Genomic DNA, 130,302 nt, shown 5'->3' with positions numbered 1-130,302 from the left:
TAACAGGCCCAATTACTGTTCTGATTTTGAAGCACATTTTAAGCAGCGAAAAAAAAAAAAAAAACCAATTTTCTCAATTTGTACATATGGATCAGCAGGCCTTTTTCTTCTAGACTGTGTAAAAAATACATCCACGTTAGGGGATGAGTAAATTGTTCATAACTCGCTCATCATCAACTCACTTAAACTCGCTCATTTTATATGTTTGTTGACAGTAGGATGTGAATGATATAATTTAGTGGTTAACTTGTTGTATTTGAATAGTAGCAGTTAATTTGTATTTTTCAACTCTTCTAAGTTTTTGTTGTGTGATTGCCAATCAATTTCTCACTAGGTTGGGTTTAATATGATGTGTATAATGTGGGTACGCACAGAAAGTTGATTATATTCAACAAGGGGGAACCATATTTACATGGGTATACCGACCAAAATAGTAGTATCTCTCTGGATCTTATCACCGTTAATCAGATAAAACCCGTTTATGTAAAAATAAAACCCCAGCGCTCGTTCATACCTATCAAGCAGTCTCTCTAAGCGGAATGGCACCCCAACGCTCATTCATACCTATCAAGCGGTCTTGATTAGTAAGTATCAGGATCGGTTCTAAGCTAGGAACCGATCTTGATAGTATCAGCATCGGTTCTTATCTTAGAAACCGATCTTGATAGTTCATTTAAAGGCATTGCTAAGTCCGATTCATCACAAAATCGCCTTTCTTTCATCCTCAGACCTCGCCTCCATTACTTAGCGCAGCAGCTATTTTTGACAGCATTAATCAGCTATCTCCCTTCTTTTGTCAGGTTCATTAATTGATCGATAATCTTTTTTCTCAAGTTTGATGTTAGATGGAGCACCATTAATTCGGCTCATTTTATAAATCCTAAATCTCTCTTTTAGGTTTTTATACATTTTCTATTTCAAGCTTGGGTATATATGTGGAGATTAGCAAACTAATTGTGGGATATATGAGCTTTTGATATAATTATATTTGCATGTGCATGCTATATATATGAGCTTTTCATATATACCCATCTAAACCCTAAACCCTAAACCCTAGTATGTACCCTAGCTAGCATATATGCATCATATATATGTTATATATATATATATATATATATATATATATATATATATATATATATATACACACACACACATCCCTTAATTAGGTTTCGATGGTTTAATTTTGTAGTTGGTCTATTATTGAGAGATTTGGTGCAGCGATTTTCATCTCACTCGATACGGCATCTAAAAAAGTTGTAAGTAAAACATAAAACTCAGGTTTAATTAGTTTTGTGCATGAATGTGTATTTTGATAGCTAGACTAAATAGATTTGTATTACGTATTGTTGGGTTTCGAGGAACGGTTCAAACCCATTTAATTAGCTTAAGCTGCGGAAAGAGTAAAACAAAAATTTTTACATCTAACTTAAGCTACGGATTAAATGAATCAAGAAGATTCGTTTAATCCTATTTACAGATCTACTCCATAATTGATTTCCTAAAGCATTAAATCTATTTACAAATTAAATAGATTAATATAACAATTTATACCTTGATTCCAAATCTCAGTTGGAATGCAGACCGAGCGAGTAGAGCCTCACCAGGGATGGAATCGACTCGCAGTATCACACGTGTGATACCTCTATTGGTTATCCACCAGGACTAACCGGAGAGCGATTTACTTCTTCTGCCAGAAATACCGTAAACCGCGGAATTCTGCAGAAACACTATTCACCGAAAAAGAGACAGATTAAATATATTTAAGAATGCAAGTTATTCCGTTTTACTAATAAAGCAAAACATGAAATACCGCAGAATCTAAAAATATATTTTTCTGAATCTCGTAATAACCGAAATCAAGGAAGAGAGGGAAAACCGATCAACGAAGTAATCAGATTAACACGTGAATTAGTGAGTCTTTCTCTCTATCCCTACCCCTCTATTTATAGACTTTTGAGGAGGTTGGCAAAAGACCAAAATACCCCTCAAAACAAATCTATTTACCAAAAGCCCTTGACACCTCATCCTTTTATCATGTGAAATGACCAAAATACCCTTGCCACCTCACATGACACATGTCAATACATGGGAAGTCGGCACCAAGGTAAAAAAGACCATTTTGCCCTTGGCCCATTAAGGATGAATAGTAAAAGGCTTTGATTTTGGGCTTTTGCCTTTGGGCTTTTAATTTTAATTAAGGCTTTGATTATTTTGGGCTTTTAAATCCATAATTCAAATCCATAATTAACAATTAAAATTCCAAATCAAATATATATAATTGTCATATACAATTATATTTCTTTTCGGTTATTGTTCGGTAGCTTTTATACAACGTAACGTGTACGTTTATAAATTAACCGTTGTTTCTGCTTGTCATTCTAAATGACATTTATAATTTAATTATATCATGTATAATTAATTATAACCATCTTAATATTAATTATAATCAATTTATAATTAATCAGTAAGATTCTCCGAGTAGCTCCTATATGGTGTGACCCAATAGGATCTGTGTTATGTTGGTAAACAGAGTTAAAACTGTTTTAACTTCTGTTAGTCATGGGTGGCATCTGGCAACACATCATGACCATCCAATTACACAGATGATGCTGTTCTGTACAATATCACGATCCAGTAAACAATTTACTTGTGTCAGTTCTTCTGTCTCATAGCTATCAGATCAGTTTCAAGGTAGATGTGTGTCATCCTTGGTAACTGTATCTTTTCTTGATCTTGAATAGATTATCAAATATAATTACTCTTGTAATTATACCGCATGCAGATAATCTAACTCTATCAAGGGGCCCAGTGATGCTATAGCTCGTATAGAGATACGAGGGACAAATAGTATTCTTGGCAGACTATCACTTCCTCAGCTAAGTTATATATATGGAAATGCTACCGTTATGGCTGCTTTTTACGGACAGCGTTAGATAACACTTACTCATATATATTTCTTAGTGGGAACGATAAATACCTCATACTGTAGAACTTTGACACTGAATGAAAACATAAATGACACGAACACAATTCTATTTAATGTTTCATTCGGGGTCTGTCAAATATCATGTTCCTAGAACATGTATCCATGTGATTAAAATGACATCTCGTGTCAGGTGGTTTGTAAAACTTAACCATCTTTTAATCCACATGCTAACCTTATCGCGGTAATTAGTGTTCCTGCTAATTACCTTGGTCAGTGACTTTTAAGAGTATATATTATCTATATTATGGAGTTTCACAATTTCAGTCATGAACTCGAAATGATCCATAATTTCAATAATACTCAAGGCAACAAAATGATATATAAATAAACATTCAATTCATGAACAAAGCTTTATGATTAACTTATCGTATTATTGACTTCTAGATTATTACAAACTAACAATCTCCCACTTAAGCTAGGAGCCAATCATTGTAGGCCCTAGTTACACAAATCTCTAGTATTCTAAAAATCTCGCAGATCTAAAGAAAAAACTCATAGCCAGTCTCCTATGTGTCTCAGACCCATAGAGGCAATATGCATCTGGTGCTTGGCTTGAGGAAGAGGTTTCGTGAGTGGATCAGCTGTGTTGCTGACTGTGTCAACTCTACATATCTTTACATCACCTCTATTTACGATCTCTCGTATCAGGTGAAAACGCCGTAGAACATGCTTGGATTTCGAGTGCGATCTCGGTTCTTTGGCCTGAGCAATAGCTCCATTGTTGTCACAGTAGAGGTCCACAGGGCCTTGAACACTGGGAACCACTCCAAGTTCGCTAAGGAACTTCTTGATCCAGAAACCCTCTTTAGCTGCCTCGGATGCAGCTATGTACTCTGCTTCGGTGGTTGAATCTGCTGTAGTCTCTTGCTTTGAACTCTTCCAGCTCACAGCACCACCGTTGAGTATGAACACATACCCAGACTGTGATCTTGAGTCATCACGATCAGTTTGGAAACTGGCGTCAGTGTAACCATTAATCACAAGCTCGGAATCACCACCGTAGACGAGAAACATATCCTTAGTTCTTCTCAAGTACTTAAGGATATTCTTTGCAGCAATCCAGTGCTCTTTGCCTGGATTAGCTTGATATCTACTGGTCACACTCAAAGCGTACGAGACATCAGGGCGAGTGCACAACATGGCGTACATGATAGAGCCAATAGCCGAAGCGTATGGTACTCTACTCATGATGCTTCGCTCATCAGTTGTCGAAGGACACTGAGTCTTGCTTAGCTGAACACTATGAGACATTGGCAGGAATCCTCTCTTAGAATCCTGCATGCTGAACCGATTCAGCACTTTGTCAATGTACGTGCTTTGACTTAAACCTATAAGTCTATTTGATCTATCTCGATAGATCTTTATGCCTAGTATATAGACAGCTTCGCCCAAGTCTTTCATTGAGAAGACTTTCTTCAACGAAGACTTGGCTTGTTGCAAAAGAGGAATATCATTTCCCATTAGTAGTATGTCATCTACATATAGGATAAGAAAAGCGATGGCACTCCCACTAGTCTTTCTGTATACACATGGTTCTTCTTCGCATCTGACGAAGTCAAGCTTTTTGACTTCTTCGTCAAATCGAAGATTCCAACTCCGTGATGCTTGCTTCAGTCCATAAATGGATTTAAGAAGCTTGCACACCTTCCCAGCATTCTTTGAATCCTCAAAACCCTCAGGCTGTGTCATGTACACATCCTCTTCTAAATTTCCATTTAAGAAGGCGGTTTTGACATCCATTTGCCATATTTCATAATCATGAAATGCGGCAATTGCTAGGAGTATCCGAATTGACTTAAACATAGCCATGGGCGAAAAAGTTTCATCATAATCTACACCGAGAATCTGTTTGAAACCTTTCGCTACTAGCCGTGCTTTGTATACAGTCATCTTACCATCCATGTCTGTTTTCATTTTGAAAACCCACTTGTTAGCTATGGGTTTTATCCCATCAGGTGGTACAACTAGGTTCCAGACTGTGTTGTCATACATGGACTGTATTTCGGATCTCATGGCCTCCAGCCATTTATCAGAGTCGGGCCTATCCAATGCTTCCGCATAGGTCAAAGGATCTTCAGTGTCATAGGCTGAGATCTCGTGCAGTCCCAAGTACCTTTCAGGTGCATAGACTACTCTTGTTGACCTACGTAGTACTCGTTCTTCAGGCTGTTGAACTTGATCCACAACTGTCTGCGGATCCAGTTCTACTTCAACTTGCGTTGAAGTACTTGAGCTCGGGACTAGAACCTCATCCACAGCTACTTGTGGATTTGGAACTTCCAGATGCTCATTAGCCGAAGTATCAAGAGGTGGGTTAATCTGATCTGGTTCAGATATTGTATTATGTGATGTATCTTGAATTTCTTCAAGTATTACATTACTCCCACTACTTCCTTTTGCGAGAAACTCGTTCTCCAAAAATATACCATGACGAGCAACAACTATTTTGTTCTCGGATTGGTAATAGAAGTAATATCCTTTCGTTTCCTTAGGATATCCTACGAAGAAGCATTTGTCAGCTTTGGGATCAAGTTTGCCAGACGTCGGACGTTTGACAAATACTTCGCAACCCCAAATTTTAAGATAAGACATAGTTGGGATTTTCCCAAACCATAACTCGTATGGAGTCTTTTCTACTGACTTGGATGGAACCATGTTTATTGTTCGTGCAGCAGTTTCTAGTGCGTGCCCCCAGAAGGATTTCGGCAGAGTGGCTTCACTCATCATGGATCGAACCATATCCAGTAGAGTTCGATTCCGTCTCTCAGAAACACCATTCCATTGTGGTGTCCCCGGAGGTGTGAGCTGTGAGACTATCCCACATTCCTTTTAAGTATTCTTTAAACTCAAAACTCAAGTATTCGCCTCCACGGTCAGAACGTAGAGCCTTAATACTTTTGTTCAATTGATTTTCTACTTCAGTCTTGAATTCTTTGAACTTGTCAAAGGATTCAGACTTATGTCTCATCAAGTAGACATAACCGTATCTACTGTAATCATCAGTAAACGTGATAAAGTAAGAAAAACCATTTCTTGTGCAAGTACTCATAGGTCCACATACATCCGTGTGTATAAGACTTAACAAGTCACTTGCCCTTTCGCCCTTTTTGGAGAAAGGCGCTTTGGTCATTTTACCTCGTATACAAGATTCGCATGTGTCAATTGATTCCAGATCAAATTTACCAAGAAGTCCATTTTTATGTAACTTCTTGATGCGTTTCTCATTTATATGACCAAGGCGACAATGCCACATGTAAGTCGTGCTTTCATGTGATGCTTTGAGTCGTTTGTTATTTATGTTAAACACGGGTTTATTCATTTCCAGTATATAAAGACCATTCATCATATAAGAAGATCCATAATATAATTCATCTTTGTATATAGAACATCTATTGTCCTTTATCACAAAAGAGAAACCATTCATCTCTAAACATGAGATTGAAATGATGTTTCTGGAAATGCTAGGAACAAAATATACATTTTCTAATTCCATTACAAGCCCGCTGGGCAAATACAACTCTATACTACCAGCTGTTACGGCTGCAACTCGTGCTCCGTTTCCAACTTGGAGTTGTATCTCCTTGTTACGTAGCTTCCTTCTATTCTTTAGTACCTGCATATTTGAACAAATATGAGCACATGATCCAGTATCCAATACCCAATCATTTATAGAGGTAGCAACGTTAACTTCAATAACAAAAATACCTGAGGTTGAAGCCTTGGAAACCTTTCCAGACTTCAGATCCGCTAGGTACTTCAGGCAGTTCCTCTTCCAATGACCCTTGCTATTGCAGTAATAGCATTCAGAGGAAGCAGCAACCTTTATCTTGGGAGGATTCGGTTTAAGAATCTTTTTCCCTTTGCCTTGATACTTGGGAGCCACCTTCTTTGGGGCTTTCTTTATCTTTTTCCCACCAGCTTGGATCATGAGAACAGAAGACTTTTTCTTCATGTCCCCATCAGCAATCCGAAGCATCCCTTGGAGCTCTTGCAAATTTTTATCCATGCCAAGCATATGGAAATTCATGATGAATCCCGAAAAGCTTGGAGGAAGTGAGTGCAGGATAATGTCCGTAGCAAATTCCTTGCTTATCGGAGCATTCAGCTTCTCGAGCTGCTCAACATCGCTCGTCATACGGAGCATGTGAGTTCCCATAGAGCCTCCCTCGGTCAACCTGTGACCAAGTAGAGATTTTGTCACTTTAAATCTCTCGATACGCGCTTGCTCTTGAAACATGTTCTTGAGCTGATCGCATATGATATAAGTTTTGGTATCCATGAATCGGCGTTGCAATTCAGGACCCATAATACTTACTACGAGACCTTGTACATCAAGCTCATCCTCTTTGTGCTTGTTGTACTTAGTGACATCCTCTGGTTTGCCATTTGTTCCTGGCTCAGCAGGGACAGGTGAGTTCAAGACATATTCTTTCTTTTCACGTCTTAGTACAATGGTGAGAGTACGGAACCAATCAGTGAAATTGGATCTGTCCTCTTTCAGTGTTTGTTTCTCGAGCAGGGAGCGTAGAGAGAATGATGTTTCTTTAGCCATATTACTACAATGTTTAAAATGTAAAGATTTTAGCTTTGTTCATGTAATGTTTTATTCTAATGATAAAACTCCCACTGCAAATTTGTTCTATTCCCGTTTTGCAGTAGGACCAAGATCCCTATTTTCACCAATAACCAAGGCAGTGTATGCATATCATGGCTATCAGTTATCTTAGGTAAGCAAACTTGCTAATCACACCTCTTTGTGATTCTTGGTTTCGTTAATTTTGATCAAATGTTACGTGATATAGAAGAGGATTTTGATATAGTGGTAGATAAATGTGATAATTTTGATCAAATGTTACGTGATATAGAAGAGGATTTTGATAATGATAAGCAGTATTGATTGTTTGAGAATTTGTACGAAGATTCTAATAAGGAATTGTATCCTGGTTGTTCTAAATTTTCAAAATTGAAAGGTGTATTAAAATTGTATAACCTTAAAGCATCTAACGGTTGGAGTGATAGAAGTTTTACTGAGCTATTACAAACTTTAAAAGAAATGCTTCCGGAAGGAAACGAGATACCACCCAATGTTTACGAAGCGAAGAAAATATTGTGCCCAGTGGATTTGGAAGTTCAAAGAATACACGCGTGCTGAAATGATTGTATATTATATCGAAATGAGTATGAAGACCTTCACGAGTGTCCAAAATGTGGTGCATCACGTTACAAACCAAAGCAGATTGCCAGTGATAAAAGTGATGATTGTAAACCGAATAAATGACCTCCTGCAAAAGCATTGTGGTACCTCCCCGTAAAACCGAGATTTAAACTTTTGTTCTCAAATGCTAAAGATGCGAAATTAGTGCGTTGGCATGCCGAAAACCGGAAGAAAGACGGGAAATTACAGCACCCCGCTGATTCTCCTCAGTGGAGGAATATTGACAGAGAGTTTTCTGAATTCGGACGTGACCCTAGAAATCTAAAGCTTGGGCTGAGTGCAGATAGAATAAATCCGCATAGTAGCATGAGCAGCAAGCATAGCAGTTGGCCGGTTCTATTGTGCATTTATAATCTTCCGTCTTGGTTATGTATGAAGTGCAAATACATCATGTTGACCTTGCTCATATCAGGACCCAAACAGCCCGGGAACGACATAGATGTGTATCTAGCGCCATTGATTGAGGATTTAAAGGAATTATGGCATCCCGGAGTGCAAATATTTGATGCATACAGCAAGGAGAAATTCACTTTACGGGTCATGCTTTTCTGCACCATTAATGATTTTCCGGCTTATGGAAATTTGTCGGGTTATAGTGTCAAAGGAGAGAAAGCTTGCCCTGTTTGCCTGGATGATACAGTCGATGTGTGGCTACCCAACTCCTCTAAAAATGTGTACATGGGTCATCGTAGATTTCTTCCTGCCAACCACGCACACCGAAAGAGAAAAAAATAATTCAATGGAAAGACCGAGAATACCAAAGCAAATTATCCGTTGACCGGTAAGCAAGTTTATTTGCGAGTGAAAGATTTGAAAGTTCAATTGGGTAAATTTAAAAGGAAAGTTCAATTCGGGGCATATTGCCAAAGTGTGTTAGGCAGACCATTACGAAGCTTTGTTTTTTCTTTAACGCCATCTGTTGCAAAGTAAATGATCCTGATACGCTAGATGCTCTGCAGAAGGAGGTTGTTGTCACTCTTTGTCATCTTGAAATGTATTTTTCGCCGTCTTTTTTTGACATCATGGTTCATTTAATCGTTCACCTAATTAGAGAAATTAAGATGTGTGGACCTGTTTTCTTGCGGTACATGTATCCGTTCGAGAGATACATGGGATTGTTAAAGGGATATGTTAGGAACCGATATCGTCCTGAGAGCAGCATCGTAAGAGCTTACACTGCCGAAGAGGTTATTGAGTTTTGTACTAATTATATGGATGATGTCAAAGCCATCGGCATCCCTAAATCTCGGCACGAGGGTAGACTTCACGGGGTAGGCACAATGTCACTAGCACATTTTCATGTTTTGCAACACCTCACTGACGTTCATCTTTTTTGGGACGAGCATATGACTCTCTTGTGGCAACAGAATCCTAAGAAATCCGACAAGTGGTTAATCGGCGAACACAATAAAAAGTTTGAAACATGGTTAACACGTAGAGTTCTGCAAGCTCCGGAGGGAGAAAACATTAAAGAAATTGTCAAATTGTTGGCTCTTGGTCCAGTCCATGTCGTGAGGACCTTCCAAGGATATGACATCAACGGGTACACATTTTACACAAGAAAATCAAGATTTAAAGAGTACCGTGCAAAACAGTGGAGTGACGTTAATAGCTGTTTCGAGTGATTTGTCAGATCCAAAAGGTGCCGGACCATCGCATGCATCGATGTCATATTACGGGTTTATTGAAGAAATTTGGGAGCTCGATTACAGAAGATTTAATATCCCGTTATTTATGTGTAAATGGGTCGATAACCGTAGGGGGGTTAAAGTCGACGATGATGGTTTTATTTTGGTGAATTTCAACAAGGCTGGATACAAGGATGATCTATTTATACTTGCAAGACAAGCCACGCAAGTGTTCTACGTAACTGATCCGGCCGATCATTCAAGACATATTGTCCTCTTTGGAAAAAGACGTATCATTGGGATTGATAATGTCGAAGACGAAGAAGCGTACGATCATTTTGATGAGATACCACCTTTTTCCACTGGCATGGCATCTCTACCAGGCACTGAGGATAATGAAACAGGTCACATGCGCATCGATCATAATGAAGGAGAATGGGTTGAAGAAGTTTCTATTGGCAAGTCATAATATTGGTATGTCATACATTTAATATTGGTGTGTAAAAAAATATAAAAATGTGAGTTAATAATCTTTAATATTGCTGACAAAAAGGAATATTTTTTTTCTTCAGAATGCATTGAAACATCGGACAATGGGAAGCATGCAAGTTATTCTTCAACACTTCTTGTAGCTTATTTTTTTCATGTTATATGTAATTTATTAGCTTATTTTTAAATTTGTAATGTTAATTTTTTAGCAGCTTATTTTATTCCATGTTATAAGTAATTTTCATGGTATTAAAGGTTTTTAAAATAGCTTATGTGCTAAAGTAATTTTCAAATTAGTTATTATACTAAAGTAATTTTTTGAAAATAAAACACACAAATATAATGAAACATACACATAAAACATGTATTAAACACACAAATATTAAAATATACTATCAAGAACGGTTCCTAGCTTAAGAACCGTTCCGGATAGTATATTTTAATTATTTTATAACTATCTGGAATGGTTCTTAAGCTAGGAACCGTTCCTGATAGTATATTTTAATTATTTTAAATATTTTAAATAAATAAAACATCCAGGTACCTATCAGGAACGGTTTTTAAGCTAGGAACCATTCCTGTTGTTTTATTTAATTAAAATATTTAAAATAATTAAAATATACTAGCAGGAACGGTTCCTAGCTTAAGAACCGTTCCAGATAGTTATCAGGAACGGTTCTTAAGCTAGGAACCGTTCCTGATAGTCTTAGGTTACAAATTCGGGACCCGAAATTCAAATCTCATTTGCCTCACTCTCCTCCTAAAACCCTTCTCCTCCTCCTTCCTTGGCCGTCTCCTCCTCCTCGTCCTCCTTCGCCTTCTCCTTCCTTAGCCGTGACCTCCTTCTCTAGCTCCTTCCTTGGCCGTGACCCCTCTCTCTCCTTCTCCTCCGTTGGCTCTTCTCCTCCATCGGCTTCATTGGCTCTTCTCCTCCGTCGGCTCCATTGGCCGTGACCCCTCTCTCTCCTCCGTCGGCTCCATTGGCTCTTCTCAGGTAATTGTTAGATCAATTGAATAAATAATTATTTTAGTTAATTATTTAGTTACCAAACCGAAATGATTGTGAATGTATGTATGCTTAAATAATTGTTAGATTAATTCGGGTATATTCTTGTGATACTTGCATAATTGTGAATGTATATGCTGGTTTAGGGTTTAGGGTTTGCAAATTTAATTCTTGTGAAACTTGTATATGCTTATAGATTCGGGTATATGCTTAAATAATTGTGAATGTGTGTATGCTTAAATAATTGTGAATGTAGTAAGTCCCCTCTCCCTCTCCCTCGGTTTATTATGAATTGATTACAAAATTATTTAGAAATGTTTAGAAATTGTTTAGACCATTTCGGATTAGAAATTCTTGAAATTGTTTAGAAATGTTTAGATAATTGTTTAAGAATTGTTTATAGATTCATACAAATGTTGATTTGTGAACATATATGGAAGGTGATAACTATGAACATATTATTGTGATACTTGGGTAAATTATATTCTTGTGATACTTGGATAAATTATATTCTTGTGATACTTGGGTAAATTATATGAAGGTGATACTTGTTTGAAATTGTTAGAAATTGAGTTTAGAAACTCGGATTATTAGAAATTGTTAGAAATTGCAAATTTTGATACTTGTTATATTGTTAACCTATTTGCAAATTCAGATATGGAAAGCAATAGTGGGTTAGACTTGGTTAAGAAACAAGGAAGAGGGCCTAACCAAATCAAGGAGAAGTTTAACGAGAAAGGGCAAAAGCTGGAACTTGACAAGTTTAACAGGCCGGTTGTTACTAAGGATACAACGTCTTTTCCAACTGAATTCGGTATTTTGGTGAGAAGGAGTATTCCTATAAGTTTTCAATTCTGGAAAGATGTTCCAGAAGAGAACAAGCTGAAAGTATGGGAAACACTGAAGGTAAATAACGTAGTACTAAGTTCACAGGCTTTCATTTGATATTAACTAACTCTAAATTTTGATTTCTATTTGTTTGGCAGCTGAAGTGGGGTATAAAAGATGATGTAAAAGTGAGGGACTATTATTATCAAAAAATGGCTACTTGTCACCGGAAGTGGCGAAATGACATGACTAAAGTGTGGCACGCGGGTGAGACGCCCGATTTTTCCAAGCAAAATATGGAAGAAAAAGACTGGGAGCTATTTGTCAAGTATCGAGAGACGGAGGAGTTTGAGGTATGTTTATTTCTGCGGATCACCTACCTTATCTCTAAGTAAGAATTCAAATTTTCTTATAATTAAGGCCTACAATGACTTTCTTGACATTGTAGACTGCCAGCAAGATTGGAAAGGAGAATCAGGCCAAAAACGAGTATCGGCATTTCTTAGGATCTAGAGGTTACAGTGGTGAGGGTTTCCGGAGTAGGCTTACAGATGCTATGCAGGCGATTGCAGATGAGAAAGCATCTAGTGATCCGTCTTCCCAAGGGTCAAAAACAAGTCCATTGAAACCAGAAGAGGTCCTTGATATGTCGATTGAGCATAGGCACGTCACCTGGAAACTAGCAAGACAAAAGCTCGATAAGGAGACCAAGGAACGCTTTTATCCAGAAACATACGTACCGGTTATCAAGAAAATTGTGAGGATTTTAGATATTGTCATTCATTGAAATCTCAACTTTAATTTATTACGTTATAACATGTTGTCATTTCAGGAAGAACAAGAGACGGCTCTGAAACAGGGCTTGTTGGCCGTCGACCGATACGACGATGTTCTCGGAAAATCTCTGCCAAATCCGGAACATCCTGGGAGGGTGAGAGGAGTGAGAGGTTTGGTTCCAATCAGAAAAACATACGAGAAGAGCTCAATAAGGAGGAGACACGCTCCCTCGAGTTCCGAAGCAGAAATTGATGCGAGAGTGGAAGCAAAAGTGGACGAGAAAGTAAGAGGAATAGAGGATAGACTACGAGCAGAAATAAGACAAGAAATGAAGTCTGAACTTGCACTTTTGCTTCAGCAGACAATGGGCCAACAAGAGAAGACGTTTACCCCAACAGTCCTTCAGAGCAGCTGCCAATCAGTTAAACCAATTGCAGATCTTTCCGGGTTTACTGAGGTAATGCAAATTCAAATTCAATAACATTCAGATTTCACAATTTATTTTCCATTATATGTTCTAGTGTTCATACGTTTTAGTTTATTCGAGTAAATACATATATTTGAACAGGAGGCAGAACTAAGCTGCAAACTCCTGGCAGTTGTCAATGGGAACACTATTCGAGTGGCCATGGGGACAATTCATGTTCCAGCTGTATCCGGTGGAACAATTCACAGCAGGCCGATGCCGCCTGACCATGCAAGAGTAATGGTGGATGGTATTTCCGATGTGGACTTCATAGAACTCCCATTACCTGTACCAAATGGCGAGCAGGAAACCCTAAAGGATGTCCTCGGCAGTTTCACTGCATGACCGATGTCCATGATAGTGATAGGTTCAGATGAGGTATATTATTATTACAAGTTCTTATACTTTCGAATTAGTATATATATATGTGATAGAGTTATAGTTGGTTCTGGATTTTATTTTAATTTATTATGAAATTTTGCAGGAACCAGGCAAAGAATTAGTTGTTCCTGGAGGTCCGAAAGCAACGAGTCACTGCAAGGCATTTGATGGTATCAATTTTGACAAGCTGGGACGGACATTCAAGCATATTCGTGATCTGTTTTTGGAGCTAGATGGCAGTCCAATCGAAATCGATTCGCCAGTTGATCTTTTATGTTCAGATGACTCCATACGTGTCTATGCAGATGATTATGCGGCCTTGCTTAAACCACGGGAGTGGCTCACTGTACCAGTTGTTCAGATCTGGATGCTGTGAGTTAATATTCGTAATAATTGCAGAATTTTAGTACTTGTAATTCAAATTTCACAAAATTGAGATTATCTTTGCGTCTTTATTTCATAGGTATTGGCACAAATACCTCAAGGAGGAATATCCCGATGAGCAGGTTGGTTTCATGGACCTCAATCGAACAAATGCCACCTTGTTGAATGATGACCGAGGACGTGTTCTTCAATACATAGGGAAAGCACTCCGAGAAAATCGGGACAAGAGATTGATCTTCATACCTTACCATCAGATGTCAGTGTTATATATATATATATATATATAGAGTACGGCTAACGCGCTTCCTCTAGCATATGGACCGAAATGCTTCCGGTGGAAATTTGAAATTTCAAAATCCAAAAAGTCGATCTGAACCGTTCATCTTCTTCTCCATATTAATATCTGCTTGGAGACCAAATTTTACATTTTTCTGAAATTTTTTACTATTTATTAAGCCACTTTGAAAATTGCTGATCCAACGGTGGCTTGCCAAACAGTAAAAATCAGAAGCTACCGTTGGATCAGCGATTTTCAAAGTGGCTTAATAAATAGTAAAAAAATTCAGAAAAATGTAAAATTTGGTCTCCAAGCAGATATTAATATGGAGAAGGAGATGAACGGTTCAGATCGACTTTTTGGATTTTGAAATTTCAAATTTCCACCGGAAGCATTTCGGCCCATATGCTAGAGGAAGCGCGTTAGCCGTACTATATATATATATATATATATTCTAATTTTATTATATTTCAATTAATATCAATTATAGAATATGACATGCTACAAACCTAACATGCATAAATCATTGGATATTGGCTGTGCTTATGCCAAGAGAACGTGCATTGTACGTGTACGACTCCGATAAGAAGAGCAAAAAAATGCTAATGATCAGTGCTGCTGTCGAGGAGTAAGTGCCTTCCTGAATCCTTTTACGTTTGTTTAGAATACTAATGATTTTATTATTATATTATCATTTTAAATATGTCTCGTAAGTACTGATTGTTCAATGTCTTCATATTTGAACAGCGTCTTCATGAGGGAAATGAGTAATTCTTTAACGGTTTGTAACGATTGCAAGGTAATAGTTTCTATTGCGATATGATTATAATGACCTAGATGCACAGATTTGTGAATATACATATAAACTATTTGTATGCTCGTAATACAAACATTTTATTTTATTGAAACTTGTTATATAGTGCCCACAACAACCAGCTGGCTGGGAATGTGCATATTATACCATGTTGCTCATGCAAGACATAATAAAGCACTGTCTTGATGTTTTTCCGCAATTAAAGGTATATATGCATTTATAAATTTTTCAAAAATAAGCATTGTTGCTTCAAATATAATAAAATACACAATTTAATTGTATATATATGCTCTTCTAAATTCTAAAAATGCAGGATATTCTCGCTAAATATACGGTACAACGCTTGTCCAACTTTCGCCAAATGTGGGTCCAAATTTTGCTGAAAGAAATAAAGCCGAGAAGAAGTACAACAATTTAGGGTGTTTTATCCGAATTTGCATGCATATATGAACATGATTTTTTTGTAATAAGTTAGGATGTGTTTGATATATAATTAATTTAGGATATGTTTTATTGATAATTAAATTAGGATGTGTTTTATTGATAATTAAATTAGGATGTGTTTTATTGATAATTTAGGATTTGTGATAAATTAGCATTTTGGCCAGCTAAATAAATATGGAAGCTGGTCATTTAATAAAAATTATTTTTTTAAAATTCAATAAAGCATCAGGATCGGCTCTTATATTAGAAACCGATCCAGATATCATTTTAAAAAAAAATGCAAAATATAACTATCAGGATCGGTTCTTACGTAAGAACCGTTCCAGATAGTTACTATCTGGAATGGTTCCAACGTAAGAACTGTTTCAGATAGTAACTATCTGGAACGGTTCCAACGTAAGAACCGTTCCAGATAGTAACTATCTGGAACGGTTCTAACGTAAGAACTGATCCTGATAGTTATATTCTGAATTTAAAAAAAAATCTAATTTAAAATATACATCTGGATCGGTTGTACTGTAGAACCGATCCATATAGTAACTATTAGGATCGGTTGTAAAACCGATACAGATTTGTTTGGTATCTGTGTCGCCCTGATCAGGATCGGTTGTGAACCGATACTAATAGTCGTATATAACCGATCCTGATTCTATTTTGTCCACTGGTGCCCAAATCTAATAACCAAAATTGATTGATCTGTAACCGAATTAGATGACCTAAAAGCTAGATGATCTCAAGTATCCAACCTAATATAAATTCAGGCGTGACCTCTATTTTTCTCTCAAAAAAAAAAAACCTAATATAAATTCGAACAACGTATCACGTGAGAATCTGATGCTGGACGCAAACGATCCTTACCCAAATTAATTTGTAAAGCCTATTATTTGTAACCAAATTGTTTACAACAATCCATTATAATTAATTTTTTTTAAATCTAAGTCACTTTGTATTTAATTTTTGAAAGATAGTAATTTTACGATGCTAGTTGAATGTTACATATGTGAAATTATAAGTAGATTAAATAAAGTAGGCGATAACAAAATAACATATTTATTTGGAGAAATATAAATGCAAAATTAAATGCTTCAAATGTGTCCCTTATAGCACTTGCAAGAAAAAACATACTGGTACATAAATTTCTTTGGTTAAATGTATATATTCGATCGGATTAATTAATCTTTTAATTGATTTTTTTTTTGCCTAAATAAACTACAGAAGTCCCTAATTTTATCGATTATATTAATCGTCAAATACTCACATTGTTAAGCGTTAACTATAATTTCTTCTCACAAAAATACCATAACCAATGTGGGAAAAAAAATTCAAAAGAGGCGAGCCGTGCACGGTGGGGAAAATCGAATGGCCGCCTTTAATTCATTCTTTTTCTTGATAAAAATCATAAAAGATTGGACCCACCTGATGTCGGATCGGTTGGACCCACCTGATGTGTTGGTATAATTATAGTTTTTCTTTTTTATCCGTGTCAGTTATTCCCACCGATTTCCATTCAAAATAAAAGATTTGTTTACGAAATAATAATACAATATATTTATCCAATATATCCGATCCGACAACATTCCTATCTAATGTTATACCGCATGGCAAGAAATAGTAAAAGGAAATTTTGACTATGCTTGTGTTTTATTTGGAACTTTATGCTGTTGTTGACTGTGTGTTGAATTTGTTTGGCACCTTATGCTGTTAGGGTCAAGTACTTGCTTATTAGTTGAATATTATGCTACTGTGATGTAAGTTAACTTTCTTTTCCTAATGGAAAGGGCATCTAGCCTCTCTATCAAAAAAAAAAAAAGAAAAAAAAAAAAAGAAAAAAGGAAATTATCTTGAACCTTCCGATCACAAACTGACAAAATGTGGGTATGTAGAAGTGTAGAACCACGGTATATTTAAATTCATTGGGCTTTTTCGTGAGTTCAACTCTAAAATTTATCAAATTAATTTTATATAATGAATCTAAACTATTAAAACTAATTTATTACACGAATAATACATTTACATGTCAAATTTATATATTTTTGAACTAATTTAGTATAAAATCATGTGGTAAAAACACAATAAAAAAATATATACATATTAAAATTAACTTATAATCTTTTTTTACCACTTAATTTTATACTTAATTAATTTAAAATTTTATATATTTAACATATAAATACATTACTCGTGAAATAGATCGATTTCAACAATTTTAATTTATCATTTGAAATTATTCTGATAGGATTGGCGAGGAACACATCGTAGTTATCTTCAGTATCAGCGCCATCACCAGCAGCAACAACAGCCCAGTTTTGAGTTCTTGTTGAATGCTATATTTTCAGCATCATCGCCATCAACGCTGGTTGAAAAACCGCTGCCGATATCAATTTTAACCACTGCTTAAGTATAGTACTTATTTAGTAGTGAGTGTGATACTCAACAACCGAACAAAAATATGTACATCTTGAGAGAAGCAGAGAGCCACTAAAACTCAAGAAACGTGTCTTTTGGATTTGGACAGTTTCAAATAGAACTCTAGTGACAAAAAAATAAGTTCAATGAATTAAAGTCGATCTACCGAGAAAGCCATGCCTTGGAAGAATTGTGTGGTTGGTGACGGGGTTGCACCCCTCACCACTAAATTTTGAGAAGGACAGATATACATTGAGTCATTGTTTGACTAATGCTTGGTTAATTTACATCTGACCATCAATCAAATCAATTGGAGGGGATAATGTGAACTCTTCTCATGACTCGAGGGTAGGGTTGTAAATGAACTGAGCTGATCAGCTAGGCAAATATTTAATTAGCTGAGCCAGCTCATTAAAAACCCATTTGTGTTGTATAGACTAAAGATTTTCGTTGATTTAGTGCCATAATCTGTACATAGAGCATGAGTAAAAAAATAATTTTATCTTCTTTTTACAACGAGGTCAGCTTTTTAGTATGTCTGATCCTAAAAGTATCAGTATCACATTTTTGCAAAACCCGATCTTGATGGAGCAATATTATTTGTACATTATCCATTAGTGGGTAGGCACAATGCGGGATTGATGATATATAAATGTTTTGGAAAATAACTTCATTTTCTTCTTGGAACGAGCCGAGAAATGAGTTGAGTCAGCACAAACAAGCCGACCTCGAGTGAGTCAAAGCTACAAGCTTTTTTACAAGTCACTACTTGAGGGTGGTTGCACATTTAAAACGTTTGACTTCTGTCATTATTGAACAAGTCAAAATTTATGGAAGCATGCAATTGGCATCTTCTAACTTTTCTTTCCAAGAAAACGTACAAACTTGAATATATGTTATGACGGGATTTAATTCCTTAACAATGACATTATTCATTAATCTCGACACTATTTATAAAATTAAGTATTGTGTTTATATATAGGTGTGATGTTGACTTAATAATAATTTTCCAATTTAATCAATTCTATCAAATTTTGTCAATTGCCTCAATCTTCTTCTACTTGAGCTTCTTGTTATTTTCTTCTCAACTTTCCTTAAATAATTTCATATTACTTTATCAAATTTTTAACTCTTTGTCAATTGCCCGAAGATCAAGAAACTAAAATACTTTTCTATAAACAATGCAATGGACAAAGAAATTAAAAACGGCCATTTTTTTAATACCCTTAAAAAATTGAAAATTTTAAAAATGCCCCGATCGCCTGGCTCACGGGCGGCCCAAAACACAAGCAGACTGCCTGGCCCACGAGCGGGTCACAGCACTAGCGGACCGCCCGTGGGACGGGCAGTCCTCTTTTTTTTTTTTTTTTTTTTTTTTTAGAGTTCTTAGTATTTTGATTTAAATAATTTTGTGAAGAAAAAGTTTTCTTGTTTAGAGTGTATGCCAAAAAATAAGACATTTGATATATTTATGAAGTGATGTCGTAACTCTTTATAACTTTGATTTTTTTTTTTTTGAACTTTGATTTTATTTGTCAGTTGGATATCACAAGTCTAAATATAATACTAATTAAGGACTTGATCTTTATTCAAAAAATTTCAAGCTCTGACAGCTTGTTGATCTTCTTCTCTTTTTCCGATTTTTATAATATATGTATAATATATACATATATACATATACAGATATACATATATAGAGATATACATATATACATATATACATGAGGAGGGATCAAGTTACATAAAATTTTGAGTTACAACAACTATTTTTATATTTTCAAAGTCCAAATTGTCGATCCAAACCGTTAGATGTGATCTCTACAATAAAATGTGCTTGGAGACCAAATTTTATATTTTTTGGAATTTTTTTACTATTTATTAAGATGGGTACAAAATTCAATGGTATGAATTTGACTAGATTTTGTACCCATCTTAATAAATAATAAAAAAATTCCGAAAAATGTAAAATTTGGTCTCCAAGCACATTTTATTGTAGATATCACATCTAACGGTTTGGATCGATGATTTGGACTTTGAAAATGCTTGTTTAACTTGTTGTAACTCAAAAAATGTTGTAACTTGATCCCTCCTCTATATACATATACATATATACATATATTCATGAGGAGGGTTCAAATGCCTCCATTTTTTGTGCCTTCATCATGCCTCAATTTTTAAAAACTTAAATAACTCAAAGTTTAAAACTTAAATGTCAAAATAAAACCGTTAGATGTGATCTATGTTATTTTTTCTATGTGCCTATAAAAAATTATCACATTTTAATTTTATTTTTATTTGAATCAATAAGTTAAAAAATCAACGTCTAGAAATTATCTACATTAGTATATATTTTTACAAGTTCAAGATGACAACCAAAACAAAGTTGAAATGCCATAATTTTTTACACATGCATAGATAAAATGATGTAGTTCATATCCAACGGTTTTATTTTGAATTTTAAGATTTAAATTTTGAGTTATTAAAGTTTTTAAAAATAGAGGCATGATGGAGGCACAAAAAATGGAGGCATTTGAACCCTCCTCTATATCCATATACATATACATATATATAATTTTTTTTATAAACTCATTTTTTATAATATATGTATATATGTATATATTATATATATATATACATATACATATACATATGTTATATATTTTATATATAATATACATATATATACATGTAGAGTAAGGCTACGCTACTTCGTGAATTAAACGGGGCATTTTAATTCGTGCTCATATCTCTAGTTTCGAAGTCCAAATAGCTAATCCAAACCATTAGATGTTTAATCTATATTAAAATATGCTTGGAGACCAAATTTTACATTTTTTTTTGAATTTTTTACTATTTATTAAGATGGTTTGAAAATCACTGTTTTTTAATGCCTACCGTCGAACGAAAACTTAAACTGGATTTTTGAGGCCATAAACGATGTTTTTTTGAAATTCTGATGCTTCAGATATGATGATGCCCGGGGTTGCCCCCAGAAAAAATCGGATCTGTCTCGTTCTCCCCTTTCCGAAAAGTGCTCATAAACCTAAATCTGACTTTTCTAGCCAAAGTTATGGCTGTTTAAAGTTTTCTCGAAAATTAAACTTTGGAAATTCATAACTAACTATAGAAAAATCCAAATAAGTTCAAATTTATATCAATTCTGTGTATTTTTAAATGCTCTACATGCTGGTGCAATCACTTTTGCAATTTAGTCCTTGTATCAATCCATACTTGCTGATTTACCAGCAAAGATCAAATTTGATATTTTTAGTGCATTGCACTATACCAGTGGTCTTTGCCTAGTGCTTGGCTGCTAAGTTTGGACTTGGTACCATACTAGAGGTCAGTCTAGGATACTTTGTGCATGGACAGAGATCTAATTTGATGTTTGAACATATTTTAGTAGCCCTAAACTACTATTTTAGTGCCATAAATAAAGAGAAGAAGATCAACAAGCTATTAGAGCTTGAAATTTTTTGAATAAATGTCAAGTCCTTAATTAGTGTTATATTTAGACTTGTGATATCCAACTGACAAATAAAATCAAAGTTCACCAAAAAATAAAAATCAAATCAAAGTTATAAATAGTTACGACATCACTTCATAAATATAACTTCATAAATATAACAAATGTGTTATTTTTTGACATATACTCTAAACAAGAAAATTTTTTCTTCACAAAATTATTTAAATCAAAATACTAAAATCTCTATAAAAAAAAAAAAAGAGGGCCGCCCGTGGGCCAGGCGGCCGGGGCATTTATAAAAAAAAAAAATTGGAGGGCATTTTTAAAATTTTCTTTTTTTTAAGGGTATTAAAAAAAATGGCGTCAAGTAGATTCAATCAGTGTTGATATAAGCGTTCAATCTCGGTCCACACTATGTAAGTATAGATTCAGTCAGCTAGTTACATTCACACAAGGGGCTCCGCCTATTTTGTTTTTATTAATTTTTAATGACAGAAGCCTATTTTGTTATTATGTTTCTTTGAAAGAAAATGATGTAGTACTACCAACCACCTATTTTCATGTCATTATAAGAAGTAACATATATTCAAGACCAACATTAATTACATGTTCCCAAATTCTTATATCTCCGCATTTAAGTGTGCCCACCCATTAGGTGGGATATATGACATGAAACACCATTTTCTTCAAGTATACATGACCTCCATAAAATCAATTCCCCTTTTTCATTGTTGACCCTATATTAGTCTAACCATGCTGCTTGACGCAATACAACTTGAGTACAACTAATGTGGAAATTCTCCACTTATTATACACCACAGTAAATTATAAAAGCTAGTCAAAGAAAAACAGCAACTAGCATGACTAATACATCTCCCACTTTATTTCAATTTAAGTGATAGTAACAAGAAGCAACCCCACGGTAGTAACCACAAGAGTAGAAGGGACCCCAAAACGAAGGTGGCTGTAAAATGAGAGGTTATATCCTGAAACCTGTGCCCTTCGAGCTTGTTCGCATACTATCAAATTGGCAGCTGAGCCTAAAAGAGACAGGTTGCCGGCGACCGTACTAACGAATGCGAGAATAAGCCATGCTTTTGTAACTTCAGATGGGGAAATCTTAGCTGCTGAAGTAGCCACTCTTGTTCCAAGCAAAAGAACTGAAAGGCGGATCAATCCTCATACAAGTTATATATATTTCATAGCTAATTAATTGAAAACAAGGATTACTATTGAAGATGAAGAATCTAGAGAGAACCGGCAAAATTATGCAAATCTGAAATTTATGAATTTTACCTTTCTTTCTTAGAATATTTGATTTGTTGTATTAATTGTCATTAGCTGAATTAGATAATTAGTAAATAGCTTGAAATGTAATATTAGAAAACACTCCAACTGCTCTTTATAAGGCCTTGTAGTCTATATGAACCAATTAGGCCTTTGAAATAACAATTATTTTTTCTCTCAAATTCTATGAATTACTGTGCATATATTGCTACAATTTTATGAGACTCCAAGCCCTACTAAAGGCCCAGGGAATGGACCATTTCCCCAGTAAACCCTACGTATTAGGGGGAGATCAGAAAGTCGTAGATGGGTCCAAATTAAAAACAGGGAGCTGCATGCTGCCAAATGTATAGTTACAATTTTGTACAAGACAAGAAGGTTTTTTTTTTTTTTTTTTTTTTTTAATTTTTAAAAGCCATTGTAGTAGCTACTACGTACAAACAAGAAGTTATGGTGCATAAATTCATCAAAAATTAAGTTATCACATCCCTATCAAAACTTCAATATTTGCTTAATTCCCCATCCAAACTGAGCAATATATATAATTATATGCTTATATATCCTTTAATGAAGCAAACATTAGTTAAAATAATTCAATCTATCATTATCCTCAAATTCAAAACAAAAATCAAAATTTGATCCTAAATTCTCTATAAATTAAATGAAAGAGAAAAGAAAAAGGACCCGTTAACAAACCGTCCGTCCTTATTAAGGGATATATATATATATATAGATGGGCTATGGTGCATTGCAATGCATAGGCATCTTGATTCATTGGACCATAAATCGCCAATTCAAAATCTAAATAACCGATCCAAACCGTTCATATTGTTCTCCATATTAATATATACTTGAAGACCAAATTTTACATTTTTTGAAATTTTTTTACTATTTATTAAGCCACTTTGAAAATCGCCGATCCAGTGGTCCAGAAATTTTTACTTTTTTACTGTTCACCCGGATTTTCAGATTTTCAAAGTGTCTTAATAAATAGTAAAAAAATGTAAAGTTTGGTCTCCAAGTACATATTAATATGGAGATCAAGATGAACGGTTTGGATCGGTCATTTGGACTTTGAATCGGTAATTTATGGTCCAATGCACAAAGGTGTCTATGCATTGCAATGCACCATAACCCATCTATATATATATATATATAGGGATTGACTTGGGTGAGCCATGGAGTAAAACACGTTTGTAGTTCACGTCATATTTTCATTTTGAAAATCCAAACAACCGATTCCAACCTTCCAACATGTTCTCTATATTGAAATGTGCTTGGAAACTAAATTTTATATTTTTTGGAATTTTTTTACTATTTATTAAGTACTTTTGAAAATCGCTGTTTTGTTGTGAACAGTAAAATTTTCTGGACCATCAGATCAGCGATTTTCAAAGTGGCTTAATAAATAGTAAAAAAAATTCCAAAAAAATGTAAAATTTGGTCTCCAAGCACATTTCAATATGGAGGTCGTGTTGAGCGGTTCAGATTGGTTGTTTGGATTTTTAAAATGAAAATATAGTGCCATGGAGCACCAAGTTTATTTACTCCATGGCTCATTTTAGCCATCTCCTATATATATATATATATATATATATATATATATATATATATATATATATATATATATATATATATATATAGAGAGAGAGAGAGAGAGAGAGAGAGTATGGCTAATTTGCTCCTGGCAGCACTTCGACGAAGTGTTTACGAGGCCATATTTTAGTATTTGATGTTCAAACAAATCCAAACCGTTAGATGTTCAATCTATATTAAATATGCTTGGAGACCAAATTTTACATTTTTTGAAATTTTTTTACTATTTATTAAGTTGGTTTGAAAACCACTGTTTTTATTAAACGGTTCCAGCATTGAAAACAGTGGTTTTCAAACCAGCTTAATAAATAGGAAAAAAATTCCAAAAAATGTAAAATTTGGTCTCCAAGCAGATTTTAATATATATTGAACATCTAACGGTTTGGATTTATTGTTTGAACATCAAATACTAAAATATGGCCCCGTAAGCACTTCGGTTGAAGTGCTGCCAGCAACAAATTAGCCATACTATATATATATATATATATGACGTGTGTGAACTAGTTAATTAAAAATTAATTTAGATAAATATGAACACTGTATAAAGAATTATATATATATATATATATATATATATATATATATATATATATATATATATATATATATATATATATATATATATATATATATATATATATATATATATAGAGTTAGGCTGGGGTGCTATGGATAGCATAGTGGCCTCTATGCTACGGCTCAATATTTGAGTTTTCAAAATCCAAACGGTCGATCCGAACCGTTCATCTTATTCTCCATATTAATATCTGCTTGGAGACCAAATTTTACATTTTTCTGAATTTTTTTACTATTTATTAAGTATTTTACGAAATTGTTGATCCAACGGTGGCTGCACAAAACAGTAAAACCGTTGGATTAGCGATTTTCAAAGTGGCTTAATAAATAGTAAAAAAATTCAGAAAATTATAAAATTTGGTCTCCAAGCAGATATTAATATGGAGAATAAGATGAACGGTTCGGATCGACCGTTTGGATTTTGAAAACTCGAATATTGAGCCGTAGCATAGAGGCCACTATGCTATCCATAGCACCCCAGCCTAACTCTATATATATATATATATATTTCTCATTTAGTTTAAATATTTTGTATATATAGAAGGTGCACACACGTGATAAAATTCGGTTAATCAAGTTGAAAAATAACATTTTAAAAAATTATTAGTAGCCCCCTAAATTTAATGAATATATACATATTGTGAGTTAAAGCTTAAAGAAAGGAGACATCTTCTCTTTTATTTCAACTAATTAGTATAATCTGACCAAACAAAAATAGTAAAAAAAAATGAAATAATAGTATACTAATATTAGCGTACTGTATGAAAGATATATATATATATACGTCAACTACGTACCCAATAAAAAATAGACAAAAAAAATAATGGATGGTCAGGCTTAAAAATCTAAATAACAAATTGACAGATAGAAAAAGCCAAAGCAAATCAATCAATAGTTGTACGGACCTGTTGGAACATTTGAGGCGATATTTGAAAGGACAAGTACCATGAGGGAAAGAATGGCAACACCCCCAGCCGTGTTTATTTGCGAATACGGCTCCACTAGGTCCCACATAGCACTTGGTATACCGGTCCTGTTGAATCCATCGACAGTTATAAACATGCCACAAAAGAATATCAGCAAAGAGTATGAAACCTGCATATTAAGAACCCTGTTATGTTAGTATATATATGTTGAATATATAATATTTGAACTAAGATGTAAACAAAATATATATGGACCTAAAATAAGTCAAAATATTACCTTCTCTAAACATTGTTGTGCATCTTTAAAATCAATCACTACCAAGACCATAGCTGCGGTGATGGCCGTCCAAGACAAATTTAGACCCATTAGTAATGCTACTAGCATTCCTAATGTCACAAGATAAACTGAAACCTTCCAAGCAATTCTCTTCCACCTGCCACCCGAAACTTCTTTCACCTCTGGTACTGACTCCTCTACGTCAATCACCCTCTGCATACTCCCGTTCGGCCTCAGGGAAGGTCTTGAGGTCATTCCATCAACCAAAACAATAGGTTCACCTGTACTAGAAATTGCACCGGCTGCTGAAGGTTCTAATTCGGTCTCATTAGTGCCATGTCTACTTCTTAAGCTAACGTCACCAATGCTAGTGACACCCGTAGTAGACAATGCCACGTCTAGGTCTTGGGAGGTGAATGATGTTTGATGCGACATAGTAGCCGGTGAAAACCGATGAGAAATCACCCCATTCTCTATTTCCAACTCTTCTGGTATAACTGAGGCTGCCTCAATATCTTTCGTTTCGACAGACAAGACCTTCCAAAAGTATCCCAATAAAATTGCCGCATTTATCAACACGCCCACGAGCATTGCACCTACTATTCCCTTCAAGAACGCACCAAACGAGATCCCACTGCGTACGGCTATGACAAGGTTTTGCGGGTTGCCAATTGGTGTGGCAGATGACCCGATATTGGCACTAGAGGCTAGGGCTAAAAGAAATGGTTGAGCAGGTAAGTTGTTCCGTCTTGCTATTTTTAAAACAAACTCAGTTAGGACAACACAAACTGTATCATTGGTGAAAAGCGCACTAGAAAAAGCCGATATGAGACAAACACGAAACAACAAGTCTTTACCGCCCCGACTCTTCCATGCGAGGAGTTGTCCCAAATACTGGAACATGTCAGCTTGTTCAAGAAAGGCACTCACAACCATCGTGCCAAACAAGAGGCCCAGAATTGGGAGATCAATAGCGGCATATGCCTGGTCAGGTGATAGTACCCCAAAGACTACCATGAGCATGGCACCTAACAGAGAACCAGCAGTTCGACCGATTGGCAAAAAAGGAACAGCGGGGAAGACAGCCAAAACCCAAAATATGCAAAAGGAAAACGACCCAAGAATTACTTTAGCTGTTGACGCCAAAGCCATTTTGCACAGTTTGTATAAATTGAGAAATTCTGAAACTTCAATAGTTAAGGAGAAAAGAACGACAATATTGGATTGAAATCTTACAATTCAAACAAAGAAATGGAAAATGGATAGATGATATGGAAGGTGGCAAAGAAAGTAGATACAGAGAGGCAAAGATGTGAAATTTGAATTTGATCAGATTAAAGCATTCCCTCTACAATTTTCAAATTATGATCAATCAAGCCCTCGTTGTGTCCTTGAAGCTTCTGCTTCCAAATTCCCTGTTAATAAAGGATAGTTTAGTTTGGAGGTCTTAATCTTTGAATTGTCCCAATCCTACATCTAGACTGAAATAGAAAGCATATGCGACTTTATGTAATATCACACGGTATATGTTAACCACATTTTAAAGATTTGTCATTGTAAACAGAGGAAAATGCAATTAAAATGTTAACCACAATAAAGGAAATCTATGAAAATTTTCCACAGAAAAATACAAAGTTGTCCATTCGTGAGGTAAATTGAAAATAGCCTGACGAGTTGGTTGATCCAAGAGAGAAGAAAGCAAAAGCATAGAGTACAAAAGGATTAGGGTTGGCAGCATGCAACAACAAAAACCTAATTCTTTGTACTTCAATTCGATGTGAACAGCTAGGAGACTTAAATATCAAAAGCACAATATGAAACAATCATCATTTCAGCTTGCATTTACAAAAACATCTCTGTTCTTCACTGTTCATAAGGAAAGTTCAACCAAAAAATTAAGTCACAAATTTGCAAACCATCTCCAAATCCTGAAAATATCACATATGTTGTGGATTGATAAAGAATGCAAACCTCATCACAGCCGAAGACTGTTGACGATTAAATGCAAAAAATATAATTAAAAGAAAAGGCATGCCAACTTTAAATCGGTAAAATTGGCAGTACAGTGAGGTCTCATTTCTGAACAACAAAAACAATAAAATGTTACTGATGAACACAGAACGCAAGAAAGAAGCGCATTGGCATGACCATTTTTTTGAAATTTGAAGCATGGTCATTTTTGTGCACTATATCATGTACGTATCATATTCTTAATTCCTTTTGCTTTTTTAAGAAGGTACATATCGTTTAATTTGTTGGTTTAACCACATTTGAAACAACAGAACAGTTGGATCTCGAGCTGTACAATATGAAGATACCTGTCATATATACTATATGTCTCAGGAGCAGAACTAGAAAATTTTGATAAAGGGGACTAAAACTTAAAATGCACAAATTGTGATTGGTAGGAATTAAACGTCCCAAGTTCTCCACCAACACAAACTAAGCTCTAACCACTAAACTATAAGTAGATATGTGATATGTATGAGGGGGGCTAACTCTATATAAAATTTTCTAAAAAAATAGAATTCAATTAAATCTTAGCACACAACTAAAATTTTAAAATCATAGGTTTGAATGGCTTTAGATCCACCCCCTGCTATGACTTCTTGTAAGAGAAGAAGACACAGTGGCTTTAGTAGCAGTGCATACAAATAATTCCTCTTTCCAGTTAACTCACAATTTTGTTTATGAATGAACCAATAGAAAAATTATTTTTGTCCTATGAAAATATTACATTTTTATCTCATCCACTAATCAACTAGATGCATCATACCGTCTACATATATATGTACCAACTCTACTTGTATTAGTATACAAATTATACTTGTATCTATATATACCACGTTTATTGACGAAGTGGAAAGGAATATTTTTCTGATGAAATTAAAGTTGGCACTCTATTTGTACGTAGAATAATACGCGCGTAGTGTACTGTATACGAGTTAACTAATTGTGGGCCGTAATATAATGTTTGTTTCCTTTTTCATAAATGTGGAGCCTACGGAGTATATAAATTATGTGTAATAGAATTACCGTACTATAATAAGTCTAACTGTCTAAGTTAACTTTAACATATATATAGCAAGCTAATAACTTACTGATTGGTGCTCTTGATTTTCCTCTCTCTCTCTCTAGATCTCTTTCTTCTACAGTTTTGGAAAGGGAGGTATATATAATAATATATCTCACTTGATTGGACAATAATAATTAATCCCAATATTAATTTGTTTTGTACTTCCCCTCCACAAATTAGGTAGGGTCGTCTTGTCTGTTACGCTTTATATGGATTTTCATATATAGAAATTTCTGTGAAACAGACCCGTTAATATTCGTCAAAAGGAAAAAAAAATCGTCTAGTCGCTCTCGTTCATATATGCCATTTCAACATGTGGTGAGACAAAGTTGTTGAAATTAATAAACCTGACCTATCTGTAACAGTGAGTATATAAAAAACAACAACCAAAGACAAATTTTGTTATTTCACTTGATGGAATAAACACATTGACGAGTATACAAAAAATTTCAGTTATACATCAAGTACCACACCAGGGTGTGGCTTTCGTGTTGTCGTAGGAACTATGAATTGCCATTCATTAATGCGTTCACAATATTTTTTTGAATAGGCTAAAAAATATATAGAATATTGTTGATATCATACATTATAGTTGTGGATCGATGTAGCAAATGTTATGTATTAATCATCAAATAATATTAAATATATATAGATCTTCGCGTGCAAATTTCTAGTCATTTCTTGAACAAAAGAACTTGCATAAAAAATGTCATCATCTTTTTCGTTTGTATGATGTAAACATAGTATAAATCGAAATTTTAAAGACTGGATTGAATTTAAAATTATATATTACGTACAATTGTCAAAATATCAAGTTGATTCACAGTCAATGAATCCAAACCCTTCTTTTATATATTATATATGAGGAGGGATCAAGTTACAATATTTTTTGAGTTACAACAAGTTACAACAAGTTACAACAAGCATTTTCTACATTTTGAAAGTCCAAATCATCGATCCAAACCGTTAGATGTGATCTCTACAATAAAATGTGCTTGGAGACCAAATTTTACATTTTTTGGAATTGTTTTACTATTTATTAAGATGGGTACAAAATTCAATGGTCTGAATTTGACTAGTTTTTGTACCTATCTTAATAAATAGCAAAAAAATTTCAAAAAATGTAAAATTTGGTCTCCAAACACATTTTATTGTAGAGGTCACATCTAACGGTTTGGATCGACAATTTGGACTTTCAAAATGTAGAAAATGCTTGTTGTAACTTGTTGTAACTCAAAAATTGTTGTAACTTGATCCCTCCTCATTATATATATATATTTTACTACTGTATATTATATGAAAAGTTGTTGCTAATTAATTATGTGATAATATGGAACAATGTTAGTAGTTAAAAGATAGTAACAAAATATATAGTGATACATTATATTACAACCTAGTATTAATTTTGTTGCGATTCATCTATATATTGAAAAGAGATGACAAATTAGCTATTAAGTGGCAACTTCTAATTCATCATATTGTTAAAGCACTTTTTAAGCAACTTCTCAATTATGAACTATATACAATATGCTTGCTATTGTTTGACAACTAATTAATTTGGTATTTATTTTGGTGTTACACGATAGGTATTACATGTTTATTCTATAACTGTTTGCAAACTCATATTTCCAACTCACGTTATGCAAAAAAAACAAAAAAAAACTCTGGCCCTAAATGGCATGATTGATATTTTTCTTTCATTCATTATCTCTAAAAGCGATTCAAAGTATACTTGAATAAATAATGTACATTTATAGTTTTTCACTGTACTACTTGGTAGATTTTTTGTTACAATAAGAAGATTTTTCAGGTAATATAATGGTACTGCACGTTTATTTAGACAGAGATAAAGGAAAAAATTCTCAAATGAAAATAGCTTATTTTGAAAAAGAATACCAGATTTCATATAGATTTGATTAGTATTTTTTTTAGTAAATAATACCAGATTTCATATAGATTTGATTAATATTTTTTTTAGTAAGGAATACCAGATTTCATATAGATTTTAAGTTCGAAATCTTTTATTGAAGATTTTTATTTTATTAAGAAAATAAAATACTAATCTATTCGTTTTTTTCCTCTCAAATCATTAAGAAAATACTAATCAATCCGTTTTTTTCTCTCATTAATTGCCAGCAAATTGATTAGTAATTTATCATAATTTTTTTATATTATATCTTGATTTTTTATATCTATAATAATTTGATATAAATTTTCAATTCAAAATCTTTTATCGAAGATTTTTTTAGTAAGGAATACCATATTTCATATAAATTTCCAGTTCAAAATCTTTTATTGAAGATTTTTTATTATCTTTATTATAATTCTGATTTTAAGGTAATTATATTGTTGTACCACTACAAACAGGGGGGCGATAGTGAGAGGAAAAAAAACCAGTAAATTCCTCTATAGTACGTGAGAGAAAAAAAGGCAGCAAGCCTTTTGTATTTTTTTATATTCATTAAATTTTGTAAATTTTTATTTACACTAAATCATCAGAATTGAGGACAGAAGGCAGTTTTTATTAATTTTTTTTTTTCAAAATAATAAGCGAAAATTCAAGAGAAAGAAGGGTTATTCAAGGGATAATAGGTATTAATTGTGACAACCTTCCTTTCTTTGTTTTTTCTTTATTAACTTATGTATTAATTGTAATAGATATGATAGAGTATAAAGGGTATAATAGGTATTAAGATATAAAATTTTCTCTTAGCTCTCAAAATTACAATTGATGCGCTTAATATAGCGCTCCCCATATATATAATATATGGTACTGCACGTCTATTTGGAGAGAGATAAAGGAAAAGATTCTCAAATGAAAATAGATTATTTTGAAAAAAAAGGAAAGCTTGGAATTTGAAATTTATACAAGGAAATAGCCAATTATAAATAAATTGAACGAGTTAACATCACAAATCCGACAATTGAAATTCTTTCAAAATGACTGTGACATAAAAAATATTGAGGTCTAGGACATTGTTAAATACAAAAAATGAGTTTTATAAGATAATATCGGGCAATAATTAGGTCTGATCTAGCATAAGTTTGTGGTACAGAAAATACAACATTGCATTGTTTATAATTTGACGAAAAAGGTGTGGAGTTTTCTACAGTTGTTGCCGAAATACAGAAGGAATACGTCAACTGGTTCACACAGTAAATCACAGTACCGGATTGAATTAGTTGTTTAGTCATATTAATTAGTTGTTTTACATTCTTTTCCTTTTTCTTTTCTTTTAGTTTCTTATAGCTTACTTTTCTTTTTTTAGTTTCTGGTACATCTTTTCATTCTTTCTTTTTACTTTTACATTTTCATTTTTTGTACATTTCCAAAAAAACACAAAAATAGGCCACATGCAATTTGTGCCCCCTTTGAATGGAACTTGAGGGCTTGATCGATCGTCTTTTTTCTCTAGCTAAAAAAAAATCTGAAAAAATGGACTTCTATTTGGCTTCATGAGGCAGATGCTAACTACATTAATAAAAAATAATAGTTTAGATTAATGTGGTTATTTCAAAGCTAGTTATTTAATCTATAGCATTTTTAAATTCACAAAAAACTAAACATTAACTCTTCTATTTGTTTTTTTTTTTTTAATTAAACTTTTGAATTTCATATAGAAATTGATTTCCTAAAGAAGACGTTTTTACTGAAGTTAATACATCTTCTTTTTTTTTTCTCCAAATATTTTACCTCCTTATCTCTTGTTGGAATTTACATCTCTTTATTTCGACAGCTGAAGGGTTGAATAACATGTTATTTGCAAAGAACGGTAAAGAAGAAAATATTACGAGAATTGGGACCAGTTTTCCCTAATAAATATAAAATAGGTAAAAACATACTTTGCAAAAGAAGATAATATCATTTTTTTTTTCTCCAGGACAATGGCATATATGAAGAATAAAAACATACTTTGCGAAAGAAAAAAAAACACAAAACTGATATCTATTTATAGATCACAAAGAATATCCGAGCATAGAGTAAGCTTGGCCAATTACTAATAATTATAATTAATATCTTCGAATATGGTAGCAGCCAGACAACATAGTTTGGTTAAAGTGACAAAAAAAAATTCAATCCAAATTATCAGGCTGGAAATGAAAATTTTCAATAAGGGGAAATAGTTTTACTGAATTTTATTAGTTATCGATCTCTGTGTTAATTTCAAAACGCGTAATACACAAGATTTATCAGATATACAGAACATTTATATGGATATATTATACAAAAAAATACGGCCTCATTGAATATAATGCAATTTGCTTGAAGAAAACACTTAATTGGTGGCCGGATTAGTAAAACAATTCCAAAAAATGTAAAACAATTCTCAAATTCAGACCATTGAATTTTGTACTCATCTTAATAAATAGTAAGACAATTTCAAAAAATATAAAATTTGGTCTCCAAGCACATTTTATTGTAGAGATCACATCTAACGGTTTGGATCGACGATTTGAACTTTGAAAATGTAGAAAATGATTGTTGTAATTTGTTGTAACTCAAAAATTGTTGTAACTTGATCCCTCCTCATATATATATATATATATATATATATATATATATATATATATATATATATATATATATATATATAATATGAAGAGGGTTCAAATGCCTCCATTTTTTGTGCCTCCACCATGCCTCCATTTTTTAAAACGTTAATAACTCCAAATTTAAATCATAAATTTCAAAATAAAACCGTTAGATGTGATCTATACTATTATATCTATGTGCTCAAATTTTTTTTATTACATTTTGGTATTCTTTTTATGTGAATCAATTAGCTAAAAAATCAACGTCTAGAAATTATCCACATTAGTGCGTTCTTAAAAGCTCTTGATGACAACCAAAACAAAGTTGAAATGTCATAATATTTTATAAGTGCATAAATAAAATGATGTAGATCATATCCAACGGTTTTATTTTGACTTTTAAGTTTTAAATTTTGAGTTATTAGCATTTTAAAAAATGGAGGCATGATGGAGGCACCAAAAATGGAGGCATTTGAACCCTCCTCTCTCTCTATATATATATATATAATGGATAAGCTCAAATCGTTTGTTCCTGGACTCAGGAACAAACGACTCGGTTCTCCGATTTCCAAAGTTCAAACAGCTGATCCAAACCATGAGATATTTAATCTATATTAAAATGTGCTTGGAGACAAAATTTTATATTTTTTGAAATTTTTTTTACTATTTATTAAGATGGTTTGAAAGTCATTGTTTTTTTATGGTGCATAAATTTAATAAAAACAGCGATTTTCAAATCATCTTATTAAATAGTAAAAAATTCCAAAAAATTTAAAATTTTGTCTCTAAGCACATTTTAATATAGATTAAATATCTGATGGTTTGGATCGGCCGTTTGAACTTCAGAATCATAGAACCGAGTCGTTTGTTCCTGAGTCCAGGAACAAACGATTTGAGCTTAGCTATTCTCTCTCTTTCTCTCTCTCTCTCTCTCTCTCTCTCTATATATATATATATATATAGAGAGAGAGAGAGAGAGAGGTTGGCTAAGATCGAAGTGGTTGTTCCTGAGCTTTGATGCTACCAATTCGTTTTTCAATTTTCAAAGTTCAAAATGTCGATCCGAACCGTTCAAGTTGATCTCTATATTAAAATATGCTTGGAGACCAAATTTTATATTTTTTGGAATTTTTTTACTATTCTTTTAAATAGGTAGAAAATCAAATATCTGAATGGTGCAAAAAAAATTAGATCAAGTGATTTTCTACCTATCTAAAAAAATAGTAAACAATTTTCAAAAAATGTAAAATTTTGTCTCCAAACACATATTAATATGGAGAACAAAATGAACAATTCGGATCGACCGTTAGAATTTTGAAAACTCGAATATTAAGCCGTAGCACCGTAGCCTTACTCGTGTGTGTGTGTGTGTGTGTGTGTGTGTGTGTGTGTGTGATGCGTAGTAACTTAGAAAACCTACATGGATTATGTTATCCAACTTAATGACCTCCAATCAAGCTAGCCCTCAAACTGAGGACGAAGATGTGCAGAATTTTTAAAAACATGGGGGACTAAATTGCATATTTCTTTTCCAACATGTTCTAGACTTGTTGTGCTGCCTAACTACATATATAGGCTAATCTTTTAGAAACAGCATTTGGGACAAAGGGATTAATAGTTGGACTTCTTTAGGTTGCTGTGGGAAGTATAGTTTTAATTTGGTATTAGTCTTGGCCTTCTTTTGGTTTGTGTTTTATTTTGTTGTCTAGTGTAAATAATAATTGAGCTTTCAAAAAAAAATGATTTTACAATTAGGTCAATATATAGGTTTTATACTTTTAATTTAAACAAAAAGAAACTATATAATAGCTATTTTATAGAGTAAATTTTGTTAGAGGTTATTAAACTTTGTCATTTGTCATGAATTGGTCACTCAAGTTTGATTTATTTATTTTTAGTCACTCAATTTTGTCATTTGTCCTAATTAAATTCCAATCAAGTCACTCTATACTTTTCCGTCCAAAATATTAACGAAATATACTCATTCTGTCCACAATATTAACGGAATAAGCATATTCCATCTAAAATACTAACAGAATGAGCATATTCTGTTAGCATTTTGAATGAAAAAAAATATAAAGTAACTTGATTAGAACAAATGACAAAGTTGAGTGACTAAAAAATGACAAATCAAACTTGAGTGACTAATTTGTAATAAATGACAAAGTTTAGTGACCTCCAATAAAATTTACCATATTTTATAAATTGTTAGATAATACAATCACCTAAGAGCTTTCAACCAAAAATACAACGGAACCTATCATTCTAATTTTAATTATTTATGAAAAAAATTAAGTTCTGAATTTGTAACATACAGAAAATACTTTTTGACCACTGGAGTAAAAGTTAATTCATATGTAATATTTAAATAAATGAATACCGAATTTAAATCTACATCCGTTTTGACAATTTATATTTTCTTATTGGTCTCTTCAATTAACTTTTGGATAATTGTATTTTAAATATGGACTACAGGCATGACTTTCGAATTAAATGATCAAGATCAGGTCCAAATCAAGATTACATTTTCATGGCACTAGATAAACCTGACACGTGGAATGGTTAGGTGGAGACTTGTTATCTGTGATAGAGAGCATTTTCATATTAAATATTCAATTTTAGAAAATACAAAGTATTCAACTAAAGAAGCTATCAACAAAAAATTGTTTAAATTAATCAAGTAATTAAATAACTGGTAAAATCTAACTTGATATATCCAATGAGAAAACAACATTCTCCAATCAATTTTTGATTATAATGTGGCAGCTGATAGATTCTGCCCTATGCCGGAGCTGGTCCCTGTACCCTCTTGAGCATATGACAAAAATCCAAAACCAGCAAGGGCATTTATGTAAATTCCTTCTATGCCTTTCGTTTGTCCGTGCACCAAATAAAAAAAATATCTAAAATAGGTCCAAGAGGCAAGAGCTATATTATTTCGTCACGCTTACATCAGGCTCAACACTAATCTTAACGCTTTATAATCTCAAACGAATGATTCCCAAACTGGGGAAGTCTTCCAAAGAAAATGGGCCGGCCCAATTATTGTTCAGCCATGTTAAGCATTTTAATTTCTGTAACGATGACAGAGCCCAGATATTTCGATTTCTATCCTTGGATTAATTACCCATTTATCTAGAGTTCCAGACACATAAATTATCCCAGTTTGTTTTAACAGAGAGCAATAAAATCCTTTAATTATTGGGTGCAGCTGTTAAGTGAATGGCCCATAAATTAGTTTTTTTTAGAGTTCGTCAGGTCAATAATATTTCTATGGTCGTCGTCGTCGTCGTCGTCGTCGTCGTCATCATTCTCATCATCATCATCATCTTCATTGTCGTTATCATCATCAAACGACCTCAATCGACATCGGGTTTGAGGTGACCTGACTTGACATGTTTTAGAGCTAAAATTGTTTTAAATATTTTCTTTGTTTTTTTGGGGAGTATTATTATAATTATTGCTAGAAAATATAATGGTGATTTAAAAATATCTTTAATTTAGTAGCTAAAGATAATATCATAATATTCTTTTGCGTGAGAGATGACAAGCACAAAATTCTAATGGAGATCCTTCATAGATATTTAAAGATAGACGGCGTACTTCTCATTTTTGTCTTAATTATAAATTAGTTAGATAGTAAAGTATGAATATCTATTTTATAGATGAAGGTTTAACCTCTAACTTTAAATATATATATATACAAAGTTGATTCTGTCGAGGTGATTTAATTTTCTTTTTTTTTTCTTTTGAAGGTTGGTGAAGTTCGATTGGGCTGTTTAGTTATTCGCTATCCACGGGTATTTAATAATGTTAATTTTCCGATTAATTGGTTAGATTAGATTGATGAAATTGATAGATGCGTAGCATTGAATGATGCCATCCTATCATTTGATTAGATTAGAATATTAGATAAATGAATTTGATAGATGCAAAGTGTTGAGTCAGATTGATTAGATTATATAACAGAATGGCCGGTCATGAATTCACATTTTATTGCAAAATACTCGCATATATATTATATATCTGTGTATAAACTGTATGTATGTATGTGTGTGTATGTATGTGTGTATGTATGTATATACTTCCAAATATATTAACCAACAAAGAAGTTGTTGGGTTCGTTACAATATCCGACATCATTTTCTAACCTGAAAGTACATGACATGCTAACTTGTGATGATGCTAATTTCTGTATGCTTTTTGGGTCCATATATTATATTTGAGTTTAGCTTGTCGATTTATTCAAAAACCTTTGGCAACCGGTAGCAAGCTAGGATTGTCAAAGTAGCTCTCCCATCAAATCTCATAATTAGCCGTACGTACTAATTAGGTTAACTTGGATGATCTGCCAATTAGGTTTTTTTTTAACTTAAATTAAAATCGCCTTCCTTTTATTAATTAGTTACATCACAACCTCACGAGGTAATTAAGCTAGATTAATGAAAACCTAGCTAGCTACTAGATGAACTGACCAACAAACAAAAAATTACTTAAGAAAAGCAGTCGACAAAGAGCTGTTCATAACTAATTAACAATTAATCAACATAATACTTAGGGCGGAATATATATATATATATAACGATAAAAAGATCCTTCTAAAAATTAACAAAATGATACAATACTAAATAACTTTAAATAGAAATTGCCTGGAAATTGTATAACGCAGTAGGCACTAGGCACTGAGAACGCTGTGCATGCTAGCCATCATCCCTCCATGCATGACACTTCTTGGAGCATCCACTTGTAGAAATAGTTTACCAATTGCTCACAGCTGGATACATATTTAATTAGGTTCAATTCATTCTTTTACTAATATATATTGGAGAATAACTGAGAGAGTTACATTCCATCTAATCCTGGAAGGATGATTTATAGTGAGCACAAAAAGTCATCAGTTGTTAGAAACTTCAAGATAACAATAACTTAATTAATCACCATTAGTTACCCCAAAAGGCTTCAATTATACGACTTGGTAAAAATCAGATACCTACCCAATTAATGCAAAGATGTAATCCCTTCTACACCAGCTAATTAAGCATAGGGAAACGTGTACAAACTTCTATTCTATTCCCAGTCAAAAGAAAGGCCAATTAATTATTATCTGTAATCTTCAGGAATCAGGGCAATTGATTTGTATACCTTTCATATGATATTTCTTTATTTTTTAAAGTAAACAAATTAAGTCAATCCCAATAACTGGTTGGAATTGGCTGGAACTAGATTCTGTATTTCAATTTTTTCATGTAGCACGTGCTATATATTATTTTCCATTTTAATTTTTTAGTCTGCGCATTACATGAAGCTAAAAAAGTGATGTTAATATCTTTATTCAGACAAAATATAACAAAATGAATGAAGCTAGGATTGTTGAAACTTTAATTTATAAACTCAAAATTTTATTACATAATTTTATTTAAGTCATCCGATAACTTTTAATTTATTTTAAAATTTCTTCTAATGACTCCTTAAATATATTTTCATATTTATTTCCGTTAGAAACATACAAATTAACATTTTTAATAAATTGTTAGTGAACTTAAAACAGTTCGATTTTTTTCATCCTTTCGCCAATGACAGCTGGAGATTAATTGACATCTGATCCTTATAAAATAACCTTCTTGTTTTTAGCCATTATACATTTGGTTATATATATTCTCTTGTTTCTGAAGAACCATAATTTGACGCATTATTTGACATACAATTGAGTTCAAAATTTATCCTAATTATCATGATTTATTGTATTTTATTTATCATTTCGTTCACTTTTAATTAATGTTAGTCGAGACACAAGATACTGCGCAAGTTTTTAATTATTGCAGAATTAGAGCACGAAACTGCGCGATCTGCATGTGCACAGAAGATCAAAAATATCAAGCCGAATGAAGATGGGTCTATGATTTCGCTACCAACTAATGCATTTCATATTTGGCTGCCGCATCAATTCTTACCAAGGTTCTAAATAGCTAGCTATAGCGGCGCTATAGCTACGCTATAGCTTTTCCGGACCATAAACGCTAAGCTATGAGATAAAATTGCGCTAACTCAGCTACGACCGCTATAGTTATAATAGCTGACCGCTATTACTGCTATATGAGACCCGCTATAGCTACCGCTATGCTACATGATTTTTTTTTTGCAATTTATATGAACTTCTGTACTTCTATTCTTATTTCTAATGCTACATGGTCTTCTACGATAAGTATACTAAACCAAACTATATACTTCTATTTTTATTTGTGATTTATTCTATCATTCTATATCGAGAAATATTCAAATACTAATTCTTCATTTTGATTACTCTTTTTATAGTATTCATTTGTAAAATTATTATCGTTCGTTTCAATTGAAAGCTAATTTTGATTATTATTATAATTATAAAATGTTTAAATATGTATATTGACTTTATTTACCTTATAAAATTAATTGCTCTTTGTCTATTATAATATGTAATACCATGAAGTATAAACTATTAAATAATGTTACTTTTTAGATTTTTTTTCCTTCTTATTTGCGTAATTGATAAAAGTATAAACTTAGATTAGTTGTCATTTAGTTGTTACATCAATTCTCTAATATTTATTATGTTGATAATTAGTAGAAATATAGAATATAAAGTTTGAAAAGGAAAAATCGCTATGTGTGATAGCTTCCGCTATAGCTACGCTATTCGCAATAGCTTTTTTTTTTGGTCTCCCCGCTATGCCGCTATAATCGCTATTTAGAACCTTGATTCTTACCAATTAATTCAATTGGATTGCTGGGCATATGGCGCAATTGATTTTCTTACCAAAGTTTTCATTGGATGAGAGTAGAATACATATTCGGCTCTGCCAAATTAGAGGGACTATATTTGTTTTTATCTTTTATTTTATTTTGGACACTTGGAATTTTGGAGGGAATTTCGGCCAGAGAGGAAATTGAAGAAAGTGAGTTCGGCCAGTGACAACTTGAAGGAAGCTAGAGCCGTGTTTGATTTAAGGGACCCTTTATTTTTCTTCTTCTTTTATTTATCTGATTTTAATGAAATTAAATATGACTTGTGCTTGTGTACAAAGTATGCTTGGCTAAACATTTTAGCTAGGGATATGGGAGTAACTTGATACTTTTGTTATGTTAATTTAGTTGTTTGAATTTTATTTGTGGTTGTGATGTTGATTTGTTTATGAATGCTTGAATGGTTTGTTTAGTTATTTCTTATTTTATTAAGGGATCCGCTAATAATAAATTGAGACCGAAAGGAGAAATTTATATTAGAAGTACTTTTTAAAATAGCAATAGTTATGCAAACAAATTAGATAAATTTGATAATGGATCGAAAGGAGAAATTAAATTACTAGAGCAACATAAACGAACTTAAGTACTCGGAGCTACAAAAGTAGTCCAAAAGGCTTTTGGGGTAAAACACGGGTTATCAAATGACTTAATGGGTTTAGATTAAAACTGGTAAGAGACGAACGTAAGAGACCTATTTAATCTAGATACGGTGCGAAGCCGCGAAAGTGGATAAATATTTACCTTAGGATAACACCCTCTCAACAATTGTAACCCAAATATTAGAAAAACAATTAGAAATACATAATTAAAAGTATCATAGTGAAACCATAATCCTAGATATTCATTCCCTCTGATTTTTTTTCATCATTTTCTGTTTCTGGAATTCAATCTGCATTCTGTTAATTTAAGTTGCACTCAGATAATTCATCATGCATTCTGTCTGGAATTTATTCTGCATTAGTTTATAATTCGTCCTGCATTTAGTTAATTCATCCAGCATTTTTATAATTCAGTTTATAAAAAATCACTCAATACTTGCTTGTCTAGATTATTGAAATTAAATCGGTAAACCAGTACTTACAATACCTCTCTGTGGTTCGATACCCAAATTACTAAGCGATAAGGTCGTACGCTTGCGACCGAATTGTATTGGGATTAGAGATTAAATTGTTAAGCTACCAAAAATACATCATTTTCTTACTAATGTACGTTTCATTTCTAATATCCCCTTTCTCTGTTTAGTATTTGTGAACAATCCAATTAAATCACAACTTTACTGTTAGAAATTGCGAGTTATCGTGAATCGCTTTTGGTGGTGATTCTAAATCTTACACGATAAATACGGAATATGCTTAGGGATAATTTTTACACGATATGGATAATATATTATTTCAACTTGATTTATTTTAATTAATTTTGATTAACTTTTTAACTATCCGCAATTTTCTTAATTTTTACCTGACATGAACAAAAGTTAAAGTTGTCAATTCACCTTAACTTATTTATATTAGGTTTTTTATATATCTTTGTAGGAAGAGCAATTAATGTATAAGATCAATTAGGTTAGACGTAATTCTCGCTGTAACAACAAAATTGACAATTTGATTATGAACTTACCAATTTCAAGATCTAATTTTCTTCAACTCTACTTAATTCTTTCTAGGATGATTATCAAAAAATTACAAAACTTAATTAATAGCTAGTTGGCTTAATCATGGACACTGAAACATCCAACTCATCAGATGAAATCTTGATTTGAACAATGCAAAGGCTGTACGTATATATATTGACAAAACGGACTATATTTTATATTAGAAAGATATGCTTGTCAATTGAATAATCCTAGCTTATCTCGCTTTCGAGTAGACTATCCATGGTAGCAAGGTTAACATATATCATTTCTGCATGATTGCATAGTATTTGAAAAAATTTCAATAGTTTACTTTGAATAGACGAACGAACAAACGAAAACATATAAACAAAAGTTTGGCATTTTTTTCACTATTGTTTAGATAGGTACAAAATCAATATTTTTGGTTCATAAACAGTCATTTTGTACCTGTATAAAAAAATAGTATTTTTTTTCAAAATATATAAAAATTGGTCTTCAAGCAAAATTTAATATGGACATCATATTGATTGGTTTGGATCAACTATATGAACTTTGAAAATGAAAATAAAAATTATGAAGTACGATGAGACTTAAAGATATGAGAAATTTGAACCCTCCTCTGCAAATAATACCCTAATTATTTGTGAATATGGTGAATTTAAGGATAATTTCTGTACTTCTCCACTAATACGTCTGATTCTAAAAAAATAATAATTGCTAAGTCCGGTGAATTCCCGCTTAATTATTTATTTGGTTCTCATTTAAAAGTTAAAACTAACTATTAGTACTATTCTAAGAAGTAATATCACAATGCACTGGCTTTACTGAGGTCATCATCCAGAGAAAGTTTTTTAAATTTCGGCGCAATGAAAATTGTGTTAAAATGGGCCATGGGCCTTTCTACTTTTATAAGAATATCTTGTTGGGCCTCGCACTTGGTAAGGCCATTGGATTAACTGTAATTACAAGGGTTCTATTCGGTCCGGATAGAATGGTAAAATAATAGAGGACAAGTGATATTTAGAAAATGTTTTTATTTTGCATTATTCAAGTTGTATTTAGTTGAAAAAGAAAAAAATAAAATAGTTAAAGAGAAAAGTATTGATAAATGAATCAATTTCATCTCTTAAAAAAAATATGAATTTCTCTATTTCACAGTCTCCATAAAATAAATTATGCTTTGCACATAAAGGGGCACTTTTGGGCAATTATCTAGAGATGCCTAAGCTATTCAACCTATTTTGACAAAAACATGCATTATCGATGAGATTTAACAAAAGAAGTCATTGCATGAGAGGTGTTATATCCAGTTTTCCCCATTTCCTTTTATGACAATCGAAGAAAATATTTTTTTATGAAGGGTCATGCAGCTAGGGGTGCAAATGGATCTGATATTATCCGTCTTAATCTGAATATGTATTCGAATTTTTGCGAATTCACATATTTGAATATAAATAGTTGTGGACACGGTTTCGGTTTTGTAATCTGATACGTATACGGATACCGTGTATTTAATTTTTTGGATATCCGAATATAATCCCAGCTCTCCGATTTATTTTTCTCCCAATTTCTCATCCCTTCCACTTCTTTCAATTTCTTGCTTCCACTTCTTCGACATCTCTTCTAATTTCATGTATTACACCTTTCGAATTTATTGCGGCTGTTCAAAGTTATTCATCGTGAATTCAACATATATCTAACAGGAGTTGTCTCCACTAGATTCTAAAAAAAGATTGTTACAGCCTTACAGGAAACGCCTATACATCTGTTATGATTTATTTTTTAAATTCTATTGTTTAGACAATTAGCAGCTCAGATTCTCTGTTTGAATTTCAGAAGTCATTTTGAAGCAATTTTTACACTGTTGCTATCTTAAAAAATAAAGTTTGTTATTGAGTGAAATTCTCAATTTCTATAGTAATAGCCAACTGGGTCAACTGTCTTGTGACAATGAAAAATGAAAGAAAAAAGCTAAACATGTTTGGCAATAAGTGTTTGTTATTTATTTATCTGTTCAATAATATATTATTCTTTTGAAAAATAAACTATTTTACTGTTTTAGGGTGACCACTTTAAATAGCATCATTGAACAGATCTATCGAAAACGATACTAATTTTGTTACTTAGATATATATTTGTAATGATGTAACAAATTTAATGTGAGAAACATTATTTTGTTCACCATAACAATTAAATATCAAATTATATCCGTATTTTTATGTTGTTTTAATTTTCTAATGATAAAAATAATTTGTTAAATAATATGTTGATTTTGTCATAATATCTGAATCAGGTATTTGTTAATGTCCGATCGGTATCTGTACTCTTATCTGAAAAATAAAAATAAATACGGATATAATTTTACCACTATACGATCCAAATCCGATCCATTTGCAACTCTACATGCAGCACATTTGACATGGGATCCACACGACACCACGTAAGAGATGCAAAGCCTAACAGACGGATGGGTATGCTTCGAGATTTGTGCTACCTTTTGTATTTGTCCATCAGAACGCCTTCATCAGTTACCAAAATGGAGAATACAGCATCCGAATCGTTGATTAAAAATGACAAAGCAGACAGAAACAAAGGGACCAAAATGGATAATACAGCATCCTATAAATTGAAGTTTTTTATTTTTGTCTTTTAAAAATTTTAAATTTTCAAAAATAAATACTTTTAATCTCCCTCATAAAAAACGAAATTACATAACATATTCATTCATCTCTCCAATATTTTTCTTGTTATCTTTTTCTTATAGGTCCATCAGAACACCTTCAGATATCATCAGGTACCAAAATGGAGATTACAACATCCGGATCGTTGATCAAGAATGACAAAGCAGACATAAACAGAAGAGTTTGTAAGCCAATGGGTACCAAGCATCCCTATAAATTATTGATTTTTTTTTCTTCCGAAATTCTAAATTTAATAAAATTAATACTTTTAATATAATTCATAAAAATTAAAATTATATAACACATTCATACCGAACTTAATCACAAAATAGTCCGAATGCAAGAAATACGATACTCAAGGAATGCATTCTCCCCTCGAAAGCCGAAATTTTTTGTGAAACCATAAATAAACAAATAAATTTTATCAAACTAACTTGATTGCTTTGTTTTTCATAAAAACCATAAGAAATGAGATGCTATTTTGGTCCTCTTTTTTTGGGGGGACCGAATTGTCATTTCGATCCCAGTCATTTTCACAAATTTCAAGAAAAAAATACGTTGAAAAATTATAAAAATATCTGAGACCGAATTGCCATTTCGGTCCTCAAAAAATAAAAAATAAAAAAATTCGGGACCGAAATGGCATTGCGGTACTTATGGTTTTTATTAAAAAAAATAATTATGTTGGTTTTATAATTTTTTTTTTCTAATTATGATTTATAAAAAAAATTCTCGAAAGCCTCCCATTAGATACTCCAGGTGTTATTTCCAAGTATAATTTGACAAATGCAGATTTGACATTTGACGAGTAAGATTTAGAAGAAAATGATAGAATGATGGGTCATGCATTAATTAGTTATTTTTTCTTTGTAGTATTAATGCACGTGTCAAAAGCATTCAACCGCTCAAGTGCATTACTTTGAGTAGTATGTTATGTAATTAGATTTTTAACAGGAAGAGGATCTAATTACTATTTATTAAGTATTTTATAAAATTATCGTTTTTAGACAATTTTGCATTACCAAAAAATAATAGTTTTATAAAATACTTAAAAAATAGTAAAAAAATTCAAAAAATTATAAAATTTTATCTCCAAACACATTTTAATATAGATATTATGTTGTAAGTAGATCCCTCCTCTTTTAACAGAAATAATATACAAATAATTTAACTTATTATTTTTTTATTTAAAAATATATATTTTAAAAAAATTGTGAATGATACGTGTTAACTGTATTTTATATTTATATAATGCACAAGTATAATGATTAAGGAGATTTTTCTAATGTTATTTGATAACAGACGCTGACTAAAACTTTATATACATTGATCGAGCAACTGAAATATTTTGACTAATATTACATTAATTATGATACTTCTTATTTTTTCACTTAATAATGCTTCTATTTATTATTTTGCTGTCGATTGATTATATTAAAAAACATCTTATTTTGACATTTATCTAATACGTGGTATTTTATTATAATGAGAAACTAAATATGATATTATCATGTTAGATATGTTAATTGTTTTGAGCTTTTATGCCCGTGCAATGCATCAAAATATTGTGGAACATTAAGAGACACCAAGTAATAATTATTCTAAATTTTATCCTAAGTTTGTAAGTTAGTTTTTTTTGTTTCAGATAGGCATTGATTGTGGTTAAAATGCCTCATTGTTGTCATCTCACAATTATGTCAATTCAAATTGTTCAATATGATTCAGAATTTTTTGAAAAATAATAATTTTGTATCTATCTAAAAAAACTAGTAAATTTTTTTTTGAAAAGAATGTAAAAATTAGCGTCTAAGCATATTATGATATAGAAATCATGTTGAGCCGATTGGATTGACTATTTGAACTTTAAAAATGACAATAAAAATGTAAGGCATGACTAGTGCAATTATATAACATTTTAATCCTACGTACTCTTAAATTTTACATTTCGAAAATAAACAGGCTCAATATATTGGAAATTCCCTTCCGAATTTATACCAAATTCCGACAACGATACAAAGCCAAATATTATCAAGTTGCAAAAAAGAACATTACTGTTCATGAGGTAGCCCGTTACCCGTAGCCTTGCAAGGCCGCTGTGTTTGAGATGAAGGGTATTTCACTTCTCAATGAATTGTGCAACACAAAAACAGTTGAGGTTTCTTTTTCGTGAATTCCTTCAAGTTTTTGGTACTGACATCATTGGATTTACTCGGCGCTTAAAATATGGTGACAAACCTCGGGATAATCATTGAGCGAGTTTGCGTTTTGCACCATCAGAATTTTTTTATTTTTAGAAATTATATAAAAGTAACGTAAGGTATTATATGGATTGGGTCTATATTTTGATTTTATAGAAGGAATCGAAATAGGCCATACCGACTACTGTGCAGATGCTACAAAGAATTTCTTAATAAACCGAATTTCGGGTACCTTTATAATTTCTTAAAGGAACCGAAAAAATTTCAGTTCCTTTTATGAGATCGAGGAAAATAAATCTGCTGTAATTCTTGGGGAATTAAAAGATTCTGTAATTCCAATCTGAACTGTTGGTCTTTCTCAAGATTTGTATATGAAAACTTATTTTTTTTCGAGATCTGTACAGAAAATATTTGAACGGTTGATATTAGAATTTCAGGGCCCTGTAATTCCTTCCGAGATTACAACAGATTCGGACTCGAGGTCGAGATATGAATACAATTTATATAATACCTTATATTATTTTTATGTAATTTCTATAGACATGATTGATTGAATAGTATTAATCAGAGGAATTAAGAGAAGTCATGAATGAATGGTCTTGTCATAGACCTCGAAATGACTCATGCATGACGACCCCATGAGGTTCGCAAGTTCATTTGTCAAATTATTCTCTTTTTTCGTTTTTTTTTAACTCGACGCAGCGTTCTGCAAAAAAAGGAAATAAACATAGAAGTATAAAAAAAAAATATGAATTTAGCATTTTCAGAACAAACTAAAATTGTAAGTACTAAATTATAAGCACTTAATTGACAATTTTATAAAGAGACTCAACTATATAAAAATTAAAAAAAAATCAATTAAATTTCAAAATACATAATTTTTTTTTCTAAATCACATATGTTAAACACCTCTTAGCTTGACTTTAGATTCGCTCCTGCGCACATTCACTTTTTATAACGTCTTTTTCAAGCTTTACTAAAGGTCACTAAAAAGAATAACAAATAAGATCATCTAAGCCTTAATTAAAAAATGCGATGAGGCTGCAAACAAGAATTTCAAATTTAGTACCCAGATCCTAGACAGGCTTTACTAAAATTAAACTTGTATCCGAGGGCATCTTATATGAAGATAAGGCCATTTGGGCTTTTCTCGACAAATGGATTATTTGGATCAAGCAATTAACTTTTTTAAGGGTCTTCTAACATTGCAATAAATTGGATACTGGAAAAGCACATTCTGATTGCATTGTAATAATTTGATAACATTTGGTGTATGTAAGCAATCAAACAACAAAATACACTCTTTTTGAGTTTTGGACAGCTGGCAAATGTGCGAAAAGGGAACTTATTAAATGTTGTTGAATCGGACGTTTTAATTGTAGAGAATCCAGTTGGATTTATTCCCACTAGTTATAGTTTTTTTTTCATATCCATTATCATACATGAATCCGGTTGGATTTATTGTAAGTATGAATTGTCAAATTTTGTATAGGATTGTTGGCATCATCTCCTTTCAAGGAGATGTACATTGTCTTGATTTCCATGTCCCAATCTTTTAGAAGATTAAGTTGTATACAGTTGCGTACTTGCGTTGATCTTTTTAGATGAAATAATTTGTAAGATATAAATTTGAAAATCAAATTATTTATCAACACATTTAAATTAACATTATTAACAGCTGACTCATGAGGAAGAAAATAAATTACATTACTATTTTTTCCTTGAAACTGCATATAGCATTACATTCACATGATATAATTCCCAATTGCATGGAGATCGAGACTATTGTTACGATACCCCAACTGCAAATTAATAATAATTTTACTGGTATATCTTAACACTAGGTATATGCCCATACAAATTTACAACAGGGCACACCTGTCTAATCTTCCGCGTATATATTTAATTAATTAGATAGCTCATCGAAACTAGCCTTTAACTTAACAGCAAAAGGCAATATTCTCGGTCGTCACTTCTCTAATGAAAAAATTAGTTAGGTCATCAGCCCTGCAGTACTGGGAATTCCAGTTGAATCCAACCATTTATTGTCATTAATGAAGGATCCTACACTGTACTGCGTTGCGTCACTCTTGCTGAGGACATGGAATCCAGGCCACTTCACCCTCTTTTCTATGGCTGCGCCTGATCCCTTGTTGCCGTATTCCCCGTAGATCAAGGTATTTTGCCCGAAATTGGTGTTCCTCCAGGACATCCATCCGTCTTGATGGATTAGGTCACCAATGGTCGACTCTATGATCATAGTTCGGGCGTATTCTTTCCATGGTCGGCCAAGATAGTTTGCAGTATTTAAGCGGTTTGCCTCGAAGTCCTTATCTGCCATAATCTCGCAGTTGTGAAGCACAAATCCCGTTTTCATATTCGGGTCAGTACGCCCTGTTTATAACAATACAATTATCAGTAAATAAAGTACTAATATTTCAATTAAGTCAGAATAAAGATGAACTATACTGGATAGTTAGCAATTTGTTTATTCTTAACCAATTATTTTCTAATAAATCAATAATAATGTAGCAGTGCCGTTTGTCCTGCCACTTCATTATTCCAACCTCCAATTCAAAACAGATCCCACGCAATAGCGAGCCCAAATCGCATAGGTTGCAGATGCACATGTTGAATCTTTGTGGGAGGACCAAATGTTTTCACATTAATAAAATTATAAAATTTCTACATCGATTTCAAAAAGAAAAAAATGTTTAAGCTGTGAAGATTCTGACCATTAGCGGTGATGACATTCTGTGCGCCGTGCTGAGGAGTGTTTACAACGATTTTACAGTTTTGGAAAATTGCGGCCGAGTTTCCAAAGATGAAGTCAATGGTACCAGATATTGTGCAATCGCGAAAGAACTGACGCCCGGTATGGGAATAGAGGGTATCTTGGTATCCATCAATTTTGCAATTATAGAAAGAAATGTATTCTGCACTCGCGCGAACTGTCACCGCCGGATATCCAATTGCCCCTGCAGTGTTTCTAAATCCCATATCCTTGGCAATGAAATTTTGTCCATCGATCGCTGCAGAATGAGACATACATATGTGTGTGTTACATGTTGTTTAAAGAATTTTATGAATTTGCATTATTTTAAATTGCTCTGTTATTGGGATGAAAAAATCTGCGAGATATATGTACATACATGATACATTATTGTAGAATTAAAAAACAAAGTCATATACATATATGTGATTGTTACAATTGATTTGGGAACTAAATAAGGCCAAGAGTCAGAGGAAGAATAAATTAAAGATAGCGAGGGAAATCGAGGCTTACCGAATACGGATTGGAGCTTGGTAGCTGAACCACGGTCACTTATGCTCCCGGTAACAATAGTTTTGTCCATTCCATCACCATATATGGTCAAGTTTGGTTTATCCCTCGGTATCATAACCATCTCCTCATACACACCAGCCTTGACATAAATCACATATTTTGTGTAACTGGCCGGAATGTTCTTAATTGCATCGTTTATGGTCTTGTATTTACCGCTTCCATCCTGTGCCACGACTATATCCGGCTGCGAACTATATTTGCAATAATATGTAATCAGTTACCTACTTGCTTTCCTTTGAAAAAAAAAAGTTCATATAATTTGAAGACTGATACATTATCTTTTTTATTGGTTATTCAACCTAGCAAAAAAAGGCAAATAAGCAGCTTAATTTGTTAGGAAAATACCTAGCAGCTTGCAACAACTTCCTTTCCCCAGTAGATTGCCACATGGGGTAACCATGTCGATCCAAGTCATAACCAAATAGCTGTCTACTTGTTCCGTGGTGAGATTTGCTCTTGACAGAAGATGACGAAATGCTATTGATCACCGCCAAAGCATTGCTGCTCATCATGGTGGCATTTTTCATAATGCGGTTCATCTCTGAATTCAGATTCGAGTTCTCAAAGCCGTCGACGCATGTGTACATATATGTCATCGAGGCCGTAAGCATGTGCACGATATTATCAGCCTCAGCAGTCAAACTTTCAAGATTTTTATCCCCCACAAGATCAACTGCATCCTCTGCGTATTTCAGAGCATCGGTGAGGAGCTTCTGGCAATCATTGAGGGCTGCACCTGTCCTACCTTTGTCGCTACCAATATCAGCTGCACGGTTGGCAGCAATTTCCAACTCACTCAGTGTGACTACGATGAAACTTCTAAAAATTTTAGTTTGCGTTGACGGGCTTTGAGCCAATGAGGCCTCAAACATACTGTTCTGTGATGATTTCGGTTTAGGTGATACATTAGACAACATGAGCTCGCAAGATTCTTTGTGAAGGGCTGTCGAGCACAAGTTTCCTGACCTCGTGAATTTCGAGGTGGTATGTATGGAGGTGGGGATGTCAGATCTAGCTTTCTTTGTCGAGTGCACAAGCGCAATGATTGCACCAGCACATACGATGATCACCAACAGTGATGCAAGAATGCCGGCAACTGCTTTTTTGGGCATTTTGCTTGTACTTTCTCGATCATGCGAGATGTATAGCTAGATCAATAGAAACAGGGTAATCCAAGAGCTTGAATCGGTCCAAGCTCCAACTATTCGATAGAGGGAGGATTGGGGTTGTACATGGCATATTAATTCTTGTTAATTAACTAAAGATAGAACTATCATTTGAAACCTCTCGTGTATGGGGTGACAGATTGACATCTATTAGAAATCAGTAAAGATTAATGAATTATTGTTATATTGATTATTAATTTCTCGTGAATTACAATTTATCAATACACTAAATTTGTACAACCTAAGGCTTAAGAACCGTTATACTTTGACTAACCGAGTGTGTCATCTCCAATAACACTAGGGGTGTCAATGACACCCGTTTACCCGTTTACCCTACCCATATCGTATTCGATAAGACGGGTATGGGTAAGGTTTTTTTTTCGTTAGTCTATTGGGTATGGGTATGGATAAAGATTTTTTTTCGTTAGATAAACGGGTATGGATACGGGTAAAGGTTATTTCGTACCCGTTGGGTAATGGGTAATTATATGAAATATATTATATATAAATATATCAATATTATATCCAATTTATTTTTTTTTCTTCTTTTCATATTGTTGTATGCCTGTATCAACACTAGAGACATATATATCAACGAATTCATTTTCTTGTTTTCTTCCTTATTCATCGTTATTGCCTTTTTCTCAATTCTACAAATAAAAATATTCCATGTTTCAAAGAAAATATTTCCTCACCTTATTTTCTGGCAATAATGTATTGTTTGGTATAAATAAGTAATCCATTAATGTCAGCTCAGGTGTTAGCGTCTGAATTTTGCATTACATGTCAGCTTTCTCAAGGTTATACTATGAATATATATATTTAATAATTGAATGAGATGGAATGAAATGTTAGAAGAAATAATGTAACAAATGACAAAATTGACCATATGCTGTCCAAACCATTATATTGGTATTTTCGTTATTCGCCCACTACCGTTTCGTTATCCGTTAATCATAACGGGTATGGGTAGGGTAGGGTAAGACAAATTCTTAACGGGTATGGGTAGGGTATGGGTAAGGTCAATTCTTAGTGGGTATGGGTATGAAAATGGTTCCACCCTCCCCGTATCGTACCCATTGACACCCCTAAATAACACCCTTATTTGCATGTGTTTTTAATTTTCCATTTTTAGCGGCAAAACGTTGGACGTAGGTAGACATATACAATTGACTTAGTCAACTTAAAAAAAATTTGACTAAGTTAAGGGGCTTATAAGCGCCGGACCACTGTTGGGCCGGGAAGCAGATAAAAGAGGATGTATAACAGTATAAACCTAACGGGAGGGGCCGACCTTGTCAAAATCAACAGGTTGACTGGTTTAGACTTGAGAGAGATTAAAGGAAAGGAAGGAATCGAAGAAGCTCACATATGGGGCCCGTATGCAGAATGAAGAACTCCTCTTAACCACCTTAACACTGGCACGAGAAGCTCTCCAGTACCGGAGAGAAAGAGAACAGAGAATATTTATTTTTAGAACTTAGCTGATGATTCAAGAAACATAATTCGTGATTTATTCTGTAAAACTCTATAACATAATATTCCTATAAATAGATTGATGTATTCATAACAGATATGCTTGAAATTGAATAAAGTTGTTCTTTTACTTTTATAATTCTACCCTCCTAAAATTCAAAAACTTTTTTCTCTTCAAAGAAAAACTTTCAAAAACTACAAATTCCAATTCTCAGCTAGTGATATTAGTGATTAATGCATAATTACAAATAAAAATAATCAAACAATCAACTGATTATCCATCAGATATTTTCAAAAAGTAAATATTAACAAATTATTTTTATGTTATTTTCTCCTTTTTAGGTTCTTCTCAATTTCTATTATTTTAGGTCTGTTGTTTTTTCATTTTTCTGAGCTGATCAGCTGTTTTTAACTACCCGATCTTTTTTTTTTCTTTTTTCCTTTTCACAAGTTAAAAAACTCTTGTAATGTGTTTATATTAGACAGTTAATAACAGTCACTTGTAACAGCTGAATTTATAACAGCTTTAGGTGTTAGTTAGACTGTTAATGATCATTAGATGTTAGTTAGACTATTAGTGAGCTTCTTGTAATATGCCCTATATAAGGAGCAATAGAGAGAATGTAAATCAAGAAAATGAAATAAAAGATTCATTCTTCTCAAAATCTCTTACTGTCATATCAGTACTCCAATTACTCTAATAGTTTATCATCAGTCAAATAAGGACTTGATCCTTATTTTAATTGTTTTTTAACAAATTAGTCTTACCGGCATTTAGTTTGTGACTTGACAACTTTTCAAATGACACCAAATTTGAGATAGACGCGATATATCTAAATTATATTGAACATTTTTACAATTTTTTATTGTGTTGATACTTTTTTTTTTTTTTTTTTTTTGTAAATTATCATGATTGTTCACAGTTTCAAATAACAATATCATGTCAAATATTTTTTGTAAAAGGAACTAGACAAAAACAATATTGTAGGTGTCGCAAATTTAAAATTAGAATGATAATTTGTAAATATTGAATAATTTGGTAATTTCACCTCCAATTTTTATTATTAATAATAATTGTTGATTAGTTATTTGAAAAAGTGCTAATAAGCTATTTTAATTTGATTTCTCTTAAAAATATGAAGTGAAAAATTTGAGTGCATAACCATGATATTTTTTCTGTAAAAAAAAATAGAGAGTTTGTTTAATGAAATGTCTTCAATACCGTGTCCTTCATTTTTACAAAATAACATTATTTCATATCCCTACAATGTTAAACATTTTCTTGAAATAGAGTGCAAAATGAAAGAATCTGACTTCAAAATTTCTACTTTATTCCGTCTTTTTCACAATTTCGTCATGATTATACTTTATTCGTGTATAACTATTTCACTTAATTTCGTCGAACTTCACCTGTGTCATTTAACGCCAAGCGCCACCACATGTCCACATCTACGAGTGCGTATCCTCTGAGATACCTCAACTTTTGCGTGACCGACGTGTCCGGTGCCTATTCGGTGATAGCGCAGGGGCCTGTATTATTTGTGCTTTGAGATTCGTGAAGAACTTATTTAAACGGTTGAGATTTTCCATAAAGTCACGCAAAGTTTGAGATAAACGAATTCCACATCTACGGTAGTACCTATCAATAATCAATATCATTCGACAACGGAAATAAATATGCTGTTATTCCTTGGAAATAACATGAACATGTTATTCTGATTCTAACCGTTGGTTATTTCATTGAGATTCGAGCATACAAGTTTCAACGGTTTAGATCGAATAACAGGTTCCTGTTATTCCGTAGAAATAACAGCAGATTTATTTCCACTTCGACACCCGGGAAGAAATTACGCTGTTGGGATGGATTAAACAGACGGAACAAATCCGGTCGTCAAATATAAAATGTCCTGGATTAGTTATTCCACACTACTACAAAGTACAAACTGTTACTGTGTGGCCAGCGAGTCGCTGCAACTGGGCAAATTACCTAAATGCACAAACTAGTTGCATATTTGGGCATCATGCAAATAAAAATTTTATTTAAAAAAATAAAAAAATAAAACATTTTTTCAACAATAGATTAATTGCTCAACCATTCAAATACGTTATGCACGAATCTCAAAGTATAAATAATACTAGCCTGCTACGCTATCTTCAAATAGGCACCGTATACATCGGTCATAAAAAAAGTTGAGATCAGCGTTTATAAACGCTAATCAGCCAATTAGTCTTTGGCAGTGACTAAGCCGTTATAGATTTTTCCGACTAATCAGTCGATTATTCCCGATTAATCACTTAGCGGTATTTTATCTATTCGACGACTGCATACCGTTATTTACAACACTAGTTGAGATATCTCAGAGAGGATACACACTCCTTTCACACTAGTACGGCACTACACCACAAACTACATGATTTTAATATTTTAGTGAACCTAAACAAATATTCGATCACCCCTGCTATGATATTTATGTTTGAAAAAAATGAGTGCACCAAATCAAATATTGAGTCACCCCTATATGGCTATATCTGATTTAAAAACTGAGTGGATTGAAACAAAGTTTCGATCACCTTGTGTCTGAACTGAAACTTTGATTCGATTCTAGTTGTTTATGAGAAGAAAAAAACAATCAATTTGTTTTTCCTGACAAATCATTTTTTTTACTTTCTAAAAATAAAAAAAAGGGCAAATAATATGTAACTGAACGTTATCTTGGTCTGGAAAAAATTCTCACAAATGAGGTATATAATTTAGAAAATAAACATGTCAATTAAGAACCACATCCTGTAATGATTTTAGACGCCACAAAAGATCCTAAATGTACCTATCATACAAGGTCAATGGTTTGGAATTCGTATCCTCTGAGATATCTCAAACTTTGCGTGACTTTATGAAAAATTCCAACCGTTTAAATACGCTCTACACGAATCTCAAAGCACACATAATACTGATCCCCTACATCACCCCCGAATAGGCACCGGACACGTCGGTCACGCAAAAGTTGAGATATCTCAGAGGATACGCACGCAATGGTTTGTTCCAAGTCTTCCTGCCTCCTTACCCAGCTCCTTCATCAAACAATCAACACTGAATTAATTTCAACTTCTGCTTAGTCACTATGTTGAAAACCTCCTCTTTGTCTCTATAATCTCCTCAATTTGTTCAAACTTCAGTTCAATTAGTAATTTATAACCCCTTTCAGTACTCCCTTTTCCTCTCGTCTCGTCTCGTCTCGTCTCGTCTCGTCTCGTCTACCATTTGGTCAAGGCAATATGTGGCGGAGAGGAGGAGGTTGTCCGGTGGAGCCTCTAGAGGTGAGCATGGATTCCGAGGCCAAGATAACTCCGATTCTGATTATATCTTGCCTTATGGTGGCTACCGCGGGTTTAATGTTTGGTTATGATGTGGGCAACTCAGGTTAGATTTTTCTCTATAATCCTAAGTTTAGTCTTGATTTCACTGTTTCAGTTCTAGTTAGCTATTTCAGCTGTGTCAATAGATTATAGTGGGTGCTAATTAATATCAATTAAGGAGCTTAGTTCAAAGTTGTTCGGTACCATAGTTGTACTATTTAATATCAGCTTTGTTGGAAGTTCTCAAATATTCTTTTTAGAAAGATGAGCTGAATTTTGTTTTCAATGATTGATTATAATTGATTTTGATTTGTATAAAAAAAACTTTTTCTAAAAGCAAAAGAAAAAAAATATAATAACGCAACAATAACAACAATAATGATTTGCAACTTACATTTATGATACATGAGTATTGAAAAGTATAATTAGTACAAACTTATAATAGTTCTAATAATATTACGAGATGCTTTTATTTTTTCTTTGTTATCCTCAAAGGGCTATTCTACAAAGGATATTGTTCTTCATCTAAATTTGACTAATAAGAGTAAAAAATAGATTAGCACTCTAGGAAGGGACAATGCCATAAAATCAACTTTATAACCTATTATGTGTAAATCATATGATACATGGTCCATGGCTTCTTGCTTTTCATGTATATTCCTCAAAAAAAATTGAAATTACGTATTTCCCCTTCTAAAATTCATGATATCATATTTACCATTCTAAATTTCAATAACCCACAATTTACTCAATTATTAACTTTTCTATTAAAACTCATGTTAAATTTATAAAGTACCCATATTACCTTTTATTAAAAAAATAAAAAATATGTAAGCATATTTAAGAGAAATATTTAGTCTTCTAATTGGTCAGTTGTGAGCATTTTCTTAAATGTGACACGCACATATGCGTATGCATGAATGCCCCTATGTATGTGTCATAACTCACAAGTAGAAAAATAAACCATTTCTCCTCATAAAATGACTAGGTAGAAGACGAAACTTTTTTTTTTTTAACAAAGATTACATATTTTTATTTTTTAATAAGGGTAAAATGAGTACTTTATAAATTTCAAAAGAGATTTAATAGAAAAGTCAATAAATTGGGTAAATTTGTGAGATTTTGAAAGTTAGAAGGATATACATGATATTTTGAATTTTAGAGGGGCAATACATAATTTTGAATTTTTTGAGGAGTATGCATGAAATTTTCCCTTTTTTTAATAAACATCCATTGTAAACATTTGAAAGTCTGCACTTCCCAGCTACCTAAACTTTTGCTACATATTCTCCAAGCTTATCCAAATGGCACTCTTATAATTTGACAACCTATTGGCTCCTTCATTTCTATTATTACTTCTGTTTCAGGCACTTCTTAGTTCCAAATAATAAAAACTTTATCCTTATTTTGTTCTTTAGTTGTCTTGTTGAATCGTCGATTACTTATTTTATAAAATATTTGGGAGAAGTGCATAGATCCAACCCAATTATATATCCAAAAAAAGGAATTAGATGAGATATGTTGCCTGAAATACTTATTATCTTGATTTGACTTATTAAAAAAATGAGAAAGCAACGACATGTTGTAATAGATTTATCTGCCACTTGATTGAGCATTTTTTTAATTGTTGTTAGTATTCTGCATGGTTCTTTAACTATTTACTTATATCCGTCAAGCTGCATGATATCTTGATAAAATTATCTGATTTTTTCTTAAAGGGGGGGTGACATCAATGGATGACTTCCTAAAGAAGTTCTTTTATTCTGTGTATGTTCGCAAAATAAAGCATAATTATGTTGAAAAAAGCAAATACTGCATATTCAACAGCCAGACACTTCAACTTTTCACATCTTCGCTCTACCTGGCCGGCATCATAGCCACCTTTTTTGCATCATACACCACACGACATCTTGGCCGTAAGCTTACTATCGTGGCCGCTGGCTTCTTCTTCATTATTGGTGTAGTCTTTGGTGCAGCTGCACAAAATCTGGCAATGCTTATCATAGGGAGGATATTACTTGGCTGTGGTGTTGGCTTTGCAAATCAAGTAATCCATATATACCTTTGTTTCATGAGCTTTTGTCTCCTTTTCGAATTGCCATCTTGAGAAGTCAGTAGCAGATAGGGGTGTTCATTGGATTTGGTTTATTAGGTTTTCAACCGAACCGATAAATTTTGGATTAAATGGCTTGTTTTTCGGTTTAAATAGTTCGGTTCGGTTGAATTTTTTAATAACTTCGGTTTTTTATATTTGGTTCGGTTTAATCTCTCTTATTTTGGTTCATCCAAAAACTAAAATTTACTTGATATCTATTTGAGTTACTTCGGTTTTTTATATTTGGTTCGGATTAATCTCTCTTATTTCGGTTCGACTGAAATATATCTTGATACTTAGTTCTATGATTATTAAATATATTTGTGTATGTATTGAGTTTTGACCTTCTGAAATTTAATCTCTCTTATTTCGGTTCAACCAAACAAAACCAAAAGTAATTTTGGTTTTTTTGGTTCGGTTGTTATTGGATTGACAAGTTTAATTCAGTTGGTTCAGTTAGGTTTTTTAAAACCGAATAAAATTTTGGTTTTGACTATTTTAATACGGCTTTAACTGAACCAACTGTTTGAATACCCCTAGTAGCACATTTGGTAGCGTCCCTATCTTGTGAACAAGTTATTTTCACCTTTTTGGTGTGCAAGTTATACTGGAATGTTGCTTTATGAAAAGTTTCTCAAATTTGAAAAAGGATTGAGATGTTGTACTCAAATACCAAAATTGATGTTCAACTATCCTACTTAAGTCCCCAATTATCTTGTCAACATTTCCTAATAACAAAATCACTAAAAAATGTGTCATGTAACTATGCCGTGCATGCAGGCAGTACCTCTGTTTCTATCTGAAGTCGCACCAGCAAAGATACGTGGAGGTCTAAACATCTTGTTTCAACTCAATGTCACAGTTGGCATACTCTTTGCAGCCCTTGTCAACTATGGCGCAGCAAAGTACACCTCTTATTTGTTCTCATATTAAATGACTACTACTACATTAATACAACTAGGAGTGTCTAATATTACAATCTTCTATTATAAAGGATCCACCCATGGGGATGGCGATTATCGCTTGGTGCTGCTGGCATTCCTGCTTTTGTACTAACACTAGGAGCACTGGTTGTAGATGATACCCCGACTAGTTTAATCGAGCGTGGCTGCCTTCAAGAAGGCAAAGCAGTGCTAAAGAAGCTGTGCGGCACTGACAACATTGAATCTGAATTAAAAGAAATCATAGAGGCTACACGTGTAGCTCAGCAGGTAAAACGCCCCTTTCGAGAACTCCTCAAACGCCACAACCGGCCGCCACTTGTCATCGCCATATTCCTCCAGGTATATTGCAAACTTTTGTATTGGAGTGATGCTACGGTAATATGTATATTACAGATCGACCCGTGCTATGAATCTATATCTCTATTTTAAAAATTCAAATAGCCAATCTAAAACATTAAACATGATCTCCATAAATGAAAATGTAATAGGAGAACAAAATTTACATCATTTATAATTTTTTACTATTTTTTAAGTAGGTAGAAAATCACTACTTTTGGATCGTCCAGAATTTTCATCAAGTGATTTTCTACCTATATAAAAAAATAGTTCTAAAAAATGTTAAATTTGGTCTGCAAGTACATTTTCATATGAAGATCATGTTGAACGGTTCAAATCGACTATTTGAACTTTAAAAATAGAGATGCGAGTCCATAGCGCAGGCCGTTGTGTAATGTGTATTCATCACCATAGCCTCACTCTTTGTATTAAACATCTTTGATCTTCATTATTTATATTATTTTACCTTTGTCTCGTTGGTTGTGATACTTAAAAATTGTTTTATCTGGTTTAATTTTGGATGTAGATATTCCAACAGCTTACAGGGATCAATGCAATAATGTTTTATTCACCGGTGCTCTTTATATCATTCGGCTTAGGAAACGATGCATCGCTATATGCAGCTGTGATCTTGGGGTCGGTCAATGTTCTAGCCACATTAGTATCAATTTACGCAGTTGATCAAGCCGGCCGTAGGTTGCTTCTACTCGAAGCGGGTGTTCAAATGTTTGTTTCACTTATCATGATCACAGTTGTTCTTCGCTGGCATGTCATCGACAAATCTGGGGATCTCAGCCATGGAACTGCACTGATATTAGTGGTCTTGATTTGCACTTATGTGGCCGCTTTTGCATGGTCATGGGGACCACTAGGCTGGCTTATCCCTAGTGAGGCATTTCAGCTTGAGACGAGATCTGCGGGACAGAGTGTGACGGTGTGTGTTAACCTTATGTTTACGTTTCTTATAGCACAAGCATCTCTGTCAATGCTGTGCCATCTCCAGTATGGCATATTTGCTTTCTTCTCTGGATGGGTGGTGGTTATGACAGTGTTTGTGTATTTTTTCTTGCCTGAAACTGAGAATGTGCCGATTGAGGAGATCAGTGACAAAGTTTGGAAGAATCATTGGTTTTGGAAGCGGTTTATAGATGATGACAGGATACCAAAAACGATTGTTACTGTACCATAGAAGTTGGTCCTAGAATTTCAAGTAGAAAAGGCTAGCTTACATTGGATTGATATTTCAGGTATATTCACTTGTTCCTAGAATGATCAGTGGTTACTTCTGTAATTTTTGTTTGTATATCCCTTATTTCAAAGCATTAGTTTACGTAATTGTATTATATTATAGTAGATCTTCATATGTGAAAAGTTTGATCTGTGACGATAGTGTATTTTAGTCAAATTATTGAGACACCAGTGTGCTTCTTGATTCATGAAAAATAACAAACTGAAAATTCATAATGGATTTTGAATTCTTCTATTTGATATGTTGCCAGCGTGCCGACCTTTTCTTGTCTTGTTAATTTCTCTCAATAAAAGCTTTTTATTTCTTTATAATTGGAGGAGTATATTTGTCGCCACCAATCTAATAAGTTGTGTATGATGGAAAATGGAGCAATTTCTTCTGCCAAGACGAGACTGATCCTTTGGAGAGGAGTTTGAGGGAAGGGGAAAGAGACATTCTTATATGGAATCAAAAGTCCAAAAAATTATTTCACACCTCGTTGACAATGCTCCTCGTAATAAAGATTTTACGCGGCCATTTTGGCAACTTATTTCTTCTGCTATACTCAATCAACTAGATACCAAAAAAAAATCTTGCAAAAAAAAAAAAAAAAAAAAAAAACTAGATACAAAAAAAAAATACAGTGCGAAGGAAACACTGACAATCTTGTGGATTTTTTATATTATCCATCAAGTCACCAAACCTTTTATTTGTTCCAAACTTCAATCAAGTAATTTCATGCAAAGAAAAACTAATTACAGGGTGATGAACTGATGATACGATCTTGGTTGTCAGCACCTCATTAGTCTTTTAATAAAAAGAGAGGGATAACAGTACCCACACTAAAATACTTTCAAAAATTTTGCATCATAACTATAACTATATGGGAGGACCATAATTACCTGGGAGGACCGCAAAACTCCAGCACTAGATTTTTTCTCTACAAGTATTAATATTGACATTCTCAACTATTTAATTATATGTACGGAGGCATTTATACTTATGAGGTCAACACTTTTTACGTAAATAATTATCTTCCCAATCAAATCCCTCAAATGTCCCTGCACCATAAATACCGGGGGGGGCATACATGTTTCTAAAATTATTAATATTACCATAATATCTGGGGATAGCAAAGCTTGATATTTTTTTACATATGGCATTGGATGACGTATGAAAGTATTTATACATATGCACTGAAGTATTTATATGTATATACATTGTACAAAGTTTAATCTTTAGGTGTTTAATTGATTATATCAAATTATCCATCAAAGTATTAATATATTATTTTATAAGTATTTATACTTATATACTAAAGTATTTTGTATTTTTGTTAGAGAAAGATTGATGCAAGGATGATTGAGGAATGTTGATGCGGAGATACGAAATCCCCACTACTTCATTAGAGAAAGATTGACGCGAGGATCATTGAAGAACTGGAAAAAGGAATGATTATATTAACTTACGCATAAAAGTATTGATATTTGATATCTTATTTGCAACTATTTATTCCTATGAAGGTTGACGTGGGAATGAGTACGGGAACTGAAAAGGGAGAGGGGTCATATAATTAGTAGAGACCATAGCATCAATAGAGGAATGTTGCTGCGGAGATTTTAGAGAGATTGAAAAGGGGAGTTTCATATAATTATTATAATAGAAAATACAATTTTTTAAAACTCAAGTTGAATTTCTCGTTCAGAATTAGTGGTTGACTATGTAATTCGCACCTTTGAATAATTTGCATGGAAATGTATGACTGGGTGCTTTTACTGCAGTTACAATGACATTACACGCATAAATCAACACCCTGGACTATAATAAAATTCAAATTGAGGAGAAAAGATTTGCTCCACAGCACCCAAAAAAAAAAAAATTTGATGACGTTCAGTCATTCAGATAATGTCTGTTGGCATGCACATAGGCACAGAGAGCGTTACAATATCTGCAATTTCATTGCATAGAGGCACAGAGGTCGTATTTTCCTCCAAAATAATTGTAATATCTCATAGGCAAACTATTGCTAAATGGCTCAAATGGGAAAATTAGAAGTTGAAGAATATGATCTCTCCTGATATCTCAGAGGCAGTTTAATTGCTTACCTTAAAAAGAATACATAATACAGTTTTGTTTCTGATGTCACTCATACAATGTACTAGAAAATGCTAGTATCACACACGCGAAAAAAAAAAAAAAAAAAAAAATCTTTCAGTCATTCAGATAATGCGTATTAGCATGCACATAGGCACAGAGAGCATAACATCTGCAATTTCATTGCATAAAGGCTTAAATGAGAAAATTAGTTGTTGAATAATCTGATTTAAAGATCTTGGAAAGAAATTGCAGGATTGTGAGATCAGTTCCTGCAGTCAAAAGAAAAAGTTTAAGATTAATAAGAGGCAGTATATCCCCAAAATAATTTTAATATCTCATAGGTTCACATCAATTCTAAAATTTAGAACTATATAATTACATTTAAAAATAAATAAATAAATAAAGCAAAACCAAAATTTGTCAGACATTAACAAGTAAAGCAATTATCACTGAAATTGAAAAAAAAAAGACTTGATTAAATCTTATAATGCAAATCACCAATGATAGATATAAAGCAGAGCTTCCCTATCAGATTAATACCAGAACCAGGACTGCCTTGTAATCTCTAGAAAAATTTTAACTTGGGTGGGATCCAAGAAGAAATCAGGGATTCCATTAGGATGTAAAACATTATTTGTGTGAGAAATAATTGAAGGACATCACATTGGTTAAACCTATCCCATACTGACTGGTGAAACCTATCCTCAAATGTTCCTATCATACAGAGTCAATGGTTTGTTAGCAGTCTTTTACTCTTCCTGCCTCCTTAGCTCCTTCAACAAACAATCAGCACTGAATTAATTGTAACTTCTACTAAGTCACTATCTTAAAATCCACCTTTTTATCTCTCTAATCTCCTCAATTGGTTCAAACTTCAGTTCAATTAGTAATTTTTTTAACCCTTACAGTGCTCCCCTTTTCCTCTCCTCTCTTCTCCTCCTTTGTCAAGTCAATATGTGGCGGAGAGTAGGAGATTATCCGGTGGAGCCTCAGCCTCTAGAGGTGAGCATGGATTCCGAGGCCAAGATAACTCCGATTCTGATTATATCTTGCCTTATGGTGGCTACCGCGGGTTTAATGTTTGGTTATGATGTGGGCAACTCAGGTTAGATTTTTCTCTATAATCCTAAGTTAGTCTTGATTTCACTGTTTCAGTTCTAGTTAGCTATTTCAGCTGTGTCAATAGATTATAGTGGGTGCTAATTAATATCAATTAAGGAGCTTAGTTCAAAGTTGTTCGGTACCATAGTTGTACTATTTAATATCAGCTTTGTTGGAAGTTCTCAAATATTCTTTTTAGAAAGATGAGCTGAATTTTGTTTGCAATGAGCGATTATAATTGATTTTGATTTGTATAAAAAGATTTCTTTCTAAAAGGAAAAGGAAAAATATAATAATAATAATAATAATAATAATAATAATAATAATAATAATAATAATAATAATAATAAAAAAATGATGATGATGACGATAATAATAATAATAATAATAATAATAGAGGGATCCACTTGCACCATTTTTTGGTGACACCGGATTACACCATATATTTTCAAAGTCTAGACAGTCGATCCAAACTGTTCAACATGATGGATATGATAAAATGTACTTGCAGATCAAGTTTTAAAATTTTTTGAATTCTTTTACTATTTATTAAGATGAGTACAAAATTTAATGGTCTAAAAATAACAATTTTGTAAAATACTTAATAAATAGTCAAAAATTAAAAAAAAAATATAAAATTCGATACGCAAACACATTTTAATATATCCATCATGTTGAACGGTTTAGATCGACTGTTTGGAATTTGAAAACTTAAAAAATGGAGAGTGTAATTCGGTGTCACCAAAAATGGGTGTAATAATAATAATAAAATAATAATAATAATAATAATCATCATAATAATAATAATAATAATAATAATAATAATAATAATCATAATCATAATCATAATCATAGTCATAGTCATAATCATAATCATAATAATAATAATAATAATAATAATAATAATAATAATAATAATAATAATAATAATACATAAAGATATAACAATAATTTGAAATTCCTTTAATGATGCATGAGAAGTATAAACAGTTCTAACATATTAGTTATAATTAGATTACAAGATGCTTTTATTTTGTTTCCTTGTTATCCTCAAAGGGCTACTCTAATAAGGTTTGTGCCTCACCTAAATTTGACCAAGGGTAAAAAAAAATAGATTAGCACTTGGGAAGGAACAATATATCCAACAAAAATCACCTTTATACCCCATTATGTAAATCATATGTTACATGGCCCTTGCTTTGCATGTCTGTTCATACATTTTTTTTTTAATTAACAATTGCCAGCCACCTAACCTTTTGCTACATAATCTCCAAGCTTATCCAATGGCACTCTTATAATTTGACAGCCTATTGGCTCCTTCTTCATTTCATTTATGGATCATGATAGCAATTTCCGTAGGTCTATCTCCGCAAAAAACTCCGCACTAACTGTCAAAAAAGTCATAGGGAGACCGCTCAATCATTAATACTCTGCAGAAACTGTTAGTATTTAACTTGAAGCATCAAAGTATTTATCCTGGATTTGCAAAGTATTAATCCTTATGCAATGATCTCTATTTATGACTGAACAAATCAATCCATCAATTGTCCCTGCACAACTGGGGACCATTAAATAAACAATCCCCTCATAAATACTTATCAGTTATCCCCGCACAAAATTTCTTTGTTTTTTTGGATTGTCCCCGCGCGACTAGGGACCATTAAATAAACAATCCCCTCACCTAATGATAAATACTTCTCAGACATAATAATAAATACTTTATGCTACATGGATAAATACTTTATATTACATGGATAAAAACTTCTCACATATAATTGCAACTTTCAGTAAAACATCAATAATAAATACTTTTCAGACATAATGATAAATATTTTATGTTACATGGATAAATACTTTATGTTACATGGATAAATAATTTATGTTACATGGATAAATACGTCTCAGACATAATTGCAACTTATAGTAAAATGTCTGTGACAGTGATAAATACTTCTCAGATATAATGGTAAATGCTTGTCAGAACAATGTAAATACTTTCTTGAACTTGTCAATAAGTAATGTTTAATCAAATCAAAGTATTAATATGTCAGATACAATGATAAATACTACTCAGATATAAGGATAAATGCTTCTCAGAACAATGATAAATACTTTCTTGAACATCAATAAACAGAGCAGGGATTGTTATTCAAGGAAAGTATAATTAACGCGGGGATTGTTATTAGATGACAGTATAATTAATGTGGGGGATTGTTAATAAAAGAGCAGTATAATTAATGCGGGAATAAATGAAAATTCTTAGCGGAATTAATGGGAGAATAAAAAACAGTTAAGGAAGTTAATTTGGAGAGAGAGAGTGCGGGAATAAATGGGGAGACAGGGGTGGAGGGATTAGTATAATTATTCTTCATTTATTTATTTCTGTTTCAGGCCCCTTTAATCCCATATAATAACGATTTTATCCTTATTTCTTTCTTTACTTGTCTTGTTGAACCGGCTATTATACTTGGTTAATAAAATATTTGGGAGAAGTGCATATATCACACCCAATTATATATCCAAAAAAAAGTTATTGGATAAGATATGTTGCCTGAAAAGACTAAAAGGTTCTACATCATGTAGTCCTATTTATTGAAAAATATGTTCAAGTTAGTCTTCGGTCAAAGTCTAATCTAAGAATCTTTTGCTCTAAATCAAAACAGAAGTCAAAAATATGAAAACAAGGGATAGTGGACAAACTAGTCTAATGTTATCTTCATTTTGACTTGTTAAAAAAAATGAAAAAGGACGACATGTTGTAATAGAATTATCTGCCGAACTTAAATGTCGCTAGTATATTATTTAATTAATTTCTTTTCATCTGAAACTTGGTTAGTAAACAGATCAGTGTATAACTAACATTACTTGAAATTTATTATTAAGAGCTAAAACTTGCAAACCATAATGATATCTTGATAAATGCTAATTTTTCTTAAAGGGGGAGTGACATCAATGGATGACTTCCTAAAGAAGTTCTTTCATTCTGTGTATCTTCGCAAATTGGAGCATAAATATGTTCATAAAAGCAAATACTGCATATTCAACAGCCAGACACTTCAACTTTTCACATCTTCGCTCTACCTGGCCGGCATCATAGCCACCTTTTTTGCATCATATACCACACGATATCTTGGCCGTAAGCTTACTATCGTGGCCGCTGGCTTCTTCTTTCTTATTGGTGTAGTCTTTGGGGTAGCTGCGCAAAATCTGGGAATGCTTATTATAGGGAGGATATTTCTTGGCTGTGGAGTTGGGTTTGGAAATCAAGTAATCCATATACCTTTGTTTCATTAGCTATATATTGTCTCCTTAATTTTCAAAAAAATTCCATCTTGCAAAATCAGTAGCACATTTGGTAGCATCACTATCTGGTGAACAAATTATTTTTACTGTTTTTTTTTTTTTTTGTGACATGTTATACAAGAATGTTGCTTTATCAAAAGTTTCTCAAAATTGAGATAAAGGATGAGATGTTGATACCCAATCACCGAAATTGATGCTCAACTATCCTAGTTGTCCCACCTATCTTGTCAAAATTTCTTAATTACAGAATCACTAAAAGCTGTGTTATGTAACTATGCCGTGCATGCAGGCTGTACCTCTATTCCTGTCTGAAGTTGCGCCAGCAAAGATACGCGGAGGTCTGAGCATCTTGTTTCAACTCAATATCACAGTTGGCATCCTCTTTGCAACCCTTGTCAACTATGGTGCAGCAAAGTACATGAACGTCTTATTTATTCTTATATTAAATGACTGCTACTTTATTAGTCAATGTGCTTAATGTGAGGATATAGTACTATGTGTAGTGCGGATTGATTCGTCCTATGAATCAATATCTCTGTTTTCAAAATTCAAACAATCTGAACCGTTTAACATGACCACCTTATTAAAATTTACTTGTAAATCTAATATTACATTTTTTTTATTTTTTATTTTACTATTTTTTTAGATAAGTAAAAGATCACTTGATCTAAATATTCTAGACCAACAAAAGTAGTGATTTTCTACATATCTAAAAAAATACTAAAAAAATTCTAAAAATATAAAATTTAGTGTACAAATAATTGTTTATATGGAGATCATGTTGAACAGTTTCGATCGACCATTTGGACTTTGAAAACAGAGATATTGATCCATAGTATGGATCAATCCGCATTTTGCATAGTACCATAGCCTCACTCATGTAGTTACTGTAATATTAAAACCTTCTATTATAATAGGATCCACCCATGGGGATGGCGATTATCGGTCGGCGCTGCCGGCATTCCTGCTTTTGTCCTAACACTAGGAGCATTGGTTGTAGATGATACCCCGACTAGTCTGATCGAGCGTGGCTGCCTTCAAGAAGGCAAAACAGTGCTGAAGAAGCTCTGTGGCACTGACAACATTGAATCTGAATTAAAAGAAATCATAGAGGCTACACGTGTAGCTCAGCAGGTAAAACGCCCCTTTCGAGAACTTCTCAAACGCCACAACCGGCCGCCACTTGTCATCGCTACTTTCCTCCAGGTATATAACAAACTTGGAATTAAACATCTTTGATCTTTCACTCTTTTATTTTACATTTTGTTTCAGTTGTGATACTTAACATTGGTTTATCTGGTTTAATGTTGGATGTAGATATTCCAACAGCTTACAGGGATCAATGCAATAATGTTTTATTCACCGGTGCTCTTTATATCACTCGGCTCAGGAAATGATGCATCACTATATTCTGCTGTGATCTTGGGGTCAGTCAATGTTCTAGCAACATTAGTATCAATCCACTCAGTTGATCAAGCCGGCCGTAGGTTGCTACTACTCGAAGCGGGTGTTCAAATGTTCATTTCACTTGTCATGCTCACACTTGTTCTTCGCTGGTATGCAATCGACAAATCTGGGAACCTCAGCCATGGAACTGCACTGACACTAGTGGTCTTTATTTGTACTTACGTGGCTGCTTTTGCATGGTCGTGGGGACCACTAGCCTGGCTTATTGCTAGTGAGGCATTTCAGCTTGATACAAGGTCTGCGGGACAGAGCGTGACGGTGTGTGTTAACCTTTTGTTTACATTTCTAATAGCACAAGCATCTCTGTCAATGCTATGTCATCTCCAGTATGGCATTTTTGCTTTCTTCTCTGGATGGGTGGTGGTTATGACACTGTTTGTGTATTTTTTCTTGCCTGAAACTGAGAATGTGCCGATCGAGGAGATCAGTGACAAAGTTTGGAAGAAGCATTGGTTTTGGAAGCGGTACTTTATAGATGATGACAGAATACCGAAAAGAATTGTTATTGTACCATAGAAGTAACTACTAGAATTCCCAGTAACTGCAAAGGTAGCACTTAATTTGCAAGCGTAGGAAGGGTCCTTGCAAAAAAAATTGCTTTTCTGATTAAAATAATATAGCACTTGCTATTTGCAAGTCTAGACCCTTGCAAATAATCATGCTTCCAAATCCACAATGGCTACCCTTGCTAATGTCTCCTATTGGCTCTTGCAAATAATAATACCTCCAAAACATGCCAGATAGTATATTTTATTGTAAATGTCATAACTATTTGCAAGAGACACCGTTGCAAATGCTTTTATGAATCTATTTATATTATTTTATTGTAAAGGTTCTTACTATTTGCATGAACAATCCTTGCAAATGTTTGTATGAATTTGTTTATATTATTTTATTGTAAAGATTCTAACTATTTGCAAGAGCCATCCTTGCAAATGTTTTTATGAATATGTTTATATTATTTTATTGTAAAAGTCTTAACTATTTGCATGAGCCACCCTTGCAAATGTTATTAAGATTATTTTTATATTATTATATTGTAGAAGTATAAATATTTTTCATTCCTAGCCCAAAAGACTTTAATATTTGAATGGTGAATATAAATATAAATCACAACAACAAAAACTTTAATTATTTTTTTTAGAGAAGGAAAAGTATAATAATAAAATTGACTTAAATTGTATAGAAAGAAACAATAATTTCAAAACAGTTAAGTTTTACTGTTACTAGGATAAATTAGTAATTTCCATTTACTAACATATATATTAATTTCCATTTTTGGTAAAATTATTCATCATGACTACTTGCTCCATAATAGCTAGGCCAAAAAATTCATTTAACCATAAGCTTAGAGCAGCTACAAGAACTTAAAAGTACAATAGTTTTTGTAATTTTGGAGTATATGTGAAACCTGGTTTTCATAACAAAAGTTTCTAGTGCAAACTTCCTATTAAACCCATAGTACCCTGTTTGCAATAAATAACAACTCTAGAGGCATATATCCACTTAAATGACTATGAATATACAACAATGATATGTATGAAGAACTATAAATTCAACAAACTAAAATATAATTTGAGGACAAATAAGGGAATACCTGCTTGGAATCACCAAAAGTGACTGTTTATGAAATACTGATCATCCAATATTCTAGATAGCAAGATTGAAAAATTAACTGAATTCCTTTGAAAGAACTGCCTTGAGAACTATTTAATGAGGATATCTAGCAATCACTGTCTAACAAGTAAACAATGTCAAAAGTACCATGTTGTTTAACTTCGAAGAGTGGTACCAATATCAAATTCAGAGTATTTTTCAAATGAAGGATCATAATTTCCCTGTTAGGTTAATTCCTACACCCATGATGCAGCGGTACTAGGTTACCACTTACTAGTATAGGTTGTAATAGTAGATTTAAATTAGGCTTTTACTTTCACTGTTTTTTCCATGCTTTGTTGTAACAGTAAATTTAAATTAGGCTTTCATTTACATGTAAAACAATTATATTTCAATGTAATGCCCATGGGCTTATGATAAAAAAAAAAAATGGGGTACATCCTGGACTTTACCAGTATATGACTTCTCAGCAAAGACTGGTTTTGTACAACAGTGTGAAAAATTTGATAAATTAATAAAAAGCAAAGAAAGGAACTTGCATCAGAAATCTGACAATAGAAAACCAGAAACCAAAATGAGTTTCCAATATGTGTTTCTAGCCAATATGAGTTTCAGAATCTTTGAGCTTCTTTTCCTGCTAATCAACTAACACTGATTTGGACTCCAAAACAAACCTATATATGCAAGGTAAGAATATGTGAACTCCTTATGATCAACCATCAATATTTAAAATTTCATTATTTAAAAATATATTCATTACAATAACTAAAGAGATAAATGATGAACAACTATACAAGTAAGCCATGTCATCTTTTTCTGATATATTTGGAGCAATTACAATTTATCACAATAACTCAAGATTGACCACTAATTTGGGTGAAATTGGGGTCAATTTTTGCATTTACTGTAACAATACGGGGTTTTAGTGATATTCAACTGTATAATTAAAAACAGCATAACCAATTTCAAATGGTAGATCGAGTTGGGCGGACAGCACCACAGTTCATAGCAGATTAAGGTGTGAAATCAGAAGTCTTGAGGAGAAAATGGGAGGCGAGCCGATAGAACCTCCGTTGAATTAAAGAGCTTCAAACTAATTGCACTTTTACTTGGCTTCTAATTTTTTTTTCTTTGGCAAGGAAATGATGAATCAATTTACTTTTCTTTTGTTGAAGAAGGGCGACTACACCAGATCCAATCAGAATAGCCGGTTACAATAAGCAAGAAGATTATTAGGCAAATAATCTAATATGGTGTGCAACAAGCCGGATCATTTGCTAAATATAACCAAGGGACAGCTGCCTCATTCTATTTGATATTATTCCATGTAATAGATAGATATATTTGGAAAGAAAGAGCTGTAAATCTTCTCCTAGAAACTCTCTATATGTACTAGCTTCTCCTCTGTTTTTGATCATCTAGAAATTGTGTAAGAACAATAGAATTAAGAGAGAAAATAATAGAATGAGATGAGAGGAAGTAGGCCGACTGATTTGCCGAACCTCTATAAATTTGTGTGTTTGTGTTATTTCTCATTTCTTTAAACTTTGATATGGTATCAGAGCTCTTGTAGTTGATCCTGGAGACGGCTCTACACCGACCTTCACCAAAACGATTTCTTGTTGGCCATGGCAGAACCATCAGAAACACCCAAAACCGAAGTACCATTAACCTCAGATTTCATCACAGAACTTACCACAAAAATTGCCCAAGCACTCATCCAGAACCAAAACCAACAGATAATCCCAACCCCTCATATTGATCAGACCATTCAACCTGTTGCAGTCAAGTTTGACGGAAAAAATTATGGCATCTGGTCCAACCTGGCTGAAGGATGCCTCTCTATGAAGGAGAAGTTCGGGTATGTAAATGGAGAACGAGGTGAACCGGCACCTTCAGATGCCGAGTATCCAAGGTGGAAGGCTGAAAACGCCCAGGTAAAGAACTGGCTTCTCAATTCCATGGAACCAAATCTTATAGGTAACTATGTCCATCATACATCGGCCAAAGATATTTGGAATGCCCTAAGGGTTACCTATTTCGATGGGGGTGATCTGTCTCATTTCTATTCCCTAAAGAAAAGGGAATACCAAATCAAACAGGGAGGGGGGTCGGTAGAACATTTCTATAGTTTGTTGCAAGGCTTATGGAGAGAAATTGATTCAAGGCGACCAAATTTCATGGTTTGTTTAGTAGATATTGAAAAACGTAACAAAGAATTGCAGGAAGACAGGTTGGTCATATTCTTAGGTGGCCTTGATGAAAGGTTAGATGGTGTACGGGCAGAAATTATTCGCACATCCTCCACTGACAGTTGATGAAGCATATGGGAGAGTGCGTAGAGAAGAAGAAAGGCAAGGTGTGATGCTAGGTGACCGAAATGGGCCTTCATATAATCCTATGGCTATGGTAGTTCAAGATGGCAATTTCTCCTTTAATCAAGTATCTCAGAACCGGCCCTCATACTCGTATACGGGTCAACCAGGTGTGTTAAATTCCGTCTAGCATGGTGAGTCTAACCCCGGGGTAAGCATGGGTCACCAGATCTTCACACACAGGGGAAGTACGGAGGAGACTCAAAACGGTAAACCGGCTGACTATCCTCCAGGTACGGGTTTATTTACATGGAAGAACAAACCAGGTCCAAATAAGAAAAATTTGTACTGCACGAACTGTGGGAAAAAGAACCATACTAAAGAAGGCTATTATAAGTTAATTGGTTTTCCCGACTGGTATCCTGAATTCAAGAAGAAAAAGGCAGCAGAAGCTGCTGCAGCAGCTGAGAAAGGAAAAGCAACTTTGGCAGTTACTGGTAAGACAGAAAAAACAACTAAAGGCGAAGGTAATGTTTATTTATCTCAATGTAACTATCATACAAGGAAAAATAATTCTTGGATAATTGATTCTGGAGCAACCGACCACATGACCTTTTGTAAGAATGATATATTCAAGTGCTCTAAATCCGAAAAAATAGAAATTTTAAATGCCAATGGTGTGTCATCTCCAGTAACAGGAACTGGAAATGTACATATAACCCCTTCCTTAACATTACAAAATACCTTACTAGTGCCATCATTATCTACTAAACTCATTTCAGTAGGGCAACTTGCAGAAGATTTAAATTGTGTAGTAATGATGTATCCAAACTGTTGTATTTTTCAGGACATCCTCACGAAGGAAGTCATTCGGCGTGGTATTAAGCAAGGTCGTCTGTATCACCTTGAAGACTTGAAGATTGGAGAAACAAACCTAGCAAAGAAAAGCTCTAAAGCCGAAACTGAAATTTGGACATGGCATCGGCGGTTAGGGCATCCCTCCTTTAGCTATCTGAATAAACTTTTACCCTCTTTATTTGATGATTTAAAAACCTCAGATTTTCAATGTGAAACATGTGTCAAGGCTAAGAGCCATCGTGTGTCTTATAAACCGAGCTTGAATAAATGTAATAAACCATTTGATTTAATTCATTATGATGTTTGGGGTCCGGCCCCGATTACTTCAATTGCTGGGTATAGATGGTTTGTTTTGTTTATTGATGATTGCACCAGAATGACGTGGATTTATCTTTTGAAAGGAAAAAATGAAGTAACGGAGGTTTTTCAATCTTTTTTTTACTATGATTCGAACTCAATTTGGTAAAAATATTAAATATTTCCGTAGTGACAATGGGGGAGAATTTATCAATAGAGCCTTGAGGGATTTTTTCAATACAAAAGGAATTATTCATGAAACTTCCTGTGTGGGTACTCCTCAACAAAATGGGGTAGCTGAACGAAAAAATAGGCACATCCTAGAAACTGCACGGTCCTTCCTATTTGAAAATCACGTACCTAAATTTTTTTGGGACACAGCAGTAGTGGCTGCCGTGTATGTTATCAATAGATTACCCACAAAAGCAAACGATTATCAAACCCCTCTCAGAACCCTTGCAATCCATTGCCCGATTCCCTCAGTTTTGAGTTTACCCCCAAAGATATTTGGTTGCGTTGCATATGTCCATGTTCCGAAAACACAACGTTCCAAAATTGATCCTTGTGCAGTTAAGTGTGTCTATTTGGGCGTAGGGTTCCATCAGAAAGGATATAAATGCTATGATCCCAGTACAAGGAAATGGTTTGTCACCATGGATGTAACATTTGTTGAAAATGAGTCATTTTTAAAAAATACCAATTATTCATCTCAGGGGGAGAATTTAAATGAGACTGAAAATTGGTATGAAAATATTTTTCCAGATTTTCTGAATATTAATCCAAGCCCGAATCAAAACCTTCCTTCTTCTGAAACCGTGTTACAGCCGAACCTTGACCCATGCGAAAATTCTCTTGAACCAAACCCTGACCCTTGTGAAAACCTTCTTGAGCCGAACCATGAGATAGCAGATTCAGCTCGGGTTGAGGCTCATAGCCCAACTCGGGTAACCGAGCCTACTAGCCCTGGCCCATATCGGGTCTATTCCAGAAGAAACAGATCAGCCCAAGAAGAAGTGAGGTCCGAGCAAGCCCTTATTTTCGGAGATGATCAAGTTGAAGAGATCTGGGTTGAACCAGAGAGTGGAGCAGTGATACAGACACCTCAAGTACCACCAGTGACTTCTGAGGATGATCCTACGGTAAGTATTCCTAATTCAAATTACATCTTACCGCCCAGGAAAAATAGGGGAATGCCACCAAAAAGGTATGTTCCGGAAAATGGAACCAGTACAGAAATCAGATATCCAATAGCCAACTATACAACCACGAATGAATTACCAAAACAACTCAAGGAATTTAATGACAAAATGTTGTCCATAGCTGTACCAGAGAGTGTAGAAGAAGCAATGAAAGATCCAAAATGGGTACAGGCAATGGAAGAAGAGCTGAGTGCATTGTATAAAAATGAAACCTGGACATTGGTAAAATTACCAGAGGGAAAAAAACCCGTGGGATGCAAATGGGTGTTTACAATCAAATTCAATGCTCAGGGCAATGTTGAACGGTACAAGGCGAGACTAGTGGCTAAAGGCTTTACTCAGACATATGGCATTGATTTTCAAGAAACATTTTCTCCTGTTGCTAAACTAACTACCATTCGAGTTTTGTTATCTCTTGCAGCAAATTTGGACTGGCCACTACATCAGTTTGATGTAAAGAATGCGTTTCTACACGGAGATTTAGAAGAAGAGATTTACATGGAACTTCCTCCCGGGTGTAATAACTCGGGTTCAGACAACGTAGTGTGTAAATTGAAGAAAGCATTATATGGGCTCAAACAGTCTCCCCGTGCGTGGTTTGGTCGTTTCTGTCTAGCCATGAAGAGTTATGGGTTTAATCAAAGCGATTCGGATCATACTTTATTCTTTAAAAAGAAACAAGGAAAACTAACCCTTTTGATTATATACGTTGATGATATGATTATCACAGGAGATGATCTAGATGAGATCAGGAGGTTAGAAGAAAGACTGGCTGGAGAATTTGAGATGAAAAATTTGGGGGGCTTGAAATTTTTTCTCGGCATAGAGGTAGCTAGATCAAAACAGGGTATTATTTTATCTCAAAGGAAATATATTCTAGACTTACTAGCAGAAGTTGGAATGCTTGAATGCAAACCGGTAGAAACTCCGGTAGCTGTAAATGAAAAGCTGGGAGAATTTGAAGGCCAGGTACCTACAAACAAAGAAAGGTACCAGAGATTGGTAGGTAAATTAATTTATCTATCGCATACCAGACCAGACATTGCCTATGCAGTGAGCTTGGTGAGCCAATTCATGCATAATCCCAGTGAAGATCACATGGATGCTGTGATGAGGATAATTAGATATTTGAAAGGCTCTCCAGGGAGAGGAATTCAATTCAGGAAAAATGGAAGGTCTGATATAATGGGATACACCGATGCAGACTGGGCCGGAAGCATTGTAGACCGTAAGTCAACTTCCGGGTATTTCACCTTTGTAGGGGGGAACCTGGTTACATGGAGAAGCAAGAAGCAAGGAAGTGTTGCACTATCTAGCGCAGAGGCTGAGTTAGTAGCCATGGTAAAGGGAATAAGTGAACTACTGTGGCTTAAGAAACTCATGGAAGAAATCGGGTTTGGACTAGATGAAGAAATGGTCCTATTATGCGACAACAAATCAGCGATGGACATGTGTCATAATCCGATACAACATGACAGAACGAAGCACATCGCAATTAATAGACACTACATAAAGGATCACATTGAAAAGGGGAACATTCGGCTTCTTCACGTGGGCACAAAAGAACAGCTCGCCGATATCCTGACCAAAGCTGTCCCTGGACCTGCACTCAATTGCGCACTAGACAAGTTAGGCATGACTGACATATACATGCCTCACTTGAGGGGGAGTGTTGAAGAAGGGCGACTACACCAGATCCAATCAGAATAGCCGGTTACAATAAGCAAGAAGATTATTAGGCAAATAATCTGATATGGTGTGCAACAAGCCGGATCATTTGCTAAATATAACCAAGGGACAGCTGCCTCATTCTATTTGATATTATTCCATGTAATAGATAGATATATTTGGAAAGAAAGAGCTGTAAATCTTCTCCTAGAAACTCTCTATATGTACTAGCTTCTCCTCTGTTTTTGATCATCTAGAAATTGTGTAAGAACAATAGAATTAAGAGAGAAAATAATAGAATGAGATGAGAGGAAGTAGGCCGACTGATTTGCCGAACCTCTATAAATTTGTGTGTTTGTGTTATTTCTCATTTCTTTAAACTTTGATATCTTTTTCATACGACTCATTCTCCTGGGCACGAGCCAAAATATTGAGGAACCAATATAACGTGGAGGGAGCCAAAAAATATGGCGGCACCCAAAAATGTGGAGGGAAGCTGCTAAACGTGCAGGAGTTTCAAGAGGGAAATGAAAATGTGGAGGGAAGCTGCCATTGATCCATCGTTCACGTTAAGGAAGAGATGTGGTGGGGTCCACTTGGAAGAGAGAGAAAAAAGAGAGAAAGGGAGAGAAAAGATTCTGTCTGATAACGGACCAGTTATTTCATAGATCCAATTTTATTGGAGGTTCTAAACCCTTCTAAATACTTTCTTTTGGTTCAATTATTCCTTTTAGTCGAATTAGAATTTTCCAGCCTTTGAATGATATTTTGGTTAAAATGTGTTCAAATTTTAAAAATTGAATGTTGTGACTTTTCAACTAATTATAAATTCAGATTTTTAATTATAATTAGTTAATCCAATTTAGATTCTCAGGTTATAATTAGTTAATCCTTCCTGAGATTGGTTTTTCTAAATTATTACTGCTTTTAAAAAAATATTTATAGGGTATGAAAAAAATTATACTTGAAGGTTTTCAAAATTCTTAATGTTTTCTAAAAAAATTGATACTAGATAAAATAAATCAAGTTGAGTGACTTTTTATAAAATCAAACTTTTAAAGTAAAAAAAAAATAATAAAAAGGCATAACAAATAATATGAAATAAAAACTCTTGTTGCATACTTGCATGTGTGACTCATATCTTTCATACACGAGCATGAAACATAAAACTCTTATTTCATGAGCTAATGAAGACGCATGAGAATACATCGTCTGTTGGTCGATCAGAACTGTTTAAACTAAAGAGCACTTCATTTATTGTCTTGCACCCGAGTTTGATTAAATTTTGTTTTTATCCATCCATCCATCCATCCATCTAGTTGATCGAAAATTAAAGTATCGTATGGCTATAAACATTTTATGTTGGATCGAAACTCATACATAATAAAACTTTTGAACTTTTATGTTGATTGTGTTTAGTTTTCTCCCTTGATCATTTTAAAATAGATTTGGAATAATTTTATTACAGATCGACCGTTGATTTTCTGTGTGAAAATGAATGGTCCAAAAATGTTTTTTAAATTTGAAGAGACATATAATAATAAAAGTCTATAAAAATGATACGTATAAGTATTATTTAGTCTTATAAAATATAAAAAAATAAAAATAAAAACTTTGAATTTTTTTTCATATGAATTGCTGTACATATATTATCTAATTAGTAAATATCAAGTTCTCAACCGTCTAATAAATAATGAATGGTCATGATATCTTCATTTAAGAGGATGTGGCGAAGGAGTAAATATTCTATGAGGTAACATAATATTTCTGTTTAGATCTAGTCCTAGCCTCCTAGGTATTGCACAAGATCCTTTAATATGCGTGCGTAATGACGATGAGACGGTCCGATCTAAACACAAATATTATCTAAACACTCCGAGTGCACTGCCAAGTTGTTAAAAAAAAAAAAAAATTTCTACTTAAAAGACTGAAGACAAGAGTACTAAGAGAAGCCGCTCTCCCTCTTCCTCACTAAACTCTAGCCACCACCTTCGAGGCGAAGCGTATACTCTGTGGAGGTTTTACCTGCGGTGCTGTGCGGTGATTTTGATCTGGTCAGTTTGTTTCGGATCGGACGGACCAGATCAGATCTTATCCGAATTTAATAAAAAACTCAAAATTTGGTGAACTCTTAATCCAGTCCGTCCGATCCGAAACGAACGGACCACATCAAAACCACAACGCAGCAGGTAAAACCGGATAGCGTTTCCCTTCGCCTAGGGTTTAATGACTTTAATCCCCTCCTCCACTCAGCCACACCCCGTCACTAAACCCTAGCCACTACCTTCGCCTAGAGTTCAATCTCCTCCTCTCAGCCACACCTCGTCACTAAACCCTAGCCAACACCTTTGCTGCTGTGGACGCGACGCCAAAACAAACAAGAAACTCTCCGTTGTCTCACTTTGAAGTCTGGACGCGATATGGCGCTCGGCTTCTCTCCTCCGTCGCACCCTAAACTGTAGCCACCACCTCGTCACACCCTAAACTGTAGCAAAAGTTTTGCTCGAATTTTGTTTAAGAAGAGCACAGGTTTATACATCATATGCGTTTTCATCTACTCCCAAGACTTTTCATTGAGCACTATTTTATTTTTATTTTTTGAAAAACTTGAGCTGTATTTTCTTACATTGTCATTTATGATTAATTTTTGTAGGGGCCGGATGGTGGGATAAGTGCTTCCAAACAGGCGATGGACTGAAGGAGAAACTGATGGAGTCGCCTGTTAGCATGTGCCCTCGGAGAAGAAGGAAAAGGACTGAAGGATGAAAGGAGTGCGGTCTTGTGATCGAATTGGTACCAATTTTTAATACCAATTTCCTAAATTGCTACTAGTTTGGTACCAATTTTGTAATCTGTGTTGCTTGTGATCTAATTTGGCATGATTAATTTCATAATCTGGTATGGTACCAATTTCCTTAAGTATATTCTGCTAAGTATTGTCAGAATTGTCACTTTTCTTACCAATTTCGTAATCTTTTGTAACCAATAGCATAGTCCAGGAAATGTCATTAATGAGGATAAAAAAAATGTGTATGAATGCTGAAGTCCTTAAATTAATGTTTGTACCATTTTGAATCATTAAATTATCAGGAAATATATGTCTAAGGGAAAAAAAATGGTTTTTCATACCCTGTCCTTAGTAAAACCTTGAGCTGAGCTGTTTGGCAACTTGGAATATAGGAGTTTGGTTCTATATATTAGTTTGTTGCAGATGATTATATACTTTCTCAATGAACATAGTATATTGGCTTGGAATTGCGACAATAAATATATAATGGCTGGAATTTCTTCAAAAATCAAAATGAGTTGATTATGTATGTCTCTGTTTATTTCTTTTCTTTAAAAATAAAAGTTGCATAAAAGAATTTGTGGGGATTCTTAATTACTCTTTATAGGCTATATAAACTAGCTTATTTTTGTTTTATCAACTTTTGTACTAGCACTTGGGGGAAAATAACCAAAATTGAAGGATTTGAAGTTGCAAATATGAGAAATATTAGTTGTCTATATGCAGGCCTCTGATTTGAAATCTGAACTCCTCAGTTGTCTATGCTTATCTAGGAGCATTTGGTTATCTCTACTTAAACATTTTGTTTTTAAAAGATACATCAGTTTTCTCATGCTTTATTTGCAATGTAGAGTCAAATGGAGATCTAGTACGGTAGCTGGTGCTCTTGAATTGTGCTGGTGGTATGAACAATAAGGCAATAGTTGATGATTGGAGAATAAAACTAATTCTTCCTTTACTCTGGCTGGTTGATCTATTCTCAAATAGAGAAGAATTGCCTCCCAAATTTTCGAACACGTGAAACAACGGTAAAATATAGTTTATTCTTTTATCAGGTTTTGTTAATTAGCACCTTGTCCTCGGACACTTTGCCATGTAGCAAAAATCAGGGTTGTACTATTGAATTAAAGATATGACCATGTGCAAGTAAGTAATCACTTTCAGTGTAATCCTCTCTTGCAGTAAATTTACTTGATGTGCGGTAATATTCCTTATTGCCATATGCTTCTTTAGGTACTTTAGATTTCAGTGTAATTTGATTTCATTTGAAAGTGATTACTTTAGTTCTTTTATTCAGGGAATAAAGCTTGTTGTTTGTCCTGCAGCAACTAAAAGTTTAGTTATAGTCTGCCTTGAAAACCTTATAGAACTTGTGAGTTGTAAACATATTTTAGTTTCTGATGGTTAAATGTATTATAATTTTTTAATGTACTTTTTTTTCCTTGTGCAAATTATAGGATAGTTTCAAAGGATCCATTTTTTTTTCTTCTCGGTAATTGTTTATCATTCTACCTACAAAAAACTCATAACAAGACCAAGTCAATGTTGCGTATGATGATTGATGCTAATTATAAATTTTAGAATTATGCACCTAATTTGTTGACTGTAAATTATTATAAATTTTTGTTAATGGGTGGTGATATTTTTTTGTAATGTTGTTGTAATGTTTTTTGGTATTTTAGTAAAATGTATGATAATTACATTTTGTTGATTAATGCTTATTACATGATATTTCTATATTTCAATTTGTTTATGTAAATCTGATTCAATGGAAATGTAACAGCTTGTTGGGTTGGTATCGGTTAGTACCAAATTGATACAACGAGATAGGATTATAGAATTGGAGCATGCAAAAAGTATCAAAGATATCCTTACAAATAATCATGTGGGACCACATTCATTACCCTTGTAAATAGTTAGGTGGGGTTCATATTTGTTTGCCTTGCTAATAATCAGATATTCTTACTAATAATCTAGTGGAACTCACATGTGACATCCTTGTAAATAATAAGTGGGACTCACAAATGATATCCTTGCTAATAATGAGGGATTCACAAGGACGTCCTTGCAAATACTAAGTGGGGTCTACGATACGTATGCTTGCTAATACTCAGTTTCCCACGCTAGACAGTTTTTGGAAGCGTGTCTTTTTGCAACGGCTGCCCTTGCAGAAAGTCTAGGGAAATGTTTTAACAAGCGTAAGCGCTTGCAAATGACGTTTTCAGGGCCTATAGCAAAGATAAGCCGTTGCAACAAGTCTAATTCTACCGTTGCCATTACTGAAAATTCTAGTAATATAATGCTAGATTATATTGGATTGACATTTCATGTATGTTCACTTAATTAATTCTTCCTAGAATGATCAGGCTAGCTTCACATTTGTGTGTGTATATCACTCATTTCAAAGCATTAATTTACTTATTTTATTGTAGTAAAAGTATCTGAAAAGTTCGATCTGTAACGATATTGTTTTTAGTCAAATTATTGGGACACCAGTGTGCCTCTTGAGTCTTGATTCATGAAAAATAACAAACTGAAAATTCATATTGAATTTTAAATTCTGTATTTGATATGTTGCCAGTTTGCCATGCGACGACCATTTCTTCTCATGCTACTTTCTCTCAATAATAGTTTTTTTTTTATTTCTTTATAATTGGAGTATATTTGTTGACACCAACCTAATTAGTTGTGCGAAAGATGGGAAATGGTGGAGCAATTTTTTCTGTCAAGACTTGGCTGTGGGACTTTCCTTACCGAATCAAAGTCAAAACAATTATTTCACACTGGATACGTATTATAGGGGACCCACCTCGTTGACAAATGCTCCTCGTAGCAAAAGATCTTACGAGGCCATTTTTTTTTTTTTTTTTAAGAAAAGACAAAAAAGCCCATTTCATTTTTAAAATATAATAATTACAAAGATTAGTTCTCATCTAGCCAGTAGAAAGGAGTTCATTGTCCCTCCTTACAAATCTAAAATTTAGTAAAAGGCAATATAACCACCAAATCTTGCTATTAGCAAGACACCAAAAGAAAACTAAATTTGCTAAAACTAAGTCACAAAGTATTGGATTAAGGCTAAGTATAACTATATGACAAAATTGGTGAAGCGTCTTCATTTTCCACTAAGGTAACACATCGGCAGCAGCAGCTCCTTGTTGTTCAGAGACCTCTACACTCGAGTGGAAAAGCACTAGCTCCATCGGTATGTACTGGTTCAAGGAAATTGCATCTTCTATGAACAGTAGCCACTCTTGACTTTCTTGCTCATATTTCCTGCCCAATAAGAACAAAGAGATTTAATTAGTAAAATCAGATTTATAGCACTTTTAATAGCACAAGTATTGAAACAAACATCATTCTTATGTTTCCACAAACTCAAACTAACTGCACTAAGGATAATTAAAAATCATATTCTATCTATGACATCGAGAGAATATGTAAATGTAAATATACTATCCCAAGTTGTTCACAATTGCATTAGAAATTGACTTTTTCCTAACCAAAATCAAATTTGTTGAGCTAATGTACAAGTGATAAAGAGATGATCAATCAATTCATGGTGCAAACAGAACTGACATTTGGGATCACCAACCCACCCTTTAATAGCTAAATTGTCTTTAGTTAATATGGTATTATGAGAAACTAACCACATAAATACTCTAATTTTTGATATTACCGGCAAGTTTCACCATATCATTGAATGTTTTGATTGATATCCACCAAAGTTAAGATACGCGGCCATTTTGATAACTTATTTCTTCTTTTATATTAAAAAAAAAACTAAATAAAAAAAAATACAGTGTGAAAGAAGGAATCACTGACAATCTTATGGATTTTTTATATCATCCATCACGTCACCAAAACTTTTATTTGTTCCAAACTTCAATCAAGTAATTTAATGCAAAGAAAAACTAATTACATAGGGATGGTACAGATCCTTATTGTCATTTGGATATATCTATTTTCTAACATCGCAAGTGGCGCCAGCACCTAATTAGTCACTTAATAGAAAAATACAATTTTTGTAACACTACTACAAGTTGAATTTCCTGTTCAGAATTAATGGTTGCCTATCGCCCTTTTTGAATAATTTGCAGGAAATGTACAACTGGGTCTAAGCTATTACTGCAGTTACAATGACATAACATGCAAAAATCAACATCTTGTACTATAATGAAATTCAAATTGGGAGAAGATTTGTCTTACTCCATAGCACAAAAAAAAAAATGCAAATTAGATTGCGTTCAGTCATCAGATAATGTCTGTTAGCATGCACATAGGCACAGAGAGCGTTACAACATCTGCAATTTCATTGCATGAAGGCACAGAGGCAATATTTTCCCCCAAAATAATTGTAATATCTCATAGGCAAACTATTGCTAAATGGCTCAAATGGGAAAATTGGAAGTTGTTGAAGAATATGATTTAAAAATCTTCAAAAGAAATTACATCATTGTGCAACCAGTAGTTCCTGCAGTCAAAAGAAAAGCTTAAGATTCGTAAGAGGCAGTATATTCCCCCACAAAAAACAAATAATATCTCATTGGCAGTTTGTCTTAATTCTAATATCTCAGAGGCAGTTTGCTTACCTTAGAAAATATTCCAGAAATAGTTTCTATGTCCACAATACATAATACCGTTTTGTTTTGCGATGTCACTCATAAAATTGTACTAGAAAATGCCAGTATCACTTGGTTATGTGATCACATAAAACTATTAGGACAGCACAAACGAATTGGCATCTACTCAGAATTGAGATCAGGTTTTGATGGTATCAGCTGAAAAATAGTAAAACAATTTTTTTGAGATGTGTTTTTTATTTTCCTTTACCTTAGGAAGAGCTGGGGATGCTTAAATCTTCATCTTCTCCATCAAGTCTATGTACGTACAAGAAAATATAGGAAAAAAAAAAGGTGAGACCTTTAACAACTGAAAAATTTATCATCACAGGTCAACATTAAATATTTGATGACACTTCTGTCCAATTCCAGAAATTCTCAAAAATGATTAGACTCAAAATTTAGAACTTTACATTACAATTTTGGAAAAAAAAAAAAAGAACCAATATATGTCAAACATTAACAAGAAAAACAATTCTTACTGAAGTTGAAAAAAAAGGACTTAATTACGTCTTACAATGCAAATCACGAACAATAGATGTAAACCAGAGGTACCCTATCAGATTTATACCAGAACCAGGACTGCCTCATAATCTCTTTATAAAAAAAAATTGAAAGACATCACATTGGTTAAACCTATCCCATACTGAGTGGTACTGAGATGAAAATAAGTATAAAATACTAAGAATGAAATTATTAGAAAATACTAACTAGAACACACCGTTGATATTCGACATTGTGTTCGAGGCACCAAAATCTCAGCCCAGGGCAGCCAGAAACCTTAACATTGCAAGAGGCTGAGGGAATAGACTCCTCCATCATAAATTGCAATTTGGGGCATTTATATATTTTCAAGTCTTTCAGGCAAACCAGGGTTCGCAACACCACCCCATCTATCACCAGTGCTTCAAGATTCGGACAATTCCATATTTTTAACTCAGCCAACAACATCAATATTTTCAACCCAGTTATTGACCCCAACATGCTACAATTTTTAACAGCTAAGAATTGAAGCTGAGATGGAAGTGATTCTTCAATTAAAAGCTCCAAATTTTGGCAGTTATCTAGAGACAGGTGCCTGACAGAATCAAGATTACCAAAGGGAAGATAACCAAGATATCGGCAGTTATCAACCCAAATTTTATCTAGTGATAAACACAAAGCAGGATTTTCTAACCATTTTGGAAATTTTAAACCACGATAACCATCTATCGTCAGTTCCTGGAGGTTTGAATGAGGCTGAAGGGCTTCTAATAATAAAATATCAGTATCTTCTCCAAGAATCATGCATGTGTCGTTCTCTTGGATGCATACATGGAGAAGGCTTGTGCCTATAATGAAATCTTGTGTGCCAGAAATCCATGAAAGAAACAATTCCCTTATGTAAGGCTTATTTCTTAGATCAGCTAATTGGGCATCTTCTATGCTATTGATATTTTCCAATCCTTCAATACAGAGAATTTCTTTTAGATTAACAAAATCTTTTAACCAACTGATTGAATTAGAAAATTCTACAACCACATAGAGTGTATGGATTGTGGCTAATTTGGCCAAGCTTACAGGTAGAAACTCGATCATTGTGTAACAAAATTGAACTGACCTAAGGTTTGTAAGTTCTCCTAAATCACGAGGCAAGACAGTGAGATTAGAGCAATAAGTTATTCCCAATTTCTGCAATTCTTTTATTTGGCAGATTGATTCGGGTACTGTTTTGATCTCAATTTCATGAAATACCAGCTCTCTTAGCTGAGACAGATTCCCAATTTCTTCAGCTAGTTCATCCAATGGACATGTCATAATCCTTAAAATCTTAAGTTTGCTAAGGAAATAGAATGATCTGGGTAGTTTTTTAATTGCAGTAGACTGGAGAGAGACGAATTGTAGGTTAATCAAATTTCCTATGTCCCCTGGCAGCTCCATGAGTTTTTCACACTCTTCAATATTCAATCTTTGTAGGTTGTAAAGGGTACAAATTGCTTCCGGCAAGGTTTCAAACTTGAAACAATGAAGAGAGAGGTGCCGCAAATGTTTCAAATTTCCAATTGAACCAGTTAGTTCTAACCTACACCCATGGCCTCTTATTTCCAATGCCCTCAGTCTCTCTGCTTTTGATATATCACCACCGTCAAAACTCGGGAAATCAGGATCTTCATACAAAAACCCATTCTGTTCTTCATCATTGAGATGTAAAATTAAAGTACGCAAACACCTTAGATTTCCCAAGGCTAGCGGTTGTACCAATCCCATCTGTGATGTTGAGTATAGATGGTATACTTTATTGGGAAAGCCAGAAATGTTAACATTTTCCATGGAGAAGTGTTCTTTACCCGAAATGGTTTGTGCCAAATTATGAACCATGTCATGCAACTTGAAGGTATTCTCTATGTTAGTGCTATAGAAACTTCGGTATGTTGTTTCACCGGCATCATCGAAAAAGGATCTTCGCCTCAGATCATAAACATAATCAGAAGCTACTTCTTCTAACATTTTGTTCCCTTTAGAAATCACATATCCATGCGATATCCACAAATTCACCAACTGATCAGTACTAAAGCAACTATCTTTAGGAAAAGTGGAACAAAATAAGAAACATGGCTTTAGGTGAGCAGGCAAGCGTGCATAGCTAATTTGAAGAGGTGCATATATCTCATCAGTGGGACCCGGTTCCCACAAATCACTTTCCAAGATTTCTATCCAGCCTTCTTCATCAGACTCCATGCTTACAAGACTAGCAAGCGACTTAATTGCCAACGGCAACCCACCACATTTTTGCATAATTTCCCTCCCAATTTTCATCAAATTTGAATTCGCCAAATGGTCACCAGCACTAAAGGCATAATACTGAAACAGCTGCCATGAATCTTCTTCCGGCAACTTACCCAAACGTTTAGGAAACATAGTTTCCATTAACTTGGCAACCCAGTCACTCCTTGTGGTAACTAAAAAAACAGTCGATTTTGCACACATGAAAGGGAGTTGCAACAATTCCCAATGAGACCGGTACACGTTCCACACATCATCAAGCACAACAAATACTCTCTTATCTCTCACTTCATCCCTCAAATTTTCTTGTAATGCACTCAGCTCAGTTACAATTGTGCCCTGCCGAGAGATCGACTCAAGCATTGATTTTGTTAATCTAGGCACATCAAAATCCTCAGAGGCACAAACCCATCCAAATAAATCAAACTTCTCACGGATTCTCGAATCATTATAAACAAGCTGTGCTACTGTAGTTTTTCCCAAACCACCTGTTCCTATAATTGTAGCAACTGAGAGTGAATTTTCTCTAATACCCTCAGAGACCATCCTAACTACATCATCTCTCTCTTCCTGCCTTCCAAATACTCTTGCAGTGTTTATTAAAGGGGTTGTTGGCAAGGGATATTTCAAATACTCTGGCTTCCGGGCTCCATCTTCCTCATGCAACCTCAGAGAATCACGATGTCTCGCAATCTCATCAAAACGGTCTTTAATATTCCTTATTTTCAACATCATTCCATCTGACATGGGAACACTAACAGAATCATTGGCAACCTCACTTGCCTCCATTTGTTTCCTCTTGCGAGGATTTGTCATAAAAAATGCATCTCTTGTTTGTACCTGTACCCGATGCATCTCGTACTGGTACTCCTCAAGTACATCCTCTGCATCGAAGGCGACTCCTCTGAGTTCTTCCAACCAATGCTTGACCGCTAGATCTTTGACCTCGCGCTCCTCAGTGTCCAGTAGAGTCGCTCGGATCCTCTCCAGTAGTCGCATTAGCTCCTTCAGATCAGCTTCGGTAGCAGTGGCCTCGGGTTGAGAAGCTGAAGAGGAGGAGGTGGTAGCTGTGGCGGCTTGGATTGCTGGGAGAACTTTCTTCCCAATGGATATGATGGAGGTAAAGAGCCCTCCCAATCCGGCCATGGTGGATTTTAAAATGTGGATTAAAGGTTTGTAAAAGGGCTTTGCTTTTTCGTAGTGGATTCGATTTTAAAAGGTTTTTTTTAGTTGAAGATGGAATGATGGATCGAAGATTAGAACAGACAGGTTCAAAATTCAAAAGTAGAGATATCTCATTTTCGTCTTGGGGTTGGCCGATCTAGGACCTTTTTTTCGTCTTGGGGTTGGCCGATCTAGGACCTAAGCGGATGTCAACAAAGTGAACGTTTCCGTTTGTTTTTTTTCTTTTAGACGGTCAGATTGGAAATTGACGATTCAGATTTCAACTAATATTTTGATGACGACAATTAGTCAATGGATCGGACCAATCATAAACCATAAAAATATTTTTGCGGTCAAACACTGAAACCTTATTATACGGAATCCATTTTGATATGGTGTCAAATTAAAACTAACGATTCAGATTTCGTTTTACTTGGTCAAGTATTGCACTTAGGGGTGCACAAAAAATTCGTAGTTCATGATTCGATTCGAGTTTGATTCGAAAAAGTTCGAAAAAAATTCGATTCGAAATAGATTCGGTTTGAAATTAATTCAAACCAGTTCGATTCGAAATTAATTCAATTTTGAATTCGAATTTGATCAGATTCGATTCGAATAGGTTAGCGAATTTATTTATTCAAAATTGAAATTTCCGAGTGTAATCTGAACCGTCCAATTAATATCTGAACATCACGTGTCTCTCCATCTCTCGCTATCTCTTATGAAAATTATTAATTTATTCAATTCGAAACGCGTGTAACCTAATTACCTAGCCGACTAAAATATCACTTTTTGCTCTTTCTCCTCTCTCCTTCCAGTGGTTCGAAATGGCGCATGGATTTGAGATGGTAGCTTCTTTTGTGAAGCTCAAGCGCACGCCCATAGAAGAAGAACGCTCAAGCTCGTGTTAAATTTTATTGATTTCTTTTGGATTTCCTGATTTCAATTCTTCATACAATTTGTCTCAATTTCAAATTAATTTCAAATCAAATCGAACTAGTTCGAATTATACCGAACCAAATTCGAATTGATTTTTGAAATCTATTTTAATTTCGAACTGGGTTTGGTTCGAAATTATTTCGAATTCAAATTCGAACCAGGGCAGATTCGATTTGGTTCGGTTCGTTTGCAGCCCTTTGCACTGGATCTGAATTCTAATTCTAGCAGTACACCGGGCGGACCGGGGGCCCGTGGCTAGTAAATAATGCCAGTATTCACCAATCTCTATGGAGACCCAATAGACTAATGGGCCCCTAAAACGGGCCGAGAGCTCATATTTCCAAATGCCATTACCCTTCAGTTACACCACTTACAATCAGCGTTCTCCAATGCCCAGTGGTAAAAAATCAGCCCATCTTTTCATATCTTTTATGGTGAGTTGGACAAACGGATGGTATTAACCTGTCTAGTTAATTACATGGCTTACCTCCAATTAAGTATTCGGCTCATCTACTATTTTATAGAAATCATTGTACAGTTCGAACAGATCCGGGACGTCTGTTTCACTAGTAACGGTCCTGATTGAATAATTTGATTACCAAGCAGTTGTAGAGGATCCGAACAAGAAGGGACAAAAAAGAAGATCAAATGAAATTTATACTTCGATCTCTATTCAGTCGATGTGCTGTCACCAAACCATTCGACCATGACACATACATTTTCAAGAAAAAAAAAATGGATAGCTCAATCAATGTCGCACCACAAGCAAACAATATCATACTGTTATTTATTCCAAGGAGGTTTCAAAATATCCTCATTTTTTTCTCTACCGTTTTTTTTATTTTTTTAAACTTTAGTAATTTAAATTTTAAAATTAAACATTAAAATAAAACAGTTAAGTGTGATTTTTCCTATGTATTTATAAAAAACTATTTAATTTAATTTTTATATAAATAAATAAGTTGAAAAATCAACGTTAAGAAATTATCCACATTAATACATTTTTTTACAATTTCTTGATGACAATCGAACCAAAATTGAAATGTTACAAATTTTTACATGGACATAAATTAAATTAAATGATGTAGATCATATCCAGTGGTTTTATTTTAACATTTAAGTTAATAAAAATTTTAAAAATAGAGATATGATGGAGGCACAAAAAATAAAGGCATTTGAACCCACTCTTTATTTTATCCTTGATAGTTATTTAATTTTGTGAAGTAACCTTGTAAGTTTAGCCGGCAATGGTGAAATCAAGTCATGAGTGACCAAAAACAGACAATAGATGATGTCATATTGAAATCGAGTGATTCTGAAATTATGGGTACTTGGATTTACTAATAAATTTTGTACCAATGTCTCTTACGGTTTTCTGCCCACTTCTATTTTGTGGGATTCAATCATTTTGAGTCCTTTAAAAAAAAAAAATGTAAACAAGTCTTAGTTCAAGACCTGAACTTGTATCTATATCCATTTCAATATATAAATGAGGACTTGCTAGATTCTCAATTTCTTTTTCTCAAAAAAAAAAAAAAAAATTAATGTAAGCTGATCAAATACACACTATTTTTCAAATTTAAAAAAAAAAAAATAATCATGAGAGTTGTTGGCATATGAAGGATCAACTTTTATGTTCATCCTTAAATTTGCCTCAGTTCGTCAAGATATGTTGTTCTTATAAACACCCTGTCTGTTTTTTTTAACACTCTGTCAGTTGCCTTTAATTATTAATTAAGCAATAAGTAATAGTATCTTAATTATGAAGATATGTGGGTTCCAAAATATAAGTATCCAATATCTTAATTACCTTATTAATGTAACTAACAAGGCTTTGGAGCTTTCCGTTTTTTTTTTTTTTTTTTGAGAAATTGGCAGAGGCTGCCAAAACTTTATTGATGAAAATATTTACATTACAACCCCCCTCTTCCGTTTGTTAATTTCAGCAAATCATTAAAGTAATTACATTAATTACAAATCTGTCTTAAGAAAATATAATCAATTTTCTTGACACTACCATTAATTCTAACAGAGCGCTCTTGAACAAGCCAAATTCCTTTTCAGCCTCAATCAAAAACGTTTCCTTTTCTTTTCTTGGTTAGAGTATATCGATTCAATTGTTGGTTATCTTCAATGCGCACAATTCCCCCTCCCCACTTGCCTTTGTGAAACATATAGCAAGGTGAACAAAGACGATCAGCGAATGCCAGATGAAGGATAAGGATATATATGGAGCCTACACCAACGTAGTTTTAGCCTGGCCTAGAACACATGGAGCTTATCCAACCATCTTAATAAAAAATTACATTAAAAATATTTTTGGAGCAACACTCAAATAAAGCTTTCCGTAAATCATTAAATCAGTCTTAAGACCACTCAAATCAGGGGCAGAGTCAACTTTCAAACTATAGAGATCAAACGCGTAATAATGAAGATCAATCATATAAAAATTTCATGTTGAATATGAGAATCAATTTTACAGTATTCAAAGCTTTTTACTCGAAACTATCTATAAAATCATGTATAAACCTATAACTTTTGAAAATTAATGGAATCAATTAACCCCATTCAACTGGAGTGGATCTGCCTGTGACTCAAACAGAAAGCTCCAAGGCTTTCCGCTTGTTAATTTCAGCAAAAGTTTCTCATCATCAAACTTAGAGGAGAAGAAGGGAAAAGACAAAAAGGATAAAATGAAAATTTATATAAAGTTAATGATAAATATGATAGATTGGAGAAATATATGAATTTCCACAATTTTAAAAGATAAATATTTAATTACTGATTTTGAAGAGAGAAATACATAATATTAGAACTTCTGTTGGGATACATACATTTCCCCTTATAATTTTAGTTCACCGGGATCTGTGGCTAATCTTACACAAGGTATTGGATACTTAATTGGAAGCGTCTAATTGTCCACAGCCTTTTGTCCACCATTTGTCCACAGCTTTGACTTGCGCGAATACTGTAAAATTACCTGTACATGCTGTATAATTATACAATATATCACATAAAATATATCAGTTAATCACAAAACATCCAGCAACTATTTGAAGTGGTCCCATAATAGTTAGAAAAAGATTGAAACTTGCACAACAGGACAAAATAAATGTACTTTCAAACTGTACTTTCGAAAATTATATTTCTATGAAGTTATTGGCAGTTAGAGTTAGTTATTAGCGGTTATTGGCAGTTAGAGTTAATTATTAGCGTCCGCACTGGGTTGAATCTTGTATATTGTAAAATTGAATCTTGTATACTGTAAAATTGAATCTTGTATATAGTAAAATTTTCAATTGAATCTTGTATATTGTAAAATTGAATCTTCTACACATTAAAATTTACAATAGCATCTTGTATACTGTAAAATTGAATCTTGTATACAGTAGAATTTTCAATTGAATCTTGTATACTGTAAAAATTAAATCTTGTACAGTAGAAATTTCAATTATATCTTGTATACTGTAAAATTGAATCTTGTATACTGTAAAATTTTTAAAATACTGTAAATTTTCAATTGAATCTTGTATACTGTAAAATTTTCACATAATACTGTAAATTTTCAATTGAATCTTGTATACTGTAAAATTTCGAAAGCTAAACCATAAAATAATACCATCTATACTGTAAGATAAAATGTAACAAATGCTACATTTCAGTTTAAACTACAACCTACAAAGAATCATGCATACTGTAAAATTGCAAAACATAAACCATAAAATAATACCATGCATACTCTAAAATTGCTAAATCTATAGATACATTCATCATCACACAAAAAATCTATTCACCACAAAACAACATATGTTCAACACAAGATAAAAATATTCACCGCAACATTCAGAATATTATAATAGCAACAAAAAAACTATGGACAAATAATTTTTACATTAAAAACCTCTTGTGTTCATTGTTCGGATGAGTAAGAAGCCTCTTTATCATCTCTTTTCTCCAGATTTTCACAATATGAATACTGTAAAATTACAAGATGAATACTGTAAAATTACAAGATAAATACTGTAAAATTAACAAATCATCTATTTCTTCTAGATTTCCACAAGATGAATACTGTAAAATGACAAGATGAATACTGTAAAATTAATAAAGCAATATTGTAAAATTAACAGATCAATACTCCATATCGCCTCTCTATCATCTATTTCCTCCAGATTTTCACAAGATGAATACTGTAAAATGACAAGATAAATACTGTAAAATTAACGGGGCAATACAGTAAAATTAACAAAACAATGCTCCATATCGCCTCTCTATCATCTCTTTCCTCCAGATTTGATTTGAAATGCTAGAACTGTTACTACATACAACGAAAACAACAAATTCAACAGAAATAACTTACTAGATTTGAATTTTGCCGTGCTCTTCAACAAAAATAATTTCTATTCGATCGCGCTCCACGATTGAAAGTTCCATTGCGATCATGTATAAAAAACAAGATCGAGTCAGTAATCTCAATTAAAATCGACATTGAAAAGAAAAAAATGAATCAGAGAAGGTAAATACAAATAAAACAACAATTACGATTTCATTGCCATTGCGGCCGATCCAGATTATTCTTATCAGAAATCTGATCGGACATCTGATCGGAAATTTGAAAAATAAAATTCGGAAGATTCCGTCTAGGAGTTCCTGCACAAATAGAAAAGATATCAAGAAAAAAGTAATCAAACAGATAGAAAAGAAAAAGTAGGTACAATATACCTGCACAGATTGTCTAGGAGTTCCTGAGAGGGGAGGCCTTTTGAGTTTGCACGGGTATTTCCAACCATTGCTAAAATTGTGAGTATATTTACAACTATTTCGAGAAGGAAAGGTTGTAATCAGTACTCCTGTTACCATTATTAGGACTTTTAACAGAAAAACGGCACCTTTTTTAAGCCTTCTAAAGAATTCCACTGAGTAACTGAATCCGTTCAGTTCGGGAACGAACAATCAAATTCTATTAACACTGAAGGCTAGAAAACCGAACGTAAAAGAAAAGAATCACCGATTCTCTCGAATCGATTCGCTTCCTTCACAAAAAAAATAGGGGAACCTCAATGAAAAGGAGAATTGGAAGAAGTTATACACGATATTACCAGATCGACGGTGAAGAAGCGGAGTTAGTGTAATCCCTACGGCGATGAAAAGCAGAGAAAACAAAAGGAGACGAAGGTAGAGCAGCAGATGGATGACGATGGTCGAGATTGCAGAGTATCAACAGGTTCGCCAATTCGGCCGCGACGATTCATCTGCTTTCCGATAAGAAAGAGAGAGAAATTCAAAAAAGGAAATCTGATCGGAAATTTGAAAAATAAAATTCGGAAGGTTCCGTCATTTGAGATATGTTTAAATACGAGTTAAACCGTTAGAAAGTGAAAACTGGATAACGCTGTGGACAGATGGTGGACAAAACTCAGTGGACAGAAACATTTTCTCTACTTAATTAGGTGATATTTTCCCAAAAGTGAGATGGCGCAAATCCGGCCATGAGTTTCTTTGAAGACTTCCTTGACAGTCACAGTCAAGACATTTAAAAGAAAAAAAGTCTTTGAAGACTTGTCTACTGATACATATATATCACATCACATATTAATTGTTTGAATTCCTTGTTTTGCATTATCTATTTTTAAATGTTAAAGTACATAAAAAAGTTGTAACCATTTCTAGTACTAATAAAAAGTTGTTATTAATGGAACACTTTATATAATATCAAATATAACATTAATTGTTTATCTAAAATGAAAATGTTGTTTATATATGTAAAGAGAAGGCTAAATGTCTCGTTGTCAAAGAGCTCCTTCAAAAAAAACACACACACACACACACAAAAAGCACTCTATAAAGGTTTTATTTCAGAAAGATACACATGAGTGTTTATTAGGAAGTGTCACTTTTGTAGAGGGGATGGATCACTAACAATAATTACATTAAAAAGTTTGACAATTTTTTTTAAATTCAAATAAATTTAAAAAGTAAATATATTGTTGAATATATGAATAGCCTAACAATCAAGTCGCATGAAATTTAACTATTGTTTAATTATATGCCAAGGACCGTTCAAATTTTAAGTCACTCGCTAAACATAAATCAAATCACATCATTGATCATTCTATATTGACATAATATGTGGATATATATAGATCATCATTCTAATCTCCTCAATTGGTTAAAATCTCAGTTCAATTAATTAGTAAATAATATCTCCTTCAGTACTCCCTTTTCATCTCCTCTCGTCTCTTCCTTTGTCAAATCAATATGTGGAGGAGCGGAGAAGGTTATCCGGTGGAGCCTCTAGAAGTGAGAATGGATTCCGAGGCCAAGATAACTCCGGTTCTGATTATATCTTGCCTTATGGTCGCCACCGCGGGTTTAGTGTTTGGTTATGATTTGGGGAACTCAGGTTAGATTTTTATTCTTTATTAAAAAAAAAATTGTCTTGATTTCACTGTTTCAGTTCTAGTTAGCTATTTCAGCTATGTTAATAGCTTATATTTGTGCTAATTAATATCAATTTAGGAGCTTAGTCCAAAGTTAGTCGGTACCATAGTTATACTTTTTGATTAATTGGAGCTGTTGTTGGAAATTTTCTAAAATATTCTTTGTAGAAGAGCGGAATTTTGTGCAATGAGCCATTAATTGATTTTGATTTGTAAAAAAAAAAGAAACTTTGATAAAATGAAAAGGAAAATTATTATTATTATTGTTGTTGTTGTTGTTGTTGTTGTTGTTGTTATTGTTATTATTATTATTATAGTTATAATAGTAATAGTAGTAACAACAACAAAAATAATTTGGAACTTCATTTATGATGCATGGGAAGTATAATTAGTGCAACTTATATTGCTTCTAGTAAGATTTCAAGGTGCTTTTAATTGATTTTTGTATTCTGCATGGAGTGCATGGTTCTGTAACTATTTACTTGTAGGTAGCTGCTTCTGCCCGTGGCTTCTTAATTTTTAATATTTGAGTTATACTCTGTCAAAATAAAATAAAAACTTGCCAAATTTCTTTATTTTTTGTATTTGAAAGAAGAAATGTTAATCAAGTAGCCAAATATTCGAACCTATATATGGAAAATCCAATAAAAACAAAGATGCTGTATGAACACTAAACAATCTAAACTTCTTGATACCTATATTAATTAATTTGTTTATTCAATTTTGCGAGTTGTAACATCTATTTACAACTTTCTAGGGAAGGTATTTACTTCCATCTATCTAGATGGTGGATCTTGTAATAATACTTCTATAAAATACATTTTTATGTCCTTTTATATATATGTTGTGTTATATATATTCAATTAAATTCTATTTCATCTTTACTAGAAGAAATAATGATGGTAAGCAGTTACGTTCATGAGCTTAATGTACTAGAAGAAACTTCTGAATAATATGAACAATTGACCGCTGAACTTAAATGTGGATAGTATATTATTTTATTTTCATCTGAAACTTGGTTAGTAAACAGATCCGTGTATATAAACTAACATTACTGGACATTTACTAAAGAACTAAAACTTGCAAAGCATAATCATGATATCTTGATAAAATTATCTGATTTTTTCTTAAAGGGGGAGTGACATCAATGGATGACTTCCTAAAGAAGTTCTTTTATTCTGTGTATGTTCGCAAATTGGAGCATAATTATGTTCAAAAAAGCAAATACTGCATATTCAACAGCCAGACACTTCAACTTTTCACATCTTCGCTCTACCTGGCCGGTATCATAGCCACCTTTTTTGCATCATATACCACACGACATCTTGGCCGTAAGCTTACTATCGTGGCTGCTGGCTTCTTCTTCATTATTGGTGTAATCTTTGGTGCAGCTGCGCAAAATCTGGGAATGCTTATCATAGGGAGGATATTTCTTGGCTGTGGTGTTGGCTTTGCAAATCAAGTATAATGCTTATTTTTACTGTTTTCTTAATTTCTTTGCAAATTATATTGGAATGTTGTTTTCTCAAAAGTTCCTCAAAATTGAAATAAAGGATGAGATGTTATATACGCAATCACCGAAATTGATGTTCCACTATCCAAGTTATGACCCCAATTCTGTTGTCAAATTTTCTTAATAACAAAATCACTAAAAAGTAAAAACTGTGTTATGTAACTATGCCGCGCATGCAGGCAGTACCTCTATTCCTGTCTGAAGTTGCGCCAGCAAAGATACGCGGAGGTCTGAACATCTTGTTTCAACTCAATGTCACAGTTGGCATCCTCTTTGCAGACCTTGTCAACTATGGCGCAGCAAAGTACACCTCTTTTTTGTTCTCATATTAATTAAATAACTAGAGCAAAATTAGGGTGTGATGTGCTCACCAAGAGGGTTTGATGGGCACAACTCTAAAAGTATATCAGATCGATTTCAAATGCTGAATTCAAACTGTTGAAATCCATGTACTTCATGAGTGATCTATGTACATGCAAATTTTTAAAAGTTTCAAGTTTATTTGGTACAAATTCAAGCGGTCAAAGAAATGAATTTTTTATAACTTAATTTATAAGTTGTTTTATATATTCAATTTTTATGATTTCTTTGACCGCTTGACCTTGCAGCAAATAAACTCGAAACTTTCAAAATTTTGCGTATACATGCATCACTTATGAAGTACATAGATTTCAACGGTTTGAATTCTGCGTTTAAAGTCGATCTCATATACTTTTGGAGTTATGCTCACCAAACCCTCTTGGTGAGCACATCACACTCTAGCTTTACTCAAATAACTACTACTTTATTAGTCATTGGGCCTGTAATATTAGAAGTTAAAAGTTAAAACCTTCTATTATAATAGGATTCACCCATGGGGATGGCGATTATCGGTTGGTGCTACCGGTATTCCTGCTTTTGTACTAATACTAGGAGCACTGGTTGTAGATGATACCCCAACTAGTCTGATTGAGCGTGGCTGCCTTCAAGAAGGCAAAGCAATGCTGAAGATGCTGTGCGGCACTGATAACATTGAATCTGATTTAAAAGAAATCATAGAGGCTACACGTGTAGCTCAGCAAGTAAATCGCCCCTTTCGAGAACTTCTCAAACGCCACAACCAGCCGCCAGTTGTCATTGCCATATTCCTCCAGGTATATAGCAAACTTTTGTATTATTTTACCTTTGTCTCGTCAGTTTTGATACTTCAAATTGTTTTATCTGGTTTAATGTTGGATGTAGATATTCCAACAGCTTACAGGGATGAATGCAATATTGTTTTATTCACCGGTGCTCTTTATATCACTTGGCTTTGGAAACGATGCATCACTATATGCTGCTGTGATCTTGGGGTCAGTCAATGTTCTAGCAACATTGGTATCAATTTACTCTGTTGATGAAGCCGGCCGTAGGTTGCTACTACTCGAAGCGGGTGTTCAAATGTTCGTTTCACTTGCCATGATCACAGCTGTTCTTCACTGGCATGTCATCGACAAATCTGGGAACCTCAGCCATGGAACTGCACTGATATTAGTGGTCTTGATTTGTACTTTTGTGGCCGCTTATGCATGGTCGTGGGGACCACTAGGCTGGCTTATCCCTAGTGAGGTATTTCAGCTTGAGACAAGGTCTGCAGGACAGAGCGTGACGGTTTGTGTTAACCTTTTGTTTACATTTCTAATAGCGCAAGCATCTCTGTCAATGCTATGCCATCTCCAGTATGGCATTTTTGCTTTCTTCTCTGGATGGGTGGTGGTAATGACAGTGTTTGTGTATTTTTTCTTGCCTGAAACTGAGAATGTGCCGATTGAGGAGATCAGTGACAAAGTTTGGAAGAATCATTGGTTTTGGAAGCGATTTATTGATGATGACAGGACACCGAAAACAAGTGTTCTTGTACCATAGAAGTTAGTGCTTGTATATCAAGTAGAAAAGGCAATTTTTGTGTGTATATCCCTTATTTCAAAGCATTAATTAGTTTACTTATAGTATTTTATTATAGTAGAAGATATCTGAAAAGCTCGATCTGTAACAATATTTGTATTTTAGTCAAATTATTGAGACACCAGTGTGCCTCATCTTGATACATGAAAAATAACAAACTGAAAATTCAAGATGAATTTTGAATTCTGTTATTTGATATGTTGCCAGCTTGCCATGTGACGACCTTTTCTTCTTTTGTTAATTTCTCTCAATAATAGGTTTTTTTATTTCTGTATAATAGGAGTATATTTTTCGGCATCAATCTAATTAGTTGTGTAAAAACTATGCCATTGTCCTGGAGAAAAATTATGATATTATCTGCAAGCAATTTACCAATTTTATATTTATTAGGGAAAACTGGACCTAATTCTCCTAATATTTTCTTCTTTAACGTTTTTTGCAAATAACATGTTATTCAACCCTTCAGCTGTCGAAATAAAGAGATGTAAATTCCAACAAGAGATAAGGAGGTAAAATATCTGGAGGAAAAAAAAAGATATCTAACTTCAGTAAAAATGTCTTCTTTAGGAAATCAATTTCTATATGAAATTCAAAAGTTTAATTTAAAAAAAACAAATAGAAGAGTTAATGTTTAGTTTTGTTTGTGAATTTAAAAATGCTATAGATTAAATAACTAGCTTTGAAATAACCAATTCACATTAATTTAAACTAACTCCTATTTTTTTAAATTACTTTTTTTATTAATGTAGTTAGCATCTGCCTAATGAAGCCACATAGAAGTCCATTTTTTCAGATGTTTTTTTTTTAAGAGAAAAAGGACGATCAAATCCTCAAGTTCCATTCAAAGGGGGCACAAATTGCATGTGCCTCATTTTTGTGTTTTTTGGAAATGTACAAAAATGAAAATATAAAAGTAAAAAGAAAGAAATGAAAAGATGTACCAGAAACTAAAAAAAGAAAAGTAAGCTATAAGAAACTAAAAGAAAAGAAAATGAATGTAAAACAACTAATTAATTCAATCCGGCTGATACTGTGATTTATTGTGTGAACCAGTTGATGTATTCTTTCTGTATTTCGGCAACTACTGCAGAAAACTCCTACACCTTTCTCGTCAAATTATAAACAATGCAGTAGTGTTGTATTTTCTATACCACAACCTTATGCTAGCTCCGACCTAATTATTGCCCGATCACAGTACCTTATATAACTCATTTTTGTATTTAACAATGTCCCAAACCTCAATATTTTCTAGGTCTCATCTTGAAAGAATTTCAATTGTCAGATTTGTGATGTTAACTCGTTCAATTTATTTATAATTAGCTATTTCCTTGTATAAATTTCAATTTCCAACCTTTCATTTTTTTTTTCAAAATAAGCTATTTGTCATTTGAGAATTTTTTTCCTTTATCTCTCTCTCTAAATAGACGTGCAGTATCATTTTTGTGTATTGGACTATAAATCACCGGATTCAAAGTCCAAATAACCGATCCAAACCGTTTATCTTGTTCTCCATATTAATATGTGTTTGGAGACCAAATTTTATATTTTTTTGAAATTTTTTTACTATTTATTAAGCCACTTTCAAAATTGCTGATCCAACGGTGCCTTTTGATTTTACTGTTATCGTTGGATCAGCAATTTTCAAAGTGGTTTAATAAATAGTAAACAATTTTCAAAAAATATAAAATTTGGTCTCCAAGCACATATTAATATGGAGAACAAGTTGAACGGTTTGGATAGGTTGTTTGGACTTCGAATCCGGTGATTTATAGTCCAATGCACAAACATGCCTATGCATTGCAATGTATGGTAGCCTTACTCATATATATATATATATATAGAGAGAGAGAGAGAGAGAGAGAGAGAGAAAGAGAGAGAGAGTAAGGCTACGGTGAGTTGCGAAGTAAAATACGTTTTTACTTCACGCAATATCTTCATTTTCAAAGTTCAAATAGTCGATCCAAACCGTTAGATATTTAATCTATATTAAAATATGCTTGGAAACTAAATTTTACATTTTTTGGAATTTTTTTGCTATTTATTAAGCCACTTTGAAAATCTAAAAATCAAGGTGAACAGTAAAAATTTCTGGACCGCTGGATCGGCGATTTTCAAAGTGGCTTAATAAATAGTAAAAAAATTCCAAAAAATATAAAATTTGGTCTCCAAACACATTTTAATATAGAGATCATGTTGAGCAGTTCAGATTGTCATTTTGAACTTTAAAATCGTAAAATATGAGCATGAAGTAAAATAGTCGCTTTACTTCGCAACTCACCATAGCCCAACTCTCTCTCTCTCTCTCTCTCTCTATATATATATATATAGGCTAATAAACAATCGATTGTTCCTAGCCTCCCATGCAACCAAGTCATTTTTCAATTTTTAAAGTCCAAATGATCGATCCAAACCGTTAGATGTGATCTCCATATTAAAATGTGCTAGGAGACCAAATTTTACAATTTTTGGAATTTTTTTACTATTTATTAAGACACTTTGAAAATCGCTAATCCAACGGTAGCTTCTGATTTTACTTTTTGGTTAAGCCACCGTTGGATCAGCGATTTTCAAAATGGTTTAATAAATAGTAAAAAAAATCCAAAAAATATAAAATTTGCTCTCCTAGCACATTTTAATATGGAGATCACATCTAACGGTTTGGATCAATAATTTGGACTTTAAAAATCGAAAAACGACTTGATTGCACAGGAGGCTAGGAACAATTGATTGTTTATTAGCCTATATATCTATATATGTCCCATGCATCTAAGTCATTTTTTAATTTTCAAAGTCCAAAAAGTCGAACTAAACCGTTAGATGTGATCTCTATATTAAAATGTGCTTGGATATCAAATTTTACATTTTTTTGAACTTTTGAACTCCTTATTAAACCACTTTGAAAATCGCTGATCTAATGGTGGCTTAACAAAAACTAAACACTTATTACCTAATTTACAGAAATTTAAGTAACTCTAGGCAGAGAAAGCAGCAGAGAGGCGACGGTGCAAGCGGCAGACAAAGCAGCGGGCGAAGTGGCGGAGCAAGTGGCAGATAGGCAGAGAGGAACACTTGGTCATCGCTTCAAGCAGCAGGAAGGCGGTGGTGCAAGTGGCAGGGAGGCAAAGCCTAGGTGAAACCCTAGGAAGAACCCTAGGCGCGGCTGTGTCGACTCTCAAAGTGGCATTATTTCTGTATTGAGTCTGAGAAACAGTGAATTTTTGCTTGGTCGTTCAATAAAATTTGTCTGTTTGGTCTCACTGAGTCTTTAATTGAGTCTTAAATTTTAAATTATTTAAGTTCCAAAAATAAGGACGTAATAAGAAACCTCAATAATAAAAATATTTTAATTTTTTTCAATAATTATAAAACATACTCTTAGCATAGTAGAGCAGCAGGAAGGCGGTGGTGCAAGTGGCAGGGAGGCAAAGCCTAGGTGAAACCCTAGGAAGAACCCTAGGCGCGGCTGTGTCGACTCTCAAAGTGGCATTATTTCTGTATTGAGTCTGAGAAACAGTGAATTTTTGCTTGGTCGTTCAATAAAATTTGTCTGTTTGGTCTCACTGAGTCTTTAATTGAGTCTTAAATTTTAAATTATTTAAGTTCCAAAAATAAGGACGTAATAAGAAACCTCAATAATAAAAATATTTTAATTTTTTTCAATAATTATAAAACATACTCTTAGCATAGTAGACCGGACCGTGGCTAGTAAATTATGCCAGTATTATTATCATGTCACCAATCTCTCTAGAGATCCAATAGCCCAATAGGCCCACATAAACGGGCCGTGTAGCCCATATTTCTAATATTCCAAGACCCATTACCCTTCAGTTACCACTTACCTGTTACCAACATTATCCTCCAGTGGTCATAAATCAGCCCATCTTTTCAGATCTTTTATGGTGATGGCTATTTGTTGGCAGTTAGCAAACTTGTCTGATTAATTATAAGATGCAACCTACACCTCAAATTAAGGATCCGGATCATCTACTATATTATAGAAATCATTGGACAATTTGTAAACATCTTGGACGTCCATTTATGACATAACGGTCCGGATTGTATCTATCAATTACCCAACAGTTGTAGACGATCCAAAGAAGACTGGAACTTCTTTCGCAGTTTGGTTGCACTTGCTGCTGATGTGCAGTTTGATTAACCTCAGCTTAAGGATTAGATATCTTCCCCATCAACAAAAGGGACAAAAAGGAAGATCAATTGAACAAAGGAAATCGTTTTTGGATTTGACTTCTATCTCTATTCAGTATGAGTTCCTTTTGACCAGCGTTTTAAAATGCGGTTTTGTTCATGCATGCGGAAGGCCACTGCATACCACATATGCGAATTTTCATGCGAATTTTAAAATAAAAATTCACGTATAAATATATATATTCATATTCATATATTTGAATTTATTTTTACATAATAGCATAACTAACAATAATTTTTTGATTTTTTTAATATAAATTTTAATTAAAATACAATCAAATTATCAAAACCGCATGGAAGACTGCATGGCCGCATATTTCAGTCCGCATGGCCGCATATTCGAACCGCATGGCCGCATATTCGGACTGCATGGCCGCATTTTTAATCCGCATGACCGTATATACGGCCGCATGGAAAAACCGCATGGGCATTCTGAGCACGGCTACCGACCGCATACGCATATGCGGCCGCATTTTAAAACACTGCTTTTGACACAAATGAGATTTAAAAAAAAAAATCAATCGATGTACTGTCACCAAACCATTCGACCATGACACAAATTTTGAAGAAAAAATAGAATGGACAGCTCAATCAATGTCGCACCACAAGTCTACAATATCATACTGTTTATTTTATTCTTGATAGTTATTTGATTTTGGCATTTTTAGTGAAGTGTTCATATGATCCAGCTTACGCAGATTCTAAGTTTGGAATTTGGATACAAGTTAGTTTTTTTAATGATGATTTTATATGAGTCATCACTTAATTACCTACCATTTAATCATAGCTACCAAAACTAAAGTACAAAAGGACAATGTAATCAATATCAAAAGGAAACCCAAAGAGTACAAAATTCTAATTAATTGTTTGTAACTTAAATCCAAAGTATACAAATGCTAAAAAAATTTCTTTTAACTTATTCTGCAATTTTTATTTTCGTTTCTTTGTATGATTCAGCACCCAGAGATCTTGAATTTTGGATCGATTTAGAATGATATGGAGATATAGATAATCACAAAACGATGTACGGGACTCTACATAATTTTAGTACGTCTTTTTCCTTGAATATATAGGCATCAGTGTGGCGGTGATAGATTAAATTAAAATAAGGGGCAATTTCATGTATATTTAATTAAAATTGCATTCTGTATGATACTCATGGGGCGGTGATATATTTAATTAAAATAAGGGGCAATTTCATGTATATCCCTCAAAAGTTTCAATATTACATATTATCCCTCCAAAATCAATAATTACATATTTATCCTTAAAAATCACACAAACTCGCATATTTGTCCAATCTAACTCTATAACATATCAAATATTTCCAAAAATAATTAAATAATATTTTTAAAACTTAAAAAAAATATTTTACAATATTAATTAAAAAACATATTGACTATTATGCTCTTCGTTTTTGTGTCTTTAACCCGTCTAAGTTCTCTTCTCTCTAAGACACCAAACATCCCGTCTCTCTCTCCAAACGAAAATAAAAAATTAAAGCAGCAAGAAGCGACAGAAATCTGTGTGAGGGGATGCGATTAGGGAAGGCGGGGATAAATCTGTGATTTGGCACATTTGGAGAATGGCGAGGAATGTTTGACGCCTTACAGAGAAGAGAACTAAGGCTGACTAAAGAGATCGAAGGGTATAATGGTCAACATATTATTACCTAATATTGAAAAATAAATTTTAAAGTTTAAAAAAATATTATTTAATTATTTTGGAGATATTTTATATGTTATAGACTTAGATTGGGCAAATATGTGAGTTTGTACAATTTTTAAGAATAAATATGTAATTATTGATTTTGGAGGGATAAATACGTAATATTGAAACTTTCGAGGGATATATATGAAATTCCCCCTTAAAATAAATATGGCACTACAATAAGCAGCATAAGTGTTAAGCAGCTATGAATTTGCATTTTGTAGTATCAGAGTGGGGATTTAATGCCATTTTAAAAATTTAACTAGTGTTGCATTATGAGAGTTTTATTATCTTAATATATAAGAAATTGGTAGTTTTGTGTTGTTTTTATGAATTTCTCAAAGAGAAATTATGATGAGAAAAAGTAATTCATTGATCTAAATTTTTATTACAATTTTCTACTCCTATATATATAACAGATTATGTTACCGTTTGTACCTTTGGTACCTACTACAATATAGATCCCTTTAACTTCTTGATATAATCTTAGTCCTCTTATTTTCGATCTATGATGATTATAAATCTGATATCCTAGATTCTATTTCTCAATATTTTGTGAAGTACAAGTTCAGTCGGTAATGGTGATATCAAGTAACCTTAAAAAAAAATAGTGAAATCAAGTCATGAGTCACCAAATTAAAACAGAGAAAAAAAATAAGGATGACATGTTGATATCAAGGATTATGAAATTATGGGTACTTTAGTTTACTAGAAAAATATTAATGTGAGATGACCAAATACACTATTTTACAACAACAACAAAAATCATGAGAGCGGTCTGTATCTAGAGTGTCCATGTGTGCTCTTGAATTTGCCTAGGAGCAAGTTTGCCTGATTATCAAATATGTTGTTGTTAATTGTTATAAACAGTTTGCTTGTTATTTTTGTCAATAAGTTTATTTGAGTAAAGGGTGAAGATCAAGCTACTTAACTATCTAATATATAAATAAATGTTTTTTTTTTCAGATTTTAGATCTGCGACCTCTCGCATAGAGAGTATTATATTTATCACTAGATCAAATGGTAATTCTCATTTTAAAGAGATGTAGTATAAGGACTTTTCAAGAGGTCACACATTCTAGTATTACTGCCCAAACACACTTAACTGCAGAATTTTGATGAGATTTGGTGCTTTAGTGTTAGTATAATTGCATCCCTTATATCAATAAATTGATTGCATTTAATATATATTTGTAAAAAATGCTAGTGTGACTGTAATCATAACAAAAATATTTTTCTTGTAAACATTTATTAGTTTTGATATTAATTGTTCATTTTAACATTTATATAATTACATTTTTTAAGACTTGTCAGGTCATACTAAATTTTATTAATCCTAAGAAATATAATTATTTATAATTTCTTGTGATACCAAATAGTAAAAAAAAATAGTATTTTGTAGGATTTTGATATGTAAATTTTATTGATTGGTTTGGATCAATTGGAACATGAAAACACATGATTTGACAATTGACATGTTATTATATGGATCTTGGCTTTAATCTATCGTTCGAACATGAAAACACATTATTTGACAACAAAGTAGTCACTTTTCGCGAGAGAAAAAACACATTTATGACGGAACTCCGTCGCGAATAGAAGAAACACGTTTATAACGGTACTCCGGCGAAAAGTCATTTTTTTATTCTCGCAAAAAGTATGTCTTTTGTAGTAATTATTATATGGATCGATAGGCTAACGATAATAGGATCGGTATGTTAAATCAAAATTTGTAATGATGATTATGTCGGATCATAAATACTTAGGAAGATATGTGGGCTCCAAAATATGAGTATACAATATTTTAATTACCTTATGTAATTAACACCGACGGTGACAAATTTTATTTCCCAATAGTTTAATTATCTTTTCATGAGAGACGGGACACACCGTCATTACTGGCGTCACTACACTAATATAAATGTTGCTTATGTTATATATGTACATGTCATCACTATCATGCTTTCTGTGAAATATTTAAACATGCGTTAATTAGTCTTTATAATTTAACTGCACCGGGATGTGTTATTATCATGGGTAAGGATGTTAACAGAACAGCTTTACTTCATACAGCGCACAAACCATATACATTGCTCTTTTGATTCTATAGTCCGAGATCTGTATCAAGTCAAAACTGTTCTGTTAAAATCTTCACCCTAAATCATCCATTTTTAAAGAGTTTGGCTAGTATAACATCAGTGTCATTTCAATCTATATAACACTAACTCTAAAACCTATCAAATCGACTTCAAACGATGAATCCAAACCGTTCAAACCGATCTACTTCATTAGTTGTGCGTTTACATGCAAAATTTATAAGTTTTTGAATTTATTTAGTACTAAGTCAAGTGGTCAAATGTGTGAGTTTTTAAGTTAATTTTAATACATTAATTTTTCAATATTTTTACCGCTTAATTTGATACTAAAATAACTCGAAAATATTAAAAAAAAAATTGTATGTAAACGCATCACTCATAATGTAAATCGATTTGAACGGTTTGAATTAGTCGTTTAAAGTCGATTTGATAGGTTTTAGAGTTAGTGTTATATAGGCTAAAATGACACTGATGTTAAACTAGCCAAACTCCTTTTTAAAGATATGTAATTAATGCTTTTGGTTTGGCGATACTTTCCACAAAATTTAGATGGTGCAAATCCGGCCAAGAATTTTATTGAAAACTTGTCTACCTATATATGTATCACATCACTTTTTTTTTTTTTTTTAAAACAAAAATTGAGAATTGTCACAAGAACGATTGTTTGAATTCCTTGTTTACATTTTTTTTTTAAATGTTAAAGTAAAAAGTTGTAACAATTTCTAGTACTAAAAAGTTGTTAGTAATGGAACACTTTATATCAAGGAAGGATCTAATTACATCATTTTTTGGTGACACTGAATTATACTATTCATTTTCAAAGTTTTTAAATTTCAAACAGTCGATTCAAACCGTTCAACTTGATGGATATGTTAAAATGTGCTTGCAGATCAAATTTTATATTTTTCTGAATTTTTTTACTATTTATTAAGTATTTAACAAAATCGTTATATTCAGACCGTTGAATTTTTATACTCATCTTAATAAATAGTAAAAAAATTCAGAAAAATGTAAAATTTGATCTGCAAGCACATTTTAACATATCCATCAAGTTGAACGGTTTGAATTGACTGTTTGAACTTTGTAAACATAGGGTGTAATCCGGTGTCGCTAAAAAAGGTTGTAATTTGGACCTATCTAAAATGAAAATGTTGTTTATTTATGTAAAAAGAAGGCCATATATGTCTCGTTATCAAAGGGCTCCTTTGAAAAAAAAAAAAAAACAACAACACTCTATAAAGGTTTTATTTCAAAAAGATACATATGAGTGTATATCGGGAAGTGCCACTTTTATAAAAGCGGATGGATCACTCGCAATAATTACATTGACAATTTGGACAATTATTTTAAAATGAGTTCAAATAAATTTAAAAAATTAGAAAAACTAAATATATTGTTGAATATACGAATAACCTTACAATCAAGTTGCATGAAATTTAAAAAATACACATCAAGGACCGTTCAAATTTTAAGTTACTCGCTATTTATGTGGTAAAACATATCTATATATATTGACACAAAATGTAGATATATGTTGGATTTCAAATTAAACATTAATTTTTAAAAGAGAAATATTCTGGTTTCCAAGTCATCATACTCGAACACCTCTCCCAAATAGTTTAACAGAAAAAACCTTCCACTATTGTCTAACTTCAATTTCTAACGCTATTATCCAAACATTTAAAGTTATGTTTATAACATTTTAAAATGTTACTCATAAGCATTTAAATCTCTATCTGAAAGCATTTCTAAATAGTTTTAACTCTCAAGTACTTTTGTCTTCAAACCAAAAAAAAAAAGATTCATTTCACCCACTTTTTTTTTTCTCTGATCATTCTAATTTATTTTTTTCGACAATCCGTGATGAACTTTATGAATCTAAAAATTCGAACGTTTTCTATTCGATATTATCTTTCAAATAAGATCCATGAAGAAATATTGTTGAGTCATTTTGAAGTCATTTTTTTTAAGTAAAACTAATTAGCACTTTAAATTTTCAAGTTTTAAAATCTGAGTCTACAACCATTAAAATTTTAAAGGCTTTGTACATGAGGTTTATATGTTTTGTACATGAGCTTTGTAAATGCAGTGTTATTGTTGAGGTTTTATAGGCTTTGAAGTGTTATTGTTAAGGTTTGAATTCTTTGTACATAACGTTTATACGCTTTATTCTAGAAATTTAAAGTGTTATTAATGAGGTTTATATGCTTGTACATGAGATTTATACGAAAGATTTGAAGGCTTGTAAACAGAGGTTTAAATTATTTTGAAGCAAAACAAAAAATAAAAACTTAAAGTCACATAGATTTAAAGTGGTAAAAAAAATTACGACACAAATATAACTTGAAAGTTATTCTTCATGGATCTCATTTGAAAAAGAAAATCGGGTAAAAAAACATTCGTATTTTTAGATTTGCAAAATTCATCACAGATCGTTGGGAAAATGGACGAGAATGATCAGAAAAAAAATTAAAAAAAAGTGGGTGAAATGAATATTTCTGTTTTTGGCTTTAAAACAAAAGTAGTTAGGAGTTAAAATTATACAGATTTAGAATTTTAATACTTGCAGATAGAGGTTTAAATGCTTGCGAGTAGCATTGTAAAATGCTATAAACAAAGCTTTAAATATTTGAATATTAGCGCTGGAAATGGAAGTTAGATAAAATTGAAAGTTTTTTCTGTTAAACTACTTGGGGACGCACTCGGAGATTTTGTTTGAAGTAGTGCTATTTTCATAGCTCGTTTTGAAATATTCAGTGCACAACTCAATATTTTTACTGTTATACCACCTTTGCCCCTAATTAATACTATTCTAATTTTCTTGTTCTAGACTTAATTAATTCTTTCCAAAAAATCATCTAATAGAATCAAAGGAATAGCTACAGCTATTTAGGCCTTTTTTATGGAAATAAATAAAAATTGAAATTTGATTTTCTATGGTTACATTATTCTTCTGGTGTTAACTATAATCTATCATTAAAACTAATATAGTAATATCAAATAATTCAAAATCCTTCATAAATTAACTATAATCTATCATGAAAACTAATATAAAATCCTTCATAACAAACAAATCATCATGCATTAACAAACTAAATACTAAGCTGACCCTAAATTAAAGTACACAACATACTATCTATTTGATATTTTGAAAAATATCAAATGCTATTCATATTATAAAACTAAATTTGTATATTTATTTTCATTTCTTAAATATCATATGTATTATATTATAATCAATTTCAATTATGTTTACCATTCCATCTAACAATTTTAATTTTTATTACTTGAATTTCAAATTGATACAAATATCAAAACAATTTTAATTTTAAACATTTTAATTTTTTTTCAAAATGCCAAATGGATGTACGTTGTAATTACTCTAATATTTTAAAAAAAAAATTTGTTAATGTACCATAACTATTGGGTTGCTATTGGGGATTATGATTTATTTGATAATGGTGTATTAATATTATCTTTGCAAAAAAAAAAAAATAGGAAAAGATACTAATTTCAATTCCAAGGATTTATTTTGATTAATTATGCCGTGTAGTGAATTGTTCGGACCAAAAAAAAAAAAAATTTGATGCATGAGATCACCAATTGTTACAAGTTTCTCATATTTTGCTCTTTCTTGTTATTTTTTATTTTAAATTATTTTGCACATGTCTTTTGAGCACAACAATAATCAAAAATTTATATGTACTTCTAACAATATATGTAAATATTATGTACTTTACATAATATTTACTTTTGTCATTTTTTTGTGGTGATTTTTTTTATCTTCTCAAAATTAGATGTACAATGGTATTTAACTAGTAAGAAATTTATAATGTTGAAATCCACCAGAAGAAAGTGACACACGAAATATGTATCTATTTGCAAAGTTCGATCCATATGTTAGTATTTATTCACTACATGCTATTGTAAAATTGCATTCTTAAATTAGAATTTTGTAAAAGTAAAGAATCAGGTTGTTATCTTTATGCATTGGATATTTCCTAAAGTGTATTGTGCATTTAAGTATAATTTAGTTTAAAACAAAAATAGAAGGTATTAAGTATGAGCATAATCGGTATAAAAAGGAGAGAATGGTTTTTGCCCTCAATATTGCAAATTGAGTGCTCAAAATAGTAGCCCACTTTTGTTTGGGATATAATTATCAGGCTCTTTTTAAAAATTGTGGAGATATTAAAATAAGAGAAAATTTCCAATGTACCCATCTAAACTCTCAAAATAGCCAATTTCCCTATGAATAGAGCATAATATGCAATATACCCATATAAACTCAAATTTCTTTCTTATATCTCCATTCATTTATTTTATCTTCCACGTAATTATTTTAAAATCTATATTGACAAATATACCCTTCCCTCTCTTCCCCTTCTCTTTCACAGTCCCAAATACATTTTACTTAAGTTTTTCCGTCAAAATTTTGTTATCTCTTCTAACTATCATTTTCTTCCATTGACTTTTGAACTCTCTTTCACACTCTTCTCCCTTTAATTTTATCTCCACAGCTTGAGACCATATGCCACCTTTTACCGATTGACGGTACCAGTCTAATGGATCCAAATACATCTTTGGTACCAATTTAAGTTTTCAATTGATTTGATTTGAAGCAAATAATCCATTTTATTAAATGGATACACAGATAATTCATTTTATTGAATGGAGAAACAGAAAGATCAAACTGGATTAGGTAAAATAAGGTACCATTTTGCAATTTTTCATTTATTAGAATACCTAAAGATTTTACAGTACCAGTCTAAATGATCGAAATCCATCTTTGGCATCAAATTAAGTTTTTCAAATGATTTGATTTGGATCACATAACGGTTCGAGCTTAATGGATTCACCAGTATGAATTGAATACACATTAATTCATTTTATAGAAAAGAGATTTTTTTTTCCCAAAATTTTGCATGAAAACTGATAAGTTCAAATGGTTGTTTTGCTTCAGCTGTTCATCTCTAATTTAATTAATGTGCATTTCTTATAAAGAGAAACAAAAAGTCAAGTCCGGGTTCGGTAAAAAAAGAAAAGAAAAAGGTACCACTTTTGCAATTTTGCATTTATTAGAACAGTAAAGATTTTAATACAAAGAATCAGAAGCTGAAATTAAAGAGAAAAGTTTGACCAAAACAAAATTAATTTCTCAAGTCAAATTCCTCTTTAGAAAGAAACAATACCAACCAAGTATCAATTAAATATGAACAAGAGTTAATAAGCTAAAAGGAATCTATATTTTACCTCATGATTTCAAGTGATTAGTAAGCTAAAAATATCAAACAAAAATCATGAACTTCGAAAATTAAGCCAAATTGAAAATCACATATCTCTCTCTCATCACATTATATATATATATATATATATAGAGGTAGGCTAATATACAATCGATTGTTCCTAGCCTCCCGTGCAACCAAGTCGTTTTCTGATTTTTAAAGTCCAAATGATCGATCCAAACCGTTAGATGTGATCTTCATATTAAAATGTGCAAGGCGACCAAATTTTATATTTTTTGGAATTTTTTTACTATTTATTAAGCTACTTTGAAAATCGCTGATCCAACGGTGGCTAACCAAACAGTAAAATCAGAAGCTACCGTTGGATCAGCGATTTTCAAAGTGGCTTAATAAATAGTAAAAAAATTCCAAAAAATGTAAAATTTGGTCTCCTAGCACATTTTAATATGGAGATCACATCTAACGGTTTGGATCGATCATTTGGACTTTAAAAATTGAAAAACGACTTGGTTGCACGGGAGGCTAGGAACAATCGATTGTATATTAGCCTACCTCTATATATATATATATATATATATATATATATATATATATATATATATATATATAGTTAGGCTGGGGTGCTATGGATAGCATAGTGGCCTCTATGCTACGGCTCAATATTCGAGTTTTCAAAATCCAAACGGTCGATCTGAACCGTTCATCTTATTCTCCATATTAATATCTGCTTGGAGACCAAATTTTATAATTTTCTGAATTTTTTTACTATTTATTAAGCCACTTTGAAAATCGCTAATCCAACGGTTTTACTGTTTTGTGCAGCCACCGTTGGATCAACAATTTTGTAAAATACTTAATAAATAGTAATAAAATTCAGAAAAATGTAAAATTTGGTCTCCAAGCAGATATTAATATGGAGAATAAGATGAACGGTTCGGATCGACCGTTTGGATTTTGAAAACTCGAATATTGAGCCGTAGCATAGAGGCCACTATGCTATCCATAGCACCCCAGCCTAACTCTCTCTCTCTCTCTATATATATATATATATAGTAAGGCTACGCTACTTCGTGAATTAAACGGGTTGTTTTAATTCGCGCTCATATCTCTAGTTTCGAAGTCCAAATAGCTGATCCAAACCATTAGATGTTTAATCTATATTAAAATGTGCTTGGAGACGAAATTTTACATTTTTTGAAATTTTTTTACTATTTATTAAAATGGTTTGCAAAATGCTGTTTTTATTAAAATTCTGCACCATTAAAAAACAGCGATTTTCAAACCATCTTAATAAATAGTAAAAAAATTTCAAAAAATATAAAATTTCATCTCCAAGCACATTTTAATATAGATTAAACATCTAACGGTTTGAATCGGCTATTTGGACTTCGAAACTAGAGATATGAGCGCGAATTAAAACAACCCGTTTAATTAGCGAAGTAGCGTAGCCTTACTCTATATATATATATATATATATATTTGTATGGTTTTATTACATTCTATTGGAGTTGAAACAAATTAATTTGAAAATTAGAAAACCAAATTAAATTTAACGCCGACTCTAAACGGCCAGGCATGGAGAGAGTGAGGCAGTTCTTCAATCCTCCCAACTGAGCATGCATTCCATGTCTTAGAGACAGAGAGAGAAGATAGAGAGACCTCTCCTACCACTACTAGAATCTCCAATATTAGCAAGCGTAGAAAATGTTATTAGCAAGCGTAGGAAGCCCCATTGCAATAGAAATAGAGCTTTTGAATTTCGCTGATTAAATTAATATTGTTGCAACGGGAGGCGCTTGCAAATAATCACGCTTGCTAATGTCTTCCACTGGCCCTTGCTAATGTCACATATTCCCCCTTGCAAATAATAAGACCCACCCCAAACACCCCAGATATTATTTTTTATTAAAACCCATTGCAATTAGCAGTTTTGTTACGCTTGCAAATGAGTCGTAGATGGGTCCCACACATTTGTTGCAAGGGCAACCGTTGCAAATAATGTTTAGAATTGTGTTTATATTATTTAATTGTGAATGCCTAAACTATTTGCAAGCGTCGCCGTTGCAAATGCATTTGGAGTGGGTTTTTATATTATTATATTCTGAAAGACCTTATTATTTGCAAGGGCCACCGTTGCATAAGTTCTTAGGATGCTATTTATAATATTTTATTGCTAATGCCATATCTATTTGCAAGGGCCACCGTTGCAAATGTTTAACGATATTTTTTAATATTATTTTATTATTAAAGTCAAGAATATTTGCAAGGGACACCGTTGCAATTGAGTTTAGGTTTCATATTATATTAGTTTATTGTGAAGGGCTTAACTATTTGCAAAGGGCACCGTTGCTAATGTTTTCTAAGTTTTGGTTTATATTATTTTATTATAAAAGGAGGAATTTATTAGCAAGGGCCACCGTTGCAATTGTTTCTGACACCCTTAGAAAGAGAGACACACCTAAATTTGATATCTCCATTTGTGACACAATAAATATTAATACAACAATCACATAAATTCGAAATATTAATATAACCACAACATAATACAATGTTATATTATCATAATAGGCCCTTACATTGTGACACAATAAATATTAATACAACAATCACATAAATTCGAAATATTAATATAACCACAACATAATACAATGTTATATTATCATAATAGGTCTAGTTTTCACTTAAAATAATAGAATTTGTCCTAAAAATGTATATTATCATAATAGGCCCTTACATTGTAGATGATAGTTTGGTCTTTAGTGTAATACAAAGACAGACAAACTGAGACAGATCATAAGGTCCTAACATAAAATCAGAGAGAGATGTTATGATCTCAAGTTAAGATTACAATTAGTGATAAATCATATTGGTACCGCATGATCCCAATTGGTACCGTATTCTAGCTATACCGTAATTCTTTAATTCACAATCATACATGCTAATCATGGCAGTTTGTACAAGGTTGTTTACGGGTGTCTCCCCCATTTTCTGTCTGAGAACTGATCACTACCGAAGAATAGAACTGGTAACACAGAAAATTACGAACACTAACCAAATGAAGAAGAAACTTAGACTAGATAATCAAAACTAGCTATACAAACACTAAATAAAATGTCAGCTTCAACTTGTACTTATTTCTGAAATGTATACAGAACACTTCTTCCCATTTAGGCATTTCCACAAATACCTTATGTGCAACACATACAGATGTATTCTTTGTCACTGCTTTTAGGTAAAGAAGAGAGCCGCTTTGCCAGTTCACGCAAGTTCCTCACCACAGACCTAATCCTTGAATAAGACAGAGGAGGAGAATAAAACTATCTTCAATGTTTGGAAAGGAGAAATGTGACAGGTGAGTAGTAGTGTGGAGATAAAATTAAAGGGAGGAGTGTGAAAGAGAGTCCAAAAGTCAATGAAAGAAAATGATAGTTAGAAGAGAGAACAAAATTTTGACGGAAAAACTCAAGTGAAATGTATTTGGGACTGTGAAAGAGAAGGGGAAGAAACGGGGAGGATATATTGGTCAATATAGATTTTAAAATAATTAAATAAAAAGTAAAATAAATGAATGGGAATATAAGAAAGAAAGTTGAGTTTATATGGATATATTGGATATTATGTTCTATTCATGAGAAAATTGGTTATTTTGAAAATTTAGATGGGTACACTGGAAATTTTCCCTTAAAATAAAGAGCCGTGATTACCGTCTTTAGAAAAAGAAAAAATATCAAAGAAAAGTGTTACTACACCACTGAAGTGTCCTTTTTAAATTATGATTCGTTTGACAAAATGGCAATTATAGATCCATGTTAATTGGATCTAGCCTTAACAAACGACATCAGTCACTACAAAGAAAAGATTATGCTTACAGAAAAGTCGTATGAGGAAAAATTATGGTGTCGCTGTCTGTTTAGAAAACAAATTAAGAGAAGGAAAATGATAACGGGCTCAGTTTATTCTACTAATTAAGTGCCGATTTTTTATTTATATTCAAAAAATAATAAAATTTAAAAAATAACCAAACATTGGTTGTATTTTCAAAACTATCCAAACCGGAAATTTTTTTTCCGGTTTTAACACCAATTACGGGAAAAAAAATTCCGGAAATTTTTTTTTTAATAAACTCATTTACATATATACATACATATTATATATATATATATATATATATATATATATATGGACTTGGCTACGGTGCTATGGGTAGCATAGAGGCCTCCCGTGCTACGGCTTAATATTCGAGTTTTCAAAATCCTAACGGTCGATCCGAACCATTCATCTTGTTCTCCATATTAATATGTGTTTGGAGACCAAATTTTACATTTTTTGGAAATTTTTTACTATTTTTTTAGATTTATTGAAAATCGTTGTTTTCCAGACAAATCTGGATCATAAAAAACAGCGATATTTAATAAATCTAAAAAAATAGTAAAAAATTTCCAAAAAATGTAAAATTTGGTCTCCAAGCACATATTAATATGGAGAACAATATGAATGGTTCGGATCGACTGTTAGGAGTTTGAAAACTCGAATATTGAGCCGTAGCACAGGAGGCCTCTATGCAACCCATAACATATTAGCCAAATCCTATATATATATATGTACATACATATATACATGCATGTACATACATATATACATACATGTACATACATGTATATATATTTAAAAAAATGAGTTTATGAAAAAAAAACTCAAACAACGTTTATAAACAAAATACCAATCGTTGTATACTTACCGAAAACTTAAACTGAATTTTTGAGGCACTAAACGACGTTTTTTTTGAAATTTTGATGCTTCGGATCTGTCTCATCCCCCCCTTTCCGAAAAGTGGTCATACGCCCAAATCCGACTTTCCTAGCCAAAGTTATGGCTGTTTAAAATTTTTTCGAAAGCTGAACTTTGGAAATTCATAACTAACTGTAGAAAAATTCAAATAAATTAAAATTTGTATCAATTATGTGTATTTTTTAATGCTTTATATGCTGGTGTAATTACTTTTGCACTTTGGTTCCTGTATCAGTCCAGACTTACTGATTTACCAGCATAGGACAAATTTGATATACATACATATATTATACATATAAAAAATTTTATTTATATTAAATTTTTTTTTTAAAATAACCAAACATGGGCTGAAATTTCAAAAGTACCCAAACCGGCAAAAAAAATTTTGGTCTTAACATCAATTACCGGAAAAATTTAGTGCCTCAAAAATTCAGTTTAAGTTTTTGTTCAACGGTAGGTAGGCATACAACGATCGGTATTTTGTTTATAAACATCGTTTGGATTTTTTTTTAATAAACTCATATTTTATAATATATATATATATATATAGAGAGAGAGAGACTAATGTGCATTCGAATGTATATGGGCCGAAATACATACGGTCTAAATTTGACTTTTCAAAATCCAAATGGTCGATCTGAACTGTTCATCTTGTTCTCCATATTAATATGTGCTTGGAGACTAAATTTTACATTTTTATGAATTTTTTTACTATTTATTAAGTATTTTACAAAATTGTTGATCCAACCATGGCTTAATAAAACAGTAAAATTAGCAGCCACCGTTGGATCAACAATTTTGTAAAATGTAAAATTTGGTCTCCAAGTACATATTAATATGGAGAACAAGATGAACGGTTCGGATCGACCGTTTGAATTTTGAAAAGTCAAATTTGTACCGTATGTATTTCGGCCCATATACATTCGAATGCACATTAGTCACTCTCTATATATAATATAATATATGTATATGTATATATAATATAATACATGTATATATATGTATATATATAATATATGTATGTATATATGTAAATGAGTTTTAAAAAAAAGAGAAATTTCATTTTCGGAAAAAAAAATTTCGGTTTTGGGACTAAAAATCGGAAAAAAAATTCGGAATTGGATACCGGAATTTTTTTTTCCGGTTTTAGGCATTAATTTCCGGAAAAAAAAAAATTTCGGTAATTGGTGCTAAAACCGGAAATTTTTTTCCGATTGGATAGTTTTTAAAATACAACCGACATTTGGTTATTTTTTAAAATTTTATTATTTTTTTGTATATAAATAAAAAAATCGGAATTAAGTGGCTCTTTAATCTATATACTTTTATATATAGAAGCCATCGGATTGAAATCTCAATGATGAAATTATCAGCTCAACCATAAGTAGCGAAGAAAAACGTGACGTGATGTGACGTGACTAACATGATGTATTTTTGTCACGTCACGTCATAGCACGTGATTAATTATTATTTTTACGTGACGTGACTAAAATAGCGAATGACAAACATGTCACACGAATAGCTGTGTCACACATGTAGTCTTAACATTTAATTATTGTTTTCAAAAGAAAAATTTGCTGGATCGATAACGTACGTGACGTGACTGATCACGTTTAATTATTATTTTCAAGTTTAAGTTAATTTAAAAAAATAATAACATAATGTATAAAAAAAAATAAAAAAAACTATTACAAAATAAATTATAATTAAAAAATAATATTGAAAAAATAGTCATATGATATGTCACTTGACATGATATGACACGACTAAAATGATAAAAAAACAGTTACATCCGCAACACAGAAAATCATATTACTTGACGTAATATGATATAACTAATAATCTCGTGACTAATTTTCTCCAAAAATTTACTTACAAATACAACAACTTTGGATAAAGGGGGGCAAAATGCATTTTATTCGATTTCTCTGTAGAACTTTCTGTCTGTTGGCTCGGGTACATTTGAGCGGAGCGGAGGCCACTCAATCGCACATCATTCAACCATCTAAACATTTTGATTTGATTTTATCGGGCTTTTTTTAAAATTTAAATTCGGAGTAGGCATGAATTTATTTGATAAGAGGGAGCGAATATATTGGTGGAGCCACATGACCTTTGGTCTGTCTATTTGTAACTCTTTTTTTTTTTTTTCAAAATATGCTTAATTTTGTCATTTTTCAGAACAATTATAGAAAAAAAACGTGTACTTAAAATAATTATATAATTATACTCTATCTAAAAGTTTAATCTTATCCTATGTTATATATTTTCTCTCTCCATCTATGAGTGTGGTATGGGATAACTCCAGGGAGTAGACCATATGCTAGAAAAAGGCTTCAAATTGAGCTCGTCCTGCTTGAGATTGTAGGCGGAGATGGGACTGAATCTCAGTGTTGATTGAGATCTCGGAGATATCAAACTCTAACCTATGTGATATCTTTGAGAGTAAGCTTTAATTGCTTGAATGTTGATCACTTTTCTGTTGAAGGAGGGGTTTTATATAGCCTAACTCCAATCCTATAAACCGCACCACGTCGGGCGGTTTAAAGCAGATCGTGAGATCATTGGGTTGTGATAACTGACTTGTGAACGGTTATGCCGCATCAAGGCGGCGTTTGGCTAACTGGAGCCGAGCAGGCTGTTAATTTAGTCCATATGTCTCGAGGCTTTACAAGACCTTGCAAGGTTGTGATTTGTATTGACTCATAGGTTTTTTATTCTTATTCCGGATTAGCCTCTCAACGAGGTCCGAATTCTGACCTTATTCATAATCTATGAAAAAGTTTCCAAGTCCTATCAGAGTGTATATGTGAAAACACAAACTTTTACATAAATTAACAATCCGAAGTGTGGTGAATTTGTATCCTCTGCATTAACTCAAAATGGAATTTTTTGAGTTAATGAATCCTGACCATCCGATCTATTTTAAGATTCGTGCACAGTAGATCCGCACTAATATTAAAGGACGCCCTATATCATAAGCAGGGATTAGATTGACTCCGTTTAAAATCTGACGGTTGAAATTCATTAACTGGTTCCATTTTGAGTTAATGCAGAGGATACGCATTCAAGTGCGGTTGAGGACTTGAGGGGTCTAGTACTCTAGTTATTTACAGCATTTCTTCCTGTTTTAAGTCAAAACAAAATGAACAGAAATTTCTGTGTACATAGTACAAGTTGAGAAGACACAATATGAGCAATCAGCATCTAGTAATCATTCCAATTAAAGCTGTGTTCTATTACGGCATATGGGGAATAAATTTACTTTTACTGAATAGCTAAAAATTAAAAAATAATTTGATTTGGCGAGAGTTTTACTATAATAAGTAAAATATTTTTAACGTAGATTTTTTTTAAATGAAGTTACAAAGGGACCAGCCAAGGATGCCCCTGAAGACCTCAACGCAACATATTGAACCTAGATATAAATGATGCATTTATTTGAACGAGATATATTAATGAAACATTATTTGTACTAAGAAGTAAGAACCACCAATATTGTACTAGAAACCATGAACAATCTAAGTCTTGCATTAATGAGTATCATGGGAAAACAAAATCAATGCTAAAGAAGTATATCTCTAACGGTCTGGCACAGCCCTTAAATATCATTTTATAATAAAAAAAAAGTATGAGTTAACAACACTAGTACTTCATTTGAGGGACCCACAAATTAGCTGTCAAAACATAACAAAAAATATAAAACTTCGTAGGTGTATTTTCCACAAAATTACTTTTATAGTTTAGATACAATATCTATCAAAATTGATGCAATTTGAAAAATAAATGGTTCGTTGTTAAATATACTTGATCGGTAATCAAATATTTCTCAAATTGTATCCAAACCTATTACATAATCACCTATATAATATAGAGAAAATGCCTTAAATTTTATTTTATTTTTAATTTGATAGGGGTTTTGCATGTTGCTGTCAAGAAATATATATATATATATATATATATATATATATATATATATATAGATTAAGGCTTGGGTGCTATGGATAGCATAGAGGCCTCTATGCTACGGCTCAATATTCGAGTTTTCAAAATCCAAATGGTCGATCCGAACCGTTCATATTATTCTCCATATTAATATCTGCTTGGAGACCAAATTTTATAATTTTCTGAATTTTTTTACTATTTATTAAGCCACTTTGAAAATCGCTAATCCAACGGTTTTACTGTTTTGTGCAGCCACCGTTGGATCAACAATTTTGTAAAATACTTAATAAATAGTAAAAAAATTCATAAAAATGTAAAATTTGGTCTCCAAGCAGATATTAATATGGAGAATAAGATGAACGGTTCGGATCGACCGTTTGGATTTTGAAAACTCGAATATTGAGCCGTAGCATAGAGGCCACTATGCTATCCATAGCACCCCAGCCTAACTCATATATATCATCATATCTTGTTATAAAATTTACCTGCTGATATATGGCATAGGTCGAAGCTTTTGCACTCTGAAATTTACTCGGTATAATTTGAAATGGAGATGCTATAAAATTAATGACGTGACAAAAAGAAATATTGAAATTGACGAGGGTGACAATAAAAGGTAATGTTTTGCAATTTTAGAAATGGAGATGCTCTAAAGTTGCAATTGTTTCTGAAATTCATACTGAAAAGAAAAATATTTGTTAATAAAATATTAAATATTTTGTGTCAGAAAATATAATACACTGACAATCTATCGATCTGTATGACTTTGATTGGAGCTCTAAATCAGTTGCTCTCTGCATAATGTATGGTGGCCTGGTTGGTGGGTCATAACTGAATTTTTTTCATAAACCATAATTGAAAAATGGATTCTTAGGGAACCAATATGATTACAACTTTTTTTTCAAAAACCATAAGAACCGTGGGAACCTCACGGTCTGGCATTTTTTTTTTTTTTCCAGACCGTGTGCTTCTCACGGTCTTGCCAATTTTTTTTTTTTTTTTTTTTTTAAAAAAAACAGATTTTTTTTTCAGACCGTGGGGTTCCCACGGTCTCAATTTTTTTTTTTTTTTTTTTTTTTTTTATAAAACAGAATTTTTTTTAATTTTTTATATTAAAATATTAGAAATGTTGAATATGTTTCTTTGAAAATAGATGAAATACAATATAATTTGATTTATTAGAAATACTGCAATAAATAACCCGGATCAATATTTTTCAGGTCGGATTTTTCGCGGCTGTAAGAAAAATTAATATATTTATTTATGTGTTATTAGAAAAAAATAAAAATGCTTAGATTCTGAGTTATTGATCCCGGTTCAAAAGTCATTTCTAGGTAATCTATAAAATATTGTGATCTTTCTAGTAAATTTAATTTATGAAAAGTTGTATATATTTTTGAAAATAATAATAACTTTTAAGTTATTTAATAATTGTTATTCAAAAAGAATTCTCAAAATAGATATAACTTTTTATAAATTAAATGTCCTAGAGGGATCACAATATTTTCTGGATTATCTAGAAGTGACTTTTGAACCGGGATCAATAACTCAGAATCTAAGCATTTTTATTTTTTTCTAATAACACATAAATAAATATATTAATTTTTCTTACAGCCGCAAAAAATCCGACCTGAAAAATATTGATCCGGGTTATTTATTGCAGTATTTCTAATAAATCAAATTATATTGTATTTCATCTATTTTCAAAGAAACATATTCAACATTTCTAATATTTTAATACAAAAAATAAAAAAATTAAAAAAAAATTCTGTTTTATAAAAAAAAAAAAAAAAAAAAAAAAAATTGAGACCGTGGGAACCCCACGGTCTGAAAAAAAATCTGTTTTTTTAAAAAAAAATAATAAAAAAAAAAAAAATTTTGGCAAGACCGTGAGAAGCACACGGTCTGGAAAAAAAAAATGCCAGACCGTGACGTTCCCACGGTTCTTATGGTTTTTGAAAAAAAAGTTGTAATCATATTGGTTCCCTAAGAATCCATTTTTCAATTATGGTTTATGAAAAAAATTCGTCATAACTGGGTCTGAAAAAGCTATAATTCATTCAGTACTTCCTTATTCGTGTCAAAACTGGGGCCATTTTTGTTCCCAGTTGTTTCTTTTCGATCTAGTCTACAGTAGTATGTTTTGGCCTTTAAATAAAAGAAAACAAAAGTTATTGTGTTCAACCTGTTCTGCCTGTGCTGGTAGGTAGGTAGCCATTTTTTTTTTTTCAGGGTCGTTAATTTTGCAAGTTTGTTCTATGTCGCAAAATTGGACACTTTCTTAATTGATAAATTATAAATTCAAATATTTCAAACTGATTAATATCATAAGATGTGTTTATATATAAAATTTTCAAATGTTCGAATTTATTTAATTAGTATTAAGTTAAGTTGTGAAAAAAGAATAAATTTAAGAATCAAAAATGGATTTTTTTTTTTTTAGTTTTTATGTAAACGTATTATTTATGAATTAAGACAGTTTAAACAGATTGATTTGTTATTTGAAATCAATCCAATAAATTTTGAAAAGTTGAATGTAATTTGTTAAAATGTTAAAATGTCAGTTTAAACTATGACTATTTTACAATCGGTGGTTATTAATTTGTCCTCTCAAACTGATCACTAAACTTTTTAACATTTCAATGTTCACTATTTTTGGTTTGTTTGTTCCGTATTTATATATTGGTTATTATTATTAATTTGATACCTCAACCTAATAATATTTCAAATTTGTCACAATTATGATTTTAGTGTTCTTTATTTAAAAATAATAATTCGACGATGTGGATATCATTTGTTGGCATGACCATCTAATTTACTGATATTAATGTAAAATTATAATAAGGATATCAACGTTAATTGCTACTTTCTTTTAAGAAAAGACTGATATTTATTTGCTGCATCTCACTGAATAAAAAAAAAAGTTAACAAAATCTTTCATTCTACCCCCAACCAGCAATGAAAATATATATTTCACACTTAGAAAAAATATGATATATATTTATAAAAATAATCGAAGCTAATATTGTTGGAGGTATCATGATGTCAATAAACTCTACCTAAAATTTCTTTTACGAGCAAACTTATTTTCTTCTATAAGAAATTCCTCCACTTTTAAGGCTACAAAAGTGCCACGTAACTGACTGGCCTACAACTGCCTCATAACACGTGCATATAAAGAAGTGGGAATTATATCTCAGCTTTCTTTCTAAAAAAGCGTGCCCGTTAAATTACCATATTTAAATTATTAAACTTCAACACATCAGAATTATCAATAATTATCAACCAAGAGAATACTATTGACAACAAGTCTTTAGAAAAAAAATATATAATTTACTCTGAATATCTTTTGTAAATTAGAAATTTTACCACAATATAACTGAATATTTATTTCAGGCCAGGAAAGAAAAAAAAAGTTTGGACCAAAAGAAAACCTAATTATGACATTATGTTGATTTTATAAGTTTTTTTTTTAATTATGGTTTATAAAAAAAAAAATTCACACTTGAGCCCCTGCACGACTAGTAACAAGAAATAGCCCCTAATGTAATATCGACAGATTGTTTCTTGTCTTTTCTATTTACTCGCATCTGCATAAAAGAGCGCAATGCACGAATTTGTGCTCTCTATAGTTTCTGCGTCAAATTGATTGAAAAAGGATAACATTATTAAATTTGGTACCGCTTGAACACGTTCTGCTAAGCACATACCGAATCCGTTCCAATTGTTGTATACTTGTATTGCACAGCGGAAGAGAGACTGTTTTTCAATGTGCTAGGAATCTTTTTTTTAAGGTCCGTATTAGGAATCTATTATTTTTAAGGTCGTAGAAATCGATTCGAACATGCCAACGTGATTAGTATAAAAATATATTTAAATATTAAATTTAATAATTTTTAGATGAGTAAAATATCACCTGATTTAAAAATTCTGAACTATTTAAAAGTAGTAATTTTCTAAATATAAAAAAATAACAAAAAAGTTTCTATAAAGATATAAAAACTTAACACCTTGAAGGAAGATTCAAAAGATGATCGCATGTTGCCCGGGACCCCGGAGGCACAATTTTATTAAAGATTAATTAATCCAAATCTGCACTGCATTGCACACATGACACACGGCTTTGGTTTCTGTAGGCCCCACATGATGCACCTCCTTAATTTCCTAGAAGAAATAATGTTGTCGATTTCAAAATTGTGGATAACACCTAACACCTTGACTTAATAAAAAGCATCTATCTAGGCTAGGGGTGATTAATGAGCGAGCATGAGCGAGTTAGGGTATGCTCATGCTCGCTCATTAAGTAAATGAGCGAGTTGTTAATGAGCGAGTTTAAATGAGCGGATAAATGAGCGAGTTGTAAATGAGCGAGTTTTTAATGAGCGAGTTATGAGCGGCTCACGAGTTACGACTTATGACTCATAACAAAATTATATACTATGCCCACGCATAACAAAATTTGTTAAAAGTCATCATAACAAAATCCAACAAATTGTCATAATTCATTTAAATGAGCGAGTTGTTATGACTATTACTTGTTTTGGGCTTTAGGCAGAGGTTTTGTTTCTGCCGATTTACAAAAAAAAATGAATATGAAACTATAAATATTAGTATATTATACATGATTAAATATTACATTGTGCTCACTATATTACACAGGATTAAATATGAAACTATGCTCACTATCTATCAATCTTAATAAGGCAAGGTTGATATTACACATAATTACATATGATTAAATGTGGCAGAGATTAGATGTGGCAAATTCTTAATGAGCGAGTTATGAGCAAGTTGGGTCATGCTCATGCTCGCTCATTAAGTAAATGAGCGAGTTGTTAATGAGCGAGTTTAAATGAGCGGATAAATGAGCGAGTTTAGACGATCTTTTAATGAGCGAGTTATGAGCGGCTCACGAGTTATGAGCGATTTACTCACCCCTAATCTAGGCTCCCTGGACTTCAAGGAAGCTGCAGAGAGTTGTTGATATATACAACATAAATTGTATTTGTAAAGTGACAGTTAGGTGTGCAAACCAGGATCCATGTGAAATTGCATTTGGTATCAATTAATTGATAGTGCCAGTCTACCAGAAAAAAACAAACGGTGCTATCTGCTATGTGGTGAGTTTATCACATGGCTGCCTGATTTCAATATAGGATGACAAAATCAGATTTTTGATGTCTCTAACTTGCCTGATTTCAATATAGGATGATAAAGTCTGATTTTTGGTGTTCCTAAATTGTACAATCAAAACATATCTAAAATACAAAATTGGACTGTCCAAATGAGTGAGTTTTTGAAGGAGTTATTTTTTTTAAATGAGTGAGTATTATTATGATAATAATAATTACATAGCAGTATGTGCTATATATTTAATTTTTTTTCTAAAGTCCGAACAGTCGATCTGAATCGCTCAACATTATTTTCGATCTGAATCGCTCAACATTATTTCAATATAAAAATGTAGTTAATGACCAAATTTTTTATTTTTTTATTTTTTATACATGTAGAAATTTCGGATGATTCAAAATCTTTAGATCAAGTGATTTTCTATCTATTTAAAAAATAGTAAAAAAATCTAAAAAAAAATCAAATTTGGTCTTCAAGTACAATCACATTAAGATTATGTTAAGCAGTTTTGATCGACTGTCTTTAGAAACAGTGATATAGATTTATAGCAAGAGCTGCTAGATCTGTAATATACAATTATATGAGCATGACTCCTGTCCAGATTTATTCAACATTAATTGAATAATTTTCATTGAAAAATAACTAAAATCACACCATATTTTTTTATAAAGTTAAACTCCTTTTTTAATTTTTTTTTATCACGAGATCGAGACAAAAACCCTCTCAGGTCACTGGTCCCAGGTGACCTGCTATGGGTTCAAACTAGTGGATTGATTTTACCCCAGTCCGGTATACCCGCCCGTACCCGCCGCCCGGGGTACCCGTGCCCGAGCTCGGGTATGGGTCGGGTACGCGGGTATGGGCAAAAACCGGACCGGACCCGTTATTTTGGACCAATACCCGACCATACCCTACCCGAGTTTATCCGTACCCGACTAAACCCGTACCCGACTACCCGAGTACCCGTATACCCGACCACTGTTCATCCCATTTCAAAATTCAAAAAATCTGATTTTTTTTCCCCCCCAAACCAACAAAAAAAACCAGAAAAAAATAGAAAAAAACCAGAAAAAAACAAAAAAAAACCAACAAAAAAAAACAAAAAAACCAGAAAAAAAACAGCAAAAAAAAAAAAACTAACAAAAAAAAAAAAAAAAAAATACCCGTACCCGTACCCGCCTTACCCGTCAAGGGTACACGGGTAAGGGTATAGGACGGGTAGGGTATGGGTTTTGAAAATTATACCCGCCATACCCATACCCATACCCGAATACCCTTGTACCCGAGTATACCCGTACCCGAGACGTACCCGTACCCGAAACGGGTATACCCGGGGTACCCGTACCCGCCCGAGTTGCAAACCACTAGTTCAAACTAGCAGTGTCCATACATACAGTAGTGTTTCTTTTTCAAAAAAAAAGTAAAAAAAAAACAAAATAGAAGTAAATACGATTCCAAAAGTTGTGATAAAAAAGATTTTTACACTGGTAAAGTAAAAAAAGTTTCGTAAGTAACTCATATATATGATTGACCTCCGTCCTTTATTAAAAGCAACTTGTATGATTGTTTCATTTTTACAGTATGTGTTAAAAATAACGGCTAGTTGTAAGAAATGGTGTCATATAATTAATAGACTAGGAGATAGTAGTTAGTGACTAGTAGTTAGTAGTTGTAATTAATAATGTAACAGTTAATTTTTATTTTCTTTTATAATTAGAGACACATATAAAGTTAAAAATAGGATTGCAATAATAAAGTTGTTTTCTTATTCTCTCTTCTCATCTTACAAAAATAACATGGTCGGAGCGAAAGGCTCTGTGACCGAAAATTCGAAAAAACCATGACAAATTTCTGCAAAAGAAAATGGCTCAAGAAGAAGCAATTAACTTCTCGAAGCTAACAAATACTTCGCTCAATGACAAAAATTATGTGTCATGGGTAAGGCAACATCTAGGGCCCTGAGTAGTTGAGAGATATTGGAATTCATCACTGGTGAAAAGAAAAAGCTAGAAATTGCAGACGCAAGCAAGCTAACTCCTGAAGAGACAATGGCAATAAAAAAATGGAGAACAACAAATGATATAATAGTTACCTCATTACTGAACTCCATGGAGCCGGCCGTATTCAACCTCTTCATGGTGGCCGAAACAACACATGAATTGTGAGAAACGATAAAAGTTATGTACAGTCAGCAAAATAATTTCTCACATATTTATCAACTTATGCAGGAAATCTAACAATAAAAACAAGGGTCAAAAAGCCATACTGAGTACCTTAGTGCTCTTGAGAAAAAACGCAATAAGCTGCGATCTTATCGGCCGATTACAAGAGATCTGGTCACACTTCAGAGACAGGCTGAGGAGGACGATATTTTTTAGTACATCGCGGGTCTAAACCCGAGTTATGAAGCCATAAGATCTCAAATCATGACCACGGTACATCTTCCCTCTTATTCTTAAATTAAAAGTTTAATTCAACAAGAGGAGAGTAGGAGACTTGCCATGAATGGTGAACATATTGTAAGCCATGAGGGACATGAGACCCATGGCTTAGTCGTAAAAAATCTCAATTCTAATTAAAACCCTAGCTTTCAAAATCGCCCAAATCAATCAAAAAATGAAAAATGTAGCCACTGTAAAAAGGATGGCCACATTCAGGATAGGTGTTGGCATCTTTATCCCCATCTCAGACAAAAAAATACAAAGGCAATGACCAGAATCGAAATTGGGAGAAAAATGGTGAAAACAAAAGAAGTTGTGTTGCTTCTGTTGAAGAGAAAGGGTTTAATGGGCTAATGGGTTCGTCTGAAAATGGATTCAGACCCAATAACACCTCTCAAATTGTCACTGGTCACTGGGTATGGTTTAATTGCTAATGGATCTGCCAGAGGCTAGGGCGGACCCAGTTTGGCAGATGTCGGTGTTGGGGTTTACGGTGCTGTAACCAAAACTCGTTTAGGCTTAAGCTGCGGAATGACCGTAGAACAAAAATTTCTACAGCCAACTTAAGCTCAGGATTAAACGGAGTATGTCAGGAAACTTTCCAAGGCGGTCCACCTTCAGTATTCCTTTGGCATCAAAACCCAATTTAATCCTTTTTACAGATCTTCTCCATGATTGATTTCTAAAACTTTAATCTACTTACCAATTAAATAGATTAATATAGCATATTTATACCTTGTTTCCAAATCACAGTTGGAATGCAGACCGAGCGAGTAGAGCCTCACCAAGGAAGGAATCGACTCAGAGTATCACACGTGTGATACCTCTATCGGTTATCCACCAGGACTAACCGGAGAGCGGTTTATTTCTTCTGCCAGAAATACCGTAAACCGCGAAATTATGCAAAAACACTATTCACGGAGAAAAAGACGAAAACCCGTAAACACGAATTTTCGGTTGCTCAGTTTCATCAATATGCAAAACTGACATACCACGAAATTCGGTAAAACACTATTTATCGATCCCGTAAATATACTCCACAACAACCCGCAAGATTATACGTCAACTACGTATAACTTTCTTTTCTCAACCGAAACACTATTTGGAAGAGAAACCGAGAAGGAGAGAAAATACCGATTCAAAAGACCAAAATGCCCTCCAAGTTCAGCCTATTTACAAGATATGTCATTGAATGGATAAGGATGACATGTCATGTGGATAAGATCGATGACGTGTCATCTGGATAGGATCGATGACATGTCATGCGGATAAGGACGAATCTGAAAAGACCCAAATGCCCTCGGCCCGAATACAAATAATATTCGTATAATTATTCTGAACAATTATATATATTTTTCTTGCGGTTGTTGTTTCGGTAATTTATACAACGTGTCCTGCACATTTATAAATTAACCGGTTAACTTTTATACAACGTGTCACACACCTTTATAAATTAACCAATGTTTTTGCTTGTTATTTTTACATAATATTTATAATTTAATTATAACACGTATAATTAATTATAACCAATTTATAATCAATCACAATAAGATTCTCCGATTAACTCCTATATGGTGTGACCCAATAGGATCTGTGTTATGTTGGTAAATAG

At 32.9% G+C, this 130,302-nt stretch overlaps 6 protein-coding genes and 2 long non-coding RNA genes across 12 annotated transcripts; 4 read left to right on the top strand and 4 right to left on the bottom strand.

The window, feature by feature from the left end:
- Window positions 1-22,175: 22,175 nt before the first annotated feature.
- LOC144567492 (silicon efflux transporter LSI2-like) lies at window positions 22,176-27,728 on the bottom strand. The gene is made up of 3 exons (XM_078317637.1): window positions 26,233-27,728; window positions 25,935-26,124; window positions 22,176-22,730 (listed from the first exon to the last, which is right to left on the bottom strand). The coding sequence occupies exons 1-3, from the start codon at window positions 27,382-27,384 to the stop codon at window positions 22,462-22,464; spliced, it is 1,611 nt and encodes a 536-aa protein (XP_078173763.1). The 5' UTR covers window positions 27,385-27,728; the 3' UTR covers window positions 22,176-22,461.
- A 21,064-nt stretch (window positions 27,729-48,792) lies between these two features.
- Window positions 48,793-51,665, bottom strand: LOC144567035 (pectinesterase-like). The gene is made up of 4 exons (XM_078317059.1): window positions 50,801-51,665; window positions 50,396-50,646; window positions 49,845-50,141; window positions 48,793-49,503 (listed from the first exon to the last, which is right to left on the bottom strand). The coding sequence occupies exons 1-4, from the start codon at window positions 51,565-51,567 to the stop codon at window positions 49,103-49,105; spliced, it is 1,716 nt and encodes a 571-aa protein (XP_078173185.1). The 5' UTR covers window positions 51,568-51,665; the 3' UTR covers window positions 48,793-49,102.
- Window positions 51,666-56,140: 4,475 nt separating this feature from the next.
- Window positions 56,141-99,342, top strand: LOC144567068 (sugar transport protein MST4-like). Of its 2 annotated transcripts, XR_013515351.1 has the most exons (6): window positions 56,165-56,515; window positions 58,170-58,498; window positions 59,327-59,451; window positions 59,541-59,829; window positions 60,353-61,113; window positions 99,120-99,342. XR_013515351.1 is itself a non-coding variant. In XM_078317112.1 (5 exons), exons 1-5 carry the CDS (start codon window positions 56,371-56,373, stop codon window positions 61,013-61,015), a joined length of 1,551 nt encoding a protein of 516 aa, XP_078173238.1. In that variant the 5' UTR covers window positions 56,141-56,370; the 3' UTR covers window positions 61,016-61,309. The 2 variants fall into 2 exon arrangements, 1 of the variants encoding a protein (XP_078173238.1); XM_078317112.1 differs by lacking the exon at window positions 99,120-99,342 and having other exon boundaries at window positions 56,141-56,515; window positions 60,353-61,309.
- LOC144567066 (sugar transport protein MST4-like) lies at window positions 63,902-69,563 on the top strand. Its single transcript, XM_078317110.1, has 5 exons — window positions 63,902-64,256; window positions 67,191-67,519; window positions 67,845-67,969; window positions 68,473-68,761; window positions 68,873-69,563. The coding sequence occupies exons 1-5, from the start codon at window positions 64,106-64,108 to the stop codon at window positions 69,536-69,538; spliced, it is 1,560 nt and encodes a 519-aa protein (XP_078173236.1). The 5' UTR covers window positions 63,902-64,105; the 3' UTR covers window positions 69,539-69,563.
- Window positions 79,219-81,509, top strand: LOC144567573 (uncharacterized). Of its 3 annotated transcripts, XR_013515452.1 has the most exons (5): window positions 79,219-79,505; window positions 79,630-79,769; window positions 80,616-80,792; window positions 80,947-80,997; window positions 81,222-81,509. It is a non-coding gene; the product is annotated as an uncharacterized LOC144567573 (long non-coding RNA). The 3 variants fall into 3 exon arrangements; XR_013515451.1 differs by lacking the exon at window positions 80,947-80,997 and having other exon boundaries at window positions 79,223-79,505; XR_013515450.1 differs by lacking the exons at window positions 80,947-80,997; window positions 81,222-81,509 and having other exon boundaries at window positions 79,221-79,505; window positions 80,616-80,927.
- Window positions 83,838-88,472, bottom strand: LOC144567065 (disease resistance protein RGA2-like). Of its 2 annotated transcripts, XM_078317108.1 has the most exons (3): window positions 85,108-88,436; window positions 84,598-84,644; window positions 83,838-84,238 (listed from the first exon to the last, which is right to left on the bottom strand). In XM_078317108.1, exons 1-2 carry the CDS (start codon window positions 88,293-88,295, stop codon window positions 84,599-84,601), a joined length of 3,234 nt encoding a protein of 1,077 aa, XP_078173234.1. In that variant the 5' UTR covers window positions 88,296-88,436; the 3' UTR covers window positions 83,838-84,238; window position 84,598. The 2 variants fall into 2 exon arrangements, with proteins under 2 accessions (XP_078173234.1, XP_078173235.1); XM_078317109.1 differs by lacking the exon at window positions 83,838-84,238 and having other exon boundaries at window positions 84,255-84,644; window positions 85,108-88,472.
- On the bottom strand, window positions 93,980-94,485 carry LOC144567053 (uncharacterized). The gene is made up of 3 exons (XR_013515348.1): window positions 94,352-94,485; window positions 94,142-94,176; window positions 93,980-94,068 (listed from the first exon to the last, which is right to left on the bottom strand). It is a non-coding gene; the product is annotated as an uncharacterized LOC144567053 (long non-coding RNA).
- Window positions 95,432-99,342, top strand: LOC144567067 (sugar transport protein MST4-like). Its single transcript, XM_078317111.1, has 5 exons — window positions 95,432-95,655; window positions 96,826-97,154; window positions 97,385-97,509; window positions 98,050-98,338; window positions 98,427-99,342. The coding sequence occupies exons 1-5, from the start codon at window positions 95,511-95,513 to the stop codon at window positions 99,087-99,089; spliced, it is 1,551 nt and encodes a 516-aa protein (XP_078173237.1). The 5' UTR covers window positions 95,432-95,510; the 3' UTR covers window positions 99,090-99,342.
- Window positions 99,343-130,302: the final 30,960 nt, after the last annotated feature.

This window comes from Carex rostrata, chromosome 16 (assembly GCF_964058835.1).
Source record: "Carex rostrata chromosome 16, lpCarRost1.2, whole genome shotgun sequence".
NCBI lineage: Eukaryota > Viridiplantae > Streptophyta > Magnoliopsida > Poales > Cyperaceae > Carex > Carex rostrata.
Note: the sequence above shows the minus strand (reverse complement) of the source record. Positions and strands in the feature narration are given on the sequence as shown.

Bases quoted from the DNA above. Each gene is read 5' to 3' on its own strand.
- LOC144567068 (XM_078317112.1), top strand. From the start codon at position 56,371: ATGTGGCGGAGAGGAGGAGGTTGTCCGGTGGAGCCTCTAGAGGTGAGC. The intron at 58,499-59,326 runs GTAATCCATATA...CCGTGCATGCAG, and splicing joins GTGTTGGCTTTGCAAATCAA to GCAGTACCTCTGTTTCTATC. The intron at 59,830-60,352 runs GTATATTGCAAA...TTTTGGATGTAG, and splicing joins TCATCGCCATATTCCTCCAG to ATATTCCAACAGCTTACAGG.
- LOC144567492 (XM_078317637.1), bottom strand. From the start codon at position 27,384: ATGGCTTTGGCGTCAACAGCTAAAGTAATTCTTGGGTCGTTTTCCTTT. The intron at 26,125-26,232 runs GTAATATTTTGA...CTTAATATGCAG, and splicing joins CACAACAATGTTTAGAGAAG to GTTTCATACTCTTTGCTGAT. The intron at 22,731-25,934 runs GTCCGTACAACT...TCCGCCTTTCAG, and splicing joins CGCCTCAAATGTTCCAACAG to TTCTTTTGCTTGGAACAAGA.
- LOC144567067 (XM_078317111.1), top strand. From the start codon at position 95,511: ATGTGGAGGAGCGGAGAAGGTTATCCGGTGGAGCCTCTAGAAGTGAGA. The intron at 97,510-98,049 runs GTACACCTCTTT...CTATTATAATAG, and splicing joins GTCAACTATGGCGCAGCAAA to GATTCACCCATGGGGATGGC. The intron at 98,339-98,426 runs GTATATAGCAAA...TGTTGGATGTAG, and splicing joins TCATTGCCATATTCCTCCAG to ATATTCCAACAGCTTACAGG.
- LOC144567065 (XM_078317109.1), bottom strand. From the start codon at position 88,295: ATGGCCGGATTGGGAGGGCTCTTTACCTCCATCATATCCATTGGGAAG. The intron at 84,645-85,107 runs GTGTGTTCTAGT...GTACGTACATAG, and splicing joins CACAATGTCGAATATCAACG to ACTTGATGGAGAAGATGAAG.
- LOC144567035 (XM_078317059.1), bottom strand. From the start codon at position 51,567: ATGCCCAAAAAAGCAGTTGCCGGCATTCTTGCATCACTGTTGGTGATC. The intron at 50,647-50,800 runs GTATTTTCCTAA...TTGCAAATATAG, and splicing joins AAGTTGTTGCAAGCTGCTAG to TTCGCAGCCGGATATAGTCG. The intron at 50,142-50,395 runs GTAAGCCTCGAT...CTCATTCTGCAG, and splicing joins CAAGCTCCAATCCGTATTCG to CGATCGATGGACAAAATTTC.
- LOC144567066 (XM_078317110.1), top strand. From the start codon at position 64,106: ATGTGGCGGAGAGTAGGAGATTATCCGGTGGAGCCTCAGCCTCTAGAG. The intron at 67,970-68,472 runs GTACATGAACGT...CTATTATAATAG, and splicing joins GTCAACTATGGTGCAGCAAA to GATCCACCCATGGGGATGGC. The intron at 68,762-68,872 runs GTATATAACAAA...TGTTGGATGTAG, and splicing joins TCATCGCTACTTTCCTCCAG to ATATTCCAACAGCTTACAGG.